The 144,179-nt window shown below is 41.6% G+C and overlaps 1 protein-coding gene across 1 annotated transcript; it reads left to right on the forward strand.

The window, feature by feature from the left end:
- Window positions 1-2,019: 2,019 nt before the first annotated feature.
- On the forward strand, window positions 2,020-119,212 carry LOC149284806 (A-kinase anchor protein 7-like). Its single transcript, XM_089496219.1, has 10 exons — window positions 2,020-2,121; window positions 2,388-2,454; window positions 11,870-12,061; window positions 16,394-16,515; window positions 17,123-17,259; window positions 35,535-35,689; window positions 36,455-36,567; window positions 37,984-38,131; window positions 116,918-117,050; window positions 119,185-119,212. Exons 1-10 carry the CDS (start codon window positions 2,020-2,022, stop codon window positions 119,210-119,212), a joined length of 1,197 nt encoding a protein of 398 aa, XP_089352345.1.
- Window positions 119,213-144,179: the final 24,967 nt, after the last annotated feature.

Consider the following 144,179-nt stretch of genomic DNA (forward strand, 5'->3'; position numbering starts at 1 on the left):
CTAGGGTTAAAAGAGATGTTAAATGTGTTAGAATCTTTTACAGCGATGACGTCACGCGGCGCACGTCACGCACGCCGCGCATGGCACGCCGCGGCCTCATTGTGAGTAGGCATTTCCCTATTTAAAGGCCATTTGTTTTATCTTCTGTACCCGTTCAAAGTATATTGCTTTTTGGGGTGTGCTGTTCCTTGTGACATTACCTTGCCTTGTGTACCGACCCTTGCCTGCTCTTTTGACTACGATTCTGATCTGCCTGCCTCGACCTCGGACCTGTTATACCGTTTTGCCTCTTATCTGCCTGCCTCGACCTCGGACCTGTTATACCGTTTTGCCTCTTATCTGCCTGCCTCGACCTCGGATACGTTTTGACCTCGCTGTTTGCCGTTGCTCTTTTGACTGGACTACGCTACGTCCATATATCTGCATAGTTGGATCCTCCCCTGCTACCTGACCCCGTGACAGAAGGGTTTTAGATTGAAACACACAAACAGTTTATGTAACTGTCCATAGACAAACATTGATAATCAGGATGTTTCTTATGGAACTGGGTGACCAGCGGCATAAACATGAGCAGTGGGTTCCCATGATCGGTCTGCTGTGCCATAACCTTTCCAGTGATCTGACTTGAGAATCCAATATTTTCTCAATTTCTTATTCCTCCTTATCAATAACAAGAACAGATGCTGGAGGTGGCAACAACCATTGGATTTGCTACCCAAGGCATGTGGAGAATGGATCTTGTTGGTATCTGATAAATATATTTGTTCTCAATGAAAAAAAAACCTTTGAACTTTGGTTCTGGTTTCTTGGTAGGGCAGGATAATCATAAGTGTGAGGTTGAGAGCCACACTTTATCACCGTGACAATAGGATGGAGCTTCTGTGACAGCCCATCTGCTTATCTGTTATGTTATTTTGGCCCCATACCCGTTTTACTGTGTTACACCCCACCCCTGTGGTTTACATTTACACATATTCATTAATGCATTGTCACCATTCATTCTCACCATTCACTCACACAGTCATTTATTCATTATCTAATTCATTCACACAATTCATCCACACATTAATTCTCTCACATTTACGCAATTCTTCCACATATTCATTCATTATCTCCCTCATTCACACAATTCATACAGACATTAATTCATTTATTCTCACGCATTCACACAATTCATCCACACATCAATTTATCAATTCTCTCACTCATTCACACAATTAATCCACACATTAATTCTCTCACTCATTCACACAATTCATCCACATATTACTTCATCCATTATATTACTTATTCTCACTCTTTCAAGATTCTTACTACCCCCCTTTCTCATGATCTCTTCTCCCTTCTCACTGTCTACCCCCTCTTACTATGTACTCACTCTATCTATCCCTTTCTTACAATCTCCTCCCCCTTCTCACCATCTACCCCCTCTCCTCCCCTACTCACTGTCTACCCCTCTACTACCCTTCTCACTATCTACCCCCTCTTCCCCTTCTTCCTATCTACCCCCTCTCCCTTTTCTTACTATCTAGCCCCACCTTCTTACTATCTAGGCCCCCTTTGCAGTTCACTTACCCTGGTGAAGTCCTGCGGTGAGAACACGAGGACTCAGTCTCGCTGTCCTGCCACGGCGTGCGCAGCTTCACTGCTGAGCGTCGGGATATGACGTCATATTCCAGCGCTCATCATGAATCGCCGCACCGCGAACAAGGCCTCGAGCTCCCACCACCGCAGTCAGGGCAGTGGTAGGGAGCAGAGGAGACAAAGGAGGCTGAGCGGTTGCTGAAAACGTTTTCATGCGTGACCACTCAGCACCTCTCTCTTCCTCTCCCTGCCGCCTCGGCGCGGCCCTGGCCTTGGTGATGGGACGGCCGCATGGCGCTCCTGCTGCCATGGCGCCCGCACAGCTTGCACACTTCTAAGGCCGGCCCTGTATATATCGACCCCTGGGTCATGGGACATTAAAATTTCAAATTTAAAACATGCTTAATTTGTTTTTTCAAACATGGAATTTTATCGATGGCTTTAATGAGTCTATGTCACGGTCCCATCCGGAGCACGCCGCCCGAGTACCCGCTGCGTCACACTCCCGTCCGAAGTTCGTCACCCGAGTACCCGCGGGTACTTACCTTCCCTCCACGACGGGCAGAGTCTTTGCAGTGCAGATGCTCCCTCATATCCGGCGGTTCACAGGAACGAACCGCCGCTAAATGAAGGACGTGTAGGACGCTGCACGCCCCCCTTCCTCTCCCACACCCTAGAAGAGAGGCTGATTTAAAAACTGAGCACTGATACCTGTTCAGTGCTCAGTTGTTCTAACGACTGCGCTGTGTACTTACCTGCTTAACGGTGTTCTCTGCTTGATTTCTGTTGCCGACTCCTGCTAGTATTTTGACCACGTTGACCTCTCTGCTCCTGACACGGATTGCCTGACCATTCTCTGCCTGATACCTGGTAATGACCATTGCATGTAGTTTGACCTTGTTGACCTCTCTGCTCCTGACCCGGATTGCCTTACCATTCTCTGCCTGATACCCGGTACCGACCCTTGCTTGTGTTTTGACCTTGTTGACCTCTCTGCTCCTGACCCGGATTGCCTGACCATTCTCTGCCTGATACCCGGTACCGACCCTTGCTTGTGTTTTGACCACGCTGATCTCTGTGCTCCCGACCCGGATTGTTTTTACGTACTCAGATTACTCTTGCTGCTGGACAATACTGTCTGTTGCACTGTGCTGTCTACTCCGCTCCTACCCAAGTCGTCCATACCTTTTGAGCACACTAAAGAGACTGATACCTCATTCCCTGGATCCTGGTTTCCTCACCTGTTCAAATGTAATAGTCTATGACGCATTAGAGTCAGCATGGTTGTTCCATAATTTAATTTAACCTGATAAAGCCATATATTTTTGAGAATTAGACAACACAGGATATTTGCCTAGGCGTATATGGACATTTCTTCTGCATCTCTAATTCTTACTTGAGCACCGACATTTTCCTTTTCCCTATTTGCACATATTTGAGGTTGTTGGCTCCCCATTTGTCTGGTTGCTGCTTGCTGTTCAGAGGTTAATTGGGAGAAGGGGTACTTGCACCTCCCCTAATACATGCAATAAGGTTTTGGTAGCAGTATAAACTGCTTTGTGTACCCACTATGTAGGTCTAATGCTAGGAGTCTTTTACCAGGAAGGATGGAGTAAGGACCAAACCTACTTACTGGAGATGGAACAGTAAGGAGGAAGGTGAGTGAGTGCACAAAATATGTCCAAAGGCGAGGTACAGAATAGGATGAGGCAAACATTGTAGCCTGGTGGATGCCAGGTCAGGGCTGGCAGCACAGGAACACGTTCACAAAACAGGCAGAGGTCAAAGGCACTTGGATCCAGGTATTCAACCAATGAACAGACAGCTTCGCACACTGACAGCTCCACAATCAGGAAGCAGTGAATCAGAGGAGGTGTGGGGTAATATAGCAAGGTGATTGATCCTTAATTGTAGGGAGGAGTAGAGGATTAAAGGTAACCATAGAAACAAAATGCATTGGAGGATACACCTCTTGGTGACCATGCACCTAGTAACAGAGGAATCCAGAAAAAGCATGACAGTAAGAGTTAAGAGTAGGTTCTCACTCTATTGAGAGCGTGCCTTGAGATGTCGGGTCAGTTAAATTATGCTTTGGCCAATTCATACAACGAAAACCTCTTATTTATATTATGTTTATATATTTGTTGCCAATGTATTTGTTTATGGAAGAGTCCATCTTTTGCTATGATGGCTCAATTACAGGTATTAACTGAAGAATCCATCTATTCTTGGGCTAATACAGCTATATCCGTTTTCCATATCATGAGTATTAAAAAAAATAAAAAATTGATGCACCGCCTGAGCTGGTTTCCTTGGCAACTGCTGAGCGCAATGACAGTGAAATCTTGACATGACAAGAACAAATGAGATGTTTAGGTGAACTAGAACCGCACAGCCAGAACTGTCAGTTTTATAATGCTTAAACATTAGTTGCCAGTTGTACATAAGTATTATTAAAATACTAAAATCACAAAGATCCATTTAATGCTGGGCCTTAAAGACAAATGAGGCCAGGTATGAAATATGATCCTAGTGCAAAGTTTGATGTGGTCTCATAATCATAACAGCTGAATGTCACCTTACATTTTACTTTGTTCAGCAGAATCCTATATCAGTATTTACTGTGTTTTCCTCCCCTACTTCTGCTTGCCTAGCAGCAGATGTGTTTGATGGGATTCATGGGTGGCTGTTAACTTCATGCAAGATGATTTAAATTGCGGTGTACCCACAGAAGTTATACATTGTTGGGGGTTTTTTTAGGACAAGAAGGGCTTTCCTTAGATATCATTATTTAGATCATATCATCTAATTCACTATAAAAATATTATTTTTCTGACTTTTTATTTCTTTATTTTTTTTTTACTTATCTACAAACGTTAAACAACTGCTAAATATATTCTAATATTTGTGCTGAGTTTAGAAATACCCAATGTTTTTATCTTTTTTGTGTGCAATGGTATAAGTACAAGCAGTGTTTTGCTATGTTAAAACCTAATTTAATTTTTTCCTTCAAACCTTGTAATCCTGCCCCAACATCTGGGACATCTTTGAACCAGGCCAATTAAATTTATCCCCACCAAACCATATATTTTTTTTAAAACTACCCCCGGGTATTTCAATTCAGTTTTTTAAATTGTAATTTTGACACGTGGGTATCCTGCCCCATCTCCTATTTGGCACATATTTGAACCTGGACTATTAGATTTACCCAAAGCATATAATTTTTGAACTAGACTAGACTAGGTATTTCAAGTGCTAGTATTTAAATTCTTTTCATGGCAGGTTTTTTTTTGGTTAGCGACATCACTGAAGAATTACTTTTACATGTTGCCACATTTTAATGTATTTTTTAACTATTTTTTTTATATAATTTACTAATCACATTATAATTACTAAGCTGGGCTGGATTGACTTGCATGGTTGAATGCAGTACCTGCTCAGAATTCTCAGGAGAGACCCTCTTGGGAACTTTATTTTTTTAGTGGGGGGCTGCCATCTTGCTAGAGGCAACATCTCTTGCTATGATGCTTGTGGTCGCTATTTGGAGCTGTCACAGTCCGTCCTGGGGTGGGTTTAGGTGTCACTTAACATTTCAGCCACACTGTTTTAACTTAGGAGGTGATCGCACATGGACAGTCTGGGGAGGGAGTTTTCGGTGTTGCTGAATGCCTCGACATGGAGGCATTACAGCAACACCATATTTGGAAATATTTTCAAAATACTTCTGCTTAACTTGTTTCATGCTCCAGGCACTTCATTACAGACTGCTGTTATAACAAGTTACATTGAACAGGATTTTTTTAAAAATGAACTTTGTTCCCTAAGAATCTTAACCCCTTTACTACCAATGATATACCATATACATCATTAAAAAATGTCCCTACAGAACCAATGTCGCACTTGGTACTTCATCTATTGAAAGCAGTCTGATGTCACAGCTGCGGTTAATGGGGACACTACTGTTGCGGACTGCTCCTTGACTAGAGCGGTCAGGCTACAGCGGATCCCCTGCATGTGATTGCTTCTACACAGAGTTGATTCTAAGGTCACTGACGCCTGGGTGCAAAAAGTTTTTTTGCTGCCCGCAGATGGGTGTGGCTATATTGCTAACTCATCCCCTTAACAAACATAATACCCTTATCACTCTCTACGACGACTACTCTTTGGATCCCTGGACTTCACCATGTAATTGACTTCCCACAGTGCCAACGTTGTCCCTGGCTTGTCAGTGCCAACTTTGCACCCAAACAGCTTGTTAGTGCCATTGTGGGCCCAAACAGGTCATCAGTGACATCTTTACCCCCAAACAGCTTTGAACTAAATATGTCACTGACTTTAAATAAGATTCCGAGCGAGGAGGGCAAAGCCATAGCTAGCTCTTTTTGTGCCCGAGGCAAGAACAGAAAATTGTGGCCCTCCCCACTTTATTTTTACATAGGTTATTTTGAAGAAAGCAGATAAATATATAGCAAGGAATTTACCGTATTTGACCCCCCAAAATCTGAATATTAATTTAAGAAAAAAAGCCTGAATATAAGACGACCCTATATAATTCATGTAAACTATGTAAACTATTTTTAAAAAAAATAAAAGCTATGATTGAGAAAAATATTTGTTTTTATTTCCTTTTATTTTCCAACCTGCCCCCCCAGTTATGCACATCTGCCCCCAGGCTTGCCACTATACCCCCTATATGCCACTGTGCCCCATGATATGCCTTTTAACCCTCTATATCCGCTGCAGCCGGAAGGAGGTGCGGTTAGCAGCGGGTGTTGTCTGCTTCCATCTCGCAGAACTTCCCCAGCTGTGGACGCAGACAACCCCCGCTGCTAACCGCACCTCCTTCCGGCTGCAGCGGAAGTTGTCTACGCAAATCACGTAGATGTCTACACACTGCCACAGCTACACACCGGGGAGTCAGAAGCACCGGTAAGTTGGGGGGGTTCAGGTCCTCTGCAGCGCTGCGGGGGATCTGGATCTTAGTCTCATAGTCAGACCTATTTGAGGTCTGATTATAAGACGACTCAGATTATAATCAAGCAAATACTGTAATTATATTAATATTCCTTTTCATAAGTCTATACATCCCACATACTGCAGGGGCAATATGTGAAAATCATATATATCCTGGACAACATGGCCTATGTAGTCACCCTAATACAGTCAGATGACAAAGGCAATACTTGTAAAGACCGCCTTTTGTCTCTGATCTCTGCCTATGTCCTTCTCACTGTGATCGTGGGCAGGACAGAGACTGGGAACAGTAACATACAGTGATTCTCTGAGACCCAGGTTTAAAAAGAAAATATTTTATTTTGACTATATTGTGTAGTTAGTGGTGGGGATTAGTTAGTGGGGAATTAGATTTTTCCTTGACTTGATATGTACAATTTATTTATATGAATATTTTTATCCCATTTTTAAAATTTTAATAAGAATAATGTCTTACATATATGAATATGGCTTAAAAAAGTCCTACTTTTATGGTCCTGTACTGTAAAATAGCCCTGGTAATCAAGGAGTCAAATTATTATTATTATTAATTCTGATTTGTACTAATGTGATTTGTTTACATAGCTTTTAAACCTAATATATATAATGTTTCAACAGCATTACTCTCTAAAATGCATTTACCGTATTTGGTCAATTAATTATAAGACGACCCCACAAAATTTTACAAAAATAAGGAAAAAAGAAACAGCCTGAATATAAGACTACCCTATAGGAAAAAAAAGTTTTACTAGTAAATATTAATTCACATGTAATCTTTTTCATATTTAATAAAAACTATGATTGAGAAAAATGCATTTTTTGTTTTTATTTCCTTTTATTTGCCAACCTGCCCCCAGTTATACATATCTGCCCCCTAGATATGCCTTATACCCCCCTTTATGCCACTCTGCCCCCAGAAATGCCTTATACCCCCTATATGCTACTCTGCCTCTTTGATATTCCTTGTAACCCCCTATATGCCAGTCGCCTTTGTGATATTCCTTTTAACCCCCTATATGCCAGTCTGCCTCCCTGATAATCCTTTCAACCCCCTATATGCCAGTCTGCCTCCCTGATATTTGTTTTAACCCCCTATATGCCACACTGCCTCCCTGATATTCTTTTTAACCCCCTATATGCCACACTGCCTCCTTGATATTCTTTTTAACTCCCTATATGCCACTCCGCCTCCAGAAAGCCCTTATACCCCCCCCATTTGCCACTCTTACCCGCCCCGATTTGCCAGTGCTTCCTTAGACTTCTCCCCGTGTTTCAGATTCCTTGGTGTGTAGTGGTGGCAGCTGGTGAAGGTCTGCACAATGCGCGCAGACAACCTCCGCTGCTGCTGTCGGCACTTCTGCCGGGGCTTCTATGAATGAGCACCGGAAGATCATGTGACGCCAGCTCCCGGCAGCAGTGGAGGATGTGTACGCGCATCGGACAGACCTCCACTGGCTGCCAGAGAGGTAGCTCCAGGTTCCCTGCAGCGCTGCAGGGGATCTGGATCTTAGTCTTGTAGTCAGACCAGAGCTTTGTTTTCATTTTTTCATTGGTGTCCCTTATGGTTTTCGGACATTTGTATGAATTCACAAATTGTTTAACCCCTTGATGACAATTGCCGGTCTGGGCCAGTCACCGAAATTCAAGTCGTTAACGACAATTGACGTGCCAGGACTGGCACGTCTTTAAACGGGTGCAGAAAGCGATCTATTTTCGCTTTCTGCACCGAAACGGCGTTGCTGTAATGCCTCGACCTCGAGGCATTCAGCAACGCCATGATCGGCACAAAGGGGCCATCTCTGGCCTCTCCCCAGGGCGTCAACATCCGCCATACTTTGTATGGCGGCGGACGCCCGTTTTAAAAGCGTTTAGGAGGCGATCATTGATGGTGTCACTGGAATGCCTCGATCAGGAGGCATCCAGCAACACCAAACACTTACCTTGGGATGGACTGTGACCGCTCCGGAGAGCGGTCACAGCCGCAGCTGCCGGTGATCTTCGCCATCAGCAAGATGGCGGCGGCCCGGGAAAAAAAACAATAAAGACGAAAAAGTTCGCTAGATGGTCTCCAGACCCTCTAGAGAACTCTGGCTCCACTTGCAGGTTGAATACAGGTACTGCATTCAACCATGCAAGTCAATGGAGCTCATCTTTCTAATCACAGTGTGATTAGTAAAAATAAAATAAAAATAAAATAAAATTAATAATAATTAGAAAAAAATAGTAAAAAAACAGTAAAATGTAAAAATTATTTCCCACTGATGTCACTATCAGGGGAACCTTCAAGTCGAAAAAAATGTTAAATTTAAAAAAAAAAAAAAAAGTAAATATATATATATAAAAAATAGATTTTTGTGAGCAAGTCCTAAAATTAGCATATTAGCTTAAAACAATTCTCGCATGGAAAGAGTTAAAATACTGGCATATTAAATGCCCATGGGGTGTCTACTTTTAAAAAATGTTTGATTTGATGGGGTAAATTGAATTGGCCGGGTTCAACAAGGTCCCAATTAACACGGGGGGAAGGATGGCCACACATCTAATTTCCAAACCCATGCATGTGGGATATCACTGTACTCAGGAGATGTTGCTGAACACATATTGGGGTGTCATGTGGGGTGTCTATAACAAGGGGACATCCTCTACGGTTGGAGGAAAGAAGGTTTCTACACCAGCACAGACAGGGGTTCTTTACAGTAAGAGTGGTGAGATTATGGAACTCTCTGCCAGAGGAAGTGGTAATGGTAAACTCAATAAAAGAGTTCAAAAGGAGCCTGGACGTGTTTCTTGAAAGCAATAATATTACAAGTTATGGATATTAGATTAATAGGGACAGAACGTTGATCCAGGGATTTATTCTGATTGCCATATTTGGAGTCGGGAAGGAATTTTCCCCCTGGTATGGGGCAATTGGCATCTGCTTCATAAGGGTTTTTTTGCCTTCCTCTGGATCAATACAGTAGGGACACAATATGTATATAGGTTGAACTTAATGGACTTTGGTCTTTTTTCAACCTTATGAACTATGTTACTATGTTACTATGTGACAGCGGCATATACCAGGAGCTGTAAATTCATACATAAAGTAGGTGTGTGGGGGAAAAATACACACACAAAAATACTACTGCAAACTGAAAAAATGCTGGTGGTAAAATGTGTGCATGCAAAGAGTTAAAATACCAGCATTTAAAATACCCTGTGGTGTCTAGTTTTCAAAAATATATGGTTTTGTTGGGCACACTGAAATGGCCCGGCTCAAAGATGTACCAAATAGGGCATGGGCAGTGGATCCCCAAATGCCAAAGTTCAACATTGAAAAATGTGCATGCCCCAAATGTGGCCCTTTTGCCCCCAGCCAGGCAAAATCATTCATGTGGGGTATCACTGCGCTCAGGAGATGTTGCTGAACACATATTGGGGTGTTTTGTGATAGTGACATATACAAGAACTTTTTAATTCATACCTGAAGTAAAATGTGTGTGACAAAACAAATGCAAAAAAATGACTACCACAAAGTTTGACAAAGACTGGTGGTAGATATGGTGCATGGAAAGAGTTAAAATACTATCATTTAAATTATCCTGGGGAGTCTAGTTTTCAAAAATATATGGTTTTATTGGGCACACTGAAATGGCCCGGCTCAAAGATGTACCAAATAGGGCATGGGCAGTGGATCCCCAAATGCCAAAGTTCAACATTGAAAAATGTGCATGCCCCAAATGTGGCCCTTTTGCCCCCAAACAGCCAGGCAAAATCATTCATGTGAGGTATCGCTGTACTCAGGAGATGTTTCTAAACACATATTGGTGTGTTTTATGATAGTGACCTGTTTATTCATACCTGACATAAAATGTGTGTGAAAAAACAAATGCAAAAAAATTACTATCATAAAGTTTGACAAAGGCTGATGGTAGAATAAGTGCTTGGAAAGGGTTAAAATACTAGCATTTGGAATACCCTGGGCTGTCTAGTTTTCAAAAATACATGACTTGATGTGGTAAATTGCATTGGCCGGCTTCAAAGATACACGAAATGGCACATGGGGGTTAGAATTACCAGATTTTGAAAAAATGGCTTTGAAATAGCAAAACGCTACCTGTACTTATTGCTCCATAACGTGCAGAAAAAAGCAAAAAAACATAAAAACATTGGGTATTTCTAAACTCAGGACAAATAGTAGAATCTATTTAGCAGGTTTTTTTATTACCTTTTATAGATGAGTAAAAGATGTTTCAACTAAAAGTTAGAAACAGTAATTTTTTTCTAAATGTTTCACCATATTTTATACTTTTTTTAATAGTAAATAATATGATACAATCAAAACAATGTCATCTAAAGAAAGCCCTTCTTGTCCTGAAAAAAACAATATCTAATGTGTGTGGGTTCAGTAAAAGGGAAAGAAGAAAATTCTTAAAATGGCCATTGTCACGAAGGGTACAAAAAGTAAAATCAGCCTTTGTCACGAAGGGGTTAAATTAAAATTTCTACGAATCTGGATGCACAAGTCTTTTGCGTTAAAAACCAAAAATGATTATTAAAATACTAAAATTACAAGGATCCTCTATTTCTCTGGGTGGTTTGCAGGGTGTATTTAATGTTAGGCCTTGAGGTCATGTATAAAATATGATTCTGGTGAAAAGTTTCAAGTGGTCTTATTTCCATAGCAACCAGTAGAGTGTAAGATGTGTGATCTGTGTGCCTGTGAGTGGTGAAGTGTCATATGTGTATGTGTGAGGTTGCAGTGTGATCTGTGTTGAGTGCACTGTTTAGTTCAACATATTGTGTGTGTTTGGCTGAGAGTGCTGTGTGTGTCTGGGAGAGTCATCGTCATGTTTAAGAGGGGCCTATGTTGCAAATACGGTATAAGTCTGGATCAGTGTGGCTGAGAACAGTTTGGTTGATGGTGTGTCAGTGTCGCATATACTTTGTTGCAAAATACTAACCCTTCTGAAAACGTTGGTAAATGCAACATTCTACCTAAAGAAAATAATGTTACAACACGAGTAAATCCATTTTCATTCCCTTCTGTTCATGGGACACTGGAGTACTCATAACATAGTATTCGTTTCGTATTGCTGGTCCTATACTCACTCTGTGATAAACCATTATTGATTAAGATGATAATAATAATTATAAACACGGCAACTCCGAAACTCTAATGTCTTCCGTACCACTAGCCGTCGCTGAGGCGACCATAAATTTGCAACGCCGTTGTTTGTCCTCCGCGAGTTTCCGTACCTCCCAGTGCACGGCATGGGGGGAACGAAACGCGGGCTGTTTACTTCCCTGTTAGGGGTTACTCTCCGCGCCGCCGTGAGCCGCTCTCATCGTGACGTCATCCGTGCCCCACCACCCCGTCATTGGTTCCTCAGTCGGGAATCTCCTTCTCCGGTTATGAAGAAAACACTAATCATGAAACCTCCCCAAGCGGAGGCTATGGAAGCTGTAGAAGAACTGGTCTGCTCCACCGCTCAGGATGAGACAGGTCTGAGAACAGACCCCTGTACCACTACGTTGTGCCGCTAGTAGCAAAGTGACAATATGTGTATATGAGTTATTTCAGGAAACATAGTATTATACCTGAGCCCTCATTTATTCCAGAGCAAAATACTTAATTGTAAAAGAACATTTAAGAGAATGGCATTCACTTCTGTGAGTTTATTCATGCCTGGTACTGTACAGTGATAAAAAGAAGCAGGGTTTTAAAGCTTCGTTAAATCATTCATATGTATTTGGTGGGGATAGACTTTGCCCAAGAAGCTAATACTTTATTATCATGAATGACTTTCTTATTACCAATCAACATGACCATCGTCTAGTTAATTTCCTGGAGAATACCCAAAAGCTGGGTACAAGTGGCACAGCATGCAGTATAGTCATATTGATGCCTCAGATTGCATGAATTATCTTTGAAATCATGTAATAATAAAATAAAGTCTATTTGCCACAATACTGCAGCTTCATGTACCACATAACAAACAGTTACCTACGGCTAGTATGTCCCTCGAGTGTCTGAAGTCCACATAGGAAAGTTGGCACACAAGACTAGAAATTGAGGGCAAAAAGGAACCAAGGTGAAGCTTTATGTAAGTTATTCTACTTGTGGTTCAAGTAACAAAAACCTACAAAACACACATTGCTAGGTACAACACTCACAGGCACACACACAGAAAAAGGTAGGTATCTGACCTCCCTACTAATCCTAGTGATACAAAATGTTATTATCTATTGAAAAGCAAGCTGCCTGGTGTTTTATGCAATAGTGTTATAGTGTCCTACCCAGCGACGTATTCTGGCCTTGGACAACTAGGTCAAGAGGGTGGTAGTCTGCTTTTTTTGGACGAAGTGTAGGTATGATGTCATATCTGATTCTCTGTAGCGAAGATGGTGGTCGCAGAGGGGTGCTGCTGTGGGTCAGGCATAGGGCAGAGCCAGAGGTAAATAGTCTCTGGTCCTAAGGTGTCCTATTAATGGTAAAGTGATGAAAAACTGTGTAACGCTGTCCTATGATGATTGATGCCTAGGTCGGTTGCATGCATACTGTGCATTTTTCTGGGTGCCCTAATTGTGATGTTTTTGCAATTAAGACACCAATTTCAACTCCTGCTAGTGGTGCAAAAATATAAGCCTCACATTTTTGCTGTTCATAACACTGCAATTAAGACTCCAATTTCAGGCCCTGCTAGTGGGCCTTTTGCATGGGCGGGCTGGGCCGGGGGGCAATTGCCCCCCAGGCCGCCCTGAATCCGGGCCGGCGGGCTGGCCGGGCGTCCGGCAGATGAACATTCATGGCAGTGTGTGTGTGGGGGGTGCCACATACACGATCTGCCACAGGTGCCAAATACTGTAGATACGCCCTTGCTTCGTGCGGCAGTCAGGCCCAATGGCCATTCCTCAGCTCTTCGTCCCACATCTTAAAAGGGGTGGGATAAAGAGCTGAGGCACGGCTATTGGGCGGCGCGGTGCGTGCACGCCGGCCGCTTTAATTTCATTAGGCACCTGTGGAGTGACTGCCGCATGACGGCCGCTTTCAATGTCGCTCGCAGCTGCTTTGGTGGCGCATTGGGCCACTTGACTAGAGTTGCCCCCCCAGGCCTTAGGCTGCCAGCCCTCCCCTGGCCTTTTGGAAGACTTGCTGTTCATATAATTGATTTATTGCATATAATTGGAACTTTACCATATTTCCTGTAAATTCGATTATTTTAAACTTCAAGGCTGCAGCTTGTAACCTGTGATGGTCAGCAGTGAATCCAGGAGGCTAACTTTATAGAGGCAGGGAATTAATCAGCATATAACCCATGTTGGAGAGCTCCAAAACTTGTTTTGTCCTTGACCTTACATAATTACATAAGTACATAAGGTTGCAAAAAGACCTAAGTCCATCAAGTTCAACATTTCTACCTAACCTTCCTACTCTTGATCCAAAAGAAGGCAAAAAAACCCTAATTCAGCTACTTCAAATTCTGCCATCAGGGGAAAAAATTCCCTTGACTTTAAAAGGACATCGGATTTCTCCTTGGATCAAGAAGCTCTAAAATATTAATTCTATTTATAGCCCTGGATGTCATGCCTTTCTAAGAAAATATTGAGACCCCTTTTGAGGCATTTAATGTATTTTATAACACCACCTCCTTATGCAGTGAATTCCATACCTTTATTGTCCTTACTGTGAAGAATACCTTCCTTTGTCGTCTATGAAATCTCCGCTCTTCCGGTCTCAGAGGGTGGCCTCTTGTTCTTCGTACAATGAACAGGTCACTGAAGAGCTCTTTATATTGGCCCTGCATATATTTATATAATGTTATCATATCCCCTCTAAGATGACGTTTTTCCAATGTATATAATTTTAACTTTTTTAGTCTCTCTTCATAACTAGTATCTCCCAATCCGTTTATTAATTTTGTAGCCCTCCTTTGCACTTTTTTTAGTTCCATAATGTCCTTTATAAGGACTGATGCCCAGAATTGTACCGCATACTCAAGGTGAGGTCTTACCATTGACCTATAAAGAGGCAAGATGATATCTGTCTCCCGTGAATCAATACCTCTTTTTATGCATGCCAAAACCTTATTGGCCCTTGCAGCTGCTTGCTGGCATTGCGCACTGTTGTCAAGTCTATTGTCTACCATTATTCCTAAATCCTTCTCATTGGTAGTTTTCCCCAAGGATATTCCATTTATAGTATAGTTTGCATTTTTAATTCTTTTTACCGTAATGCATAACTTTGCATTTATCTATGTTGACCCTCATCTGCCACTTGTACGCCCAGTCCCAAACCTTGGTTTGTTGTGGAAATTAATCTTACAAATTTGTTTTTACTTGTCCTGAAAAAACAATATATACTTTGTGTGGGTACAGTAAATGAGAAATAAGAAAATTACACCAAAACACAAACACTACAGAAATGTTAAAACAGACATTGTCAAGAAGGGTACACAAATAAAAAAAAAATAACAACCTTAATCTTAAGGGGTTAACAAAACTAGCATATTGGTTTTGTTTAGATAATTACTTATTTTTCTCTGCGTACAACTAGTAATATTTGGCAGTGATACTACATGTTAGTTAATGGTGTTCTGTGAATTTCATGTTGAATTCTGCTTCCCGTTTTTATGTTTTGCTGGACATGGACCCTCTCAATGGCTGTGAGGTGACATTGATATGGTTAGCCATGTGAGATGGCTTTGTAGGTAGCAGAAGCTAAAATAAAATAATAAAATACCTTAAAAAACATTTCCTTTTCTTTGGTTATCAGAGGAAGTAGAAAGCATTAAAGAAGAGGATACTCAGAAGAACAAAAGAAGGATGAGAAAAAAGAAAATGAAACTACAGTGCCAGGTGCCAAGACCCACAGATAAATTATTAAGTGAGTTACCATTTTCAAATGCAGAAATTGCTTGTTTTCTAAAGTTACATGTTTTGCAAAAAAAAATATACACTGTATACATTTTGTTTGTAGAGTAGAAATTCAGAACAGTACATTCAAATTCTTAACAGCTATGCTTTTTTGCATTTTTGTTATGATGGAGAATTTTACATGTATTTTACCAATTGGTTATATGTAATAAGATGATTCAATTGTGTATGTTAAACTTTTGAAATTTCCCTGAAATTTACTTTTTTTTAAAGAAAGTAGATTTTAAGATTCCAAAACATGGAAAACCATGAGATGTATTTGCTAAAGGGAGAGTTCACATGACATAACTATTTAACATTAAGGACCAGCACTAGCAAGTTTTGCTAGCAAGAAGGGCTGAGTTGCCCTGTGTAATGCAAAATCTAATGTAAATGCTCAGTATGCAATGTCATCAAAGCTCTTTCTGAAACTACTTGGATTGGCTCTTCAGAATGTATAGTGAGGTCAAGAAGCCAAAGCAAAACTTTCTTGTAAACTCTGCTTTCAATATATTACCTTTAAGGTATAAACCTCAACGACATGAATAGTAAACTTGAGTCACAAAAATCTGTGTATAAACTGGAATCAAGTTAACTTCACTTACTAGCAGGATAAGTACTAGTTGACTAGCAGGATAAGTGGTTTTGCCCAGCTCAAGTTCATCTTGTGTTGAACCACTGGACAGCTCCCCAATTCTATACCTAAGGCCCATAACTTATTCATACATTGTCACCTGTTATTTAAGCTTTTCTCAGCATTTAATGTATGAGACAATGGTTGTGTTGCCATCTATTAGGAATATGATTTCCTTTTGCAGGATGCTTTGGGCTGTAATGAACAAAACCAGTTTGTAATCAAATTATACACAGTTTACAGCTTTTTTTTATGCTGCACTTAATGTACTAATGTGATTTCTTTTAGCCCCAAAAAGACTTGACAAAAAAGAGAAAAGAAAACATCTCACAGAAAATGAAGATGATGACAGAAGTAAAAAACAAAAGAGGCCTAATTATTTTTTATCGCTTCCTATTACAAACCCTAAGGTAAATATAGACTGACTGACTAGGCATTGTGCCTATGCAGTTGAAATGTACCTAATATAAGTTTAGTTATTGTAGTGGAATACCTGCTTGCCTTTTATATTGCAGTCTAGAATAGTTGCTGTCCTTCAGAGCCATTGGCTCAGCAGGTTTTCAGGATAACACATAAACATTATATTTGCTGTATTAGATTTTTAAGAGGATCAGTAATTTTCTTCATGCAAAATAAAAAATATATATTTCTACGTACCTGATTTGTAGCATTCTGTTCCATTTTTCACCCTCTCTATCCTAGAACACTTGCTAGCACCTATCTGGCCTCCTTTGGCTTATTGTGTTCTCATTTTGTGAAGTCTATCAAACTTGCTTTAGTATGGAGCCTAAGAAAAAAAATTCGAAGAGTAAAGGGGTTTTATAGCATAGGTACCAGGTTCATTATGGTGCTTAAATTCAAACAAATTACTGTGACTGGAAATGTCTATTGTTAAATTTGAGTAAAGGACCCAGTAAGTGAATTGAACCATGGTTTGCCCATGACTACTCTTCCCATTGCATCATGTTGTATTTAATTTATAATTTACTATTGGTTAAACAGTACTTTTATACACAGGTTCTTGGCAGTATTCAGTCTTTCCAGGAAGCGGTGTTGGTGAAGGATGAAAGACTCTCTAAGGCAATGATTCCAAAAGGCTCATTCCATCTTACTTTGTTCGTAATGCAGTTAGCAAATGAAGATGAAGTTAATTTGTAAGTACCACTTCTACTTGTTACTATTTAAAGATGGAATGATGCCATTTTCCTCTGCTAATTAAAAAAAATCAGTTTTATTGTTAGGACATAAACCATTTTATGTGCTGCTACTTCTTGCATCAGGAATAGTGGAAGCCTTTTGGTAGACCTTGTTCCACATCTTACCTCTGACAGAGAATATAGCTAAACCATGCAGTTTTACACATGGTTGCGGTCACCAATGCTGTTTGAGGCAAAGATTACCTATTTAAACACCCAGTGTGTGTCTTCCACTTGGCGCTGCACTGCTGTCAGGATCCGAGACCCGGACCACAACGAAGCCACTCACCTGAATACCCGTTAGCCGCGGGTATTGGATCCCGCGGCGCTTCTCCTTCCTCCTCTGCAGCCGGTGTGTCTGCCTCTAGAGGCGTGCGCGCGCGCCTCCAACAAACTTAATGTGTCCCCGAGTGGAGACGCCGGTGTTTCGTTTTTCATCCACTCACTGTAATAAAACCTGTTTGAGGAACACCGCAGTATGTCTCACTCACCTTTCTTCTTCTCCGCAAGAGATACCACTACCATATAAATGCTTCCATGATGTTTTTGAGAAAAAGGGGGCGGATAAACTTCCTCCGTCGCGACCCTACGATTGTCCCATAGAAATTTACCCAGGAGCAGCCATTCCGTTTGGTCGTATATATCCATTGTCTGAACCCGAACTCACGGTGTTAAAGGAATACGTTGAGGACAATCTAACCAAAGGATTTATTCGACTTTCTACTTCCCCCGCAGGAGCAGGAATATTTTTCGTCCACAAAAAAGATGGAGGACTCCGGCCTTGCATTGACTACCGAGAGCTAAACAATATCACAGTGAAAAATAGATACCCTCTACCTCTCATCCCAGAACTACTTGAGCACGCGAGAGGAGCCAAAATATTCACGAAAATAGACTTACGGGGGGCCTACAATTTGGTGAGAATCCGCAAGGGGGATGAATGGAAAACCGCTTTCCGATGTCGTTATGGACACTTCGAATACCTCGTGATGCCATTTGGATTGTGTAACGCGCCTGCTACCTTCCAGCATTTCATCAATGATATTTTTCGCGACATCCTGGATCAATATGTGATAGTATATTTAGATGACATTTTAGTTTTTTCCCCATCTCTAGAGACTCACCGGAGACACGTATCTCAAGTACTTACAAGGCTGAGACAAAACGGATTGTACGCTAAGCTCGAGAAATGCATGTTCGAGGTCCAAACGATTGAATTCCTGGGCTACATCCTTTCACCCACCAATATCCAAATGGATCCTAAGAAGGTTCAAGCTATTTTGCATTGGCCGCCTCCTACAGATCGGAGGGGAGTACAAAGATTTGTCGGTTTTGCCAACTACTACCGAAAGTTTATCCGAGACTTCTCCAAAGTGGTTCAACCTATCACCGCCCTCACCTCCAAGAATACGAGATTCATATGGACAGATGCCGCACAGAAAGCCTTCGACTGTCTTAAAAGTAAATTTATTTCAGCGCCTATCCTCCAGATGCCAGACCCTCAATGCCCTTATACTTTAGAGGTGGACGCCTCCAACACGGCCGCCGGTGCCGTATTATCCCAACGACAAGAAGCAGACAGACAACTGCACCCAGTCGCTTACTTCTCCAGGACTCTCTCTCCGGCCGAACGGAATTATGGCGTAGGGGAGCGGGAGTTATTAGCCATCAAACTGGCCCTGGAGGAGTGGCGCCATCTCCTGGAGGGTGCACTGTACCCCGTCACGGTATTCTCCGATCATAAAAATTTGGAATACCTACGCTCCGCTAAACGCCTTCAACCTCGATTGGCGAGGTGGTCCTTGTTTTTCACTCGTTTCCAACTCCATATTACTTACCGTCCTGGATCTCAAAACACTAAAGCTGATTCCCTTTCCCGTATGTACGAAGCTCCAGCTACTCGTCCTTCGGATCCAGACACAGTGTTATCCCCCACACACTTTATTGCAGTCACACGCACAATTTGGGACTCGGTCCGACACTTCTCCGCAAGTAATCATCCTGCTAATATCCCAGGATTACAATATCGTCAAGGTCTCTACTACCATCAAGACCTCATCTATGTTCCAAAGGAGGTTCGTCTACAGATCATGCAAGCCTTTCACGACACACCTGTAGCGGGACATGGAGGAATCACACAGACCCAGGATCTCATTCAACGTACTTTCTGGTGGCCAACAATAAGAGAGGATGTAAAAGCATTTGTTTCTTCCTGTCCTATATGCGCTAGTGCTAAAGAGCTAGCCGTACGTCCTGCAGGTCTTCTGCGACCTCTTCCAGTACCCTCCAAACCATGGACTTTATCACCGATCTCCCTCCGTCCAATCGCCTGACTACATTACTGGTGATAGTGGACCGGTTTACGAAAATGGCTCATTTCATTCCATACGAACACCTTCCTTCAGCCACGGAGACAGCTACCCTGTTTATTAAAGAGATTTTTCGTCTGCATGGATTACCTACCGACATTGTGTCAGATCGCGGTTCCCAGTTTACTTCACATTTTTGGAAGGCCTTCTGTGAGCAACTTCACATCCAACGCTTCCTGTCCTCAGCATTTCACCCTCAAACTAATGGCCAGACCGAACGAACTAACCAGACACTCGAACAATATCTTCGGTGTTACACCGCTTACCTGCAGGACGACTGGTCCCAGTATTTGCCTCTGGCCGAATTTGCATACAATAATCATATACATCGATCCATCAATATGTCACCATTTTTTGCCAGCTTTGGATATCACCCTTCCATGCTACCCGGAGGACCTATATCAAGCCAGGTTCCCTCCGTCTCTGAACATGTACGTAAACTTACCACAAATTATCTGCTCTTGCGCGACACCCTGACCAAGGCACAGTATCGCTACAAGCATTTCGCAGATCGCCATCGTAGTACTGCTCCCTTGTACCATCCAGGTGACAAAGTTTGGCTCTCCACAAGGAACCTCAAACTCACATGTCCTACGAAGAAGTTGGGTCCCCGGTATATCGGACCTTTTTCCATTCTACGTCTTGTCTCCTCCTCGGCGGTGAAGTTAAAATTACCTGAATCTATGTCCGTTCATCCGGTGTTTCATGTTTCCCTGGTCAAACCATGGAGGCCCAATCCGTTTCCAGGACGACACCCTACTCCACCTCCTCCTGTACTGGTCAATGACGCCACTGAATACGAGGTGGAGGAGATTTTGGATTCCAGGTATCACCGTAAGAGATTACAATATTTAATCCGATGGAAGGGATACGCCCCAGATGAAGATTCCTGGGAACCTGCTCACACCGTACACGCCCCAGATCTACTTTCTTTATTTCATCGTCGCCATCCGGAACGTCCAGGTCCAGAGAGAGGCCGGAGGTCTCTCCTTGGGAGGGGGAACTGTCAGGATCCGAGACCCGGACCACAACGAAGCCACTCACCTGAATACCCGTTAGCCGCGGGTATTGGATCCCGCGGCGCTTCTCCTTCCTCCTCTGCAGCCGGTGTGTCTGCCTCTAGAGGCGCGCGCGCGCGCCTCCAACAAACTTTATGCGTCCCCGAGTGGAGACGCCGGGGAGCGCGCTTGAATGACATCACGCCCGGGGGCGGAGTATCCCAGAGCGGCAAGTTTAAAAGCCAGCACTGAGCAAAGCCCAGTGCTCAGTTATTGTGCCGAGTATTGCGTTCCTAGTGTATTTCTATTGACTCCTGTGTATGATCCCGGCTATTCCTTTGACGTTGCTGCCTTCTATTGTCCCGACCCTGGTCTACTTAACGGCTCTCCTGATTTCCTGTGTACCGACCCTGATCTACTTAACGGCTCTCCTGATTTCCTGTGTACCGACCCTGGTGTACTTAACGGCTCTCCTGATTTCCTGTGTTCCTGAACCTGGCTTGTATATTGGATTACGCTACTCTCTGTATATAGACTTTGCTGCTATGAGTCTCAGTTGCATCCCGCCTGGTGTATCCTTCCTGCATACTGGACTCCTCTCTCTCCCCAAGCCTTACACAGTTGCATCCCGTCTGGTGTATCCTTCCTGCAGCAAAAAGTCCACTAGGGGGCGCTCGTATGTTGCATTCAATGAAAAATAAAAATAAAACAGAGAAAAGTGGTTTTTCTCACCTTTTTTTACACGTATCCTTCCTGCATACTGGACTCCTCTCTCTCCCCAAGCCTTACAACTGCATAGGATGTCATACCCGGCGCAGTGCTGACTGTCAGATGTGCAGAGCAATGTTGCACTGCAGACTGTCAGAGGCTGAGGGTGAGGAGATGAGGGGAGAAATATTTTTGTCTGAATATGAGGTAAGGGAATTAACCCCTTAATGACAAAGCCTGTACATGTACGCGCTCAAAATGCATTGTTTTCAATGGGTTTTGGGACCGCCAATTGTCCTTAAGGGGTTAAGATGATGAGAAAATAATGCAGGGTGGGTATAGAGATGATGATAAGTCATGTTAGGGGGAATGAAAGTGGTGGGGGGTGGGAACTAATTAGGATGATTGTCAGGGGCAGTTCTACACCTACACATACATTACCGCTTTGAGTCACACATAAATTTCCCTTGGTTTTAAAAGAAAAGCTATTTTGTACATTAACTCCTTAAGGAGCTATTTTGTCCATTAACTCCTTAAAGAGTTATTTTTCTACCCTTCGTGATGAAGGCTGTTTTAACACGTGGTATTTAGCTGTAATTTTCTTCTCTTTCATTTAGTGTATATATTCAGATATCATCTTGATCATATCATCTAATTTCCTATAAAATAAATAAATAAATAAAGCGGAAAAATTAAAAACCACTTTTCTCACATTTACTCATTTACAAAAGCTAATAAAAAACCTGCTAACTAGATTCTACTGTTTGTCCTGAGTTTAGAAATACCCAATGTTTTAATGTATTTTGCAATAAGTACAAGTAGCATTTTGCTATTTCAGAACTATCTGCTCATGTTGCCCTCATGTGCTATTTGGGAGATCTTTGAAGCCGGCCAATGCAATTTACCCCATCAAATCATATATTTTTGAAAACTAAACACCCCAGGGTATTTCGAATGCTGGTATTTTAACACTTTCCATGCACACATTTTACTGCCAGCCGTGTCAAAGTTTGCAAAGTTTATTTTTTTCTATGGTCCACACACACTCTACTTTGATCGCCTCCTAAGCTCTTTTAAGTCGGGCGTCCGCCTCCATACAGTATATGGCAGACGTTGATGCTACTGGGAGCAGACGTTGACTGCTGGTCTTTGTGTTGCTGAATGCCTTGACATTGAGGCATTATAGCAATACTTCTTAAGCGAAGAAATCGATCGTAGATTGCTTTCCAAGGTTATTTAATGCCATGATGTGCCAGGGACATCATTAAGTGTAGAAGTTGCTAATTTTATAAATGACTATTGTAGCTGGAAACGATTTATTTTTACACCATGCACACACAGCCACTCCAATACTATACGCTTACACATACTGTATATACACACGTTTATTCTCTCTGATAATCCATGCAGTTCACACATTAATAGGGGCCATAAGCCTCCCTATTTAATTTTTAGCACTTATTTTTAAAAAATAAAATCAGTTAATTTCATAATTAATTGTTTTACTTATTATTTTAACTATACCGATGTTCTCTCAGTGGGTCCCAAGATATTGAGTCTAGAACGTTCCATGTGCAGTATACCCACAAATGGCACTATGAAATATGGGGCTCGTATTTAATTATTTTCAGGGCTAGTTTTCATTCCCAGTCATGCACTGATAGCAACAGTGGGGAAAGAAGCATATTTATTAACAGTAAGAAGAAGAAAACATGACTTCCTGATTAATTTTGCTTTAGTCACAAACTGCCTGTTGGGGCCTATTGTGCAAATGCATAGTGGGTTTGTACCAGATAGTATAAAAAATAATGTGAACAAATTTAAATTCACCCTCCCCAGTTGTAATGCAGCCTCCATTCTATACTCCCCTGGGTATGCCATACTCTGAAACACAAAGCCCTAGAAGAAAATCGTATAGTGTAATATTTTCAATTCAAAGTAAATTCAAAGTACTCACAACTCACAAACCTAGAAAACTAGTGTCTGTAGAGTTCTTTATTGTGTCTGCTGTGATCTGATTCAGATTCCTAGATTGTAGCAAACATTCAAAAAAGGGGACAGACACGAAACGCCATAGTGTAAAACTACACAAACTGTAAATTGGAAGCGGTATTTCACTTTACATAAAAAAGAATAAATAAAGAATGTAACTAGATGAGATAATGTTGTCCACTGGGAATCCAATGGGGATCCAGCTTATAGTAGTGTGACATCACTTAGAGCTTCTTGGGCAAAAGTTATTGAAGTCTCAGAAGTGACATTATTTTGTTGGTGGATGAAGTGTTATCCAAACTCCCAAAGTGATGTCACGCTACTATAAACTGATCCTGTAAAAACAGGTAAACAGCAACTCCAGTTGCTCTGTGTGATAGTAACATAGTTCTGACCAGGTCTGTCTTACATTTTTATTAGACTTGCGCATTCGTCTTCGGGCGAACATGAAAACGAGCACGAAGAGGCCGTTTTTTTGTTCGTTCCGAAGACACGCCGAAGAGAATACAGTGCCGGCAAAACGTAGGAGAAGACGAAGACTCACAACCACGAAGAATCGAAGCGTTACAGAGAGATTGTTCTGTTCTGTGTGAGACTGGTAAGCCTTAGCCTGCCATTTCTCACAGTGTACTTCATCCTCACTTCAGTGCTACTTAATATAATTAATAATAATAATTTGATTAATTTCATTTTTATTTAATTTGTCATCAACTGTAGTGTAAGTGCTGTTGAGTTGACAGTGCACCCAGTGTCTCAGTGGCACTGGGGTGCCCTTGCCCTGGGCTGGCACTAGTGCCTACTGCCTGTCCTGCTTAAATAAATTAAATAGAATTTATAAATAATAATTTAATAGAGTCTATAATTTAATAGTTCATTATAATATTATATATATATATATATATATTTGTCAGTCATATATATATATACTATAGTATACTAGTGTAGAGTGTACTGTAGACATTCATCTACTAGTGTCTAATTTAAAATCAGTAATATTAATTAATATAATTAATAATTGAATTCATTATAAAATTATATATATATTTGTCAGTTATAGTTAGTAATAGTATACTAGTGTAGAGTGTACTGTAGACATTCAAGACATCTACTAGTGTCTAATCTAAAATCAGTAATATCAATAATTCTATAATTCTTTCTTATCTTAATAGTTAATTAAATTAGCTATAAATAAAAGTAATAATATTAATTAATTACTACTAGCGTATAGTTCAGCTAATCTTATTAGTACTGGTGCTGCAGCTCTATAGTTTGTGCTTTGTTTTAGCAACAGCAAGAGACCAAGTCAATTTTTCTTAATTAATAATCTTTCATTTTATTTCATTTGTTTTGCTCACCTCAGTCCATCAGTGAAGTGAACTTGTTGGGCTAGTGAGTGCAGCCGCATAAGTGCTGTGTTTTTTTTTGATCAGCAAGCAGTGACGTTAACTGTTTTGCAAAGATTTTCTCATTTATTTTACATTTTATTTCAATTTTATTAAAAGTACCCTTAGTGTTTTGCTCACCTCAGTCCATCAGTGAAGTGAACTTGTTGGGCTAGTGAGTGCAGCCGCATAAGTGCTGTGTGTTTTTGTTCAGCAAGCAGTGAAGCTAACTGTTTTGCTGTGACATTTTATTTTATTTCTAATTCTTTTCAAGAAAAATTGACTGTGACGAGCTGTACTAAGCAAAGCTTCAAGCTACTAGCTGTAGTACTAAAATAATTCTAATCTTCTTTAATCTTAATCTATAATATATTATAAATAATATATAACAATATAAATTCTAATTCATAATCTATAATATAAGTAATTCTAATTCTAAATTCTAATTCATAATCTATATTCTTCTATCTATAATACATAATATATAAGTAAATTATTTCTAATCTATTAATATTATATAACTTAATATTAATTAATAAATCATACTGAATCTGATTTAACCTCACTTTAGCTTAGTGGGTTTGAGAGCGTCTGCCTAGAGGTAGACTTATAGTAAGGAAATATAGCTTTAGGCTAGCATAGTAGTAGGCTAAGCTCTTAGGCCCGTGTCAATTCAAATGAAAAATAAAATACTGCTAGTTATTAAATAGTTAATCTTGAGTTAATAATTTAACCCCTTCGAGACAAAGGCTGATTTTACTTTTTGTACCCTTTGTGACAATGGCCTTTTTAACATTTCTGCGCTGCTTGTGTTTAGCTGTAATTTTCTTCTTTCCCGTTTACTGAACCCACACACATTAGATATTGTTTTTTTCAGGACAAGAAGGGCTTTCTTTAGATGACATTGTTTTGATTGTATCATATTATTTACTATTAAAAAAATTATAAAATATGGTGAAAAATTTAGAAAAAAATGACTGTTTCTAACTTTTAGTTGAAAAATCTTTTACTCATCTATAAAAGGTAATGAAAAAACCTGCTAAATAGATTCTACTATTTGTCCTGAGTTTAGAAATACCCAATGTTTTTATGTTTTTTTGCTTTTTTCTACCCATTATGGGGCAATAAGTACAGGTAGCGTTTTGCTATTTCAAAGCCATTTTTTCCAAATCTGGTAATTCTTCCCCTCATGTGCCATTTCGGGTATCTTTGAACCCGGCCAATGCAATTTACCCCATCAAGTCATATATTTTTGAAAACTAGACAGCCCAGGGTATTCCAAATGCTAGTATTTTAACTCTTTCCATGCACCATATCTACCACCAGTCTTTGTCAAACTTTATGGTAGTCATTTTTTTGCATTTGTTTTGTCATACACATTTTACTTCAGGTATGAATTAAAATGTTCTAGTTTATGTCACTATCACAAAACACCCCAATATGTGTTCAGCAACATCTCCTGAGCGCAGCGATACCCCACATGAATGATTTTGCCTGGCTGTTTGGGGGCAAAAGGGCCACATTTGGGGCATGCGCATTTTTCAATGTTGAACTTTGGCATTTGGGGATCCACTGCCCATGCCCTATTTGGTACATCTTTGAGCCGGGCCATTTCAGTGTGCCCAATAAACCCATATATTTTTGAAAACTAGACACCCCAGGGTATTTCAAATGCTAGTATTTTAACTCTTTCCATGCACCATATCTACCACCAGTCTTTGTCAAACTTTGTGGTAGTCATTTTTTTGCATTTGGTTTTCCACACACATTTTAATTCAGGTATGAATTAAAATGTTCTCGTATATGTCATTATCACAAAACACCCCAATATGTGTTCAGCAACATCTCCTGAGTACAGCGATACCTCACATGAATGATTTTGCCTGGCTGTTTTGGGGCAAAAGGGCCACATTTGGGGCATGCGCTTTTTTCAATGTTGAACTTTGGCATTTGGGATCCACTGCCCATGCCCTATTTGGTACATCTTTGAGCCAGGCCATTTCAGTGTGCCCAACAAAACCATATATTTTTCAAAACTAGACACCACAGGGTATTTTAAATGCTGGTATTTTAACTCTTTGCATGCACATATTTTACCACCAGCATTTTTTCAAAGTTTGCAGTAATATTTTTGTGTGTGTATTTTTCCCACACACACCTACTTTATGTATGAATTTACAGCTCCTGGTATATGCCGCTGTCACACGACACCCCATAATGTGTTCAGCAACATCTCCTGAGTGCAGTGATACCCCACATGCATGGGTGTGTCATTTTTGGGGGGAACTAAAAGGCCACATTTGGTACGTGTGCATTTTTCTAATTGGAAATTAGATGTGTGGTCATCCTCCCCCCCGTGTTAATTGGGACGTTGTTGAACCTGGCCCATTCAATTTACCCCATCAAATCATACATTTTTTAAAAGTAGACACCCCACGGGCATTTAATATGCCAGTATTTTAACTCTTTCCATGCGAGAATTGTTTTAAGCTAATATGCTAATTTTAGGACTTGCTCACAAAAATATATTTTTTATATATATATATATATTTTTTTTATTTTTTTTTATTTAACATTTTTTTTCAACTTGGAGGTTCCCCTGATAGTGACATCAGTGGGAAATGATTTTTACATTTTACTGTTTTTTTACTATTTTTTACTAATTATTATTAATTTTATTTTATTTTTTAATTTATTTTTACTAATCACACTGTGATTAGAAAGCTGGGCTCCATTGACTTGCATGGTGAATGCAGTACCTGTATTCAACCTGCAAGTGGAGCCAAAGTTCTCTAGATGGTCTGGACTATCTAGCGAACTTTTAAAATTTGTGGTTCCTGTTACAGGACGGCGGCCATCTTCCTTGATGGCGAAGATTGCCGGCAGCTGCGGCTGTGACCGCTCTCCGGAGCGGTCACAGCCCATCAAAAGGTTAGTGTTTGGTGTCGCTGGATGCCTCCTGATCGAGGCATTCCAGCGACACCATTTAAGTTTAGGAGGCGATCGTCGATCGCCTCCTAAACGCTTTTAAAACGGGCGTCCGCCGCCATACAAAGTATGGCGGATGTTGACGCCCCGTGGAGGGGCCAGAGATGGCCCCTTCGTGCCGATCGCGGCGTTGCTGAATGCCTCGAGGTCGAGGCATTCAGCAACGCTTTTTGGGTGCAGAAAGCGATAGTAGATCGCTTTCTGCACCCGTTTAAAGACGTGCCGGTCCTGGCACGTCAATTGTCGTAAAGCACATGCTTTTCCGTGCCGTGCCAGGACCGGCAATTGTCATTAAGGGGTTAAATAACTTTAGCACTTTGCCAGATTGCACACAACAGCACAGTGCAGTAGTGCATAGTTTTACTTTTTAAGCAGTAGCACTGAAGAGAACTTCCTCTAATTTTTTTGTCTTTAATTCGTTTTTCCTTTTTTTTATTTTTTATTTTTTTATAGTTTTTTAAACACTACACTACACTACACACACAACACAAAATTTGAAATGGATCCTCCTTTTGGGACTAAGGAGGGACAAGCTCCATCTACCACCACCACCAGCACCACCACCAGTTCTAAGATGCAGCCTTTGCGTCAGTCTAGTCGGCCAAGTAGGCCAAGCTCTCGCTTATCATTTGGGGAAGCATTGCTTGAAGGATCATCAAGTAAAGGAAAGGCACCAAAAGCACGCAGTAGTAGTGCGGCTAGGCCCACAAGCTCTATGGTTTTTTACGGAAAGCCTAAAGCACCAGAAGCACGTTCAAAGTTAAAGGGTAGCACAAGTAGTACCAGCCCAGTGACTAAAAAGAAGTGCCTTTTGCCCCAAGCAGCATCTTCCCCATCCACAAGCAGCATGCAAGGTACCAAGCAGAGCCAAATTAGCAGCAAGACTCAGAGGGGTCCCAAACAAAAGCGATCTCATTCCTTTGTAGGGAAAACCACCACCACCACCACCCTCACCGCCTCTACCACCACTAGTGCTGCGCCTACTGTTCCCACTGGTACCGCCACGCCATGTCCTCCTAGTACCTCTAGCAAGCCACCAAGTCCTTACAAAATGTTTGTAAAGACAGTTAGAGAGAGGGCTACACATAGTGGGACTCCACCTAGCGAGGTAGCAGAGGAGCCTGAGACTGAGAGGCCAAGTGCAGAGTCTATTCTTCCTGCTCACACTACTACTAGTCACGAGTCTCACGACGATATCAGTCTTAGCTCCAGCCTAGCAGGAATTCCATTCGATCTGGCTAATGAAGAGCTAGACTATGAGCCAGAGGAAGTAGAGGAGATGAGTGGTCATGAATCAGATTCCTCAGGGAGCAGTGTCCAAATGATTAGTGCACAATTTTCCCCTGAGCCTCCACCTTCTCCGCTACGATCATCACCATCACCACCACCACCAGCAGCAGCAGCAGCAAAACCTAGCAAATCTAAAGCATTTAGCAGTCCCACTATGGCCAGTACTGTTACCACCAGTCCCACCACCACTAGTTCTGCCTCTGTTCATCCACCCCGAGCAGTAGGAGCAGCACCCAAGGCACACTCCAAGGCTATGCGCGCCCCAATTTGGGAGCACTTTGAAAATGTTGAAGAAGGGCGCTATGGAAAGTGCAAACATTGTGGGAAGCTAATAAGCAGAGGGAAAGTGTCTGGCCATTTTACCAGTGCTAGCATGAAGCATCACCTCAGCACTCAACACAACGCTGTGCTATTGGGGAAAGATGCAGAAGTAAAACTTAGTGCAGGCAGCATAGCTGGTGGCCGTGGAAAAACCCCAACAGCTTCTTCTTCTGAGCCAATAGCAGCAGCAGCAGCAGCAGTAGCTAGTGCTGGCAGCCAGAGACCAAGGCAGGTTGGAGCACTGCATGTCCAGCCCACCCTGGAACAATTTGTGGCATTCCAATCCAAAAGGTCAATGCCCAAACAGCAGGCCAATAAAGTAACGCGACTGATTGGTCAGTTCATTGCTGTTGGAGGGGCATCCTTCTCTATGATCGAAGGGGAGCCTTTCAAACAGTTGATGGCGGCTGTGGCTCCACAATATACAGTTCCGTCACGTTCCACTTTCAGCAGGAACATTGTCCCCTCATTGTATCGGTCCTGTGTTGCAGCAGTGAAAGAGGAGCTTTCCAAGGCTGCTGGTCAGTGTGTTCATTTCACTACAGATTTGTGGAGTGCACCTAGCGGCCAGCATGCCTTTCTTTCTTTGACAGCACACTGGTGGCAGCCCGGTGTGTCTAAGGAAGCTGCTGCAGCAGGCTACCGATCTTTCCTTCTCCATGCAGAAGTGATGGATGAAAAGCACACTTCCCAAAATATTCTGCATGCAATGAGGAAAATGTTTAGCCTTTGGGTGGGAGCAGAGGCGGGCACCAATGTTGAAGTTGGTTTTGTGGTAACTGACGGAGGTGCCAATATGGTGAAAGCGCTGCGAGATGGTCATATTGTTGGTGTGCGCTGTGCAGCCCACATCATACATCTTGTAGTGAAGGCAGCAATGTCAGAAGGAACTAATGTGGCAGCAGTAGTTCTGTCCCGCTGCAGAAAGATCGCTGGGCACTTTCACCATAGTGTTAAGGCTAGCCAACTTTTGAGGGAAGAGCAAGAGAGGTCAGGTCTTCCCGTACACTGCCTACGCCAGGATGTCAGTACACGGTGGAACTCCACGTTAGACATGCTGGAGAGGATTTTGGAGCAGCAGAGGGCAATCCATTCAGGGATGCCACAGAAAATTTAAGCTCAAACACTGCCAGTCTGGCCCAGGTAATCCCAGTGTTCTCCCATCTAGGCAGCAAGATGGATGTGTTCCTTGGAAACCGTGAGGCTGTTCAAGGTGGCACTCTACATCCTGACGTAGCAGCCATAGCCAGGAAGCTGAAGGATCTGCTAAAAGTACACCTTCGCAACCGAATGGAAGAGAGTCCCGAAATGATGCTAGCGTGCCTTTGCGATCCAAGAATTAAGGGAAAGCTAGCTTTGAAATTGAATGTTCTCAGTAGCTACCGGGAGCAATTGGTCAACAAGGTGCGTGACTGGCAACGTAAAATGGGAATGCTGTCCGAGGAGGGAGAGGTGCAGGAGGAGGAAGAGATGATGTGGTCTGCTACTCCTAGCAGCAGCATCAGCAGCAGTGCCACAAGCAGCACAACACAGCTGAGTGGAGCAGCTGCGTTTTGGGAAGAGGCACTTGGGAGTATAGTTGGACCATCTGACAGAGCTAGCAGCAGAAAGGAGAGTAGTGCTGCTGAAATGGTCAAACTTTACCTCTGTGAAGTTCCTTCTGCGCCTAATGTTGATCCTCTTAGCTACTGGGATGAAAAGAAGAGTGTGTGGCCTGCACTCTCATGGGTTGCGCAGCAGCTACTATCATGTCCGCCAACCACTGTTCAAAGTGAGCGCGTGTTTTCTATGACTGGAAACATACTGAGTCCACAGCGCTCACGCATGGCACCTCATCTGATGGAGCAGATTGCCTTTCTTAAATTCAATCTGCCCAAGTTGGGTTACCCAGCTCTTAGCTTGGAAAGTTAATTTTTTTTCTCTGTAATGTTTAAGGTAGTTTCTCCCCCTGGTTGCACGTGTTTGTGGTGTGGCAACGTCTGCTACCTCCGCCGGTGTAGCCAATTTACGCTAGGGCCTAGTGTCTGAGTTCTGGAAGTCCACTCCCAAACGCCATGGACTGACAGACTTTCATGCTTTGCCCTGGGGTGAAACAGGTGAGCGGGTCGTCAATTGCCCACTCATTCACCTTTTTCCGTTTCCAACGCTGCTGCTGGTGGTGGTGCCAGTATCTTTTGCCAGTTCGCTTCCTGGCTGAAATCATGCCTCAAATGTCCCTAATGGAGAGGGTAGTTTCTCCCCCTGGTTGCACTTGCTGCGGTGTGGCAATGCCTGCTACCTCCGCCGGTGTAGCCAATTTACGCTAGGGCCTAGTGTCTGAGTTCTGGAAGTCCACTCCCAAACGCCAAGGACTGACAGTCTATGGATGCTTTGCCCTGGGGTGAAACAGGTGAGCGGGTCGTCAATTGCCCACTCATTCACCTTTTTCCGTTTCCAACGCTGCTGCTGGTGGTGGTGCCAGTATCTTTTGCCAGTTCGCTTCCTGGCTGAAATCATGCCTCAAATGTCCCTAATGGAGAGGGTAGTTTCTCCCCCTGGTTGCACTTGCTGCGGTGTGGCAATGCCTGCTACCTCCGCCGGTGTAGCCAATTTACGCTAGGGCCTAGTGTCTGAGTTCTGGAAGTCCGCTCCCAAACGCCAAGGACTTCGGATGCTTTGCCCTGGGGTGAAACAGGTGAGCGGGTCGTCAATTGCCCACTCATTCACCTTTTTCCGTTTCCAACGCTGCTGCTGGTGGTGGTGCCAGTATCTTTTGCCAGTTCGCTTCCTGGCTGAAATCATGCCTCAAATGTCCCTAATGGAGAGGGTAGTTTCTCCCCCTGGTTGCACTTGCTGCGGTGTGGCAATGCCTGCTACCTCCGCCGGTGTAGCCAATTTACGCTAGGGCCTAGTGTCTGAGTTCTGGAAGTCCGCTCCTAAACGCCAAGGACTGACAGTCTTTGGATGCTTTGCCCTGGGGTGAAACAGGTGAGCGGGTCGCCAATTGCCCACTCATTCGCCTTTCCCAATGCTGCTACTGCTGCTGGTGGTGGTGGTGCCAGCGTCTCTTCTCTGCCAGTTCGCTTCCTGGCTAGTGTCATGCCTCAAATGTCCCTAATGGTAAGGGCAGTTTCTCCCCCCTGGTTGCACTTGCTGCGGTGTGGCAACGCCTGCTACCTCCGCCAGTGTAGCCAGCTTACGCTAGGGCCTTGTGTCTGAGTTCTGGAAGTCCGCTCCCAAACGCCAAGGACTGACAGTCTTTGGATGCTTTGCCCTGGGGTGAAACAGGTGAGCGGGTCGCCAATTGCCCACTCATTCGCCTTTCCCAATGCTGCTGCTGCTGCTGGTGGTGGTGGTGCCAGCGTCTCTTCTCTGCCAGTTCGCTTCCTGGCTAGTGTCATGCCTTAAATGTCCCTAATGGAGAGGGTAGTTTCTCCCCCCTGGCTGCGTCTGTTTGCGGTGTGGCAACGCCTGCTACCTCCGCCGGTGTAGCCAGCTTATGCTAGGGCCTTGTGTCTGAGTTCTGGAAGTCCGCTCCCAAACGCCAAGGACTGACAGTCTTTGGATGCTTTGCCCTGGGGTGAAACAGGTGAGCGGGTCGCCAATTGCCCACTCATTCGCCTTTTCCAATGCTGCTGATGCTGCTGGTGGTGGTGGTGCCAGCGTCTCTTCTCTGCCAGTTCGCTTCCTGGCTAGTGTCATGCCTTAAATGTCCCTAATGGAGAGGGTAGTTTCTGCCCCCTGGCTGCGTCTGTTTGCGGTGTGGCAACGCCTGCTACCTCCGCCGGTGTAGCCAGCTTACGCTAGGGCCTTGTGTCTGAGTTCTGGAAGTCCGCTCCCAAACGCCAAGGACTGACAGTGTTTGGATGCTTTGCCCTGGGGTGAAACAGGTGAGTGGGTCGCCAATTGCCCACTCATTCGCCTTTCCCAGTTCTGCTGCTGCTGCTGGTGGTGCCAGCGTCTCTTCAATGCCAGTTCGCTTCCTGGCTGGTGTCATGCCTCAAATGTCCCTAATGGTAAGGGCAGTTTCTCCCCCCTGGTTGCACTTGCTGCGGTGTGGCAACGCCTGCTACCTCCGCCAGTGTAGCCAGCTTACGCTAGGGCCTAGTGTCTGAGCTCTGGAAGTCTGCTGCCAAACATCTAAGACTGACAGTGTTTGGGTGCTTTGCCCTGGGGTGAAACAGGTGAGTGGGTCGCCAATTGCCCACTCATTCGCCTTTCCCATTTTTCAATGCTGCTGCTGGTGGTGGTTGTGGTGGTGGTTGTGGTGGTGCCAGCATCTCTTCTGTGCCAGTTCGCTTCCTGGCTAGAGTCATGCCCAAAATGTCCCTAATGGTAAGGGCAGTTTCTCCCCCCTGGCTGCGTCTGTTTGCGGTGTGGCAACGCCTGCTACCTCCGCCGGAGTGGCCAGCTTACGCTAGGGCCTAGTGTCTGAGCTCTGGAAGTCTGCTGCCAAACGTCTAAGACTGACAGTGTTTGGGTGCTTTGCCCTGGGGTGAAACAGGTGAGTGGGTCGCCAATTGCCCACTCATTCGCCTTTCCCATTTTTCAATGCTGCTGCTGGTGGTGGTTGTGGTGGTGCCAGCATCTCTTCTGTGCCAGTTCGCTTCCTGGCTAGAGTCATGCCCAAAATGTCCCTAATGGTAAGGGCAGTTTCTCCCCCCTGGCTGCGTCTGTTTGCGGTGTGGCAACGCCTGCTACCTCCGCCGGAGTGGCCAGCTTACGCTAGGGCCTTGTGTCTGAGCTCTGGAAGTCCGCTGCCAAACGTCTAGGACTGACAGTGTTTGGATGCTTTGCTCTGGGGTGAAACAGGTGAGTGGGTCGCCAATTGCCCACTCATTCGCCTTTTCCATTTCCTTTTCCATTTCCATTTCATTATTTTCCTTCTGATACACAACCAACCAACCAAACATAACACAATAACACAAATAACACAGTGACATAATACATAACACATATAACACACAGTGACAACACACATAACACATACACGTACAATGCACAAATCACAAGGACCTTTCCTCTTGTTATTTGTCCTGGCCTTCACTTCTACACTCACTAGCATTAACGCTATAACTCACACTTCATACTATAAAATTTTTCCATCTACATACCTGCCAACAGACCCAACTTTTTCAGGGACAGTCCTGCTTTTTTCCAGTCCTGTCCCATCTAATTTAGCTATCTAGGTATGCAAATACACGTTGGTAGTTATAGCTCGGTAGGTAGCACTAGTATAAACATTAAATAAATATAATAAAGTACTAAATAATAAATCTAACTTTAAAATACATTTAAATAAACCCCTTAATTTTTTAAAACCCATTAAAATTAAAATTAAATTATTATTTAGACATAATACATCTTTAACCAAACCAGTGCACTGCTACTAATCTTAAACATAACCGTACATTAACCCTAAGCTATTTTTTAGTTCTTGTCCAACATTTTTCCATCCGCATACCTGCCAACACACCTAAGATTTTGGTGGACAGTCCTGCTTTTTTCCAGTCCTGTCCAGTAAAAGTTGGGTTGTTGCAAAGTATGCCATTGTGAATAGGTAGCAAATGTTAGGCATGTATTACAAGTGGTCCAAAATCAATTTAAAAATGTAAAATAATCCCTATTCTTTTATTAAACATCTATGGATGTGTGACTGTGTATGATAAACGGAGGCCAAGTTCCTTGGAGCATTTGTCTCTAGGTCATTTTGTGTACAGTACACCTCAGTACGTGTGTGCAACTCTATTGGTCGTTTCGGCAGGGGGCTGGCCTGCCATCAACGAATGAAGTGCGTTCTGCAATTCACTTGATGCCAGACCAGCCCCCTGCCGAAACGACCAATAGAGTTGCACACACGTTCCTTCACGGCAGCTGCTGCTGCTCCGATGTGTTGTTAACCCCGTATTAACCCCTGCTAGGCAACCGGGAAGGAAACGAAGATTAAACGAGCACGAAGAATGTCCGCGAATATTCGCCCGAAGAGAAAACAGGAACGGGCGAATATTCGCGGAATACGAAGGTTTTTTTCCCCCCGAAGACGAGCACGAAGACGAACACGAAGAGCCCCCTTGGTGCCCAAGTCTAATTTTTATATGTGTATAAAACCAACGTATTCCTCTGATGAATTATGTGTAAAATAATAATGTTATTATTCAATTGGTTATTATTTTACATTAACCGCACCTATACCATTTTCACAACAGGGCCATAAATGCACTTTTGGAGAGCAAACAACCAGTTGAAGAAATCTTAAAGAGGAAAGCTTCTGTTTGCTCAATTCGAGGAGTGGGCGAATTTAAACATGAAATTGTGTATGGGAAAGTGATTGAAGGAGATTCACTTCTTAAAGAAATTGCTGGTGAGAATGACTTTTCTAGAAATAGCTTTCATTTGTCAGCCGTAAAATTAACTTCATTTTGCTCAGGCTAAATTGCCAGGAAAAAGTTACCCCACAAGTCCGATTTAAAATGTGTGTCTGTGCTCACATAGTTTCATGGATAAACACATCTTATACCTATATATCTTTCCTGCCTCTCTCAACTATTGCCACCTTCTCTGGCCAGACCCTGCACAACTCTCTGCATGTGGAGCCCCTTCCTACTCCTGGGGCTTTTTTGTTCCTTTTTTTTTTTTTTTTGCTTAAAGTAGATGAAAGGATGAAAGTTACAGGACATAGGACTTGATATCCCAGTTGATATTTCTATATCATGTGCCTTCTTTAGCAGGTTCTCTGAACAATAGATTACAAGTACTGTGTATAAAAATGTACACTAATAAGCTAGCAGACCCCCACCAACAGGAAGACCTCAAAACTGTAAGCCAGTTAGAGATAAGTTGAAGTATGTGAATTTGGGAAATTCCGAGATTGCAGAACTGAGAACCTAAATAGGATGTCAAAAATGTTACCTAGTTGTGCCTGACATACACTGTATAATGTATTCATCTTTTCTGCTCACTGACTGCAGAGCATTATGTTTTGTTATTTCACCAATAATATTTTTATTTGCAAGACTACAAGAAACAGACATCAGTTTCCTAGTTGACTGAATTACACAGGCCAAAAATGTCCTTGAAAACATCTGGTGTTTGGTTTCTTACCATCAATGGATTTCTTTTTCCCCAGAGATCACAGAGAAGATATTTAAAGAAAAGGGGATTGTCCTAGTAGGATGCAAAGGCTTTGTACCACACTTGACCTTCATGAAGCTGTCAAGAGCACCCAAGTTACGTAAGCAGGTGAGCTCTTATTTAATGCTGAACTGGCTCATGCTGTGTAGGCAGATTTATATATTTAAACCATTTCTGGGAAGATACTGACCTCAGACGTGCTTATTTTAATCTGAGAGGAGGAAAACATTATATAGTAAGTGGTTTACCTACTTTCACCCTTCTTCAGTAACCATAATATTATTTCTACCATGTTATCAGTGGGGGATTGATGTTTGAAGGTGTCAGTTGACCTGTAAGTGATAGCATTTCAGTTATTAATGCTAGGTTTTTTATTTGAACTCCTCTTTGTGTTATTAAAACTCACTGGCATGCTATCGTTTTTACCTTTTTTTGTTTTACTTTTCCCCCCAAACATATTTTGCTGAATTAATGATTATGTTAGTACATATGTAAAATGGGTTTGCTTTAAAATATTTTATTTAATTGATAAAACAGGACAAAAAGGTGACTCTCCTCACACGTGGTATTTACTTATGTGGCTGCGTTGCACCTCAAAGCCATTGAGAATTAGTGTACTCAATGAGATGGGAAACTATGGGTTATATTGGAAAAAAAGCTTTGCACTAATCATTTCATAATAATAATAATACCGTAATATTTTTTGGAGTACCTTTTTGCTTTTGAACATTTTTGCTTTTGAGAAGCACTGTGGTCATCTGCCTGCCATCTTGACCACACACCTTTTTTTTGGAAATCGGTTCTGTTGTGTTTTATACAGATTTAAAAGTTGTTTGGTCCCAGCCTATATTCTTCGGTGGTATATTGCCCTCTTCTTTGCATTAGTTCTACAACCTATATTAGAACATATTTATCTGATCTGCAAAATGTGCCCAGAATGCAATGTATATTAATGCTCATTTTGGTTTATTAATAGATTAGATTGTGGAGACATTTTAACACACCATGCAGAGTGATTCTTATGTTCTATTGACATGTGTTTTGTGTGTTTACACATTTGATAGTTGGTATTTTGTTAATAGCACCATAGTTCTGCACCACATGGCATGTTATCTAATGCCCTTGTCAATAGATTTTGTAGGTAAATAATTAGGTGTATGATTAAACTATTATACCAAACAGGTGCTAATGATCATCAATTTAATATGTAGGTTAAAACATAATCATAAACAAAAACATCTGTGTAGGAGGAATAGCAATGTGAGTTTGCTGAAGACAGGTTAATGTCAAAAGTCACTCATCATGGTAAGCCTGAGCACAGGCAGAAATGTCGAGGCAGACAAGGGTTTTCAGATGTTCTGTCCTATCTCTTTTAAAGAAGCACAAAGAAATGGGCAAGGTTGGGGGGCGTAGACGCATCATTTCCCCCTAACCGGCCGTAATACTGCAAACCTCCAGAGCCCGGTTTAAACCAACTATATGATTAGTAGATTTCAGACTAACTTTATATTTTTCACTATTTAGGGAGTGAAAAAAATTGATCCCAATCTGTACAAGGATTTCCAAGATCATTACTTTGGGGATGAAATATTGTACCAACTTGACCTCTGTTCAATGCTAAAGAAAAGGAAACCAAGTGGGTATTACCACACTGAGGCCTCTATATATTTAGGTGAGTTGAAACATATTGAGGCTTATTTTATAAACCTAGGTTTAATATCAATATTCTGCACAATGTGGATCAACCCATAATTTTCACATACTAGTGTTTGCAGCATATGTATTTAAAAAATACAGGGTTCTGGTTGTTCTATATAATTTTATGTTGCCTATGAGCAAATATTTAACAACTATACTAGGGATAGCCTTTTTTGCCAAACTTCCCTATACCTTGGATTTTTGCATTAGTAGCTTATAACAGCAATAGCCCACTGCTGTTGTAGGACCACAACCATGGGCGTAGGGGACAGATCCCCCCCAGTAACTCATGCGGGGGGGACTGATAATTAAGAAATCCCCCCCAGGGCCGTAGGAACCCCCCCAATAGAAACGCCGCAAATGCGGCCCGCGAGACCTCGAGGTGCGGCCCGCGTAAGATCGGCAGCCAGGGCAACCGATCTTACGCGGTCCGCACCTCGAGCCCTGCTACTTACCTGTGGGAGGGTCTTCTGTACTGCACAGAGGAACCGGAACCCAGCAGAGTTCACGTGACATTACATCACATCCTCTGTGCAGTACCAGAGAACGCAGAGGGAGGCCGCGCCCTCTGCTGAAGACTGTGAGCGGCATCGAGGAGCTGCAGTGCAGGTAAGGGGGTGGGGAGGGTGTTTGAATGAGTATGCGTGATTGAGGGAATGAATCTGTGAATGAATGAGTATATGAATGAATGAGTGTGTGTGTGATAGAATGGATGTGTAAGTGCTGGAACCTAGGCATGATTGGACTGTGATTGATGTTAGCAATCACACTCCTATCATGCCAAGTCAGCCAGTACATGCTGAAACATAGCTAGCTGCCCCCCTTGTGTATTGATGCTGCCAGCAGTATGGGGTCTGCACATCACTTACAGCCACCCTGTACCAGCATGACTTGGCATGATAGGAGTGTGATTGCTAACAGCAATCACAGTCCCATCATGCCTAGGTTACAGCATTTACTGGTTGGATGTGTAAGTGCTGGAACCTAGGCATGATTGGACTGTAATGGATAGGTTTCAGCATGTACTGGCTGACTTGGCATGATAGGAGTGTGATTGCTGTTAGCAATCACACTCCTATCATGCCAAGTCATATTGCTAATTTTTTTTGTCCAATTGTGGTGTGTTACCTACTTTTATTAAAAATTTGAGTTTTTATTTTTATTTTTAAAGGTGGGGGGTCATTTTCGGTTTTGGCTAAGTGAACCGTGAATGTTTTGGTCCAGAATTTTCATTTTGGTGCATCCCTAGAATAAATAGAACTATTTCATTTTTAATTATCCTGAGTCCTGAATTTGTAGTCACAAAACTTTCTAGGCCCAGAAATCAGTGAGAGGAAAAGTAAACGTTTTGTGTCATTTACTTTATTGTAATCTGCATATTTTATTAAAGGCCATATTTTCTCACAGTGAAAAATGAGTGCGGCCCGCGCACGCATACAATTCTGATGAAGTGGCCAACTGCAGAAAAAACTTGCACACCCCTGGGGTAGACAGTGAGAAGGGGGGGTAGGGAGAGGGTAGCTAGTGAGAAGGGGGGGTAGGGAGAGGGTAGCTAGTGAGAAGGGGGGTAAGGAGAGGGTAGCTAGTGTGAAGGGGGTGGTAGGGAGAGGGTAGCTAGTGAGAAGGGGGTAGGGAGAGGGTAGCTAGTGAGAAGGGGATAGGGAGAGGGTAGCTAGTAAGAAGGGAGGGTAGGGAGGGGGGTAGATAGTAAGAAAGTGTGAGAGGGGGTAGATAGTGTGAGAAAGTGGGGATCTGATGGGGGAAAATGCTGTCCCCCCAGATTTTTAGGGGTTCCTACGCCCATGACCACAACCCCCATGATGCGTAGCCAGCACATCTGGAACTCTATAAGTTTAACTGACCTTGAGACCTGGGACTTTTTAAATACTAACACATTAATAGCCCCTACAGATATTCTGTTGGGGTGACTTATAAATGATGCCAACCAAATTGGTGTAATAAATCCTCACCAAAACCATTACTTGTAAAGAAACAAAAATATTTTGAATAGGTCACCTATATTCAAACAGGACTGTTGAAAAAAGCACAATTTGGCATGACCAGATATCATCACATAAGAGTAGAATGTGAGGTTGTAAGCTCCAGACTGTGTGACATTGAGAATTAACCCAATCACTCTGAGAGACCATGAGAATGGAGTAACAATTCAATGTGAAATCATAGGTGTTCCCAGCTATCTCGGTCTTAAAATACTAGCTTTTGAATAGCGGTCTACTGTCTACTTCTATGTTTTGGTTTTTTTTTATTTAAGTTTATTATACAAACTGATTATGATAAAACAGACATCAACCTGTTTTAGCAGGAGTACATAAATCGGTATTATCGGTACAGATAGACGATAAGCAGTACTGCGACGCAGCGCAGGGCAATACACGTTACAGTACGACTTCAGTTACGGAAAGCTCAGTAGAAGCAGTGTACAATTACATTTCCAGACATGGCGCATATGGTTAGCACTTTAGTGGAACATAACCTGGGGAAATGGGGGGGGGCCGAGGAGAATGGGGCTAGTTTTCAGCCTCTAGACTGTCCTTGAGAGAGTAGTCTCTCAGCAGGCTGTGGATAAGCCTGCGGCAGTCACGGACTGTGACCTGCTCCCTCCTCAGCACCAGGCGGTTCCTGGCAAACCATAGAGCGTCGTTTACACAGCACATGAGACGCCAAGCATCCTCAATGGCGCTCTCCGTGTGTGTTCCTGGAAAAAGTCCGTAAAGTACCGAATGGTAGGACAGGTACTTTCTCTCGATAGAGTCCTTGAGATCCAGCTCCAGGGCTCTGAACAAAGCCTGTGCAAACGGGCACTGCCAGAACAAGTGAAGGGAAGTCTCCTCCTCCACAATGCACTGTGGGCAGTGTCTATATCTGCACAGCCCCCTGGCATGCATAAATGTCCTTAGGGGGAGGCCTCCCTGAATGGCCATCCATGCCATGTCTTTATGCCTGTTGGTTAGCCTGCTCGACGACACGTTAGCCCAGACAGTCTTGGCTGTGGTGTCGGGGAGCCCTGGGATGTTCTCGATAGTGTCTTTGGCTCTGATGAACTTGTGGATCACACGGGGTAACCACAAATCTGGTTTAACTCCCTCCAGTTGGTGCTCCCTTACAAATTTGCCCACGTCCGAGTAGAACCAGGGCATGGTCCAATTGTAAGGGACGGAGCTGTCCCACTTTTCCCACTTGAGCTGCCTCCACAGGGGCAGCAGGAAGAAGCGAGACATGGAGTTTCCAGCAGAGCCTTTCGCTACGTCTCTGAGAGTCCTGCGCACGCAGTTGCACACAAAGAAGGTCCTCAGCATGGTAGGGATGTCAGGCACTCCTTTGCCTCCCTTGCCGGGTTCCTTGTACATCACTGCGCGCTTTACTCTGTCCATTTTGGAGCCCCAGATGAAGTGGAAAACTGCTCGGTTGATGGCTCGGTGAATGGTGACCAGCAAGGGCCAGGCCTGAGCCACGTACTGCAGCACGGGAAGAATCTCGTTGCGCAGCACCAGCACTTTCCCTTCGATGGTGAGGTCTCTGAGGCTCCACAGCCCAAATTTCTGCTTTACTTTGTTGAGTCTCTCCTCCCAGCTTTTCAGGGCCGCGCCGTCTCTGCCGAACCAGACTCCCAGGATCTTTAGGAAGTCGGTTTTGACGGGAAACGGGATCGGCTCAGAAGTCAGGTCCCACTGCCCGAACAGCATGGTCTCCGACTTCCCGCAGTTGACCTTTGCGCCTGAAGCTCGGCTGAAGTCCTCGCACGTCTGGACGAGCACTCTCACCGACCGGCGATCCGCGCAGAAGATGGTCACGTCGTCCATGTAGAGCGAGCACTTTATCTCCTTCTTGTCTCTGCCCGGCGCGGTGATCCCTCTGATCTCTGGCATCTCTCCCCCTTCCGCTTGTACAGGATCGTGATCATTCCCTCTCTCAGCGTGGGGGGCATCCTGCCCTCCACCACCATCTCCTCGTACAGGTCGAGGAGGTCCGGGCCGATGAGGTCCCACAGCTTTGTGTACAACTCGGCTGGGAGACCGTCACTGCCCGGTGTCCTGCCCTTCCTGAAGGATTTGGCGGCAGAGTGCAGCTCCTCCAGCGTCAAGCGTCCATGGCTGCGCGGCCTGCGGGATCAATGGTGTTAGTGATACCTGACAGGAACCGTTCAGCAGCCTCCGGGTCTGTGTCTTTGGGGGAGTAGAGATCTCGGTAGTAGTCGACGACCACTTTCTGGACCTCCTCCTTCCCCTGTCGTACCACACCTTCGCTGTCTCTCATTTCCGTCAGGGGCGTGTGGGCGGAGTGGAGCTTCCTGAAAAAGAAAGAGTTGCATTTCTCACCCTTCTCCAGGTTCTCCACCTTGGAACGGAAGACGATTTGCCTGGATTCCTCCTCAAAGTGCCTTTTCAGGCCCTCCTTGGTCTCCTCCAGCTCCTCGTCCACGTCCCATCCGCACTGTTGGAGGTCCAACAGGGACTGCAGCTTGCGTTGCAGCCGTCTGAATTTCCTCTTCCTCTCACACGCCTGGAGTCTTCCTTTAGCCTGAAAGAAAGAGCGCAGCTTTACTTTAGTAAACTCCCACCACTGGGTTACAGTGGGGAACAGATACTTGGTACTGACACAATCAGAATATACATTACGCAGCTCATCCACGATTTCCTGCCTCTCTAACAGGGCACAGTTCAGCTTCCAGGAGCCTGGACCGGGAGGAAACCCTTTGCCCAGGGCACACTGGAGCCGGACAGCCCTGTGGTCTGAGAAGTAGCAGGGCACCATGGAGCACTGCTGATGCTCTACCGCTCGAGAGGTGAACACAAAGTCTATCCGGGAACGCACAGAGCCATCCGGCTGGCTCCAAGAATAGTTCACAGAGCCGGTCCCGATGGAGCCCATAGCGTCCTTTAAGGATGCCTCTGTGACAATCTCTCTGAGCAGTTTCGAAGTCACGTCCAGTTTTGTTGCGTGGGTGGAGGTGCGCCCTCCTTCCTCGATCGGGCAGTTGAAGTCCCCGCCTATCACTATGGTCCTGGCGGTGGTCAGCTGGGTCCGCAGGTTCTGGAGTAGCTCCAGGCGTTGCTTCTATGTTGATCTACTAAAATCCTGCAAATACAGATTTTTTGAATGTCTTATCACTTTTGTCCTTCATTTATTAATCTGAACAGCTCTGTGACAAGATGTTGTTTGCTTTTTTTTTAATGCAAAATCCGAAAGCTTGCATGTTTAAAGTGAAAAAATATTTGTTAAATATTATGTGTGTGTGCTTTGAGAATCTTAAACATATAGAAATGTTTATCTCAAGATATCTAGCAATGCACAAGTAGTTTCTGGGTCTTTTTGGTGGTCAGTGTGATAAAGTAAACAATGGACCGGTCAACATGATTAGTTGCTATGGTTACTGGACCACTTGTCTAACAAGTCTTTATTCTGCTTCATGGAGGCCACTCCATTGCCATGTTTACCATACAGCCAAGAACTAGTATAGGGAAACGGTAAATAAATAAAGACAAATATGGCCATATATTTTCAAAAAAGCACAAGTCAATTATTATTCATTTGTATCTATTTTACTAAAAAATATATTTTATACTGTTTTATAAGTTAGTTGAAAATGTAATTCCTAGTGTACTTACATGTATGAGAGCAGCCAGCATCACTATTTAGGGAGTGAAAAACATGATCCCGATCTGTACAAGGATTTCCAGAGGGTGGCGCTAGAGCCTTAGTTATGTTGTAGAATAACTAACTGTCTCGGATCTTGTCATAATTTGATATATTTCATGGCAGTACAAATAGCCTTTGAGGTATCAATTATTTTTTTGGTGGCTAAGTATAATTATTTACTGCAATTGGATTAGAAAGGAAAAAAATATATACAGCTGAAGAAGAATTGTCTACAGCATTTTTTAGTCCTTTAATCTAGTTCAGAGGAGTGACGCATGCTTTGTCCAAATTATCTTTCAGATTTTTCTATGTAATCATAGATTTATACCACACCTTATTAGTGTAGCTCCTCACACCTTCAGAAAAGAACAGCAGAAGTGAAATAAATTAACTGTATTTTATGTCCGAGCTGTCCTCAGGAGAACCCTGAATAAAATGTTCCTGGTAAAAATCTCAAATGTGTTAATTCAATAGGAGAATTGTGGGAAAATGGGAGATATTTATTTTTAAATAAAGTGAGAAAATGCATTCTGGAAATAATTCAATCATGCATGTCAAACACACAATTCTGTATTGTAATGTTACTAATACTATGTTACTAATTTATAAAAAAAAAGTTGGTTGAAAAGGTGGATATAACCAGACATAATTCTTTTAACATAAATGATATGATGCAGTCTGTGAGTAATCATAGCTACTATGCAATAATAGATTGTAAAATCACTACAGCAGTGCCCTCTTCTTCTTTTTAACCAGTGTGTTTTTGGTTTTCAAGGATAGTTAGATTTACATAGTAGCAGATAAACCTATGACATATTGACAGTGTGTAACATTGTACTTGACAAATTCTACTATTAATAGCTTCTGAGGGGTAGGGAGGTTCAAGGTGGTGGTGGGGAAAGAGAGAGTAGAGGCAGTGTGTGGCACGAGAGGAGTGCATGTATAGGGGATTGTTATGGGGCTGTCAAGTGGGTGAAGGTGTTGTGGGAGGTTGTCCCAGGTGGTTGGTTTGGACAGACAGAAGAGACTCTATGGAGGGATGTGTGATTGAGCCCATGTCATGTATTATTCCTGTTTTCCATAAATGGGTGGTGGAAGTCCTAAAATGTTGATACTCTCCACTTTGGTTTTACACTCTGAGAGGGTTGTGGTCTTTGTAGTCTTCCAGTGTAGCGGGATCAGGAGTTTTGCTGCATTGATGAGGTATTTAATTATTCTCTTGTATCTGGAGAAAGGTAGGGTAGTTGGGTGTAGCAGGTAGTTTACTGATGAGAAGTGGTAGAGGATTGTCAGAGAGCATCTCCATAACATCCCTAACCTGGCTTCAATAAGGTCGCAACTCAACCATAGTTGTAGCATGGAGTCTGCCCCACTCTCTTAGCACCAGCATTTGTTTGAGATAGTGGGGTTGATTCTGTGGAATACTTGTGGGGTCTTCAGGGGATTCAGCCTGTCCACTTCAAGTAACTCATAGATCCGTCCAGGGTGTGTTATGTGGAGGGTTTCCATCTCTCCCTGGTGGGAATACAGGGTTGTGTAGGATGGGTGCTTGCAGTTCTTTATCAGCTAGTGCTAGGATTTCCAACTTCTGCAGGTTGCCCATGGGGTGTCTACTTTAAAAACAAAAAAATGTATGATTTGATGGGGTAATTTGAATTAACACAGGGGGAAGGATGACCACATGTCAAATTTTCCAATCTGAAAAATACACACGTCCCAAATGTGGCCTTTTAGCTCCCAAACAACCCGACAAACCCATGCATGGGGGGTAAATACTACTGCAAACTTTAAAAAAGGCTGGTGGTAGAATTATTGCATGGAAAGAGTTAGAATACCAGCATTTGAAATACCCTGGGGTGTCTAGTTTTCAAAAATATATGGTTTTATTGGACACACTTAATTGGCCAGGCTCAAAGATGTACTAAATAGGGCATGGGCAGTGGATCACCAAATGTCAAAGTTCAAAATTTAAAAATGTGCATGCCCAAAATGTGGCCCTTTTGCCCCCCAAAAACCCAGGAAAACCCATGCATGGGTAGTATCACTGTACTCAGGAGATGTTACTAATCACGTATTGGGATGTTGTGTGAAAGTGACATATACCAGGACCTGTTAATTCATACCTAGATAAAATGTGTGTGGGGAAAAAAAGTGTGTGTGACAAAGACTGGTGGTAGAATTAGTGCATGGAAATAGTAAAAATATGAAATACCCTGGGGTGTCTAGTCTTCAAAAATATATGGTTTGACGGGGTAAATTCCATTGGCCAGCTTCAAAGATACCCGACATAGCACATAGGGGAAGAATTACCAGATTTGGGAAAAAATGGTTTTGAAATAGCAAAACGCTACCTGTACTTATTGCCCCATAATGTGCAGAAAAAAGCAAAAAAAACCAAACAAAAACTTAAACACATTGGGTATTTCTAAACTCAGGACAAATAGTAGAATCTATTTTTTTCATTAGCTTTTATAGATGAGTAAAAGAATTTTCAAGTAAAAATCAGAAAACTGAGCCTCATAAGAGTATAAAAAAAACAAAGCACACTGAATAAACTGTCTGATCCCTGCTGTCATGCATGGGATCAGCTGTTAAATAACATCAATAAAATACATCACAAATAACAACACAAATAATAAAAATATGAAATATTAAATGGGCTGATGGCTCTATGTGCATTACAACTCTCATCACAATCAGCCAAGACTGTCATACTTGTGAAAATGCATCCTTTTTCTCTCTCTAAACTGTGTTTATCATAATTTAACACTTTATTTGTGTGCCTACCTTGACCACTTCTGTGTACTGTTGAGCAGTGAAATTAGTGTGATGTAGTGTGCCCTGTAGGTTTCAAAAAGTATACAAAAATGTATGCATGTGTGGTATTTCAGTAACCTAAAGGATTACTAACTAATTTCACAATACAAACACTAGTAGTCTCTAATGAGTAGTAAATAATGTGGTTACACAGGACAGGACTATATATTAATCAGAAATGTATGTATATATATGTGTAACACATTGGCTAGGAAAAGCTGTGTTATCCAAGTGCTGTGACACCGAGCAAATGCAAATTCAGTTGTTGTAAAAGGTCTCCTATGTTGGTTTGATTTTCTTGATGCGATGATGGCATGATGTTTACTCCCCCCCTGTATTTTTTTTTAGATAAGTTAAGGTTGCATTTGTGATGGATGAAATATATATTATTATACATTGTGTCATATTGATTTTGCTGTTACTATTGTGTTAAGAAGCAACAACATTTATTTTATTTGTTGAGTTTTTTGTATGTTTTTTTGCCTCTACTTTGTAATACTTTAAACTTTTGTAGGTAGCAGCCAGGTGCCTACTAGACCTTACTTAGCCTTAATGATAAATAAGTTGTATATAGCCTTACAAATTGTAAGCTACAAAGGACTTGTATCCAGAATCAAGAGGTTCCTTTCTGCTAACCACAATTTTACCCATAAGGTGATATCTTTAATGCTGTCATGCAGTGTACATTTTCTGTGTCCTACACTGTTTGACTGTACTTAAATGGAATAGACGCTAGTAATTTTTTTTATATAATATTGGGAAAAAATGTTCCTTTTCTACTTTTACATCATTCACAGTTTTCACATTGGAATTCAAAAACATGGCTAAGCCATCTTCACAATTTCCTTTTTACATTATTTTCTGCTACGGTCTGTTCTTTTTCATTTCCCCCTTATCTTATAAAATGCTACTTTTGTCTTGGCCCCTGTGGAGCTCATTATTCATGCATAATTCAATAAAAAAGGTTGTAACAGTGAATCCCAGAGTCCCCATAACCAGGTTTTAAAAACTTTTATTTTATTTAAATGTTTTTACTTGTCCCAAAGAAAAATATAAAAATTTTCTGTGAGTATGCTAAATGAGAAAGGAAGTTTAATGTCTTTGTTAAGAGGCTCATAATTTCTCATGACAATCCCATATTTCTTTCACTGTCTGCATATCTTGCTTTTGCAACCAAACTAGGTTGGCAATTGGCTTTCCTTGACTCTGAGAGCTGGACTGCTGAGTATTCTCTTGGTAGTCTCTCCTAAGGTGATGTAATAATCGTTGTCCGAATTCTCCCATATTAGAAGTTGGCTTGTCAGGTCTGTTCTTCTTCTAAAATGTGAGCTTATTTTAGATATTTCATTTGCTAACTCTACATTGTCAAAATTTGGATATGTGGATACATATGCAGACCCACATTGTGACACTTCATTTGACTAATTATGTTCTGTGAAGGTAAATGTACTATCTTCCCTTGTTCTTTGTATAGAGTAGAAGTTTTTTTTACCGTTACTAAAAATGATCAAGCCTACAGTGTCTTCAGAGCAAGTCTTAGAGCCTGCGGGAGGGTTCTAGTATTCTTAGTAACTAAAAACTGACCTGCCTGCTTTTGGAAGCATCCCCAAGACTGGTCCACAAACTGGGAGTTCACCGACATCTGGCCTCAATTCAGGATCGTGATTATTTAGAGTCTAAAGAATAAGAAACCACTCATATTGGATCATATGTAATACTACAACATATTCTGCATGGTGCGTTGTATTGGAAGTTGCAGTTAGTTTGCTTGTTGAAAAATGCACCAATAATTGAGTTTTATTATTCAGTAAAATTGACATCATATTAAACATAGCTTATATTTTTGTGTTAAAAATTAAACACATAGTGGTTATTTACTCACACAAATTGCCTGAGTCAGTCTATGAGGTAAATAATGTACTCTAAGAACAAAAACACTGCTGACAATGTTCCCACGTTCCAACCTCTTCATTGATTTAGACCGTACAAAAATTACACAGAAACAGGGGTGTATGGCTGGATGAAAAAAGAAAACAAACATGAAAACTTTAAAGTTCATTCAAGAACAACAGATATGCAGAAACAAACACAAAACTGAAGGACATGTGCAGTGAGTTATCATTTATAAAAAAAACAGCTGAGTCAAATTGCGCATTTTTTTCAAGCATGAGTAGGAATCTCATGTGCTTGTCAATCAGCCCCAAAATTATATGCAGCTAGCGGCAGAGAAAGAAAAGAAGAGCTGGATCCAGTAAACAAAAATGTTCCAATCTTTGAAGATCCTTTCCAAACACTCAAGTTCTTTGGCTACATGTGTGGTTTATCTGATGGAGATTTACAGATAAGACCCTCTTCAGATAATCAATTTGCTACAAATAATATGAATACTGTGGCAGGTTGATGTAGAAATATCACACAGTTTAATGTAAATATTGATGTAATTATCTACATATATGTATAATTAAAGTGTGTAATTGGTGCTTGTTTGTACAAAAGAAATAGTGTAGATAACAGTGCAGATAGTAGATAAAAGTTAATAAACTTTAAGCATGAAGTGAGAGTGCACAGCAAAAATTATAAATAGACAAGCCACTTATCTTAGTTTCTTTCAATGACCTCAAGAAAAGTGAAAAGAAAAATAAACATGTAGTGTAATTATCAAATATAATATTGGACATGTATTGAGTCAATCCCCCCTTTGTAACCAAACTCACAAGTGAGGAGCCTAAAATGCAGGCTCTTAATTAGTCGCAATTATAATTATCTGTGGCAGTGTTGCAATGCTAGAATTTACCCACAGACCGTGCCAGGGGAAGATCTGAATTTCAAAGGTATATTACTTTGTTTTTGAACAGCAGTAGTGGTAGCAAGTAAGTCAGGTAAAGCGTGGATAACAGCAAGCAGTATATCTTTCAGTTGTGTCCTATTATATCTTCCAACAAGCTTGTGTTTCTCTCAAACCACTTGATGTATGTTTCTTTTTGGCCAGCCTGACCCCTCCTCTCTATCTCTATGTGTGATGTAACGCTTTCCGTTTATCGCTTCTTCACTAGACATCTCATACGTGTTTTTGTAGGTTTTCTTTTTTTCCTGTTAATTTTGTTAACATTAGTTTCTAAGGAATTGTACAATGGTAAGTGCAATCTTTCTCGGGAGTCAGCATATTGTTAATATGGGCTTTGGAAGCCATTTTGGATGTGTGCTTTCTGAAACAACTGGAACATATTTGTTGTATCTACATATATAACGCCGCTGTTTAATTGAAACCAAAGGAACCGTGGAAATTCAATGAACAGAGAATTTACAAAAACAAGTGTTATCATTTGGAAAACATTTTCATTCACAGCCTTTGCTGTAAAAGTGGACCCTTTTTGATTTCATGCAAACTTGGGTCATTCATTAAAAAAACAAACATATTAGGTGATTTAACCATTTTGTTTTTTTTTTACATTTTTAAAACGTTAATGAAATTTCGATATAGAATTATTACAATAATTTCTGTAAAACATGGTACTTTTTTTGTCAAGTGTGGCTTTGATTTTAAATCTATTGCCAGAATTCCTGTGGGCATATGTGTGATGGCCCACAATCTCTTGCTTTCTCCAAACAGAATAATTTAATATGTTCCACTGACAGATTGTAATATGCTCATCAGTAGCCAATATGATTACGTTTTAGTCATTGCAATTATCAAGTGAACAAGTATTTATTGTAAATAGGCTAATGGAAGTTTCATTGTTGTTGCACATCACTTGTTACAGCGTTTGCATATCTCACAGTAGTTAGTTCACCAAAAATTAAATTATATCATAAATGCAAAACCTTTTGGCATTGAGGCAATATTGCAAAAAGTGTATTGTTGTTAATTACACATTATTCTGTTTATGAATTGTGGCTCACTGTTGTTATTGCTATGCTCTATGCTATCGCCATGCAGGTCTGAAATGCCAAACATAAAAAAATAAGTGAAAATGTTATACCTATAAGGCTTAGTAAATATCCTAATTTAAGCTTTAAATGCTCTATTCTGGCTAGTTTTATATGATGGATAATGTGGAAATGTATGATTTGTGGATAGCCTGCCAAGATTTTGCCCTGAGTCATATAGTTATGTAATTCTGAAAGGCATAATAAAACAGGTGCTAATTTAGCTTCCTTATGCCAAGAAGACTTATTTGATTATATTTATATGAAATGCAGATACACTTACTAATCGTATTTTTCTCTGGAGCCATTTTTATCCATGACTGTATTGCTAGTTTTGACTAAGAAAAAAGTAGGCTGATAGGGAGAGGAAACTGGAACCAATCATTTCAGAGGTTTAATTAGTCACATCTTCTATGCCTGCGGCCATGGATCATCTTCTGTTTTTTTTGTCCAAATAATTAAGTAATTCAGTGTTACTTTTAAAAGTGAGATTGACCTCTGAATACTTTATGAACCCTTGGATCTGTTTACTATTCTGTGTTTTTATTGATATTCGTACGCTGACTGTTTACAACTGAATACGGGACATTTAATAACTAAATACCACAGAAATAATTAAATTAAAAAAATGTTTTTATGTTTTTTGCTTAGATTGTCACAAAAGTAGGCATTGGCATGTTATTGCACTATAAAGACTGAAAAACCTTGGAAAAAATGTTCATATGCATCTGCTAGACTTCTTTCATATATTTTTTCAGGAAATGTTTAATGTGATTTAATTAGAGATTATAATAGCCTTGGTGAAGGTATAATCTAGATTTTAGTAAAGACAAGAGGCGAATAAATTGCATTTTCTTCTTTACTGAACCACCAATAGCAGCAAAATTAAAACAATAACAGAAAAATAAACAAACCAATGAACATATATGATGGATAATATAATCTATAAACATCAACTCCTCCTCCTCTTCTTTGATGTGAAAACCTCAACATAAGCAGAACAATCCAAAGGAAACAAACTAGAACAGACTCCCATGGAACATCCGAACAAGGAAACATCCCGAATCCAGAAAGGAGCAAAAACAGCCAGACACCGAATTAAGCTATAAAAGAGAGAACACTATAACAGTAACTGGAACACCAATGGAACATATGCTGATGCATGCTTCTATAAACAGAGAAAACACAGAAAAAAATCCCCAATACCACCCTACTAGCGAGGGAAAAGGAAGGGAGGGAAAGGGGAAACGAAAGAGACAAGTAACTGGTTATAACGTGGCGACCAAGGAGGTGCCGTAACCAGCAGGTATTGCTGAAGGCACCAGGCAACGCAGAGGCGGGGTTCGGCCGGAAAATAAGGGTAAGATACAGAAGGGGTAAAACACTTAGTCCTACAGAGAACCGACCCCCCCCCCCCCCGGAGAGAAGGAAATAGAGTTAAAAGCGCTGATGTCAGAAATGCGGGGGAATGAAATGAGCGCAAGCAAAAGTGCAAGCTGAGCTGATAACTGTGTAAGGGAAAATGTGGGGTTGTCCGGCCAGGAATGCAAGGAATCCAGAAGCAGCTGAACATCTCAGAGAGGGGTACCTGGTACCAGGAGGCCGCGATAAACGGGCGCTTCGCAAAAGGCGACAGACTAAAGGATGTCTGCCTACCGGCACCCCCTGGAGAAGAGAATGAGAGACAGATATAGCTGAATGGAAGCTAGCGAAAAGATGTGGGATAGGAAATTAAGGATTGACGTTAGAGGCGCTGAGAAAGCATCATCCTGTCGTTCCACACATCAAAACATCCAGGCCACCAAGGGCAGACGTTCCTGGAGAACCAGAGGGTTATAAGTGCCCAAGGGGTCCTGAAGGAGGTGTGGTAATGGAGGAAGGAGAAGAGGGGCCTCCGCGGACATCTCCAGCAGTGAAGGGGACCACGGTTGAGATGGCCATAGGGGAGTGATGAGAATCATTGAAATCTGTTGTAGGTGGATCTGGCGAACTGCCAAAGGGTGTCTTGCCAGAAGAACTGAAGGGACTGGCGTTAGGTGATTTGAATCGGTACCATGAGGTAAGCGTCCTTGAGGTCCGGACGGGTGAACCAGTCGCCTTCCAGGAGGAGGTCCCAAAGAAAATGGATCTCCTCCATCTTGAAGTGCCGGTAGACCACAAAAGCGCTGAGAGCCCTGAGGTTGATAACCGGGCGGAACTCTCCGAACTTTTTGCGGACCAGGTTCTATCGCCCCTTTCTGTCGTAATTTGAGGAGTTCCTCCTGTACCATGGCTGAGTTTGTGGTGCTGAAACAAACTGGGGCGGGAAGAGAGACCTGAAAGGGGGAGCGGAAAAATCTATGCGGAAGCCCTGAACCGTCTAAAGTACCCACGGATCTAGGGAGATATGGGACCAATTGTGGGAAAAATGTGATAATCTGCCCGCCACTTCTACAGGGGAATAAAGGTTTGAAAGAATAAAACTCACCATTTCCGGATCTCCCCCGATAGGGACCTCTGGCGCCCCTTGGCCTGGCGTAACCTATGGTAGATGAAAATGGAGCCCGGAATTGGTAGTTGGGCTGGAAGGCAGCTTGGTTAAAGCCCCGGGACCCTCAAGAAGCGGAAAGGCTGGCAGCCCGGATTCTCTGTCGACCAGCCCTGCCAGCATCTAAGGCCGTAGCTTCTCCAGCAGATGTAGATGCACCTGGGGTTGCGGTAGGATTGGAGTCCTTGCGGGTGTTGCAGAGTGCCGTCTCGCTGAGCGCACGAGAGTTCGCATCAGAGGCCTGGGAGGCCTCCTGCCATTCATCAGCAGGGCATAAGAGTTGCCAGTCTCGCCATTCTCAGATGAGGAAAGATGGTGACCCCCACTGAGCTCTGGGATGGAGCCAATATTTACGCTTGCCTTTAGCCTTACGCCGCCCTGTATCCTTGCATGGGCACTTGCTTCTAGGGCCATCTGTATCTGAGTCCGATGAAGTGGATCTGTGAGAATCGGATCTGTGAGAATCATCCAGGGCCAGAGGAGGAAGGCCGGGGGTAGAGATCAGGGCATTCTGCAGAGCAGAGTCTAGCGATGCTTTGGTCACTGAGAGCCACGCTGCTAGATCTTCAGCAGGAGATGGGCGGGATGTCATAATAAAATGATGCTGCTCTGTCACAGTAGGAACTGTAATAGAGTATGCAGCATTTAGAGGCAGACAAGATAGCTGATCATTAAACAGCAATAGTAGTAATGTGCAGAGCACAAGGTCAATTACCACTAAAAGTGGAGAGGAGACTGTAAGTCAGGTGGCACCACAAGCAGAATAAAAGTGGCCTGTAAGGGGTCGCAGTCACTCAAATATAATACTATAATCAGAGTAGGAGAAATCACCCAAACATAAAAGAAGAAGGGGTCAGGGTGTGGTAGAAGTCCCCCAAGTTAAAACAGTAGCAAGGAGCACAATATATATATATATATATATATATATATATATATATATATATATATATATATATATTTCTTGAGTTTCTTGTGATTCAGACAACAGGCAACTGGCAAAGAAACAAAATAAGGGCTAGAAATGCAATAACCACTAAATAAGTGGAATAAACGATACATGTATGAAATGCAATAACCACTAAATAAGTGGAATAAAACAATACATGTATGAAACAGCATATGAATGTCAACACAGGAAGACAAAGCCCAGTTAGCTCCTCAAAGGTAAATTATTAACCCACGAGTTGCCAAATAGGTAGAATAAAATACAATAAATTGGAATAAAAAATAAGAACTGTAGGAGAGAACAATTTGTGATCTGACCTGTCTGGTGGCAGCAGCAAAGAAGAGGAGGGGAAGTAGATGTTTATAGACTATATTATCCATCATATATGTTCATTGGTTTATTTATTTTTCTGTTATTGTTTTAACTTTGCTGCTATTGGTGGTTCAGTAAAGAAGATTATTATTATTATTATCTTTTATTTATATAGCGCCAACAATTTACGCAGCGCTTAAATATGCAATTTATTAAGCCTCCCATCTTGTGCTAAAATATATTTAATAAGTGAACAGCTATTGCTCTGAACAGGGTGTCTAGTGTAGCAATGACCTAGATACTTTGTATCGGCTTTTTATGTGCATCCCCCTTTTGGAATTTGTTTTGGACATGTCTGGATAGTACACATTGAATTTGTTCACAAATCTCTTGTGAGCTTTAATACTGGATCAGTTTGCTGGGCATGCCCCCTCTGTATGATTGTTACCAGAACAACTGTATTTAACCCGTTTCTGCTCCTTAGGATGTACCAAACTATAAAAAAATGTGCAAACCATAAGTAAAAAATTATATTTAAAAATTCACTACCTCCAAACCTCTTAAGCCAGTAGTATTAATAAATATAATATAGGGTTATATGCAATATATGAATGTGACCCTCTTGAAAAAATATATATGTAGGATATTAGTGTAATCAGGGGATATTGCTGAACATTAATTGGGTCAAAATTAAATATTTTTTTCCTCCTGTTTTTGTGTGTGTGTGTGTATATATATATATATATATATATATATATATATATATATTGTGACAAACCCTATAGCAGGAGGGCCATACATGTCACTTTTAGGGGTCCTAAGCACAGTCCTCTAGGGCAATCAGTCTCGGAAACACCAGCTTGTAACAAAACAGATCTTTATTTTTAATTGCTGAAACCCCAAAAACCAAATCATAAAAAGAAAACCTAGCTCCCAATTGGAGCCCTCTCTAACTGAACTGTGCTGGTCCAGACTGACCAGCCTAATCACCCACTGGCTCAATCTCCCAGCCAGACCCAGCTACGCCAGGCTCTGGAAAACCTCCCCCAGACAGCACACAAAATGTCCAGGCAGGTATTGCCTCACTTGGCTCAGGGATTGTCTTTTCCAGGGCCTCTCCTTGCCCTGGGAGCACAGGGAACTTCCTCTTCCCCCAACAGTCTCTCTGAGTATCAAGCTCCAGGGGTTTTTAATGTCCAGCACCTGTGCCTGATGCCGGACCCATAGGAATCCCGGACCGGATCCTGCAGATTTCTTGCCTCCTGGAAAACCCGGCATGGAATTTCCACAAAATGGGGAAACGGATCATTGGCCCACCCTGCTCTCCAATTGCTCCACCCCAGGGACCCATATTTACGATCTGGATAGCACCTGTACCCAAACGCCACACTAAGCATCTCCCTGGGGTTTACACTGTCACATATCCTCCCCACCAGCTCAGAACCATGGGGCTGAGCGACCATGGGACTAAGCAGCTCTGCTGATGACGTCCCTCTTAGGTGGGCATCAGGAGGCGTCCCTTTCCACACACCATAAACGTGTCCCGGGATTGGAGACTGTCTCCTTGTATCCGTCTGCCCTTCTGGGTTTCTGCAACCATCAGTGAATGGGTAACACTCTGCACAGCCACGTCTCTTCTCTGTACAAATGAACACCATCGTAGCTTGCCCATTAAGAAGGTCTACCCTGTGTGGTCTACACGATACAGCCAAGCGCACACCACATCTTCAAGCTGTTTCCCCGTAGCTTGTTTACCCTAGATGCATGTAAACGGTGTACCTTACTGTCACCTGTAGAAGGTTCCATCTTTGAAGTAGGTTTTCTACTGGACCTGGGACCACCTGTTCCCTGGAGCAGCTTACTGCCATGTTGCTCTGCTAGTTGGTCAGTACTTCCAGCACCATGCATAGTCCCTCCATCACTTAGGCCATAAAGGTTATTTTCCTCCAGACAGCTTGTTTTGTACTATATCTGCTCACTTGCTGCTTGTGCAATTTGTGACGTTTCAGATACTGTGTCGATTTCCTCTTGGACCTTAATCTGTTTCTGTAGAGCTAGCTTGGCCTCCCTTTCTTCAGCTAGCTGTATACCCAGTTCATCTAACTGGAGTTGTAGTAGTACATGATTTTCTACTGCAGTAACCCTTTGTTCCTCAAGGGTTGCTTTCACCTCTCTCAGCTCTAAGGTGGATATCTCCAGTTGATGCCTGAGGGATATATTCTCTTTCTGCAGTTCAAGTCCAACTTGTTGAAGCTTTTCATTGGACATGAGGGCTTTCTCCAGACTCTCTAACAATTTGTCTCTCTCGGTCTGGATATCAGCAAGCTGCCTCATTAATGTTTGCCTGTCATGTTCTGTGTTACCCAGTATTGCTTCCAGGTTACGTTGGATCATATCACTCTCCCTTAAAGCTTGATCTCTGTTGTGAATAGCCAATCCTAAGGCCTCCTCTTTTAGAAGCATAGCTGCCTCCGTTTGCTGTGTCCTGTAGCTGATCCTTGCACGATTCCAGTTCCGCCTTTTTCTGGAAATACTTGTCTTTTAGTGCTATGTTGGCCTTATGAAGTTCAGTGTTCTCTTTACTGGCTTTAAACAAGGCCTGGATTTCATCTTGTAGTTGTTTTACGGTCTCCTGAAGCTTTACTTTTTCTAGACGCTCAACTGCAAGTGTTAAATTCACACTGCTATTCTCAGAAAGGAGCCCGAATACACGCTCTGCATCCTCTTTACCTTTCTGGGACACCTCCGCGAGACGTTTTTCAACCACCAGCTTTTGTTCCTGCAACTGTTGCATCTCTTGAAGTTTTGCTGACAGGTCAACACAATGCTTTTCTCTAGAAGCAGCCACTTCATTTTGCAAAGTGAGGTTTTCTCCCTCGAGCTGGCCAATAGTTCGGTGCAATTCCTCCTGTAATTGTGCTGCTTGGTTTTTAACCTTTATTAATTCAAGTTCTTTTAGCATACACTCATCAGTCAGTTTTTTGTTCTTGCAGATCTGTTTCCCAACATACTCTGACTGCTCAATCACATAGAGATTCAGCTCATCTCTGGGCAAAGCTTCCACTTTCCTGAGCTTAGTAGTCCATGCCACATTGTTACATACACCACGACTCAGTTTGTCATAGCAAACATTTAACTCTGTCAGTCTCTTAATTTCACAGTCCCTCTGCTTGATAGCATCATCATACTTTTGTTTGTTGTAGACAAGCTCTTTCTGTAATTTGTCTTTCTCCTCCTGAAGTTGAAGAACCACCGGTCTCCAGCTTTTGTAAAGTCTCTTTTGTCCCCCTGTGCAGCACAATTGCAAGACATAGGTAGCATTCCCACTTTCGTTTCCGCAGCATTTAGTTTATGTGTAACTGCTTTCAGCTGCAAGTTCAAATCAGAGACTTCACCCTGGTGCAGCCACTTTAAGGATTCAATTTGCTCCTTTAACTCTTATGCCGCAATACAGGACCCTGCACACTTTATATATGCCTTTTGTGCCAGTTTCAGTGGTTCCACATATCCACTGCAGGTTGGCTGGCGAGTGAAACACGGAAAGGACATTTTATTTCTGCTTTGCTGTCCTTTTCCCATCTTGCATTAGAGATTGTACTCCAGGTCTTTAATCGCTCCCTCTGCAGTATGTAATTACCAGCAGGCCATAGCGACAAAATGCTTTTTGTTTGCAGGTTTCACAGATATGCAATACTTTTATCCAGCAAAAAGAAACCACGTCCGGATCATCAATAAGTCGTCACAAACACATCAAGGCCATCCATCCTCCATAAGCATATGTATTTCAGCCAGCAATACACAAGGGCACATACCATGCAACAGTCTTTGCAGAGTTTCCACTCAATCCTCTGGTTTAAGCTGTAATAACTTCTGGCACATCCACAGCAGCTTAGTAGCTTCAGGCCACACAATACTGTCTCACGTTTTGGGGTTTCTGGATCCGGTGTAGCACTCGTCACCAGCATCCACTCAGTTGTTCACTTGGTTCCTGCTTTCTGCCCACAGACCATAGCAGTGCTTTGCCCACATTTTCCACCATATGTGACAAACCCTATAGCAGGAAGGCCATACATGTCACTTTTAGGGGTCCTAAGCACAGTCCTCTAGGGCAATCAGTCTGAGTATCAAGCTCCAGGGGTTTTTAATGTCCAGCATCTGTGCCTGATGCCAGCCCCATAGGAATCCCGGACCGGATCCTGCAGATTTCTTGCCTCCTGGAATACCCGGCATGGAATTTCCACAAAATGGGGAAACGGAGCATTGGCCCACCCTGCTCTCCAATTGCTCCACCCCAGGGACCCATATTTACGATCTGGATAGCACCTGTACCCAAACGCCACACTAAGCATCTCCCTGGGGTTTACACTGTCACAATATAGATATATATATTTTTTTTTTACATAGTATCATTAATAGTTATTAGGTTTTATGTATTTCTATGATTTTTGAAGAAGGCCCTACTTGTCCTGAACAAAATATATTATTTTTATGGGTACATCAAATATGGAAAAGGGGACTCATGGTTTAATAAGCATATAGTTAAAGTAACAAAAAAAACATTCCTGCTTTAGGGTATAAAATATCTGGGTGCTGAATGGGTTAAACCAGTTGATGAATCAAAATGACAGACACAGTTAAGATTTACTTACATGCTAGATGTATTTATGTTTGCTGACAGTGCCTTACACTTACCAAGCTGAGTGGGTCCTACTCCTCCTTAGTGTAGAATGCCAAGTGATGATGCGATATCTCACTGCTCTGCCTTAGGTAGCACAGAAAACCTCTTTGTATAAATGGGCCAGTTACAAGAGAGGTCTCTAAAACCCCAGCCAGATCATTGAGCACTGCATCACAGGTCAATTGGCCCCTTGTGATGTGGCACAGGGCCTACTGCTCCCAGAATCTGTCATCTAGGCAAGAATACACAACTGGTTTGACCAGCGTTCTTTAAACTTTTCTACATGCAGTTATACCACATACATGCATTGTCATATCTGTGTGCTTGCAGGGAGGGGTAATATCTTAATGCTCTACATAACAGGCCCAGTCAGTGGGCAAGTAAGATATTGGGGCGTAAAACCCATTTGGGAGACAGGAATCAGTCAGAACCTACCTACTAAAGAAAAAAATTGCAACAGCAACTACGGTGTTAAATGCTATCGCACAGTGCAGTGCCCAGTAGAGTCAGGGTGAATGTGATACCCATTTAATTAATTCTGACACTTCCAATAAATAATAGTAAATATTCTATACACCTTGCAGAAAAGATGGACATTATTTTCATTAAAATAATACAGTCTGGAAATGTAAAATCCCAGAAATCAATATGATGCTGGGGGTTCAAAGTGTTATGTTTGTTTCCAAAGACAAACATCCATTTCAAAGACAAATACAAAATCATAATTCCTTAAAGTTTTAGATTTGATCAGCTTATATATGCTACACGATTAGAGAGAGAATTTGTATTTCTGGTGTGTGGTAATCCGTGTATGATGTGCTATATTAGGATATAGCTGCAAAGGTCATCAGTACCATGGAGACACACATATACAGTTTGACGAAAGGGGGGTTCAAAACATTAATAAAAAAATATATATTAAGTAAAAATGTGTGTAAAAACACATCTATTTTGAATCTTAGAAGCGAGGCACAATTATACAAACATTTTGATCTATGTGTAGCTGTTGATGGGTGTATGTTGGCTAAAGGGACAGTTGAATGTCCCAGGTAGTCTCACCTGTTCATGACAATAAAATACCTTTTTGTAAGCAAAACACAAAACACAGCCCTGATATGCTTACATCTCATATACTGCTTAAGTGTGATTCGTCCAACATAAATGTAAGTAAGCATTCTGCTTTCAGTGGAGGCAGCTTGGGAGTGGAAGAAAGTGACTAAAATTACTCCACTATGCATATTTCTAGGGCTGAAACAACTAATCGATAAAATCGATAATAATTGATAATTAAAATCGTTGACAACGATTTTCATTATCGATTAGTCGAATCGATTTTTAAAAGAGGTTTTTTCAGAGCAAATGCTCTGAAAAACTCCTCTCCTTATATAATCCGACCTCAAACAGAGATCTTATTATAACACTAGAATCCAGATCCCCCGCAACGCTGCAGGGGACCTGGATTCCCCTCACTGTCGGACAACTTCCGTGTCTCCCCCCTCCCATACACCCCTCTGACTCCTCCCCCCTCCCATACACCGCTCTGCCTCTCTCCCGACTCCCTGGTATTTTGTGAACCTCCGTTTCTGACAGGCACTTCCACTGCAGCTTCATAGAAGCCTCAGCGTAAGTGAAGGTGAGTAACGGAGGCTGCATCGTGCAGACCCCCACCGGCTGACAGAGAATCGAGGTCTCCTGCACAGGATCATCCTCTTTGTCAGCTGGTGGGGGTCTGCATAATGAATGGAAGCAAGTAGCATATTGGAAGTTATAAGGCATATAGGGGGTATAAGGCATATCGATATTAGGCATATCTGGGGGTAAAAGGTATATCAGGGGGCTCAGTTGCATATCACTGGCATATAAGGAGTATAAGGCATATCGGGGGCACAGTGGAATCTCTGGCATATAGGAGGTATAAGGCATATATGGGGACAGAGTGGCAAGCTGGGGGTCAGATGTGCATAACTGGGGGCAGTTTGGTAAAATATAAACAAAGCTTTTTTCTCAGTTTTTATTAAATATGAAAAATAGTTAACATATGAATATTTACTAATAACTTTGTATTAAAACCTAGTTTGAGAAACACTGTGTTTGGGTTCTTGTAGCTTTTATTATTATAAATTATTATTATGTCAGTAAAATAAGAAGGTAAATAGAGAGAGAGAGAGGCCATTGCAATAAAGAGATGAAAGTGTAAATTGTATGTTTTTATTACATTATTTTAAATTTTAAAAAAATGAATTTTTTTTATCCGATTAATCGATTAATCGAAAAAATGATCGGCCAACTAATCGATTATTAAAATAATCGTTAGTTGCAGCCCTACATATTTCATAAAAATCCGGAGGATGATGAGGAGGAATCTTACAGTTACACAGGCTACACCCATTTTAGCATGCTGGCACATTAAGCTGTTTGCTGATGGTACTGCTTGGCACAGACAAGTGTTCCCAATGTTTACCTGAGTGCAACGTTAAGCGTGCATAAGCAGTAGGCCTGGTTTCCTTTTAATAGCTATGAATTAAATAAATTGCTTTAACAATAACTATTTATGAGCTTTAATGTTTAGGTTTAAAAGGCTTGTTGATCACCAGCACAGCTAGAAATGTGTTTTCCATTAAAACAGCTAAACTTGAACAGCAGTGTACATGCATTGTGGATTAAAATCTTTCTAGGCACTCTAAGGCCAGCAGACAAAACATTGTCGTTCTGGCCTCCTGCTAGATACACACAATCACAGATTATAACCAATCAAATGCTCTGTACGTCCGCTTGAGAACTTTCCAGGACTGACCCTCAAGCTCCTCCTCTGCTTAAAGAAGGCAGGAATTAGGCATGACCTGAAGGGGGTGGGCAGAGTGTGTGTATATATACAGTCGTGTAAAAAAGAAAGTACACCTTCTTAGAATTCTATGGTTTTATCAGGACATAATAACAATCATCTATTCCTTAGCAGGTCTAGGTTCGCGTCACTGCTGACGTCACCTGGAAGGTCATCGGAGGACAGGATCCCTGCAGGGATATCCGATCGCTCAGATGAGGCACAGACACAGACACACAGACACTGAGATCACAGTCTGATCGGTGCAGGGGGATTGCAGGGAGGAGAGTTAGAAATAAATAAATCACTAAAATAATACAATAAATAATAATAAAACAAAACAATAAAGTGAGCTAAGTGATGTCATTGTGACATCACTGGCATTAATAACATGTTCAAGAGGTCCCTAAGAGGACCTCTAACCATTTTTTTAAAATATTTAAAAAAATACAAAAAATAAAATAAAAAAATTTAAATATATACCGTATTGGCTCGGATATAGGCCGCACCCGAATACAGGCCGCACCCTAAAAGTTTGGTGCTTTTTTAAAGAAAAAGTTTTGTAATAGATATGCTGCCACTCTGTCCCCCCCGAGATATGATTCCACTCTGTCCCCCCCGAGATATGCTGCCAGTCTGTCCTCCCCCCCGAGATATGCTGCCACTCTGTCCTCCCCCCCGAGATATGCTGCCACTCTGTCCTCCCCCCCGAGATATGCTGCCACTCTGCCCACCCCCGAGATATGCTGCCACCCCGACTTACCAGAGCAGACTCCCGGTTGTCTTGCGGGGCCGGCGGGGGACATCTACGCAATACGCGTATACAACTAACGGGGCCGGCACTCAGTGGAAAGTGCCGGCAGGGGAGGCTATCTAAGCGTATCGGAGAGTAGGATGCAGGTCCCCTGCACCGCTGCGGGGGATCTGTATCCTAACCCTGCTGCCTGCCCGGCGCCCGGAACTGCATGTCCCGGGCGTCGGGCGCTAGACCCCGAATATAGGTCGCACCCCCACTTTAAAGAATTAAAGTGGGGGGGAAAAAGTGCGGCCTATATTTGGGCCAATACAGTATATATATAAAAAAGATAAAAATAATAATAATAAAAAAAAACCTTACATCCCAATGCCCTAACACAACATCTAAACAGTATAACCCTCCTGCCCTCGTCCCAAACCTGTTAAGCCATAAGCATAACAATTCTACGACTAATGTACACCTTATAGTATGTGCCCTATAAGTGCTGGGAAAGTATGGAAAATCTATATAAATTAGGTATTTCTAAAATCAGGACACCTTCATAAACTTGCAGGGGATTTTCCATCACTTGACCTAATTTTGTGTGGATTCAGAGGGAAAAAATATTTCTCATCCTAAATTTTCAGCTAATCATCCAACTATGGTATCAAAAGAAAGCTCTATCGCTTCTTGAAAAAACAATATATAGTTTACATGGGTACACTATTCACAGAAAAGAGAATAATCGCTGAACTGACATACTGCAAAAATGGCAAAATTGCTCCGGGACTTGAGGTACTGAAAACCCCTGGGATTGAAGGTGTTAAACAATGCAAGCCCCTTACTATGAGCCATATATATACACACATACACTGCCCTTCGCACCCCTTTCTTCCCATCTCTTACCTTTATCATCTTCCATCCAGTTGTGGGAGCATGAAGCCTTTCCTTTTAGACCTTGGCTTCCGTGCTCCCTCATCACTATGCACCGGCTATTGCTGTACAGCATGGGGATATGACGTCATTTAAAACACCAGGCCATATGAATCCATTCAATATCATCGATCTGAGTTTCAGATTGCCAGTTGGCGATATTAAACACACCATGGGTTGCTTATTTATCACATGCCCGGTGGCAGCCTTAAATAAAGAATACAATTGTTTTTAAATAGCAGGGTCACTTTAGGACAGGCATTGAGATGCTGTACTGCAGGCATTGGCCTCTTTTTCTTCCTATTTGCTATAGCTTCTTTTGAAGTAAGCAATTGGAGCTTTTAAATTAGTGTCTCATTGAACCTGACGCCGCTTGAATTATTATCTGAATTATATAATATGTGAATTATAATCTCTGGCCTTTTGAATTTTAAAAAGTCTCTTCTCTATCTCAAGCAGTAACATTATTGTAATTTTACTATTAAAGGCTTATATGGCCTTTCTTTAGACATTAGCTCTTCCTAGCGTACCATTCTCTGAGTACAGACAATGACCCGTTCTCTAGTATAAGTACATCTACTGTAAAATCTATTACACAAGTTTTTTCCATTTTCCACTATAGAAGCCTTACATTTCAAAGGCTGTCCTTTAAGTTATGATTTTTTTTTTTTTTTTTTGTGCGTGTGTGTGAAACAGACCTTTCTTATCTTTAGAAATGTAATAATGTTCTGTTTGGGTCATTACTTATACATTTATCATATTATTGAATTATAGTATCCTGCTTACACTGTGCTTTTTAGTTGCATCAGAATGCATAGTTGTGAATATTTAAAGTCAAATGAACTGTGCTCCGATGGTTTATGGAAGTCAAATTACATTAAAATATTTTCACGTCTAGCATCTGGGACTGAAGCCTCTTAGCACCGCATTTATAAAGTCAATCAAATTGTATTTGTTTACCACATACCAGGCTTTGCTATGTATTCATAATATGCCAAAAAAGAATATGGTGATTTTCTATGCAATGGGAACAAACCTGATTTACATTCACAAAACAAAAAAGGCTAGCTGAGGATGCAGTCAATTCATTTTTATACCATGGAAAATTAATAAAATACTTTGTTTATTTTCCTATTAACAAAAGCATGAATCAAATAGCTTTCATTTTAAGTATTTTTTTTAAAGGTTTACATTCATTCCAAAATTTCAGACAAGCTTTTTCAAACCCCCCCCCATTTACCTACCCTGCTACACCCCCCTATTGGCATGCCTGTGTACTTCATCCTCCATGCCTTCATGCTCAATGTGATCCGTGGATATAAGTATCTCTGGCTCACTGTTCCATGTGCACTGATGTGTCATCATTTCCTGCAGCATGTGAGCCAAAAAGTATACAAAAAGGACAGCGCACAAGCATAAAAGGCATACACATTGAGATTTTCGGCTTGCTGCTAAAATAATAATGACCAATAAGTACACACAAATTCACTATGGCCATATTACGCTACCCCAGATTTGGCTAGTTTTGCATGGCTATATTGCTTACCGTATAGCTGAATCAGTTGGGACTTCACTGTATTTTAACCAAATGAGAGTCTCAAGCTATTTAAAGCTTTCTCTGGACACCATTAATGAGTCACCTAAAGATTGATCAGAAACTGCAAATATGAATAGCCCAAAAAGAATGCACAACCTAAAAAGCATTAAGCATGAGCGCTGATGTAGAGGACTGCATTGGGAGGTGGACGCGGGCGGTCTTGCTGGTGCTGCGGGCTGGAGAGGGCGGTCAGGCAATGTACCTGCGGGTCCCGGTAATCCCGCGCAGTCCCGCAAGGCTGCCTTCTCGCTGCTCCCTTACAGTGTCTCCTCTCGTGCTCCGCCCAGGAACAAAACAGAGTCACGTGATGTGATATCACTTCCCATGACTCCGCCTTGTTCCTGGGCGGAACAAGAGAAGAGACACTGTGAGGTAGCAGCGAGAAGGCAGCCTTGTGGGACTGCGCAGGAACTCTGCAGTTCAGGTAAGGAGGTGGGCGTAATTGGCCACAAATGTGGCGGGAGTGGAACACCCACATTGCGGGAGCGGGCAAAAAAATCAGCGGGAGCGGGATTAAAAAAGCCGTCCTGCGCAGGGCTCTAGTTTGATGCATGATAGATCAGAGATATCCGCATAAATCTCTAAAATTATTATTATTATTATCTTTTATTTAAAATAGACACAGGGAAAGACACTAATGTTCAGGCCCAGACTGGCCATCTGGCACACCGGGCAAATGCCAATAGCGCCACTGAGTCACCTGATTTGTTGCTGCAGTGTGGCCAGAAGCCTAGTTATCCACAGCCACACAGAATGCGAGCATAAAAATGTGTTTGGTGGCACATATCTAGCTGTTGACCACACTTTTACAGTCATCAGTCGGCTGCTTGCCTTAAAGTGCCATCATCGCCAGTCAATCCCTGCTGATGGTCTTAAACAACAGCCTTTTTCTGGTTGCCAGGGAAGCGAACCACATTGTCAGCCTGGAGTGGAAATAAGCCCTGATCATTAGATTATTCACCATTAGGTGGAGAAAACAGTTTGTCCCACTACTTGAATTTCAGTTTCTGATGAAAATCCACAAGTTGGACTGAAACATCGATATTTTAGCGTCTTGCAATAAAAGCTAAGTACTATTGAAGACCATAAGTGTTGGCTTTATTACTATTTGATAATATATATATATATATATATATATATAATTGCTAACATAAATCCCACTCCTATCATGCCCAGGCAGCCAGTACATGCTGAAACCTGGGAATGATAGGAGTGTGATCATAGCCTCCCTTTGCCATGATATATATTTATATATATATATATATATATATATATATATATATATATACTGTTATTGAATTTTTTGTCCAATTTTGGTGTGTTACTTTTAATAAAAGTGGGGTTTTTTTGTTTTGTTTTTTTAAAGGTGGTGGTGGGGTCATTTTCAGTTTTAGCCAAGTGAATACTGAATTTTCGGTTTAGGTCCGGAATTTTCATTGCGGTGCATCCCACTAAGCCAGACACTGAAGTGGTAGGCCTACACTGCATCAATGTTTGGCTTGGTATATAGTGATCGGTGTTATGTTGTACCCCCGTCAATGTCTGCCTCAGTATATAATGATAATAGTTAGGCTGTACCACCGTCAGTGTTTGCCTCAGTAAATATAGTGATAGGTGTTATCCTATACCACCGTCAATGTCTGCCTCAGTATATAATAACAATTATGCTATACCCTGGTCAATGTCTGCCTTAGTATATAGTAACAGTTATGCTGTACCCCCGTCAATGTCTGCCTCAGTATATAATAACAGTTATGCTGTACCCCCTTCAATGTTTGCCGTAGTATGTAATGATAAGTTATGCTGTACCACAGTCAATGTTTGCCTCAGTATATAACGATAGAAGCTATGCAGTTTTAAAGTGTGTGTGTTGGGGGGGTTGCCACATACAGGATCCGCCCCAGGTGCCAAATACTCAAGGTACGCCTCTGACACAACATTAGGCAGGTGGTCATAACGTTATGGTTGATTGGTGTACATATATCTAGGCTCATAACAGATTGATTTTTGGTATAGCTATGTCTTCACTTTTTATATTTCTGAAATGTTCTTTAGTAAACAAAAATGTTAGGCCTGGCCGTACCATATCAAGTCAATCAGGTACATGTGTGCGCATCTATTGAAACACAGCTAAATCCTCAGAAAGAGAAAAAATAATAAAACATGTAGTAAATAAAATGCAGCATTAATCCAAAGCAATAAGTCATAAACGCTTTCTCATCTATCAGGATGTTCAATCCGTCATAATTTGAAGTTACATTATTATCCATCATGACATCATAGAACATCATGCAATGTCCCTGATCATGTGATTGTTATAATAAGTCACAGATTTTACATGCAGTGTAGTTGCAGTGATTTGCTTGTCACAGTGGCCACATGTGTCAAGAGCCCTGTGTCCCTTCTATTTATAGTTTTTTTTATTTTAGACTTGTGTGTATATTGGGGGTATTTATAGGTCAGGGATAGGTAACTGGATGAGATGAATACATGGGTAATGTATTTTATTAATAAATTTTTTTTAAAGAAAAAATTAATTTTAATTTTTTTTTCTTGACACAAGAATGTCGCATTTTCTGAATGTCTAAAATTCTTGGGTGTAAACTATAATTATAAGAAGTTGTCATTAAGGGAAGAATTAGACAAACAGTAATAACCACCTGGCATCTGTGGAAGAGTTCTCACATACTCAATATAGGAGAATGGAGGGTTATATTTGAATTTCCCAATGTGTATATATCTGCAGTAATTACTCCGATTTTGCATCTTCCATGGTAATTATATGTTACCATTAAACATTTCCTTTTCCCCTTTGGGAGTTCTGTGTTCTGCATTTGGATATTTTTACTGGGAAAAGGGAATCACTATTGGGCATATGTTTCGTATCCTCTTGTTTGAGGAGTGCTTACATTAGACACACAATGAATATCACGTAATAATTGAGGGGCTTCTTGACACTATTTACGTTGTCAGTTACCCCTAGTGTTATAGAGCAAGGCAAACCCTGGCTATTGTTACTATAGAAACAGGGGATTTTTGTAGCTCTAACAAATTAGCAAGGTTTTTGCTGCATTGGGGTTATGTCTACAAGGCAGTTGTGTTGGTAAGAATGGTGCTATGACATTATTAACTAATAATTCATGATTGTTCCATTATTACCACTTTCCACAATAACTTCTGTTTACCCACATACAACGACCTTTGTTTTCAAATGAAGCCATGGTTTCAACACAACCACCTTCTACCATTTAAAATGATGAAACAGGGACACATTTGTTTGGGGAGGTGTGATTAGAGGCATGCCTTCACAAAAATGTTTATGACTTCCTAACATTCTGATCAAAGATCAATGATTTATTTTAATTACTGGTACACAATTTAAAAACATTTTATGTGACGTAGTTAAGGGGTTTGAAAAAAGATATGTCCACCAAGTTTAGCCCTTCCACATACTCAACATTTCAGGTGTCCTAACTGGGACACCTTTGTTTGAGGGTGGCTAGAGGCAGAGCTGGAGGTAAGATCACGATTCTACCTTACCCAAAGAGCCACATAGGACCTGCGATGGAATTTTGTACTGCAACAGCACAGATCTCCATTCATTTTACAGCTCCCTGGCCCAGTCAGGAGAGGTCAGTGCATCTCCTTATCTAGCCCTGAGATCTGTGGGACTGTACTCATGCTTCTGAGTACCCATATCTGCCGATCCACAAGAAGGCAAATTCATAGACAGGTTTTGGATCTTAAAAGAAGGACCGTCCTTTTTCAAGAGGGAAAACTTGGGATGTATACAGTAACACCCAAGCCTGTTATGTAGGTTTATGTGTTGCCAGTATGAATTAGGTACAGCTGTATTGAGAAAGGAGCACGTGCGCTCACTAATACAGTCACCCAGAATCCATTGTTCCGCTAAATGATCTTACATAAGTAGCTATCCATTGGTTATAAAGTCATATAAAAGGTTGTGGTAAACCTCTCCTCCCTTACCAAGTGCCATTTCAAATGATGTTACATATGCAATTGTATAGAAAGAAGGAAAGGAGTTGAATAATATTTCTCTAAGAACTGACACCTAGTAAAACTGAAAATGTGGTCTGTTGATTTAAACACGCATTTAAGGAGCAGCGCATAAGGTTTCAGCTGTGTATTGTCCTTTTATAATAAGTATTCTCCTTTTTTATGATTTCTAGTTTTTAATGAATACCATAATGATTTATGATAGTACTACATGGACTCAATTTCATAAATCTTGTAATACGGTATTGAGAGAGGCTTAGCCTCTGTTCTGTAGTTTCAAGGACATAAAATGATAATGGTGATGGTATAGAGGCAAAGTGCAGTCCTTGTTTAAAGCATGGGCATGTTGTGTTGGGGCAAGTGGATTGGTAGTGACTCCAAATTCAGTCTCTGAGTTGGTAATTCCCAGAAAAACACCTAATCAATAAAGTAAACTTGGGTTCATCTCTTCTGTGCTCAGTCCTTGGAATCAGAAAGATCTCCAGTCAGTTTAAGCTCTGGATAATTCAGCACATTTTGGAGAGCCGCAGGATTCAGCGGAATCTGATAAGAACTTGGCGACTTGGCTATACATCAGCTGCAGTGCTCTATGCAAACACTTGTAGGGAAATGTGAGAAGCTGAACAGTTCTGTGTGCCAAGCAAGGATGAAGTAATTGAAGCTGTGTTCGGTCTGGGGATGCTGAAATCTGTTAATTAATTCTTGTAAATAAAAAAAACAATCTGAATTGTGCCTTTGTGGACACCAGTAGTGCTTGGGATTTCTATGAATAAATAGAATACACTATTTTGGAATCAGTATTTCAGTTTACCTTCCTGTAGGCACTCCCTAGATTATATATTACATATCAATCTGTGTCACCATAAATAGTGGGAAAGGGGAAGTGTGGTTACCTATCCATCTATTCATCTCTAGCAGACGCTGTGTTTCACAGATGCAAGGCTCCCATCTACTTCTCTTTTTCTACGCTATCAGTGCTAAAGCAATTGCAGCAGAGGACAGAAAGGAGGAGCCGTTCCCTCAATATAGCCTCTGGATCCCTTCTCTCCTGTCTCTCCTCCCATGTCTGTGAAATAAGCAGCGCTGTGCCAGCCTGTGCACTAATCTGCAGTTTGAGCTGTTTGCAGAGAAGAGGATCAAGCTCAGGCTTCCAGGTGCCATGGGTCAGCTCTGCTGCTTCCCCTTTTCCAGGGACGAGGAGAAAATCAGTAAGTGGCCACATTCTGTACAGATGGCTAGTGTAATAATCAGAGCACAACTGCCTGGGCTGTATAGTCTGTTTATAGTAGGGGGTAGCAAGACGACTGTACAGGGAGAAAAACCCCCCACACAGCTTTGAATGCCAGTGTAGAGATAGTGGGAGATGGCTTGTTAATATATTCACAGCACACTGCCTATTCTATAAATAAAGGTATTAAAAAGACATGTCTTCATTTCCTTCCCCTCAGTTTTCTGGCACCTTATTTCCATTAACAGATCCAGACAAGGTAAAGCTAAATGTCATTAATATGCATCTTAGCCTCTGTGATCTTTAAACTTAGTTGTAGAATGTAAGTGTACAGTGTGGTATTGTATTTCCTTCCTTAGTCACTTATAAAACCAATCCTCCATAGTACTGCTTTACATATTTATAATATCTATATGTATATTACAATATATATATGTATATATATATGTGTGTGTGTATATATATATATATATATATATATATATATATATATATATATACATATATATATATATATATACTTGCACATTATATCTATATTTATGTAGTGCTGCCATATTCCGCTGCGCTGTAAACGGCATATAACATAAAAATTTGGATTTGCAGAAAAAAGGTGAGAAGGGCCCTGCTCAAATAAGCTTACTATATATATATATATATATATATATATATATATATATATATATATATATATATATATATATATATATATATTACACATACATATCATGCACAAACATATGGCGTCTCCCACACATAACTACATATTCAGATATATTTAGATGAGTTTATAGTTATATCGCCATGCATGATAGATGAATATATACAGTCAGAGAGTTATATTATAGTAATACTCTTTTTGAATAAACATTATGTTGCTCCTACCAGTAAGGAAGTTCTACTTTATATAAAGTTTATTATATTTTCATCTTTATGCTTCCTTCAGGTTCTACTTACACCATATGTCAAGTCAAACAAGAACATTCAGTATAATATCTGTATATTATCAGGTATAGCCCTGATTTTTTTTCTTTTCTCCATAGTCAAGAATACTGGACAGTATCTATAAGCCACCTAATAAAAAAAATAAACTTTATTGTGTAACATTCAGAAAATTGTTGCTACATTTTGGAACACCAGAGACCTTCAAAACCCTTAGTATCTAGACCAAACAACTTTGGTTTCTGCATATGGTTTACATTTGTGATAGTTTTTACTCAGGAAACTGGATTAGGAATAAATAATATTTTGAAAAGGAGCATGTATCTGTTCATTTTTACTGGAAAATGGAGTTCATCTCAAAGGTCAGAATGGTGTTATGACTTGCAAACATCTTACTTAAAATAACTTACGTATTTTATACAAAACTTCTGTGATTTTCAGTTGGGTAACACAGGTTGGCCTGTTTCTTTTAAGGACATGTTTGCAGTACCTGATGATACCTGTCTCTGTAGTGTTCCATAAGCCATGTGCCTCATCTAGACATGCATGGAACATAAATTATGTCATATATGCTTTATTGTATCACACAGCAAAAAACAGAAGCCCGTGCAGTGCAGTGGTTAGTGAGAGCCTAAACTGAGGTGACAGTTTTAATGTAATGCTGCCCAACCTGGTTTTGTGACACAGACAGAGGTGTATTTACTAACTTGTGAGTTGTGTTTGTACGAAACATTTTATTTCTTTGGGTTTACTATGCATTATAAAGAATCAATCCCAGTTTGCCCTGCATAGCGCATTGTTAAATCCAAGGCCTTCTTAGCCCATCTTGCTGGAGAAATTCAATAGGGCTAGCTCTTTATAAAACATTTTCTACAAACTCTCAGTATAGAGAATAAAGCCTTACAAATGTATATACTCATTGTCCCAGGGTATACTTTCCATTTATTATCCTGATTGGGATACACCCTTATGGCCTTTTTCTTACAAATAAGTCACAATTAAAATCTTAATTACAATGATAGTGAAAGTGAATCTTTGGCTCATTTAATGCTGTGGATTCCTGGGGACTTATTACAAACAAGTGACCATCACAGCTGGTGGCACTGTCCCCAGAATGTATGCACCATTCATATTTTAGGACCAACTGTACCAATCCCAGGAATGCAACCTTTGTGTGATACATAGTAGCTGCAAGCTGTCTTATGGACTTCTAGTTTAATGAATCTGCCTAATAGAGAGATCATCCTAGACTCCTATTAGCATCATATTCAATGTTTTACAAGTTAGGCACTGGAAAGGCAATGTATAATTAATGTTCTCAGTTGGATCTTTGAATATTATGATGTATTAAAACAGCATCAGACTAACAAGGAAATTAACATACTGAACTGGAATCCCTAGGGTATTCTCAGTTGGTATATTTGATTTGGTTTCCCCCCAATATGCTTCCAAGAGAGAGGTGTCAGGAAACTGCACGTGCTCCCTTTGAAACCCCAAGTATAGAAAGCTATGTCTTGAATATACTTACAAGAAGAAATTTCGTCTCAGAAACAATTCAATTTTTCTATATAGAATAGGTGAGTTCAAGGAAAATTTTCATAGATTTTTAGGAAAGTTCATCTTAACTAAGGTATCTTAATTTTCTTCTTATTACATGTCTTACACATGGGAGCAAGGCTGAAAAATATGTTATCCAGTATTTAAATCTGTGCTTGTAGTGCATTGTTCTATTTGGTGTGTTGATTCTGTTTTACTCTATCAAGGCTATTTTCTGTTGTGTGTTAATTGATAGCTTTTGGAACAATTTAGTTATGAAACAATACATTTCCATGAAGTCCAAACTTTCTATTGTTCCTTACTCTCATAAGAGCTTTCTTTAGTCACTGCCAAAACTTTTTTTTGTTTAGATTTCACTCAAGCCTCTTCTTTATTGATTTTACTCACTGCCAAGTCATGTGAGACATTTTACTTCTTAAAAAAAAAAAAAAGCAAAACAAAAAACTGTTGTTTGGGCTTTAGAATATGACCATCAGTGTTCTATGAGCTAATCAGGGCCACCCTTAGGCAAGGGCAAGCAGAAACTGCGCATTTAAGAAAGCCTAGCAGTGCTGCTGCTTGCCGTGCTCCCTCACACTTTCGGCCTCTTGAGGTCTGAGTGAAGTGGAACACTGGGTTATGATGTCATAGAAAGTTCTTCAAATTCTGCAAAATCCCTGGGCATAATGAGCCCCTAAACGGTTGGTGTCCCCCAAGAGACATTAACGTAATAATTGCATTTAGAATATCTATTTTTTATTACATGGATAAAAAACATTATCAAATTGTGCATTGTTAAAACCCCGCTTTTAACAAATAACCCTTAGATAACTCAGTATTAAATGAATTAAAGTAGCAACCATATGATTTATTTTTTTTTACCACTACTGCTAAGCAAGAAGCATATCCAGCAATTATGCTGTCATACAGAGTGTTTCTGTGAGGAGCAGTCCGATTGGCCTTATAAGCCCACCTACTTCAATGGAAGAACATTAGTCTATCTATCAGGCTGGTGTACCAAAAACCATTATGGGTTAATCCTGAACCCAGCCAAGAGGAAAATTTACTGTGAACAAAGATACAGTATTTTAAACAAATATGGCCCGTGATTCAGTTTTCCATACAAATGTAATGCTTTCATGGTGATCCCTGGTGGTTATTTGATCTCCTGCTGATTTTGTATGTTTGCCCACTGACAAAGACATGATCAGTCTATAATTTTAATGGTAGGTTTATTTGAACAGTGAGAGACAGAATAACAACAAAAAAATCCAAAAAAGATTTTCTATGGGATTAAGGGCCTGGAGACTGGCTAGGCCACTCCAGGACTTTAATGTGCTTCTTCTTGGGGCACTCCATTGTTGCCTTGGCCATGTGTTTTGGGTCATCGTCATGCTGGAATACCCATCCACGACCCATTTTCAATTCCCCTGGCTCAGGCATCGTCCCTTTGATGTGGTGAAATTGTCCTGTCCCCTTAGCAGAAAACCCCCAAAGCATAATTTTTCCACCTCCATGTTGGATGGTGGGGATGGTGTTCTTGGGGTCATAGGCAGCATTCCTTCTCCATATGCTAAATAGCTTGATTTTAGTGTCTTCTGACCACAACACATGAGTGCTCTTCATCTCTGCTCGTTACCTGTATTAAAGACACCTGGGACCCAGACATCTTGCTAAATGATAGGGGATCAAATACTTTTTTCACTGAGTAAAATGCAAATGAATGTATAATTTATTTGAAATGCATTATTCTGGAAATGCACAAAATCATCAGAGGATCAAATCATTTTTTCCTTCACTGTATACCTAGGCAAACAAGCCTTTAGCTACTCACCAGCCTGCAGAACCTCAGCAAAGTCTGGAAAATTCTGAATGGAGTAAGATGTATGCACTGTTTAGTTTAGTTTATGAAACATATACCTTTTTTTTTTTTTTAAACACTTGAGGAAACTGGACGAATGAAGTGAAAAGGGAACATGTGCCACAACTTTGAGGAGGCACAGTATAGTCTCCAATAAGGCACCACCAATGAAGAATCATATAAAAGTACTTTGTACAAGAGGCTTTCTCCCTTTCACACTTGGCACTTTTGCACATTCTTGTCCAAGGTGGGATTGCAGAGTCTGTCCCTAAAATAGGGGATATCCTAGGAGTACCAATTCCCTGGTATGAAAACATGGGTTTTTTTTATTATATGCTTGTTGATGCATTATTTTTCATTATACTGTAAAAGCAATATTTAAATGTCTGTTTTTTAGACAGTTATTTTCTATATATAACCTTTTATTAACAATAATTTTAACTATGCCAGATTGACTGTATTTAGACCTAGAGTTTATTAAGATAACAGTCAGTGTGATACTACAAGATGCATGCATGATGGTTTCCATATAGTTCTTAAATGGATGCAGTGAGACTCAGTTTTGTGTTGCGTCATGGTCCACCCTGATTTTATTGGGTTAATGGGTGGTTTAATGAAGAGTTTCTAAAGGACATAACTCAAATTGGCACTTTGGACAAAAAGATTTGCTATCAAAAGCACAGATCAGTAGCTCAGTGGAGTGTTCTGCTGCTGGCAAAACATCAGCAACATACTTTAGATATACACATAACCCTTAAATCACATGTAGATTTTAGATTTGTATCTGTACATAGATTCCCAGGGCACACGCACATGAGTAAGTAATACCTTTCTGTGAGTTTACAAATTGTCTATACTGCAGGTTCAGCAACATGTGAAATGTATATGCACCTTGCAAGAAATGGATGCTATGGCAACCGTACCCCTCCTTTTCTCACTATCACATTGAAAAGAAAATACTAGTTTTTGAAGTATCTGCAATTTTACTTGGTAGGAATCAGAAAAAACTACAACTACCTGCACATTTACTAATTACATCTACTAATCCATGGTCTTCTTTTAGTGCCATCGCTGTAATTGCTGGAATTGAACCTCTCTATCATGAGGCAAGGCCAGTTTTTATAATCTCATAAGATTGCTTGAGTCCCCCTTTACATTAAAGGAAAATGTGTATTGCAGCTGCGCAACATGCTTAAACTTAAATATATCTTACCGCGTGTAATTTATGTATTTTTTTCCTTTTTTCACTAGAGTTAGGAATTGCCACTTTTGTCATTTTCTAACTGTCTTCTATTGAAACAGGAAGCCTACTTAAAGAGCATATGAAACAGTGCTGTATACAGTACAATAGGGTAGAATTGGCAGACAGGCATTTTATTTCATTTGTTGCAACTAAATTTCTGTTATCTACAGATCTGGAGTCTGACATTTTCAGTCATGTGATACTTTGGGTGACCGTCCCTGCTCAAACACCACACAGAGCTGATTTTTTATGGCAATGCTGATGAAGTCTGTTCCTGCATAGACAACATTTGGTGGGAGTCCTCCCCAATGTAGACTTCTTGCACATTTGCCTTAGCACATGCCAGCTCATCTTTCATACATCTGAGTTATTCATTGGCACCAAGATTCTTAAGATTCTTTTGCAGTTACTTTCCAGTGCTAACAATGTAATGTTAGTGATAATTGTCCTTATGAAAGCAAAAAGCTGTCAGGAGATAAAGATATTGTGAATTGAGCCTCTCTATTCAAGCAGGGGGTTTAGCTGTGATATAAAGCAGTGAGAAAAACACAAATTGAAGTGCTTAATTAATCACTGAAACAGAGTAGAATATAAACCTTGATTATTTGACTCTGATTGGTTAATCACCCTGGGATTGGTATAAAAACCTTGAGATTCATGGACAAACTAGTATAGAAATGCATTGTGAACAACACCGAAACCGAGAAGATAACAGGTTCACAGAATAGGGTAAATGAGACCATAGTCATGTATCAGAAGAAAAAGCTGAAAAATTATATATATACTTTAGTGGATTTACCATAATTTGAGCACCAATCTAATGAATCTTTTCTCTGCCCTAGAAATGCCTGTTAAATTGGAGGATTGCACCTAGTACAATAATTGAAAAGGGAATAAAGTCAGTGGGTGACTGCAGTTATTAACAGTTTTAAAGGACCCAGGTGCAGCAACTAGGGAACAGTTCGATTTCCTAATCAGTGGGTGATCCCTAGTTCCTTAACATTCCTGATAATTTTTACTGTCTTGTATTTTTTTTTTTGTAGAAACATGGAATTTGCAGTTAGAATGAATGACTAGACCATGCAGAGTTCTAGGATTGACTAGTTACGGGCTAGACTAATAGAGTTCTGGGATTTAACAACAAAATCAATAAACATAGATTTAACTGTGATTACAGTGGAAATTAATGTGAAATCTATGTGAAAACATCGACATGGTAATATTAAATAACTAACCACCAATAATAATAGAGTTGGGTCTACAGAAGTTTTCTGTAGGTAATCCGTCAATAGAAAAATCTGGATGGCCATTTAAAATCACAGTATCATTCCTCATTATCTAGTTTTTAATCTATAAAGCCTCACACATTTTGCTGTCTAGAATTAATGTCAAAAGTAAGTATATATATCATTACAGACATATGTACTAAGTTCTTACTTCATGGCATACAGACCTTTGTTACGTGCTACCACGGGCCCAATGCGTTGAGAAGAGCACCAGGATATGATGTCATATCCTAGTTCTATGCACAGGGCAGCAGTCAGAGGTTTATACAATGTATCAGCGGGGTGAACTTCCGGCAAACTTTCGGATCTCTGTAATCAGTGAATATATTGTGACTTGCATCACCACATATAGTGTGAAAACTCCAGGAGTCTTCAAATGTCCCCTCCAAACGGGACCAAACAGTAATTAATAAAGAACTCTTTCCTGCATCGTACTTCCATGTGTGAGATTTTTTACTTTTTGAGTGCAGAATTCAGAGGTGTCTAAAAATTAGATGCAATGTTTAAATTTCTAGGTGCAATATGCCTATATATGGTCCCTGGAGATAGAACCCAAATATATAAATAAATAATGTTGGGTCAGCAATAAAAGTAAGGGAAAACATGGCTAGAATGACAATCATGTAGAGGAACATGTCTGCTTCATATAAAAATCCCCCCCCCCCACACTCCTGAGACCACTTTCCTAATGCACATTTATTTGTGTTCAAATGGAGATCCAAGACTTTGTTGCCACCACTGGAAACCGTGTCACTGTATGACAGATTATACAAATGTAACACGTTCACACTGTGAAGCATTACATATATATATATATATATATATATATATATATATATATATATATATATATACCATTACATAAGTTATGGTGGGTAAAGGGGGTAGTAGAAGCATTATTAAGCACTCATTTACAGACACCAGACAAGCCAAAAGGCTTGTTTTTCCCTCAGAAATCTCATGGTGCTGCCACATCCACAAGGTATTCTAGGTTGGCGCATTCAAATAAGGTCACTTTCAAATAATTCTGTCACATATCGAGGCAGATTATATAAAAATGTATTTGGAGCATTTGGTGGTTTTCTTTCTGTATTGGTGCATGGTTATTTTTTACCTGTTCTTTGTATCTAACACATTATTGCATTATGGCTTTGGATTTTTCTCATTATGCTTATTGCTGTACCTTATAAAATTACCTACAAAAAATGCTGATCTAGCTATCAGAATGCCATTAATAGATAAAGGGTAAAAAAGGGACATGTTTTTCATTCACACTACTAGAGATAAAGTATAATTTTTATTGTGGATTTGATTTTGGGTACTTTTCTGTACAATCCCCATAACAGGCTAGAATCCATATTCCGCAAACTAAAATTGTATACATCTTTGTATTAGGATCACCATGTAGGTCCAGAGTTGTATTTAACTTTAGAGCTGCCTTAGTACCGCAACCACTTCCTCCATGGATACTGTCCCCACTGGGCCTTTAAAAGCAACTTCTATAGTGTAAATGGACCAGTTTAGGAGATCATATGTATGCTTCGTAACCGGCAGTTGAATGGTGACACAAGGGGGGGCCTGATTACTTCCCCTGGACCTCCCACCCTAGGCCTGAGTATGTTGCTGCGTAGATCCATTAATCAGGGACACTTATAGAAATGTATACTCTAGGACTAAATTAAACTCAGTGTAAGGCTCCAATATATATATATATATATATATATATATATATATATATATATATATACACCGTATTTGCTCGATTATAAGACGAGGTTTTTTCAGAGCAAATGCTCTGAAAAATACCCCTCGTCTTATAATCGAGGTCGTCTTATAATCAGACCTCAAATAGGTCTGACTATGAGACGACGAAGACCCAGATCCCCCGCAGCTGCAGGGGACCTGGATCCTCCTGTCTCCCCCCCCCCGCCCCACTTACCGGTGCTTCTGAGTCCCCGGTGGGCAGACCTTCCCCGGCTGTCAGAGATCAGACTTCTCTCTGACAGTCGGGGAAGGTCTGCGCGATGGACGCAGACAACCCCCGCTGCTAGCCACACCTCCTTCCGACTGCACCGTAAGTTGTCTACGCGAATCGTGTAGACATCTACACGCTGCCCCGGCTGCATGACAGGGGAGTCAGAAGCACCGGTAAGTTTGGGGGGGGGGCAGGGGAGTGTTAAATGGGGGGCATAAGGCATTTCTGGAGGCAGAGTGTTTTATGAAATGCCTTTTAACCCCCTTAACGCTACTCTTCCTCCAGAAATGCCTTAAACCTCCCTATATGCCACTCTGCCCCATAATATGCCTTTTAACCCCCTTAATGCCAGAGTGGCATATAGGGGTATAAGGCATTTCTGGAGGCAGAGTGGCACATAGGGGGTCAAAAGGCATATCATGGGGCACAGTGGCATATAGGGTTAAAAGGCATATCATGGGGCACAGTGGCATATAGGGGGTATAAGGCATTTCTGGGGCAGATGTGCATAACTGGGGGGGCAGGTTGGAAAATAGAAGGAAATAAAACCAAAATATTTTTCTCAATCATAGCTTTTATTAAAAAAAATAGTTTACATGAATTAACATTTACTGGTAAAACTTTTTTCCTATAGGGTCGTCTTATATTAAGGCTTTTTCTTTTTTTCCTAAATTAATATTCAGATTTGGGGGGTCATCTTATAATCAGGGTCGTCTTATAATCGAACAAATACGGTCAACTCATATATATGCCATTATTATTTGTATTGTAACCCACTCTAGTTGTTTTGCCCCATCACCAAATATATTTAGATTTTATATTATTTTGCACAGTGACAAATGTTCTTACTCCTGGAGTACAGCTGCCAAAACCAGATTTATAATATGACCTTTGCATGCTGTTTCACATATTCATTTTATTTTTAGAACATAAAGCCAAACCAAAATTACAGAGAGTATCTAATGAATCAACATATCTCAATGTAAAAAATAAACAAAGACAAACCTTTTTAACCCCTTAATGACAATTGCCGGTTCTGGCACGGCACGGAAAAACAAGTCGTTTACGACAAATGACATGCCAGGATCGGCATTTCTGCATTTTTCGCTTTCTGCACCCAAACGGCGTTGCTGTAATGCCTCGACCTCAAGGCATTCAGCAACGCCACGATCGGCACCAGGGGCCATGTCTGGCCCCTCCCCGGGGCGTCAACATCCACCATACATAGTATGGCGGCGGACGCCCGTTTTAAAAGCGTTTAGGAGGCAATCATTACTTACCCCAGGATGTACTGTGACCGCTCCGGAGAGCGGTCACAGCCGCCACTGCCGGTGATCTTCACCATCAGCAAGATGGCAGCGGCCCAGGAAAAAAAAAAATAAAGATGAAAAGGTTCGCTAGATGGTCTCCAGACCCTCTAGAGAACTCTGGCTCCACTTGCAGGTTGAATACAGGTAGTGCATTCAACCATGCAAGTCAATGGAGCCCAGCTTTCTAATCACAGTGTGATTGGTAAAAATAAATTAAACAATAAAATAAAATTAATAATAATTAGAAAAAAATAGTAAAAAAAACTGTAAAATGTAAAAATAATTTCCCACTGATGTCACTATCAGGGGAACCTTCAAGTTGAAAAAAAATTTAATTTTTTTTTTAAAAAAAGGCAAAAAAACCCAAATATATATATAAAAAATATATTTTTGTGAGCAAGTCCTAAAATTAGCACATCAGCTTAAAACAATTCTCGCATGGAAATAGTTAAAATACTGGCATATTAAATGCCCATGGGGTGTCTACTTTAAAAAAATGTATGATTTGATGGGGTAAATTGAATTGGCCGGGTTCAACAATGTCCCAATTAACACGGGGGGAAGGATGGCCACACTTCTAATTTCCAATTAGAAAAATGCACACGTACCAAATGTGGCCTTTTAGTTTCCCCAAAAAATGACAAACCGTGACAGCGGCATATACCAGGAGCTGTAAATTCATACATAACATAGGTGTGTGTGGGAAAAATAGACACAAAAGAATACTACTGCACTTTGAAAAAATTCTGGTGGTAAAATGTGTGCATGCAAAGAGTTAAAATACTAGCATTTGAAATACCCTGGGGTGTCTAGTTTTCAAAAATATATGGCTTTATTGGGCACACTGAAATGGCCCGGCTCAAAGATGTACCAAATAGGGCATGGGCAGTGGATCCCCAAATGCCAAAGTTCAACATTGAAAAATGTGCATGCCCCAAATGTGGCCCTTTTGCCCCCAAACAGCCAGGCAAAATCATTCATGTGAGGTATCACTGTACTCAGGAGATGTTGCTGAACACATATTGGGGTGTTTTATGATAGTGACATATACCAGAACCTTTTAATTCATACCTGAAATAAAATGTGTGTGAAAAAACAAATGCAAAAAAAATTACTACCATAAAGTTTGACAAAGGCTGATGGTAGAATTAGTGCTTGGAAAGGGTTAAAATACTAGCATTTGGAATACCCTGGGCTGTCTAGTTTTCAAAAATATATGACTTGATGGGGTAAATTGCATTGGCTGGCTTCAATGATACCCGAAATGGCACATGGGGGGAAGAATTACCAGATTTTGAAAAAATGGCTTTGAAATAGCAAAACACTACCTGTACTTATTGCCCCATAATGTGTAGAAAAAAGCAAAAAAAACATAAAAACATTGGGTATTTCTAAACTCATGACAAATAGTAGAATCTATTTAGCAGGTTTTTTCATTACCTTTTATAGATGAGTAAAAGATTTTTCAACTAAAAGTTAGAAACAGTCATTTTTTTCAAAATTTTTCGCCATATTTTGTACTTTTTTTAATAGTAAATAATATGATACAATCAAAACAATGTCATCTAAAGAAAGCCCTTCTTGTCCTGAAAAAAACAATATCTAATGTGTGTGGGTTCAGTAAACGGGAAAGAAGAAAATTACAGCTAAACACGAGCAGCGCAGAAATGTTAAAACGGCCATTGTCACGAAGGGTACAAAAAGTAAAATTAGCCTTTGCCACGAAGGGGTTAATACTACGACCTACCAGAAATTAAAGAACTATCTATATATATGGAACTCTCTCAATCAGCTGAACCTGAGGTTCTTCAAAATATAACAATATTGCGAAGACTCAGTTTACGGATTAGTTTATTATGGTAGGAAACAGTCATTTGGGGCTTATTAACATTATATGTAATTTCAAATGTGCCCTCTTAAAAGGAGTAGTTAAACTACAATCTTGGACGAGGGAACAGCTGCCACTCTCTAAGTCTTAAACAACGTTCTCTTGGAACGCTGAATTGCCTGTGCCAGTCCTTGTTTGTATGGGCACTGCAAATGTTATTTTATGAGCTCCCAAGGATACCAGTTGGACAAGTGAGGGTGCCAATATCAGTAAAAGTGTAGCATGTAGACAGTATATAGAATTTAGCCAATCCTTTATGGTTGATAGATCAAATATTTTTTTTGTCTTATTTTTTTGTGTTATTCTGCATTCAGTATTGGAGGTAAATCATGTGGAGGTAGTGTGTAGACTATAGCAGGCACCTTAGGGAGCATAACATATTTATATTAAAATTCACATGCTCACAGTTGGACAGGAAGAGAGTTTTTTTAATACAAATGTAGTCTCCCGAAGCCCACATAAATAGGCAAATGTACATAGTAAATAGTGTATTGCATTGTATGTAAAAGCAGTAGTACCTGTTTGTAAATAATGTGTCATAGGATCTTTAACCCCATCAGTCCCCGGACCGGTACGTCCATAAAACGCATCTCCAAAGGCCCTTATGGAGGTACCAGTATGTCCTGGTCTTCCGGCAGCGGCAGGGACACAATCCTATAACAATAACAATTTTATTTAACAATAAAAAAAATCACTAAAATAGTACAATTCACTGTGACATCACTGGCTTTAATAACACGTTCAAGAGGTCACTAAGAGGACTGCTAACCATACTGCACTGATTAAAAAAATACAAAAAATAAATGATAAAAAAAGAAGATAATAAAAAAATAAAAAAAAACCTTACATCCCATTGCCCTAACACAACATCTAAAAGGAAAAACCATCCGTAATCAGGAGATGCAGATAAACAATTTTGCCCGGGTTTCTCTGCCATAACACATACCCTGTGCAAAAAAATCTAAGCATCACAGAAGTGTTGGTGAAAAACAGCGCAGGAAATAATTTCTGCTGCCATCTTTGACAGTGATTGGTGGCCAAATAGCTGCCCGAAGAGTGCCCAAATACCCCTGATACGATAGTCTGGGTTATCGGCTTTACAGAAATATATACTTTTCTGGGTATTTTTGATTTATTTGTTTAAAATTACTGTAGGGCTGCAACTAACGATTATTTTAATAATCGATTAGTTGGCCGATTATTTTTTCGATTAATCGATTAATCGGATAAAACATTTAAATTTTTTTCACTTTAAAATAATGTAATAAAAAATGTACAATTTACACTTTCATCTCTTTATCGCAATGGCCTCTCTCTCTCTATTAACCTTCTTAGTTTACTGACATAATAATAAAAGCTACAAGAACCCAAACACAGTGTTTCTCAAACTAGGTTTTAATACAAAGTTATTAGTAAATATTAATTCATATGTTAACTATTTTTCATATTTAATAAAAACTATGAAAAAAAGCCTTTTTTAAATTTTTGTTATTTACCAAACTGCCCCCGGTTATGCACATCTGACCCCCAGCTTGCCACTCTGCCCCCATATATGCCTTATACCTCTTATATGCAACTGAGCCCCCTGATATACCTTTTACCCCAGATATGTTTTATGCCCCCCTGATATGCCTAATATCGATATGCCTTATACCCCCTATATGCCACTGAGCCCCCTGATATACCTTTTACCCCCAGATATGTTTTATTCCCCCCTGATATGCCTAATATCGATATGCCTTATACCCCCTATATGCCACTGAGCCCCCTGATATACCTTTTACCCCCAGATATGTTTTATTCCCCCCTGATATGCCTAATATCGATATGCCTTATACCCCCTATATGCCCTGAAATTCATAATACCCCCCATGCACCACTATAACTCACCCATACACCACTCTGGCTCCTCCCCCTCCCATACACCACTCTGGTTCCTCCCCCTCCCATACACCACTCTGGCTCCTGCCCCTCCCATACACCACTCTGGCTCCTCCCCCCTCCCATACACCACTCTGCCTCCTCCCATACATCACTTTGGCTCCTCCCCCTCCCATACTCCACTCTGCCTTCTCCCTCCTCCCATACTCCACTCTGCCTCCTCCCCCTCCCATACTCCACTCTGCCTCCTCCCCCCTCCCATACACCACTCTGCCTCCTCCCCCCTCCCATACACCACTCTGCCTCCTCCCCCTCCCATACATCACTTTGCCTCCTCCCCCTCCCAAATACCACTTTGCCCCCTCCCATACTCCACTCTGGCTCCTCCCCCTCCCATACATCACTTTGCCTCCTCCCCCTCCCATATACCACTTTGCCCCCTCCCATACTCCACTCTGGCTCCTCCCCCTCCCATACACCACTCTGCCTCCTCCCCCTCCCATACATCACGTTGGCTCCTCCCCCTCCCATACACCACTCTGCCTCCTCCCCCTCCCATACATCACTTTGCCTCCTCCCCCCTCCCATACTCCACTCTGCCTCCTCCCCCCTCCCATACTCCACTCTGCCCCGTGTCAGCCACGGAGGTTCACAAGACACCAGGGAGCTGGGTAGAGCTCGTTGACAACGATTTTCATTATCGATTAGTTGTTTCAGCCCTAAAAATTAGAGTTGTAATCCCATCATACCTAATGTAAAAAATTTACGGCTTTGTGCCAACAATAATGTGCACCTTATAGTATGTTCCCAACAAGTGGGAAAGTATGGAAATCCTTTATAAATTAGGTTGATGGATTGAACATTTGGAGGGGATTTTCCATCACTTACCTAATTTTGTGAGCATTCAGAGGGGAAAATATGTAATTAGTTTTTTGGTTTTTTCTAATTTTCGCTAGTTTTTACTAAATTCCCTCTCTTTCCTTGAAAAAACAATATATAGTTTACATGGGTATACTATTCACAGGAAAGAGAAATAATCGCTGAACGGAAAGGGTTAAAAAGTGTGAGGCTTTTGATCTCTGTAAACATGATGTCATTGTTCCTATAAGAATTGTGGTCTCCCCCAATACCTTGTTGCAATCTGTTTGCATTCTGGTTGCAGTTAGCTACATTTCTGTTACGTCCTTGTTACCATACATCTTCATTCACAATGTAACCCTGTGTGTATTTGCCTTTCATAGGCTTCATCACAGTATTAACCCCTCCATTTTCTTACAAGGAAGCAAGTTCTTCTTATTTTAGCTATGTGGATTCAAACAATTTACCCCTAGACGGTGTGTCTGCCCCTGGAAACCCCTAATTTTCCCAAAATAAATTCCCATTTCTGACAAATCTGTCACAAGGAATTCTACCCTAGACTGCAGTGGAACAAATGAGATAAAAAAGCACATGACTTTATTAGTCTCTCACATCGTTCTGGAGGAATTGTAGCCAACTCTTCTTTACAACATTTCAGTTCATTGAGGTTTCTAGGTATTTGTTCATGCACACCACTCTCAAGGTGCACAATATGGTTGAGGCCTGGACTTTGACTGGACCATTGTCACACTGTGATTCTTTTTTAGCTATTCTGTTGTATATTTGCAGGTGTGCTTTGGATCATTGCCCTGTTGCATGACCCAATTTTGGCAAAGCTTTAGTTGTTGGACAGATAGGCGTTTATGGTGACTCAATGACTGCATGGTTCCCAGGTCCTGTGGCTGTAAAGCAAGCCCAAATCATCACCCCTCCACCACCGTTCTTGACAGGTGGTATGAGGTATTTGTGCTGATATGCTGCGTTTGGTTTTAACCAGATGTGGCGCTGTGCATTATGGCCAAACATCACCACATTGGTGTTGTCTTTCCAAAGGACTGTCAAGGCTGAGTTGGGATCGGAGCGCAGCGCAGAGAGACACCGGGTGCAAGGGAGTGAAGTAAAGGGTAATCCAACACACAAAGTCCAGAATATAGCCAAGGGTCAAAAGTCCATGTAATCAAATCAGAAGGTTCGCAGTACAACAAGGGTAATCCAAAAACAAAGTCCAGAAATCCAGCCGAGGGTCAAAAGTCCGTATAATTCAAATAGAGCAGAAACAGCAACAGGGTATAGGAATCCGGTAGGGAACTTGAACAACCAAGTACTGAAGGTACAGGGTTGCAGGTTTAAATAGCCCGCCTAATTGTTACTCCTCCTCTAACCCCTCCTCTCTCTGTGTCTGTCAATTAGTCCCTAATCCCTCCCCTCTGCGGTTAGACCGCAGGACACGCCTCCCCTGGCTGTCAGTAGAGTTGTGGGACTGCAGGACACGCCCCCCCTGGCTGCCAGCAGCGGTCTGGGACTGCAGGACCCGCCCCCCCGCCATACTGCTAGTCCTGGCGTCTGTCGCGTGCGGCTGCCGCCGCAACGGAGACCACGGACACGGCCTGCGGCACGGAGATGCCGTGCCGTGCGGCCAAGGATGTAGCTGCTCGGCGGGGACTCCGCCGGGTGAGGACCTCCGTCGCCGACGGGTTGGGACCCGACGGACACATGGCCGAGGACTGACAGGATTCCCCCCGGAGACGCCACCTCAGGGGGCGAGTAGGTGCAGGCTTGGAAGGATGTGCCAGATGGAAAGCACGGATCTTCACAGGAGCATGAAAGTTGGAGGCAGGTTCCCACGTTCGTTCTTCTTGGCCGTAGCCCTTCCAATGAACCAGGTATTCTATGCATCCATACCGATGACGGGAATCCAAGATGCTGTCCACTTCGTACTCGTCTGCACCCGAGACCGGGGGAGGTGGAGGAGCTTGTGGTTTTCTTTGGTTACTTTTTCCGTCCCACTGTAATGGGATAAGTGGCTAGACATGCCCCCAAACAATACAGGATACACAGGTGGAGAACGCTTACCTCTGGAGGCCAAGGCAGGGCACTGGTAGGAAGTGTGGCCCGGACCTCCGCAGTAGAGGCAGAGGTTAGCTTTTTTCCGTCTTTCTTTTTCTGCTTCGGGTAACGGCCCACGAGCCATGCCTATCATCATAGGTTCCTCTGTTGTTGCTGGAGCGGAGGCAGGAGTAGCATGGTAAAACGGTATAGGACGGGGAGGACCGACAGCGGCGGACCGATCCGAACGTCGTTCCCGAAAGCGCCTGTCCATCTGTGTGACCAGTCGAGTCAGATCCTCCAGGGTCTCTGGTATGCCTACTCTGGCTAACTCGTCTTTCAATTGTTCAGAAAGTCCCAGGCGGAACTGATGCACAAGGGCTGGTTCATTCCATTTAGTCTCTACAGCCAACCCACGGAATTCCGCTACGTATTCCTCCACATGCCTCCTTCCTTGCTTGAGGACTCTCAGAGCAGTCTCCGCTGTGGCGGTTCTGTGAGGGTCGTCATATAAGGCATCCAAGGAGCGTCGGAAGTCCTCCCAGTTATTCAAGGACGGGTGTTCCACCTGCAGAAGGTGGTGAGCCCAAGACATAGGGGCTCCGGTGAGCAAAGCAATGACGGTTCTCACTTTCACGAAATCCGTGGCATAGGCCCTGGGTTTAAGGGCAAACAGCAGTTCACAAGAGGTAATAAACGCTTTGTACTTGGAGCGGTCCCCGGAGAACCGGTCAGGGAGCGGTACGTGAGGGTCAGGTGCCTGTGCGGCTATGGCGTCAGCAATAGGAGGAGGGACAGGAGGTGCAGGTGGAGCCGCTGCTATGGGAGCCGCTTGTAGGGCTTGCACCTGGGCTTGCAAGGCCTGTTGATTATCCTGCAGCCCTTGCATGGTGTGAGCCAAAGTTGCAATCTGCTGCGTGAGTGCCATGAAAGCATCGGTGACTCCTGCAGGCTCCATATGACTTGGTTGTTATGTCAAGGCTGAGTTGGGATCGGAGCGCAGCGCAGAGAGACACCGGGTGCAAGGGAGTGAAGTAAAGGGTAATCCAACACACAAAGTCCAGAATATAGCCAAGGGTCAAAAGTCCATGTAATCAAATCAGAAGGTTCGCAGTACAACAAGGGTAATCCAAAAGCAAAGTCCAGAAATCCAGCCGAGGGTCAAAAGTCCGTATAATCCAAATAGAGCAGAAACAGCAACAGGGTATAGGAATCCGGTAGGGAACTTGAACAACCAAGTACTGAAGGTACAGGGTTGCAGGTTTAAATAGCCCGCCTAATTGTTACTCCTCCTCTAACCCCTCCTCTCTCTGTGTCTGTCAATTAGTCCCTAATCCCTCCCCTCTGCGGTTAGACCGCAGGACACGCCTCCCCTGGCTGTCAGTAGAGGTGTGGGACTGCAGGACACGCCCCCCCTGGCTGCCAGCAGCGGTCTGGGACCGCAGGACCCGCCCCCCGCCATACTGCTAGTCCTGGCATCTGTCGCGTGCTGCTGCCGCCGCAACGGAGACCAGGGACGCGGCCCGCGGCACGGAGATGTAGCGGCGGGGACTTCGCCGGGTGAGGACCTCGGTCGCCGACGGGTTGGGACCCGACGGACACATGGCCGAGGACGCGGGCGCCCGGCGGTGTCGCCGCTGGGCGAGAGCCCCCGCCGACGACCGGTAGGGTCCTGACAAGGACATTGTAACTTTGCAAACCTAAGCCATACTGCCATGTTCTTTTTAGAGAGAAGGGGCTTCCTCCTGGCATCTGTTCCAAACAAACCTTACTTGTTCATGAACATTTAACATGCTAACTGAGGCCTGTAGAGTCTGAGATGTAACTATTGTGTTTTTTGCAATTTCTCTGAGCATTGCACGGTCTGACCTTTGGGTGAATTTGCTGGGACACCCACTCCTGGGAAGAATGGCAACTATCTTGAATATTTTCCACTCTTGAATAATCTCACTCACTGTAGAATGATGGACTTGTGTGGAAATGGCCTTATTACCCTTTCCAAATTGATGGGTAGCAACAATTGTTTCTCTAAGATCATTACTGATGTCTTTGCTCCTTGTTATTGTATTAACCCACACCTAAATGCTCCAGACTAGCATACTGCTAAAACTATGGCTTTTATAGAGGTGGTCACACTTGCTGATATTCGGTTTATTGAGAGCATTTGATTAGCAGCACCCTTCTGCTACTTCTTAATTCTTGTGGAAGTAGTAAGGGTATACCTTTACACATGGCTTCTCCATTTTGGCTTTACTTTTGGTGAATAAATCATAATACATTGTAACATGTCATATGTTGTTGTTCATTTGAGGTTGTATTTACCTAATTTTAAACCTGCTAAGAAACAGATAATTGTTTTTATGTCCTGATATGTAAAACCATAGAACTCAAAGAGGGTGTACTTTTTTCAGAGGTGTCTAGAGGTTGGGCTTTCCTTTTTGTGGGCTGCCTCAACAGTAACATTGCAGCAGCTCTTGGTGTTTTGTGGTTAACTCTTGCGTATCCTATGACTTTGCCTAGCCTCTGTTTATATATTGTAGTATTCTGCTAGCATGAAATCTGCTGTTGGCAACCACTGCGTATAACAGTTAGAATAACAGTTTATATGAAATGCAGCTCACAGTGCAATTGTGATGAAATCCAGATGTAGACTATTACAACAGGAAAGGTTAAGGGACAGTAAAAAAAACCCAAACCCAACATAACTGGATATGTGTCTTTAAATTCTGCTGTACGTTAACTCATATTCACAAAAAGAGCATCTTTTGTTATACTAGCATCCAACATGCCTGCATGCAGAGATGATTATTTTTATTGTTTGTTTCTTCTTAAAATTTCATTATTAACAGAAAACAGTGTTTTCCCTTGATGAAGTTCTCCTGCTGGTTGTTAGTTGTAGAGTTCTGCAGAATGATCTGTTAGTCTATCATGAGTCTGATGTATGAGCTGTTTATGTTTAAATGCACAGCATGTTTAATGCCAGCATATTTTTTATGAGATCCTTTACATTTATTTTAAAGCCATACAACCCGTTTGGGACATATTCATAAAAACAAAAATGGTTTAATATAGAACATACTACAAAACTGGTAGAAATATATAAAAGAAAACAAAGCTTATTGCACAAAATGTAGCACATTGCACCACTTTTTCTAACATTGGATTTGGATCTATAACATTAGGTTTGTACAGTTTATTCAACCCCATACAAAGGCAGCCTGAACTAATCAACAGCCATTTTCTAACAATAACAAAATAACTTAATGGAAGAGGGATATTCATACAGTTCATATGAACAGGATGTTTAGATTGTGGCTTTCATGTTCTTTTATGTTAAGTCAAATATATTTCTGATACAAATATACATGTTTATTTTAATGTATGTAGGTCTGCTTATTTTATAAAACTGTAAATGTGTAAATGTGTAGGATTTGCAAAAGTGACAGATATTTTTTTTAGAATAAATGTAATCCCTAAGACCTTCCCCTCTTCCTCTTTTGTCCACTGTGAACCAAAGATTGTCAGCAAACAGCTGCAAACCTAGAACCAGAACCTCAACTTGAACCGGGACCCAAACCAGAGTTCTCACAACCAGTGGGATGAAGCACCTCAACTTGAAAGCGTAACAGCTACAACATAGAAGCGGACTCAAGCTGGAAAAGAAAGAGAGAACATAACAAGACCACATCTCAGCAATAGGCAGCAGAGGCCAAGGAAAAAACAGTAGCAAATAGAATAGACCACCGAGCATTAAAGAGAAAATAACAATGGACAAGGTAATCCCAAAACATTGCATGCCATACTCACTCAGAAGAATGATGCACCTACAGGGAGGGAAGGGAGGGACAATACTCGCCTGTCTTTATTAAGATTATAATTATTCGGGTACCAAGGCCAGAATAATTTCCAAAGTGATGTTGCGCGCTTCGTCACTGTCCTTCGTCACTGTCTCTGTGAGACGCTTGGATCACGTGCTCCCCAAACGATTGATGTACCACTAAAATGTTGTCCATCAGGAGGAGGAGGCAAAAGTCCGTACGTGTTTTGCCAGGCTCTTGATCACGAACAAACCCGCAAACCATTTATGTGGAAAGAAGGCTCCTCCAGAGACCAGAGGCTCCCAGTCGCTTCCGTACGAGAGGCCACACCCCAACCTAGCATGCTGGCGTCGGATTCAAGGATGAAATCTGAACATCGGATTCAAGAACGGAAGATCGCCCGACCGTTCCATGCCTCCATGTGGCGAAGTTCCTGACGTACCTCGGAGGTCAGCTGAACTGGCTGGTTGTAAGACGGGAGTCTGTGCAGATGTTGAGTCTTGAGGCGCTCAAAAACCAAAAAGAGAAATCGCTGGCTTGGGGACAGCTCGGACTTCAGTGTATTGACGATTAAACCGAGCTGGTGAAACATCTGAACCACAAAATCCATCTGGGCCCGAAGGGTCTCCCGGTAGCTGAAAAAAGCTGAATGTCTTCGAGGTAGAAGACGCATCTGATGCCCCTGGACCGAAAAAGCTCTTCAGGAGCTTCGTAAAGCACCAAGGGGCTGAACTAAGGCCGAAAGGCAGAGCCTTGATTAGCCAAATTTACCTGTCCCAACGAAACTGCAGGAATAGTCTGTGATCCGGATGAATTGGGACTGAGCGGAAGGCGTCCTTGAGGTCCAACCTGATGTACCAGTCGCCCTCTGACATAAGGTCGTGTAAGAGATGGATCCCCTCCATCTTGAAATGACGATAGACTACAAAAGTGTTGAGGGCCTGGAGGTTGATAACCGTACGAAATTCTCCGCACCCTTTTTTCGGACCAGAAATGTGGAGCTGAGGAAACCAATCAGCCCCCTTGCCCGCTGGATAGGTCACTTGTCGCGCAAGGAGCGAAGCTCCATCTCTACCAGACCCCGATTGGCAGAAGATCTGTGCATCAGAGGGGGCCTCCGTACCTGATGAGGAGGAGAGACAAAGTATATCTGAAAACCGAGGATCCACGGGTCTGACGTAATCCACACCCAGTTGTGGAAAAAATGAGAGATCCTGCCATCGACCTGTGGAGGGAAAGAAAGACAAGAAATCTCTAGACTTACCGATTCCGGAGCGACCTCTGGGGAAATCGGAAGCGCTTCTGCCTCTACTCCCTCCTCTCGCGGCAAAGGGCCATTGCTGGAATGTAGCCCTGTAGGACATTAGAGTCTGAAGCCTTGGAACGATGAACGGCCGATTCAGCTCCTTAATGAAAGCATCACCAAAGAGCAAACCATTAGCAGCCACACCCAAATCCTTGACATCCGAATCTCGGAAATCATGAGACTTGGACACCTCAACCAAGATGCCCGCCGTTAACTGTAAAGATGCTAACGAGGGGACACCAAGGTGGCCGCTGCAAGAATCAATATGGCGGCGAACTCTCATGAAACGCAAGAGTTCACATGCAGCCAAAATGGCGGCTGGAGAAGGAAAATAACCGGGATGCTAAGCAGTGAAGAGAGAGAAACAGCAGAGAAAGGAAAGATGTCAAAGAAAATCGCAAACGAAGGGAAACAGGGAAAAGGGGGAAAATAAAAAGCTATACAGACCCCAAGGAAGGCCCCAAAAAGCAGGGAAACAGCACCAATAAAAGGTCACAAAAATGAAAACAAATTAAATACAGTAGACAAAATCAGAATTAAAATAAACATGTATAAATATCGATATGAGACAGCAACAAAGTAAGTAGTAAAAAGGAAGAGGGGGAATATTTTAGAGTTTATAATATAGATATTATTAAACTCAATGATGTTAAAGATGTTTAGGTGACATTTTCCTTTTGTATGTATAGAAACGCTTCTGCCAGAACTAGGTCATTGGGTAATTTTCTGATCTGTAATTAGGCTAACATTGATTGTCTTTGTTTACATGAAAAATTAAAGAATGCACACACAACAATTTTAAACTGAAATATATATATATATATATATATATATATAATCTAAAAGTAGTAAAGCCATGACTTACGGTCTTCAATAGTGCTTCATTTTATTTGCAAGACGCCAAGATGTCAACGTTTCAGTCCACCTTGTGGACTTTCCTCAGGACAATATATACATATATACATACATACATACACACACACACACACACAGTCGTCTTTACAGAACGTAGCCCTCTTTGAATTATATTGTATTACATATCAGGACATAATAACAATCATCTGTTCCTTAGGTCTAAAAATTAGGTAAATACACTGTGTCACGATTTATTCAAGGAAAATAAAGCCAAAATGGAGAAGCCATGTACACCATTATGATTCAATAGCTTGTAGAACTACCTTTAGCAACAATAACCATTTTTTGCATGACAGTCTGTCACATCTTTATGGAGGAAATTTGGCCCACTCTTTTTTACAAAGTTGCTTCGGTTTAGGGCTGCAACAACTAATCGATAATAATCAATAATGAAAATAGTTTTCATTTAATAAAATGGTTTTCATTTAATGATTTTCATTATCAATTAGTTGAGTTAGTCTGGGGACCTGGGTCCTCTTCTCTGGCAGCCAGTGGACGTCTGCGTGATGGACACAGACAACTTCAGCTGCTGCTCAGCACTTCTGCCGGGGCTTCTATGATGGAGCGCCGACATGGCATGACCTTCCGGTGCTCCGTCATAGAAGAAAACACCAGGGAGTCTGGAGCCCAGGGGGGATATCTGGGGGTGCAGAGTGGCATATCTGGGGGGCAGATTGGCATATCTGGGGGCAGAGTGCCAAATAAAAGGAAATAAAAACAAGAAATGCATTTCTTTCATAGTTTTTTTATTAAATATGAAAAAATACTTTACGTGTGAATTAATATTTACTGGTAAAGCTTTTTTAGGTATTAAAACCTAGTTTGAGAAATATTGTGTTTGGGTTCTTGTACCTTTAAAATATAGCTTTTAGTGTTATGTCGTAGTAAAATAAGAAGAAATAGAGAAATACCATTGTGATAAAAATCATTGTGTTGTGTGCACAATGACACGTTAATGTAAAGTTTTTTATTCTGCTGTTTGTTTTTAACACCCAATTTGTTTAGTAAATAATTTTAAATAAATGGAAAATTATCATATTTTTTTCTATACAATTTATCGATTAATCGGCCAACTAATCGATTATAAAATTTATCGTTTGTTGCAGCCTTGCAGTGTTACATTACTAAAGCAAATGTTTTAAATTAAAGGGACAGTGTATTGCCCCATACAGCCCCAACAATAAATACCGTATTTGCCTGATTATAGGCCGAACTTCCCCCCCACTTTAAGTCTTTAAAGTCTTTAAGTCTTTAAAGTGGGGGTGCGGCCTTTAATCGGGGTTTAGAGCAGGGATGCGCAATTTGTATCACCTGACGCCCAGGACATGCAGTTCCGGGCACCGGGCAGTGGACCTATAGCCTCCTCTCTGGCAGCCAGTGAACACTTGTGCAATGCGCGCAGACAACCTCCACTGCTGCCGGCACTTCTCCGGGGGCTTCTATGATGTAGCAATGGTATAATATCCCCGGCGGAGGTGGCAAGCAGCAGCAGAGGTTGTCTACGTTCAGGGGGGCATAAAGCATATCTGGGGGCAGAATGGCATATCTATAAGTAAGGTGCATTATGGGGGGGACCTTAAAATGTCTATTGGTTTTCCAAGCTTCTGTTTGTATATAACATCTCCTGACTAACTGGAATGGAAGGTTTGCATGAAACACCATTGCTATTCCTCAAAATAATTATTCTGAATGACTTAAGAAGGGAACATTAAAAACATTGTGACACAGTTGTATTTATTATTATTATAATATTAATATTATTATTTGACTTTTATTTGAAATATATATTACACATCTACAAAAGCTAATTTTTTTGCAAGCTATAGGTATAAGTAGTATATTGTTATTTCAAAACTGGTCATTCTGCCCCATGTCCTATTTGAGACATCTTTAAACCCGGCAAATTCAGTTTACTCGCATCAAAGTATTGGGCAGTATCTGCATGTGAGTTATATATTGATTACTGATGATTCTGGATCAGGGGATTGAATGGTTGTTATGGTGACTTTTACCACCCCAACTTTAAACCCCTTTGTGTCTTGAATGAATAGCATGTACCTGAACTTATGTCACATAAAATATATTCCACTTTGGGACCCAAATCTCCCTTTCTTTTTTCCTGTGAAAGATGGATGAGCCAGCCTATCCCAGGGTCAGCTTTCAGAGTTTAATTCACTCAATGGACTAGTTCCCTGAATGCTAAACTACCAAAGGGGTGCAGGGCTTTAAGGGAGCATGGCTCCCGCATGCCCTCCTCTTCTTCTAACTTTGTTATTTCCTCCCCTGATTATATTTTTCTGGAAGCTCAAAAGGTTTAAGTATGAGTGTATCAGTGTCCTTCAGACCTGCAGTCACAATAATAGAAACAAGGAATGTATTTATTAATTACATTTTGTAAATAAACGAAGGGGCTAGAGATAACATAAAACGTCTCTGTGAAGTCCCGTTCCCACAGGAGTCCTTTGGTCATCTGAACTGTTGGGAAGTGTGTAAGTTGAACAACTAATTACCAAACATAACAAATAAAAAACGTCTACATACGTCTACATATCGTTTATTAACATCTACCATAACACTAGTTTCTCTCTCCATTCCCCCTCTGTCTGTTTCTCTCTTTTCTCATCTCTTCTTTCCTTCCTCTGTCTCCACAAATTTATATTTTTATATGTTAAATTAAATTATAAAATAATCTTCTGGTGTCTCGGGGGGGGGGTCATCTTCTACATTATCATACTTGCCCATTGTAATATGTCAGCTTCAGAATTCTTTTATATGATAATATATCTCTTCTGCTCCAAAATTAGCTTCTAATCATACCCTCTTCTACCGTACTTACGGAGGCTGATTCATGTGACACATGAGATTGCAAGTCACAAAATGACTGCTCTAATGAAACAATTTGCTTTATGCAATGCTGGGATTTTGCATGTATACAAATGAAAGCAAGTTTTTTTAAATGAATCTCTTACTAAGATCCAATTAGTGCATCAAAACAGAAATAAAAAATATATAAACCACGGAAATTTGCACACAACTTATCACGTTAAGATGATCACTCATCCATTGAAGTGGCAACAGCTGAATTAATATACGGGTCTAGGGTTACATGAACATGCACTAGAAAAACCCTCAAAAAAATAAACGGATGTTCAAACTTAGATGATAAGAAAAAAAATCCATACTACTATGATTTTAATGTGATAAATCTTAGACAAAATGTGCTGGTATTTACTATATCCTTTCTGCGGATTTCAGGGCAAGGGGGGCATAGTGGCAGGGGCTGGTGACGTCACCTCCCTGCAATGAATTTTTTCTGGTGGGATGTCGGATGACACGGATCTTCCGTTCCACAACATCCCAAAGGTGCTATTTGAGATTGAGATCTGGTGACTGGAGGCCATTGGAGTACAGTAAACTCATTGTCCAAGAAACCAGTTTGAAATAATTTGAGGTTTGTGACATGGTGCATTATCCTGCTGGAAGTAGCCATCAGAAGATGGGTACACTGTGTTCATAAAGGGATATACATGGTCAGCAACAACACTTAGGTAGGCTGTTGCTTTAAAACAATGCTCAATTGGTACTAAGGGGACAACATTGTGCCGAGAAAATGTTCCCCACACCATTACACCACCACCAGTCTGAACCGTTGATACAAGGCATGATGGATTTATGCTTTCATGTTGTTTACACCAAATTCTCAACCTGCCATTTGAATGTCGCAACTGGAATCGAGACTCATCAGAAAAGGCAATGTTCTTCCAGTCTTCCATTGTCCAATTTTGGTGAGCCTGTGTGAATTGTAGCCACAGTCTTAGCTGTCAGGAGTGGCACCCGGTGTTGTCTTCTACTACTGCACCCCATCTGCTTCAAGGTTAGACGTGTCGTGTGTTCAGAGATGGTATTCTGCATACCATGTTTTTTTTAAGTTACTGTTGCCTTTCTGTCATCTCAAACTAGTCTGCCCATTCTTCTCTGACCTCTGACATCAACAAGGCATTTTTGTCCACACAACTGCTGCTCACTGGATATTTTCTCTTTTTCATACCATTCTCTGTAAACCCTAGAGATGGTTGTGTGTAAAAATCCCTGTAGATCAGCAGTTACAGAAATATTCAGACCAGCCTGTCTTGCACCAACAACCTTGCCGTGTTCAAAATCACTTTAATCCCCGTTCTTCCCCATGCTGATGCTTGGTTTGAATTTCAGCAAGTTGTCTTGGCTAAGTCTACATGCCTAAATGCATTGAGTTGCTGCTATGTGATTGGCTGATTAGCTTTTGTGTTAACAAGCAATTGAACAGGTGTATAAAGTGGCCAGGGAGTATAAACTAAGTTTTAGGAGGCTATCTCCGAGGTCCGTTTTGTTGCACGACTTCTGACTGCTTGAAGTGGCAAGCAAACACTTCCATTACATTTTTGGGAGCACCTTTTTTACATGCACTCTGTCATGGCAGTATGGAGCTGGAGATCAGTTTTAAGAATAGCCATTGCTTTTTATGTAAATGGTTTATAAGCATAAATATAGGGGGTATAAGGCATATCATGATTGGCAAATAGGGGGGAGGCAGAGTGGCATATAGGGGGGCAAAAGGCATATCTGGGGAGCAGAGTGGCATATAACAGGTATAAGTCATCAGGGGGGACAGAGTGGCATATAGGGGGTATAAGGCATATCGGGGGGGCAGAGTGGCATATAGGGGGTATAAGGCAGGGGGTAGAGTAGCAAGCCATGGGGCAGATGTGCCTAACTGCAGGGGCAGGTTGGCAAATTAAAGGAAATAATTAAAAAAAATGCATTTTTCTCAATCATAGTTGTTATTAGATATGAAAAAATAGTTTACATTAATATTAATATTTACTAATAAAACTATAGGGTAGTCTTACATTCTTTTTTTTTTTCTCCAAATTGATATTCAAATGTTGGGGGTCGTCTTATAATCGAGCAAATACAGTAAGTTTTTGCCTGCTTAGAAAATCATTGACTGTACAGTTGGTTCAAAAGCCAATTGTGTTAATACTCAAGTTAACAATCTGCTTGGTACAATCAGTGGTTGGTAGTATAACTCAGGTGAGAGCCTACATAAATATGTTTCTGGTGGTATAATCAATAAATATTCAGAAGCAGAGTAGCTTAGCAGAATACTTGCTCACTCAAAGCTTTGTGAAGACTATTAAATGGTCTATGGGCCCCATTTTTCATAGTAAACATTTTTCTTCAGAGTTTACAAATACAAAGTTGAATAAGCAACAGCTTAATTTGGCTGTAGAATTTGACATCAGCTGCTGAACCCAAAGCTAGGGACTTTACATTACCGGTACAGGAGTTCAAGATTTTTGCATCCCGTGGCCTGGCATGTTTCAAGGACATGCTGCAGAAATCAGTTAAATAAGTCCCACACTAATAATTGCGATTTTCACCAGTGACCTTTGTCACTTGTAAATCCAAAACAGTGTTATTGCCATAGATATCATTGCAAACTATACGTGGTTGTGTGACATACTTAGTTTATTGTAATCAGTTGAGGATATTGCTAGCAGAATGCATAGATGATACGTTAGCCTTTGAAAGACATCAAACCACACATTCTTGAATCCCACTTAACTTTAATAAAAGGGTGAATTAGTGTTAAATAGGTTTAGATTATTATAGATTCCAAATTTAACCCCTTAATGACAAAGCCCGTACATGTACGGGCTTCAATGGGTTTAGGGACCGCCCATTGTCCTTAAGGCGTTAATAAAGCTGTGCATTATTCAATGCAGGTTTCTTGTATTGATAGAAAGGTAGTTAACATCACATCCAGCTCTGTTACCTTGCAGCAATACATATATGCCATGTATCTCATGATTCATCTTCTGAGCCATAAAGGAAAATCTTCACTGTGATTTTTAGCAGAGGCAGCTGACACGGGTTACGTGGCCAACTAGCAGGCTAGTATAAATTAAGAATTCATTTATAAACAAAAATACAATAATTTCCCCATCTTATGTTGTCATGAAGTAGGAAATGCAAGACACTCGATACCAAGCTGTTAAACATACTGTTAACATACACAGGTCTCATTATGCTATCTTTTTGGTTCCTGCCATCCAGCATTAGGTGCATGGAATCAACTGTCTGCCCAGCAGTGGTGTTCTTAATGTCATCTGCTTGGTTCCATCGAGCCATGGAGGATGTGGGTTTCTATAAATTTTAATTTACTATACACTTGTGTTACAGCATGTAATGTGCTTATGTTATTTGTGATGATACTGTTACATACTTTGGTGTTATATGGTTTGTTATGCTTGTGTTGAGGTGCAAAATGTTTGTGTATGTTGATAGTGTTAGTTACTTGTGCTTTGATTAAGTGTGAAGTGTAAGTGGTCTGCGGTGTGAAATGTTATTCTTGTAATGAACATTGCTGTTTCAAGTTCACATATGTGAGAGAACAGATGTAGAAGATTGTATCAAATTGTGGATGGAGCAAGATTCCATAATTAACACTGCCCTAAAGGGACACCCCTGCCCTCATATGCACTTTAATCGGTGACGTCTTAACCCATGAGCACATTGGGCAGTTGCCCTGGGTTCTAGGGGCCTCTTAGTGAATCATATTACTGGTACCCCTAGAACAGTAGCGTATCTATAGGGGGAGCAAGCGGTGAAGCCATCTCCACTGAGCAGTCTTCAGGCCTGCGCAGAGAGAGGAGAGATTGTAACCTCCACAACCAACCCTGCCGCTCAACCAGCGCTCATGGTGCCTGATTGAAGTGTGCACCAAAGCAACATGAGTGCTGGTCTGGGTAGCAGCCACGGTAACAAGGTCTGTCACTCCAGACCTCTGCTTCCGTGCTCCATAATGACGTTGTATCCCAGCGCTCCGCATCAGTTTGCCGGCGCATAGTGATTAGGGAGCACCAAAGTGGAGGTCTAGAGTGTCAGACCTCAACCTCCCACTACAGGATTGAAAATGGAAGAGAAGAAAAGGTAAGAGATGGGGAGAAAGGGGTGTTGTAAGGGCACGTGTGACCCTGTATGTTTGTGTGTAAGGGCAGTGTATATGTGTCAATATGAGCAGTGTATGCCTATATGTGTGTATGGGCAGGCATGTGTAAGGGCAGTGTAGGTGTATGTGTGTGTGTATGGGAAGAAGTGTGTCAGGGCAGTATCTGTATGGGCAGGCATTTGTAAGGATAGTGTATGTACATATGTGTGGTGTAAGGGCAGTGCATATGTGTGTGTATGGGCAGGCATTTGTAAGGGGAGTGTATGTGTATATGTGTTTATGGGCAGACGTATGTTAAGGGCAGTGTATGTGTCTGTGTGTGTTGGGGCAGTTTACTGTGCATGTATAAGGGCAATGTATGTGTGTGTGGGTATGAGTTTTTAAAGGGATATGTGTATATATGTGTACATAATTTTTTTTTGGGGGGGGTAGGGGCCCCAGTGCATTGTTTTTCTCAGAGCCTACAATGCTGTTAAGAGGCCCTGACTTTAATGCATATGATAGGTATGCGTTCTGCAGAATCACCCATATGCATTTGGCCCTTTGCCCGCTCCTTAGCTATTTCCAATACAAGTATTAAGCCGAGCACCATGCATGGGATATACTTACAGCCAGTCAACTCCAGTGCTGGCTCTGTGAACACCGTGGGCAGGGATCTGTTTCATTTCTTGTGAACATGCATAGGAAGCTCTCCCATTTATTTATTTTGGAGTGCTTACCTGCCACTGTTTGGATGCTTCATTTTATGTTAATTGAGGACATTAGAGGTCTGGTAAGTGTTACAGTGTCAGGGTCCATCCAGGCTGCGGAGCTGCATATCTCTGTTTTTTCCCTGCCTTGCCTCAGTTCCCATGTTTTGCTGTGGTCCACTGGTGGATTTCTGTATGCTCTGTCCTGAACCTCTGATTCCTTGATTCCAGTCTGCTCTTTGCTTCAGCTCCTGTTTCCTTTATAAGGTGTGTCCCACCCGTTTGTTCTGTTTGTCTCAGTCTGCAGTCTAAAGGTATGTCCTTCTCGGTTCTGTGTTTGGATTCAATGTATAGTTTATCAGTACTTTCGTATGCAGGGCTTAGCGTTAGGACCCACCGTCATTGGAGTACTTTGGCGTAGTGGTGGGCTAAGCATACTATGGCCATAAGATGTGACGGAATCTCCAATTGTTATCTTTTAGTCCTAGGCTAGTTCCTGTATCCATGTGCGTCTGTCTCGTATGTACCTTTGCCCTTCTTCCCTGAATCATCTGAGGATTCTGGTTCCTCTCTCCTCTCCGCTTGTCCCAGTTAAGGTGTCCTATCCTTGCTTAAAGGAGAAGCGTCCGAGGATTCCGGCTCCTCACTCCTTCCCCTGTGTTCCTTGCCTTGTTCCCTGTCCTTTGTTGTGCCCTGTATCATGTATGTCTTGTCTGGTTATGTTCCTTGCTCGGTCTCCCTGTTCCTTGCTCTGTCTTCCTTGCTTGCTATGTTTCCATTATATACTCTGCTTAGCTTCCTACTCTCAGCCTGCAGCATCCTGCACATGATTCCAGTGCTATGTTTCATGCCTGCTCCAGGGTGCCTGCAGGATATCTCCAAGTTTAGTTCGGATTTTCACATCCAGCCAAGTTTAGTTCTGCTCTGTTCTGGACTACATCTGCTGCTATGTCAGGGCACTGGTATGTGGCTGCACAACCCTAGGAGCTCAACACCTGGGTGAGTGCGGTTGCTCTGCACCAGGCCCTGTCCAACTCCACTACTGCGCAATACCTCCTGAACTCCATCTTTGGGCGCTCTGGGTCTTTACAGTTGTCTGTATGGACCCGGTTTCGTGACATACAGGTTTTCATTCTCCAATAGAAGTCTGGTTTGACAAAAGACCATGTATGGCAAATAAAGACTTTTAATTAGATATGTGTTTACGTGATTCTAAATACATTTGAGACATAAGGAAAAATCAAGGAAATACCATCCCTGTATTTCTCTATATTCGTTTTAGTATTTACTGCTGTGAAGACTTTGAATTGAATTTAGATTCATGTTCAAAGGCTGTTATATTCTACAATAAGTTACGCCAATTATCTTCTGTTCAAGGCCTTTCTTTAATCCTTACAGAGAGGTATGATTTCTCTCTGCCTCATTAGTTGTAACCTTTCTCAGGGTTCATGAAACTATGTTTACCCCAAGAACAAAAATAGATGGAAGTTTTTAAATTATGAAATGATGGTAAATCCAACAATCATGGGCTAACAAGCTGAATAGAATTACAGTTGTGTGAAAAAGAAGGTACACCCACTTTAAATTCTGTTATTTTACATACCAGGAAATCATAACAGTAATCTGTTCCTTCTGTGCAGGTTTTAAAATTAGATACATACAACCTCAGATGAATAACAACACATAACATTTTACACAATGTCATGATTTATTCAACGAAAATAAAGCCAAAATGGAGAAGTCACGTGTGCAAAAAAAGGACACCTTAGAATTCCATAGCTTGTAGAACCACCTTAAACATCAGTAACGTGAAGTAATCATTTTCTGTATGACTTTATCAGTTTCTCACATTGTTGTAGAGGAATTTTGACCCCCTCTTCTTTATGACGTTGCTTCAGTTCATTGAGATTTGCGGACATTAGTTTATGCACAGCTCTCTTAAGGTCCAGCCACAGCATTTCAGCCATTATGTCATGAATTTACTGATGTGCTTGGGATCATTGTCCTAGAATACTTTGGAATACAGAGGAGTTCATGGTCGACCCAATGACTGCAAGGTTTCCAAGTCCTGTGGCTGCAAAACAACCCCAAATCATCACAATTGGTATGAGGTGTTTGTGTATCTGAGGTTGTATTTACCTAATTTTTAGATCTGCCCTGATATGTAAAAACATAGACTTGAAAGATGATGTACTTACTTTCACACAACTGTAGCTATTCCTTTTTTTAATATGTGGTTATGTGTACTTTTTGTAAGTGAGAATACGTTATCTGTGAATTTTTACCTAGGGTACAAAATATACCGTATTTGCTCAATTATAAGACGACCCCCCAAAATTTGAATATTAATTTAGGGGAAAAAGAAAAAGCCTGAATATAAGGAAAAAGTTTTACTAGTAAATATTTAATTAAAATGTAAACATTTTTTTCATATCTAATAATATAATGTATGACACTCTGCCCCCCAGATAGGCCTTATATCCCTCTATATGTCACTCTGCCCCCCAGATATGCCTTATATCCCTCTATATGCCACTCTGCCCCCCTGATATGCTACTATGCCCCCTCAGACTTACCGATGCATCCACACACTTGTTCCCCGTGCTTCACACACCCTGCTGTCTGATGGGGGCAGCTGGTGAACGTCTGTGGAAGGTCATATCACACCTGTGCTCCATCATAGAAGCCCCGGAGGAAGGGTCGGACAGCAGCAGAGGTTGTCTGCGTTCACCGGCTGCCAGAGAGGAGGATCCAGGACTCCTGCAGCGCTGTGGGGATCTGGATCTTAGTCTTATAGTCAGACATCTGTTTGAGATCGGATTATAAGACGACCTTGAATATAAGATGAGGGGTATTTTCCAGAGAATTTGCTCTGAAAAAACTTTTCTTATAGTCAAGCAATTACGGTATTTCTTAACATAACCTTTCTTTGTATCAAAAATGTCCTCCAACATTTTAACAGATTCCAAATATTTGCTCTATGGCATAATGTACATACTTTCTACTAACAAAACACAGAACAGCTGTAAAAATTATATATTATTGTGTTAGCAGGCAGTCTTTTTTGGGTTATTTTAATAATTTGTGTTTTACCTCCGATGTGGCAGTGCGACACAATTATTTTGACACTTTGTATGACTCATTTTAATGACTGTTCACTCTGCACATGTACCTTCGTTATTATCACTCCTGTTCTTTACTGTTCACTTTGTTAAAATATTTTAAAGATCAGATCAATTAAGATGAAGTTCAAAAATGAAAGGAAGTATCTGTGCAAGCAACACAAATCGTTGTGACATATTCAGATACCTTTGATGTTTCACAAATACATTTTTTGATAAGATGTTTTGCTATAATTGTGCTTAGGTGTCTGGGGATGAGGCTAGATAGTGAGCTCTGCCAACTTTATTTATTTATTACATTCCCCATTGCATCCCAAACACTGGTTCCACCTCCTCCTGGTGTTGTCATTTTTGAACAAGGCAATTGTAATGCCAAACTTAGAACTTTCATATTGTATGACTTCCTGAATATTGGACTTTTATTGCCAGATAACAAGTTAAAGGGTAACCGTGTAATTGAGAATGCAAATGGTACTTGGCTGCTAACCACCTGCCAGACTAGCAGCTTTTGCCTTCCCTAATCCATTTTTTTCTGTCCAAAAACTTTTTCTTAGATGAAGCATTTTCTCTAATCCCCTCAATCTTGACATGGCTGCATACCACTTGACCCTTATCTTTATACATACAGACATTACAGGGGCACTCCAGATCACATATGCACTGTAATGTGTGATGTGGTCCATTAAAATTATTATAGTGTTCCTTTTAGATTTGTGCACAACAAGCCAAATCGTTCAGACAAAAATTCAGTTTTGTTTGTGCCACTTTTGTTTTCAGACATTTCATTATTCGACCGTTCAGTCCAGATGAAATTTGGAGGCCTTTTTTTTATTTTGAGCAGTCACTGGCAGACATGCACATCCGGCCATATAGTACAATATGGAATTTCCCCCAATATTAGGAGAGAAAAAAAGAATTGACCAACCAGAGTAAGGAAGGGAATAGTGGAGCAGCAGTGGTAAAATATGGGGCTTGGGCAGGCACATGCAGACCCTTGATGCAGGACTTAATTTTGGAGGATGTCTGGTACTGCTTTTGCTGCATGCACCTCTTGGTAGTGCTGACTCTGAGCAAGAAGGCTTCAGCCTGCCTGGGACTGGTATACCAGGGGTCACCTGACTACTTTTTCATACATGTCTGCCACCAACTCTGCCCAACCCACAAAAACTGCATGCCCCCCAACTGTATATGTGTGTTTATTGGCAGGTGTGTGTAAAGGCAGTGTATGTGTATATGTGTGTTTATGGGCAGGTGTGTGTAAGGGTCCTGGGACCCTTTTAATTTAAAAAAATATCTGCTGCTGTGGACTGCTCTTCCAATGAAACTCAGCCAGCATTATGGTGGACACCTGGCTGAGAATCATGGGAATTTTTCGTTCCCAGCTTGCGTTTGCAGCTTTACTGTTGCTGCACTTCCCATGACGCTCATCCAGCATCATGGAAGTAGTATGTCTGGCTGAGCCTCATGGGAATTCAATTCAATGGGTTGGTTATTTTTAATATGCATGACTGTGCTAACAAAAATTAAGCGTGTTTTAAGTGGCTATGCAAACGCGACATTGTAAAGTGCAATTGCTTGTATCAGTGAGTTCTGCGAGATTTAAAAAAAAAAAAAAGTGTCCCTCTTTCACATTTTGAAATGTTGGGAGCTATGAAACTGCAATCACTTCTCACTGACATTTCCAGATTTTATTTCATTAAAAAAAATGTTCCTACAAATCTATTTCATTTTGCAAGTGCATGGGGGAGGTTCTGCAGAATCCCCCAAAAACAATTGCCCCTTCCAGGATCCTCCAGCTATTTTGCATGCAGGGGAACACATATCTTTGAACATGATATACAAGACATCAGTCAGCTGCAGCCTTGACTCAGTAAATTTTCTGGGCTGGAGTTAGTTCAGACCCCCGTGTGCATGTGGGGTAAGTGATTCTATTGATTTCAGTGGGAGCACCTTTCTGCCACCTATTAACTGCTTCGAGCAGCCAGTTAGTGTCAAAAACAGACCATAGATGAGGAGGAGAGCTGCAGCTTTATCAGATTGAGTACATTTAGGAACTGTGTATCGCCCACAGACAGCACTATATGTATTATAATCTGTTTTATCATGGACAATTAGTTGAAATATTGTGGATCTTAGAACATGCCTTGGATGATACTCTGAAAGATGAATATTTCTTACCAACGACTTTCTTTGTGTTTAATTGTATCTTATATATGAGTGATCATAATCTTTGCTTAGGCTGTGTATTTGGTCAGTTTTTCTGCTGTTTTGAGTTAAAAACAAATAACTTTTGTTTATTCTACCAATGGGAATGGAGAGAATGCACCTTCTGGCTTCATATTTTTGCCAGAGCTAAATTTATCTTGTGACTCCCCTAGGGAAAGAACATTCCAAGATTAAAACTTGTGACTCTGTTATCATGGTTAATTAATAGTACTTTTGAACCCTAGTATCCCCTCTTCATTCTCTGTCTTAGATGATAAAAAAGACACAAATACATTACAAACATATTTAGGTGCAGTCTTATTTCCCTAAGATTCTGTTCACCATGAAATATTTTTAGTTCTTCTTTAGCTATGGTCCCCAGTGTCAAATAACTGCGAAATATACTGACACACAATGTTATTGTGTTAATTGCTAAAAAAAACCAAACCTCTAATCCCGTGTTATGAGATCCAGTTCTTGCTGCTTCACCTTCATTCTGCATCCTTGTTGAATATACATTGCTTTTGAAATCAGAATAGTAGTTCGTAGTACTACCATTCATAGCTTAATTATTTTCACGAAAAACAAGTACATTTCTAGCAATGCTAACATAATTGTGAAAGGTTTTTCTAATGATCAATTAGCCTTTTAAACTTTAACTTACATTAGCGAACACAACGTGCCATTGGAACACAGGAGTGATGGTTGCTGATAAAAGGTTCTGTACGCCTATGAAAATATTACATTAAAATCAGCTGTTTCCAGCTACAATAGTCATTTACAACATTTAAAAGTTATTATAATGGACAAAATTTGCGTTTCTTTAAAAAACCAAGGACATTTCTAGGTGACCCCAAACATTTGAATGGTAGTGTATGTACCCTTCACCTCTTCTGTATTTTATAAAACAAATTAGCATTGTTGGTAAAACGCAGAAAGAGTATCCACAAAAATATATTTTGTCTTTGTAGTCTGATCATTAAGAGAAGGGCAGATTGGTGAACATCTGTGCGATGCGCGCAGACAACCTCAGCTGCTGCCGGCTGTCTGTGCGCATCCCGTAGGCACTATGAATTCCAGTTGGCAGCTGTGACAGTCTAATCTGTTTTCCACATGTTATATCCGTAACCTGCTCAGTTCCCCCTGCTCTACGTACGGAGAGTGTTCTGGCCTTGTTTCTGTTTGTGTGGATTGTACCCCGTCCCTATGTTTTACCCCCTTAGTCAAAGAAATATATTCAGCAGATTTCCCAAGCGTTATGGGCTCATAAACCCAGTATTCCCCTTGCGCTCGTTGAACTCCCTTTCTTGCCTGCCTGACACCTGAGTGGGACCTAGCCATAAATCCATGGAACTGCACGGCAGCTAGGAACCGCAGGAATGCCCGCCGAACTTTGGAACTGAGTTGCTATGGATGTCCGTTGCCCTACCTCATCACCCTTTTGGGATTATACTGTGCTCGTGGTAGGTCACAATCGGAGGTGGTTACTGAGAGGGAGCTTATTTGGGAAACCTGGTTTTATTGCCCATCCTTAGAAACAGGGTTTACCCAGCCACAGGTCTTGAACTCTCGCCGGCTACTTTACGGACTACATGTTCTGTCACACTGACACCCAAAGACACACACCAGAACAAGCTCTGCCACACTGACACCCACATCCGGATGGGCTAAACTGCAGCAATAAATAGTGTTTTCTACACTGCTTTCTTATTGACCCCCCTTCTGTGTTTTTGCCCCCCTGTATATCGCCCACAGCCAGCACTCTAAGTATTTATGCCCCCAGTCTGCCCCTCCTTTTTGTATTGATTTACGTAATGGTCCCAGCTAGCCCCCTTGTGTATTGTTGCCACCAGCCCAGATAAAATGCTGACTGCAGTAAAAGAAATGACTTATTGGTTCCCTTCCATGAGTCTACACATCCTCCATACAGAAAGGCAGCAATTTATCTGGGTTGGTAAGCAATATGTAAAAATTATGTGTGTCCTGGAAAACATAGCCGATGTTGTCACCCTAATGCCCCCACACCCTTGTGTATTTCCCCCAGCTTTAGTATTGATTTATTTAAACCCCCAGCCAGCACCCCCTTGTGAATTAATATCCCCCACACCCTTGCATATTGCCCCCCCTTTAGTATAATGTAAGTCTAGGACCCAGATTGCATCTACAGGACCTGCCCAACACCCAGATTGGAAGCATAGGACTTGCCATCTCTGCCCCCAAACAGCCTCCATGTGGCATCTTAGCCTCACACAGCGACCACGTGGCATCCTAGCCTCACACAGCCTCCACGTGGCATCCTAGCCTCAAACAGCCTCCACGTGGCATCCTAGCCTCAAACAGCCTCCACTTGGGATCCTAGCCTCAAACAGCCTCCACATGGCATCCTAGCCTCAAACGGCCTCCATGTAGCATCTTAGCCTCAGAGAGCCTCCATGTGCCATGCTTCCCCATTACACACCCATGGTATAACGCACCTATTGATTCATTTATTAATGCACAAACATTCATTCACTCATTCACAGATACTCATTCACAGATACTCATTCATAGATACTCATTCATTCACTCATTCACAGATACTTATTAATTTACTTATTCACATATACTCATTCCTCCCCTCAATAACACATATTTGTTCATACACCCTTCCCTTACCCCTTTACCTGAACTGCAGATCTCTCTGTGCCTCTAGCAGACTTCCATGGGGCCCGCTGCTTCCCTCTGTGTTGCTCAAACGACTTCTCTTGTACCACCCAGGGGAAGCAGGAATGGAGCAGGGTCATGTGACGTGAATTCATGTGACTCCGCTGGGTTCCTGCTTCCCCTAGGTGGTACAAGAGACATTGCTCACACAGTGTGTGCGAGCAACACACAGGTAAGGAGCAGGGCCCCTGCGGTAATTCGGCCCTGCACAGTTGGGCATGGACATATAATATAAAATTTATTTTTTGTATAAGTGAATCAGTGTGTATGTGATATATATATAATGTAACGGGTTCACCAAGAGAGCTGTAGTAACTCCCAGAGATCACCCATATGAATCCTCCTGTTGTCCCCAATATCACTTTTAGCACCAGTCAGCATGCACACCTTGGAACCCTGCTATGTGTACCCAATAAGTAGACACAACTACCTTGAGTACAGCAAGAATTAACATTTTATTGTTGTAAAACATTGCCTCATAAATCCACAGAACTGCATTAACATAGATAAACAGATACGTGTGTACAACCCAACCTTCAGTTTCCCTGGCAGCAATCCTATTAATGGGATTAGTTAAACAATTGAGTTCTTTATTTTACAGCCAGGCTGGAGACATCACTTGAGTACCTTGGGGCCCTGTATGACAGGTCATTCTGTCACATAAAATATAAATGTATTATATGTGTATTTGATGTATATACAATGCGTTATATTTACCTGCAGGGACAGTGGCTTCTTTGGATGACAACTCTACCTTAACTGTGCTTATTCAGTATCTACTGTATAAGCTTGTTTACCATGCAGGGTGTAATTTGGTGTGATTCTATATTTTACTAATTAATATAGCAATATTGTATTCTGTACAGCTGTACGAGTAAATAGGAAATAACAAGCAGTGCATTACGAAATACGAAATTTTTATAGCCATTAAGTGAATGAGTGGATTTAGCATGCGCTTCCAGCACATCAAGACAGTTAATTAAGATCTTAATCTTAGTTCTTAGTTCTATACCCCTGTATTTTACTGGAAATCAATACAATAATGCAGTATTGTGCTGACAAACCTACCTAGCAACTAGATGCTTATAAAGAGGTTTATAAATTAATTGCTGCTGTGGTTGTACTAAAACTTGAATTGAAAATAAAACATGATACAGCATCTTTATTTGCACTCATTTGTGTGTCAAATTTTAAAAAAAAATTCTGCATGTGAACATTGACAGTTTTTAGCAAGCACAAATTAAAAATTTGTGTCCGCTGTTTATACTGTAATTGTTATACTGTGAAAGGTACAATTATTGCATTCTTATAGCATTTTTTCTTATATTTCCTGGCATTAACCACTTAGAATTAGCATCTAACACTACATCAAGATTCCTTGATCTTAATTTTCCTTAAAAACAGTTTTTGAAATCAGAGATATATTTCACACTTTAGTGGGACTTCATTTTGTTGCAAATATTGCAGTTTTATTAGTGCCAATTGTTCTGGTACAAATTTTTATATTTACAATAATTTTGGCAGTGGTGAACTTTTTTTTTATATAAACAAAATCTGCTAATTTTGTTGCCCAGTTAAGACTATAAACTAGCATTAGTATTCCCAATTGAATAAGGATCCTTAGGGTAAATAAGATTGAAGATACTAACCCAGAGGTCCCGGGAAGCAGTGCTATAGCTGGAGACTGTGGTTAACACGTATCAAGCTCTCAGGTATGCCAATATAGAGCCACTTGTCATGAGGCACAATTTAGGTAACTGGTACAAGCTGCAAAATTATCAATCTTGTTGTTGCAAGCCTTGCACTTTTTCCCCTGTTTGTTCTCTTATGCCTTCAATGCCACTTTGTTAATGTCATATTGGCTGTGCAAACATGGGACATTAATTGTAACACTGTGATAAAATAGATGTTTCTCCACTGCATTCATAGTTTTCATATGGTTTAATTGCGCTTTTCTGTTACTCTTTTTGCGCAGTGAATTAGATTAGTGGTGTATTAGAAGTAAAGTGCTGAACAAAGTAATTAAGGAGCACTTGACACTAAAGGAATGCCATACCTCCAACCTGCTTCCAATGAGGGGTTATGATTGGGCATTGTTATTATTTCTATGTTCTTCAGAAAGGGGAATTCTTTTTTCAGCTTATGTGAAGAGATCAGAAGTAGAGATACTAGGCATTAGAAGCCTGCTGTCGTGGGTGTTGAATGCTATTACAAGGGTGGCATAATACAGTGGAACTTGTTTTCCAAGTGTATCTGTCAACATCAAGTTACCGTATTGGCTCGTATATAGGCCGCACCCTAAAAGTTTGGTGCTTTTTTCTTTAAAAAAGCACCAAAAAAACATGCTGCCACTCTGTCCCCCCCCCGAGATATGCTGCCACTGCCCCCCCCGAGATATGCTGCCACTGTCCTCCTCCCCCCCGAGATATGCTGCCACTGTCCCCCCCCTCGAGATATGCTGCCACTGTCCTCCCCCCCCCCCCCGAGATATGCTGCCACTGCCCCCCCCCCCCCGAGATATGCTGCCACTCTGCCGGATGTGCCGGCACCGGAAGTTGTATACGCCTATTGCGTAGATGTCCCCCGCCGGCCCCGCAAGACACCCGGGAGTCTGCTCTGGTAAGTCTTGGGGGCAGAGGTAAAATGCATTGTGCGGACGTTCACCGGCTGCGGCGATGCGGGTAAACAACCACCGCAGCCGGTGACCGTTCGCACGATGCGCTTAGACAACCTCCCGTGCCGGCACCCCCCCGTAGGATGCAGGTCCCCTGGACCGCTGCATGGGATCTGTATCCTAACCCCGCTGCCTGCCCGTCGGGCGCTAGACCCCGAATATAGGCCGCACCCCCACTTTAAAGACTTAAAGGAAAAAAGTGCGGCCTATATTCGAGCCGATGTATATACACTGAATGTAAATTCTAAGCACCACTCTTCAGTGGATCTATAATTAGCTGTCATACAAACTTAATTGTTGAATTAAAAATGGCTCAAAAATAGCTACCTTCTTAAGCATGGTTATTAACATTCTCTTCTACAACTTATTTGAACTTTAAGAAAAGCTGATTTGGTGTTCAATAAATCTGACATATTCTTTGCTGAATTGCACAGGCTTATGAGTCAAGTGTAGTTCATTGTTAACACTTTTTTTTCCATTATCCATAGCGTTTTACTAACTATCCAAACATTACTGTCTGTGCGATGCTTTTATGATTTAAAGAAATTTAGTGCCTTGCGTACTAATAAAACCTACTGTAATTCAGTTGGTGAATAATAACAATCTACACATAAACATTCAATAAATACCGTTTTTAATTATAAGACGACCCCCCCCAAAATGTGAACATTAATACAGGAAAAAAGTTTTACTAGTAAATATTAATTCACATGTAAACAAGTTTTTCATATGTAAAAAAAACTATGAGAAATTGTATTTCCTTTTATTTGCCACTCTGTCCCAGTTATGCACATCTGCCCCCCAGATATGCCTTATATGCCACTCTTCCCCCAGAAATGCATTATACACCCATAGATGCCACTCTGCCTCCCTGATATGCCGTTTAACCCCCTATATGCCACTCTGCCTCTAGAAAACCATTGAACCCCCCTATGCCACTCTTAACCCCCCTTACCAGTGCATCCCTTTACTTGTGACCCATGCTTCAGACTCCCTGGTGTCTAGTGGGGCAGCCGGTGGAAGTCTGTGCGATGCAGACCTCCGCTGCTGCTGGCTGACCGGGGCTTCTATGACTGAGCGCCAGCATCACATGACCTTCCGGTACTCCACCATAGAAGCCCCGGTGGAAATGACAGCAGCAGCGGAGGTTGTCCAGGTTCCCTGCAGCGCTGCGGGGATCTGGATTTTAGTCTTGTAGTCAGACCTCTACTTGAGGTCTGATTAGAAGACAACCTTGAATATAAGACGAGGGATTTTTTCAGAGCATTTTTCAGAGCAAATATGGTAAATATGGGAACTTTTGTAAGTATAGTACATCTAATAATAAGCAAGTTATCGTCGTCTTGCTCATTACTGCAATTTATTGTATCCAGCCTTCAAATCTAAAATTCTGTATAATATGTTGCTGCTACCTCTTTAAAACATAAGTATAACCCTCATTACGCTGCACTAGGAGTACTTGGAAACCACACATAGATCTTATAATTGCTGTTACTCAATAATTGCTTTCTATTCTGTCCAGACACACTAATGGGTGTAATAGGTTAGGAGTACCAAATAGTCAGTTACCACTGGAGATTAACCTAAATGACAAGAGATGATATGTTTCTGTATCTATATAACGATAAATACAGTGCTGTGAAAACGTTTTTGCCCCCTTCCGGATTCTGTTTTTGCTTATTTGTCACATTTAAATCTTTCAGATTATCCAACTAATTTTAATACAATTTTAAAAAAAAGATAAACTTGAGTAAACACAAAATGTAGCTTTTAAATGATAATTTCATCTGCTGCATAACCCAACTGAGCTTGAGGTCACAAACGGATGGCCGGGTATATTCCTTCAGGATTTTCTAATAGAGAACAAAGTTCATGGTTCCATTAATTATGCCAAATCTCCCTGAAGCTGCAAAGCAGTCCCACACCATCACACAACCACCACCATGTTTGACTGATGGTATGATGTTCTTATTGTGGAATGCTATGTTAGTTTTACTCCAGATGTAATGCGGCCTAGGTCTTCCAAAAAGTTCCACTTTTGACACATCAGTCCACTCAATATTATTCCAAAAGTCTTGGGGGACATCAAGATGTTTTTGACAAATGTGAGACAGGCCTTTGTTTTCTTATTGCAGTGATTTTCACCTGACTTGGATGCCATGTTTGCACACTCTTTTTCTGATTGTGGAATTGTGAACACCGAGCTTAACTGAGGCAATATTGGCCTGCAGTTTTTCTAGTACTGAAATTTTTTGAGCCTGAGAGTTAATTTTTAGTAAGACACAATTTTTGGTTATTATACAGACATGAATTTTGTCTGAAGCAATACTCTTCAGACCTGTTGAAAAGAGGTTAACTCTTGAAAGCTTGTCTTTTAAAGTTTTAAATGTTAGTCCAATATAAAAGTTATCACTACATGCTGCAATACTCAGTTTTTTTACATTGTGTCTACTGGACTAAAACCCATTAACAAGTAGGCCAGTTGGGAAGATCAAAGATTTCTCTGGTCAACAGCCAATTGTGCAGCAGGACATCCCCACCAGTTTTGTAGCAGTTTTGTTACCGTATGAGGCTTCTTTACTTTTTTAAGCACTGTGCTGCCTTGCTTTTCTGATCACCTATCATGTGATTAGCTATGTGACCCTGTGGCAAACTGAGGCTGCCTGCACAGTATGCGAGCAGCCGGATAAAAAGCTGCAGGAGAGGTGAGAGATAAGCGGATGCAGGCAGGAAAGGGGTATGTATGTATGTGAGCATGAATGTCTATGTGTAAGTGTGTGTGGGCATGAAAGTGTGTGTGTTTGAATTAATGTATGTTTGTGAGTATGAGTAAGTGTGTGTTAGCATGCGTAATTTGTGTGTGTGTTTACATATGTGTGCTAGAGTGTATGTTGTAGGAGTGTCGGCAAGGGGAAAGAAAGGCACAGACAAGTTATTTGGGGGCACTGGCAACCTCGGGGCAAATATGGCACCGGCAAGCTGTTTGAAGGATAGGATGGCACTGAAGAACTGCTTGGGGCAAATGCCCAAGCTGTTTGGGCAAAGGTGGCAGTCACAAGATGTTTAGGACAAAGGTGGCGCTGTGAGATATTTTGCTTGGCGAAGTTGGGGGGCCCTGGGTTATTTTTCATACTAGGGCCCAATGGTTAATAGTTATACCCCTGCTTTTGCTTTAAAGCTCATGGCTTCATAGTGCATAGCATTATATCCAATGTAACTTTTTCAGCAATTTGAGCTACAGTAGCTTGTCTGTTGGCTTTTCCTTCCCTGGACCACTTTTGATAGTTACTGACCACTGCAGACTGGGAACACCCCACAAGAACTGTAGTTTAGGAGATGCTCTGATCCAGTCATCTAGCCATCACAATTTGGCCCTTGTCAAATTCGCTCAGATCCTTAGGCTTGCCCATTTTTCCTACTTGTCCTACATCAACTTTGAAAACAAAATGTTCACTTGCTGCCTAATATATCCCACTCACTGACATGTGCCATTGTCAGTGTTATTTACTTCATCTGTCAGTGGTCACAATGTTATGGATGATTGGTATATAGTATAGTAAAATCAGGTAGTTGAAACACAAGTGGTAAATGGCCAAGCACCCTTTTTTCATGTTTGAAGCAGGGGAGCTAAGTGATACTGAGAGCACCGTTTAGGCACATTTTACTCTCTGTAGCAGTATGTCCCAAAATTCCTTTTGTTATCTGTTAATCATTAATTTTCTTATGTTACACATTCTCTACAGTGTTCTATTCACTATATAATTTTTTTGCTTCCCCTGATCTTTCCAGACATCTTAATTTGATTACACTAAAATATGGCAAGTCTAGATCAATAACCATTATAACAGGACACTGTTTTCTGATGAGGACAAGATGTCTGTTCCAGTGAGAAACCCAGACACTGGATAACTTTACACAGACACACTGCCTATGTTCTGTCTATGCCCTTGTGCTATTTATTCTAACCACGACAGAGTTTCTTCTAAATAGAACTGGCATCTGTTCTCAGTGTATCTGCTTAGCATACAATGGGAACATAACTATTCAAACAAAGCCTGAAATGAGAAATATGAAATGTATTACAGAGCCTTTATCATGTAACCTTCATGTCATGCTCTTAGCATAAAAATTGTCTGAGCGTATAGTAACTGTGAAAGCTACGTATACTATAGTATTTATGGTTATTCTTATGCTTATGTGAGAGACCATTCTGTTGTTGTTTATATGGAGACATGTGTCACCTTATGTAGTGTGTCTCCAGCCTTAAAAAATGTACTTTAGGTGTGATTATTTAACCCCTTAAGGACAGAACCTGACTGGCAGCAAGTATATCATGTGCCAAACACATCTCCTGTACTGCAAAAAAACTGCGGGCTGAAAAGTTCATATAGGGGCACTCTGTAGAATCCTTTCATGTACGTACAATAAGGGCATAATACAAGTTTAAAAGGACCACTCAGCTACCATATGCAACATATATTTAGTTTTTGGAGTTTATAAAGAAGTTGCTTGTCAGATTTTCCCTTTCCTTTGGCTGCCTGTAGTGAAACTATGAAACAGTAGAATGGAAACTTTGTGGACATGCTCAGTAGCATTGCCATACCTCCCAACAGCTTGGGTTTTCATGGGATACTCCATATTTTTAGGGGCCATTGTCCTGGGGAAGCTGCCACAATGACCTGCAGGTACTGAGGATCAATGCCAGGCTGGGGAGATGTCCTGATCTCCACTGACCAGACGCGGGGACTGTAAAATCAACAGTGTCCCCTAGTCTGCTAGGCTCCCACTTGCCCACCTTATGACTCTCTGCAGCTGAGTCCCATAAGGTGGCTTGGTGGCTATGGTGTGTGGGTGGACATGCTTGTAAGCCCTATGAACTCCCTCCTCTATCCACACACTCAAATTTGGAAACCTGAAATGTTGGTGCGCTCCTATTGAAGTAATTTAAGCAAAAATATATGCTAGCAAAACATCAGTGTTTAAATGTCATACATGCAATTGGCTACTGTGACTCCCATCGATTTCAACAGCAGCCCTGCTCTAATGGACTAGAATGGTAGTCCTACTGAGCAATAGTAGGAAACATACTGCATTATACTGCTTGCTTTTAAAAGGGAGCTAGGGAGTTAAATGAGACTGAGGAACTCAAATAATTAAAGAATGTTTGCACATATTTGCATGTAGTTGTATCCTCTGGAGCATAATCATTACATTTTTAAAACAAGGGCTAGAGCACTCCATTAAAAAAAATGCATGATAATTGTCTTGTGCAACAATGTAACAGCTGATTCCTTTCCTTTGTTGTGGCATTTAGGTCAAAAGAACGGGAGAGAGCCAGATGATGCAGAATTGGTGAGCCTAAGCAAAAGGCTAGTGGAAAATGCAGTACTAAAAGCTGTACAGCAATATATAGAGGAAACACAGGGCAAAAGCAGACAGACTGATGGGTTGTCTTTGGAACCTGCCAATAATGAGAGAAAATGAACAGAGCTTCTACTTGAAACTAAAAAGTTAAACTTGAAATCGGTAACCTTCAAGAGACAGTAGCATCCAGCTCAGGTGCTTCTTGTGCATTGTGCTTCTGAACTATATGTTAGTAACGGGACATGGTATTTTTCATGTAATTGCTTGTTAAACTTCCTTCTCTTGTGGCAAAGCAAAAAAGATAAAAGAAGAAAAATTGAACGTTTAATGTTCCCATGGAGCAGATTACATGTATACGTGGACAAGAAATGGGACCTTTGTCTATGTCAACTGGAAATAAACGGCCAGCCTCGAGGCTTTACGACATGGAGAAGCCATGCTGTCCAGTTTTAACAGAAATACATGATTTTTTTTTTACTTCACAGCAAAACAATCATTTTACCTTATTGCTGTTCAAGTGGCAACACTTGGAGAGCTATGCTAATGTTCTTGCTGGATGTTCCTCGGAGATTATATAATCGCTATGTATTGATGCACAGGTTTCTTAAATGTATCAGGACGAAATGCAGTATTTCTGACAGTAATTCATAAACAATTACAATTTTTTTTTACTATCAATTGTGGCCAAAACTATGCTATACAGTAATCCGGTCTATCTTTTTAAAAAAAAGAGCTGTTTTTACATGCCTTGGTGATCTCTGTCATGTAAAATTCTTATATTCTTTCCTCCAGGAAACAAACACAAAGATGGCCTCAAACAGACTTCTTTGCATAGAGAGTTGAAGTCATTGTTGGACACATTCAAGCAGTTAAAGGACACATTGGCTCTCCCAGAGACAAAGGCAAACATTTACAAGGAAGTGTTTGGAATATGGCCTATGACTGAAAACAACTTACGCTTGTTCCCTTCAGAAATGTGTTAAAATGTTTGGAAAACTACCCAAATATTTTAGAAAAGAATATTTCAGAATATCCTTGGGCATCATGGTATCTGTAATAAGACATTTTATAGAGTTATCTTCAAATGTTACATCATGTACAAAAGGATATGTTGAACTCTTGTTAGAATGTTACTTACATTGCTATAACAGTAATGTCCAACTGAAGAGGTATAGAAGAGGGAAATGTATTTGTAAGGTGAAAAATACTAAGACAAGCATTCATAAAACAGTTTGAAGGATCAGAGGTTTATGTTTTAAATAAATATGGACATCCTGATCTGGGTTCAAACCCAAGGATGGCCGGCTAAAACACCTCCTTGCCTTACATCTTTGAGCTGTGCACTAGGACCTGTATATAAAGCTTAGTTTTGGTAGGCTCAGTTAGCTAGGCTCCATTAGGGTTCAACCAGGTAATGGTTTGTCCCAAATCCTGTATCACCCACTTATAATTTTGTTAAAGTATATGTTAAAAAAGGCTTTTAAATAAAACAAGTAGCCTTCCAGCTAACGTAGTAAAGGTTAATGCAGTGAGGCAATATAAGTACTGTGCCCTCCACTAAAATTGCCACGTTTGGTAGTTTTTGTTAGTAGGCTGTAAAAAATTGTCTTTATTGTTTAACCTTTTGATCTTTTCTTCAAAAAATACACATATATACTCTGCTTTCATGGATATCCAACAATTGTACATGCAATACAGGTTTATAAAAAAAAAAATATATATATGTGTGTGGCACAAATATGGCACCCTTTTAGTCAATATTTTGTGCTACCTCCCTTTGCTAAGATAATGATAGAGAATAGAACACTGGTGGACTCTCAGTTCACACCACAGGTTTTCTGTGGGGTTCAAGTCAGGGGACTGCAATTTCCATGGTAGGACCTTGATTTTATGGTCAGTAAACCATTTTTATATTGATTTTGATGTTTTGGATCATTGTCTTGCTGGAAGATCCAACCACGGCCCTTTTTAAGCTCTCTGACAGATGCAATCAGGTGTTCATGATGCCAAGCATTCTAACAAAATGTTCACTTCCTCTGGCAGAAAAACAGAGCCAAAACATTAAAGAGCCACCACCATATTTAACCCTGGGCATGATATACTTTTTAATATGGCTACCGCCCTGTGTGCGCCAAACCCACCTTTAATGTTTATTGCCAGAAAAGCCTATTTTTGGTTTCATCTGACCATAGAACACAATCTCATTTGTAGTTCCAGTAGTGCCATGCAAACAGAAGATGGTTGAGTTTATTTTTGGATGAGAGTAGAGGCTCTTCTCTTAAAACCCTTCTAACCAAATTGTGGTGATGTAGGTGACGTATTGTAGTTTTGAAGACTTTCTGACCCCAGCACTCAACTACCTTGCAATTCTCCTGCTGTGATCCATGGACATTTTTTGGCTACTCGAACCATCCTCTTCACAGTGCATTGAGACAATATGCACACTTTCCCTCTGCCCAGTTGATTCATATCATATGCAGTTGACTGGTACTTTTTAATTAGTGCCCTGATGGTGGAAATGGGCATTTATAATGGTTTTGCTATTTTCCTATAGCCACTTCCCATTTTGTGAAGCCCTACAACCTTTTGCCGCACATCACAGCTATATTCCTTGGTCTTACCCATTATGATAAATGACTAAGGGTATCTGGCTTATGTGTTACCTAATACTTATACCCCTGTGAAACAGGAAGTCAGTTTCACATGAGAATATACTTCAAATATTTTTTTCTCATATGAATTCAAAGGGGCGCAAATAATTGTGCCACACATATATTAACGTTTGCTATCCATGAGAGCAGATTATCTTTGTGTATTTTTTTGAAGAAAACATTAAAAGGTTAAACAATAAAGACAAATTTCCATTGCCTTTTTTGCTCATATTTATGCAAATGCCAAAAATCAAGTAAGGTTTGGGATTTTACAGCAAGGAGTAAAAATTGTCTGACTTAATGTGTCAACTACACTGTTCACATTCCATAGAGTCTTCCTGCAAAATGACTTTTTATTTACTGCCCAATAAACATACACAAATCAGATACATTATATGCAGTTACTATCAGTTCTCTACTGGTCGTTTTATTTGTACTACTTTACAGTATTTGTGAGTGGGTTTAGACAAAAAATTAGGTTGTACATTTAAATTCTACACCCCCCCCCCTTAATCCAATCAATACGAGTAGTCCTTAGTGATTGTTTTTTCTTTCTTTCTTAAGGATGTTTCCCTTATCACACTGGACATGATTAAGGAGGCTTGTGACCCTCCAGTTGGACATTATTGCTCTATGAATCTAATGATTATTATAAGGTTTATTAACATAATGCATTAATAAATGTTAGGCTGATAACAATATTTTGATTAAAATGTATGCACTAATGTTTCATATACACTACCATTTGTATGTTTGGGTTCTCTTAGCGGTTTTAATGAAAAACCAAGAAATTTTTAGCTGTGCTAACATAATTGCAAAATGGTTTTCTAATGATCAGTTAACCTTTTACATTTAAACTTGGATTAGCTAACACATGTGCCATTTAACACAGGAGTGAAGGTTGTTGATAAAGGGCCTACAATAGTCATTTACAACATTAGCAATGTCTACACCGATCCATTTGATTTTATTTTAATGGAAAAAATAGCTTTTCTTTTAAAAACAAGAACATTTCCAAGTGACCCCAAACTTAATTAGTAAGGTGTGTTAAAATAATCCTTACTCCAATCTCACATCTAAATTACATTTTTCCCTCATGTTTTTTTAATTATATAAAGACCTGATTGTTGAAACAGACATTGATTTATAAAACCAATAGAGACCCACAAAGCACAATTTTATGGTATGGTTTTTGAATCATCTATTTTTTTATTTTTCTTTAATGATTTCTAGCCTTTACATTTAATGTCCAGCCACGAGGAATCTACACTTTCTTTGCAAGAGTACAAAAATAAAATTTTAATCTGTTTGAACTGTATCAATTTCAACTTTCTACTCATTTCTGTTAATATTATCAAATAATGAAAAACATTGTTTCCTAAACATCTGTTATATTATATTTACTCAGAAATGTTGGGACACTTAAAGAGCATTAACATGTGCATCTTTATTCTCCATTCTCTCCAGCACTCTCTCTTGCCCTGGTCACATACCCAGGAAGTAAGTACTGCAGAAATAAACTGCTATTCCTTAACCCGTTGATGACAATTGCCGGTCCGGGCACGTCACGGAAAAACATGTCGTTAACGACAAATGACGTGCCAGGACCGTCATTTGTTAAAACGGGTAAAAAAAATCGATCCGTGATCGATTTTTTTTACCCAAACGGCGTTGCTGTAATGCCTCGACCTCGAGGCATTCAGCAACGCCATGATCGGAATCAGGGGCCATGTCTGGCCCCTCCCCGGGGCGTCAACATCAGCCATACAATGTATGGCGGCGGACGCCCGTTTTAAAAGCGTTTAGGAGGCGATCAACGATCACCTCCTAAACTTAAATGGTGTCGCTGGAATGCCTCGATCAGGAGGCATCCAGCGACACCAAACACTTACCTCTGGATGGGCTGTGACCGCAGCTGCCGGTGATCTTCGCCATCAGCAAGATGGCGGCGGCCCGGAAAAAAAAAAAAAAAAATATATTTTTGTGAGCAAGTCCTAAAATTAGCACATTAGCGTAAAACAATTCTCGCATGGAAAGAGTTAAAATACTGGCATATTAAATGACCATGGGGTGTCTACTTTTAAAAAATGTATGATTTGATGGGGTAAATTGAATTGGCCGGATTGAACAATGTCCCAATTAACACGGGGGGGAAGGATGGCCACACATCTAATTTCCAATTAGAAAAATGCACACGTACCAAATGTGGCCTTTTAGTTCCCCCCAAAAATGACAAACCCATGCATGTGGGGTATCACTGTACTCAGGAGATGTTGCTGAACACATATTGGGGTGTCGTGTGACAGCGGCATATACCAGGAGCTGTAAATTCAAACATAACATAGGTGTGTGGGGGAAAAATACACACACAAAAATACTACTGCAAACTTTGAAAAAATACTGGTGGTAAAATGTGTGCATGCAAAGAGTTAAAATACCAGCATTTAAAATACCCTATGGTGTCTAGTTTTAAAAAATATATGGTTTTGTTGGGCACACTGAAATGGCCCGGCTCAAAGATGTACCAAATAGGGCATGAGCAGTGGATCCCCAAATGCCAAAGTTCCACATTGAAAAATGTGCATGCCCCAAATGTGGCCCTTTTGCCCCCAAAATTCATGTGGGGTATCACCGCGCTTAGGAGATGTTGCTGAACACATATTGGGGTGTTTTGTGATAGTGACATATACCAGAACCTGTTTATTCATACCTAAAGTAAAATGTGTGTGAAAAAACAAATGCAAAAAAAATGACTACCATAAAGTTTGACAAAGGCTGATGGTAGAATTAGTGCTTGGAAAGGGTTAAAATACTAGCATTTGGAATACCCTGGGCTGTCTTGTTTTCAAAAATATATGACTTGATGGGGTAAATTGTATTGGCCGGCTTCAAAGATACCCGAAATGGCACATGGGGGGAAGAATTACCAGATTTGGAAAAAATGGCTTTGAAATAGCAAAACGCTACCTGTACATATTGCCCCATAATGTGTAGAAAAAAGCAAAAAAACATAAAAACATTGGGTATTTCTAAACTCAGGACAAATAGTAGAGTCTATTTAGCAGGTTTTTTCATTACCTTTTATAGATGAGTAAAAGATTTTTCAACTAAAAGTTAGAAACAGTCATTTTTTTCTAAATTTTTCACCATATTTTATACTTTTTTTAATAGTAAATAATATGATACAATCAAAACAATGTCATCTAAAGAAAGCCCTTCTTGTCCTGAAAAATACAATATCTAATGTGTGTGGGTTCAGTAAACGGGAAAGAAGAAAATTACAGCTAAACACGAGCAGCGCAGAAATGTTAAAACGGCCATTGTCACGAAGGGTACAAAAAGTAAAATCAGCCTTTGTCACGAAGGGGTTAAAGTGAAAGAAGCATAAATAAAATGAATGTTAAAACAAACTTACTATAAATAGCAAATACCATCACATCTGCTCCTTTATGCACTGAAAGACAAAGTCCTCCTAGATTTTCTGTGTGATTCTCTGACCATATCTGGAGTAGGGGACTTCCTTCAGAAAAACCACGCAATGATGTACGTGGATTATTATCACTTGCTTGAGATTTGTTTTGCTCTTCTGTCAACTCCTGTGCAGTTTTTGTGCCAGAGGCATGATCGCTTTTTGTATTCATGTGTAAATGTGTCACATTTATGTACAATCTGCGCATGCTCCCATTTGTTTCCAGTGACTCTGTGGCTTACCACCTGCCCTGGACTGAGGGCTGTTTTATCATAATGCCATTTTTGTTTTCTTATATTTTTTCCTCATGCAACCACTTGTTCATGAGCAACGGTTGGAGGTTGTAGCTTTTGAGGAGCAATTGGTGCTGTGATTCTCAGAGCCTGTGGTAAATATGGGCTCACTGGTTTGTGTGCGATACCCCAAGTTTTGGAATACAGCAGCTGGGAATTGTGGACCATTGTCTGACGCAAGCTCTTTACATATCCCATGCCTTAAAATAATAGATATAAAGCCCCTTGTGATAGTAGATGAGTGTAATTCCTGCAGCTGTTCCGGTTCAAGATATTGTGTTTCATCAATATGAAAAATGTCAGTGGGAAGTCTCTGCCATGCACAAGAAGGAATACTCCAAAGAATAAGTAGTTCCTTTGTGTTTCTTTGGAGTGTTTTACAAGATTCACGATCCTTCAGATGTGCCTCGATATCTGAACCCAGATTAGGCCAGTATAACATTTGCAAAGGGAGATGCAGAGATGCCTTGATGATTTTGTTCATAGACTAATTAATGTTGTAATTTTGAAATTAGTATACATTCACCCAGTAATGATATCTGAAGTGACAGCTTATTCTGTATGGGCCAGAATCCTTGTAGTTTTCGTGGTAGTTTATTGAGTTTTTCTGGCCAACCAGTGCACATGATTCTGATTAGTTCTCCCAGCTGTTTATCCTTTTTTGTTTTTTCACATATTTTAGTTTCTCTATGCCCCTGTTCCTCCAAGTCAGGCTCCTCATGTGCTTCATGAACTGAAGGGAATATTCGGGATAGTGTATCTTTTCCTGGTCTGTACCTCACCTTGAGACATTATTGTTGTAACTTCATCACCATCCTATGTAAGCAAGATTTGTTGTAAAGGTTTGTGGTCAGTTTCTATCAACACTAGATGGCCATAGATGTGCTGATGGTATTTTTTACCTCCATTCCTAATAGCTAACATTCCCCTATCTATTTGTGCAGAATTGGACTGCAGTTGGTGCCCTTGAAGTGTAAGTCTCTGGCTAGCCCTGTTGTGTGAATACAACCCCTAGCCCAGACTGGCATGCATCTATTTGAAGCAGAACATCACAATTCACATTAAAAGGTTTAGCATCAGTCTAGGTTGTGTAATGATCCTCCCACTCATTTTCAGTAGGATTTTTGCATGTTTTCATCTCATAATAACGTGTAAGTTTATGAAGCATTTGGGTGATGGAGCCATCTGTTAAGCTAAGCCCTTTGAGAACTGTCATACATAATTATTATTCATGTTTCCATTACTGTTTCAAGTTCTTTTCTGCAGGTAGGTGCCTTCAAGTTGATGACTTAGTTTTGCGATTTTTTTTTGTGTGAATCAAGCTTCGAGCTATAATTTTTATTAAGATGGCCAAAGTAAGTTACCTCCTTAACACCAATTTATAACAGCAGGTAGGTTTCTGTTATGTTCTGCCCTTTGATTGCTGCATACCAATATATCATCAATTATAACCTCCACTTACAATCTTGTAATCAGCTCATGAGATTTTCTTTGGAAAAATTATTGGGCAGATAATAAGCACCTTGTCTGACAAATGTCAATAACATTTAAAACTTCACACCTGTGGCCTACCAACTCTCTCTCTCTCTCTCATATTATATACTCGCTGGCCATTTTATTCCTCAGAGATTTTGGTATAAATGGACATAATGGCATCAAGCTGTTGCTGCAGATTTGTCGGCTGCACATCCATAATGCGAATCTCCCGTTCCACCACCATAGGTGCTCTATTGGATTGAGATCTGGTGACTGTGGAGGCCATTGGAGTACAGTGAAGTTATTTTCATGTTCAAGAAACCAGTTTGAAATGATATGAGCTTTGTGATGAGTACACTGTGTTCATAAAGTGATGGACATGGTCAGCAACAATACTCAGGTAGGCTGTCGCGTTTAAATGATGTTCAATTGGTACTAAGGGGCCCAAAGTGTGCCAAGAAAATGTCCCCCACACCGTTACATCACCACCACCAGCCTGAACTGTTGGATCCATGCTTTCATGTTGTTTACGCCAAAGTCTGACCCTGTGTCAGCAACCATGCGGATGACCCACGCCGCGTCCAGCCGGCAGAGACGCGGCTCGGTCCACGCCGCATCCAGCCGGCACAGACGCGGGTCCATCCTCGACCGCGTTCACGCCGCACCTAGCCGACGCGCGCGATCCCCGCCTCCTTTTTCTCTGCTTCAGGAGGGTGGGGGCCGCGCGCGCTCCCGATGACGTCACCAGCCCGGGAACATTTAAAACCCAGCAGCTCCTGCTGCTGGGCACTTGGTATATTTCTCTCTCTGGTTGTTCCTATTGTTTAACTATTATTTTGGCCTGACCCTGCTTGTTTAACGGACTTTGCTGATCTTCTGGATTCCCTGACCCTGCTTGTTTAACAGACTTTGCTGATCTTCTGGATACCCTGACCCTGCTTGTTTAACGGACTTTGCTGATCTTCTGGATACCCTGACCCTGCTTGTTTAAACGGACTTTGCTGATCTTCTGGATACCCTGACCCTGGCTTGCATACCGGACTCCGCCATATATTTACCTTACACCCTGACATCTGAATGTTGCAGCTGGAATCAAGACTCATCAGACCAGGCAACGTTCTTCCAGTCCATTGTCCAATTTTGGTGTGCCTTTTGCAAATTGTAGCCTCAGTTTCCTGTTCTTAACTAACAGGAGTGGCACCCGGTATGGTCTAATGCTGCTGTTGCCCATCTGCAAGTGTGGTGCATTCAAAGATTGTATTCTATATACCTTTTATATATATATGTCACGTCCCGCTACGGAGCTTGTCTCCACCTTCGGTTCGTGGCAACCATTCTTCAGAGCACCCACATGCTCATGAAGACCCCTCTTCCTGTGCAGGTCCTCTTCGTTTGCAAAGAGGAGGACAGAGGACACACACGCCTCCTCTTATTCCTTGCCCTAACTGGGGGCGGGGCGATTGAACGCGGCAGGTTTAAAACCAAGCACTGACTTGCATTCAGTGCTCGGTTATCGTGTTTGCTGAGTTCACTGTTGTGAGCAGTATATTTCTAAAACCTCAATTGCAATCCTGCTATTCTGGTCTCTGCATATTTATCTGACGTACCTGTTCCTCTGAAGACCTGGTTACCTAAACGGGTTAATTCTGTTGCTGAATAAACCGGATATTGAACACCATTTTCTGCATCCTGGGTTCCTTCTCCGTTACCAACGTTACAACATGGGTTTTCCTCAGGAAGATCTTGCCAAACAAATCTTATTGATTTTTTTGATTGGGTGACTAAAGTAATTGATCAAGGTGGTGCAGTAGACATTGCGTATCTGGATTTCAGTAAGGCCTTTGACACTGTCCCACATAGAAGACTTATAAATAAACTGCAATCTCTGGGTTTAGATAGCAATGTTGTTGAATGGATTAGGGAGTGGCTGAGTGACAGACAACAGAGGGTTGTAGTGAATGGCGTATATTCAGAACAAGGTCTTGTTACCAGTGGGATACCTCAGGGATCTGTACTTGGACCCATAGTGATATTGCAGATGGACTTGATGGAAAGGTATTTTTATTTGCTGACGACACAAAAATTTGCAACAGGGTTGATGTTCCTGGAGGAAGAAGCAAAATGGCAAACGATCTAGGTAAACTGGAAAAATGGTCAGAGCTGTGGCAATTGGCATTTAATGTAGATAAATGCAAAGTAATGCACCTGGGGCATAAAAACCCAAGGGCAGAGTATAGAATATTTGGTACTGTCCTAACCTCAACGTGTGAGGAAAGGGATTTAGGGGTAATTATTTCTGAGGATTTAAAGGTAGGCAGACAATGCAGTAGAGCAGCAGGTAATGCTAGCAGAATGCTTGGTTGTATAGCGAGAGGTATTAGCAGTAGAAAGAGGGAAGTGCTCATGCCGTTGTACAGATCACTGGTGAGACCTCACTTGGAGTATTGTGTACAGTACTGGAGACCATATCTCCAGAAGGATATAGAAATGTTGGAGAAAGTGCAGAGAAGAGCTACTAAAATGGTTTATGGATTACAAGATAAACCTTACCAGGACAGGTTAAAGGATCTTAACCTATATAGCCTGGAAAAAAGACGGGACAGGGGGGATACGATAGAAACATTTAAATACTTAAAGGGAATCAACAAGGTAAAGGAAGAGAGTTTATTTAAAAGGAGAAATACTACCACAACAAGAGGACACAAGCATAAACTAAAGGGGCAAAGGTTTAATGGTAACTGTTGTAATCCTAAATGCTCCGGATATAATACCAGTAGTTTAATACAACCTTGCTTTATTGCTGAACATTACTGAATAATCAGGATATTAATGCTGACACAAATATAAGAGTATCATACCATGCTGCATCACTGCTTAACACTCACTAGCTTACAAAATGGCCACTGTGCTCAAAATAGAAAAAGGCTCCAGGCACTCAAGGGTTCCATCAGACAGATTTATTGAAGGAAACGGACAACAACGTTTCGACCTCACAATGATGACCTCATTGTGAGGTCGAAACGTTGTTGCCCGTTTCCTTCAATAAATCTGATGGAACCCTTGAGTGCCTGGAGCCTTTTTCTATTTTGATTTACTGGGGAGCTGGCCCTTCCCGGCACAGCTAAGCACCTGAGTTCCTGTGGGGAGTGAGTGCTGATTCCTGATTCTGGTGACTTATTAAACAAATTCTTGTCATTCTCTACCTTGCAAGACTGTTTTTCTAAGTCTTTTACCAACCCTTAAGGAGAGAATTTGGACAAATGTTTTTCTGTTTTATTATCCACTTTTTTTTGTATTTTGTTTTTGTATTGTATTTTTTTTAAGCCGTGTTGGCAAGCACAAAATTAATATTACTTAAATGGTCTTTCTTTTTCTAATGCCTTTTCTTTTTCCTTCCTTTTTTCTTAATTTGATGATTATTAAAAAGGGTAAGGAGAAAATAAACAAATGGCTGAAGATCTATCACAGGCTAACTCACTGATATGGGATCTCTAAGTAAGCTGGATAATGCATTACTGAAACCAGGCCCGGACTGGCCATCGGGCACACCGGGCAGGGCCGGATTGAATTAGGGGTTTGAATTTTAGGCCCCTACCTTAAAATAGGCCCAGTCAGGACCGGACTGACTTGGCCTATGCGGCCGTCCTTAACGCAGGGCAAAAGGGGCACCTTCCCCTTAAGCCCGCAGCAACTGCGACCGGGCCCACAACTCTAGCAGCGGGCCCGCTACTTACCTGGCAGACGCGAGCGAGCAGCGTCTCTTCTTCCGCCAGGGGGACGCAGGAATCCAACAGAGCCGTGTGACATATGTCAAGTACGTCACATGACCCTGCTGCGTGTCTGCTTCCCCTGTGCAGATCCGCGGAAGTCTGCGAGAGGCGCGTACATCATCAGTCAAGGTAAGGGGGTGAGGGAGGCTGTATGGAGTATGTGAGATTGAATGAAAGAGTGAATTAATGAGTATCTGTGAAGGAGTGAGTGAATGAATGTTTGTGAATGAGTATATGTAAATGAGTATCTGAATGAGGGAATTAATGAGTATCTGAATGTGTGAATAAATATCTGAATGAGTGAATGATTATCTGTGAATTAGTGAATAAATATTTGTGAACGAGTGAATGAATATGTGTGTGTGATAGCATGGATGTGTAAGGGGGGGCAAAGATGCAACAGGCAGGCTGTTTTGGTGGCAAAAATGCCACAGGCAGGCTGTTTTGGTGGCAAAGTTGCCACAGGCAAGCAGTTATGGGGGCAAAGATGCCACAGGCAGGCTGAGTGAAACAGTCCGTGGAAACCCTCCGGATGCTGGTGTCAGTGTGGCAGAGCCTGTCCTGGTGTGTGTGTGTGTTTGGGTGTCGGTGTGACAGAGCCTGTCCTGGTGTGTGTGTGGGTGTCGGTGTGGCAGAGCCTGTCCTGGTGTGTGTGTGGGTGTCAGTGTAGCAGAGCCTGTCCTGGTGTGTGTATGGGTGTTGGTGTGAAAGAGCCTGTCCTGCTGTGTGTGTTTGGGTGTCGGTGTGACAGAGCCTGTCCTGGTATGTGTGTGTTTAAAGTGGCAAAAGAAAAAAGCAGACCAAACACACACAAACTGTACATTTACTTAGACAACACAACACAGTTTAGGTCTTTTCCGAGTAAGCTTGTATCATTATCAAATAAATGCCCACAGTCTGGTTTAGCTTGCCATAATCTTCTTCTCTGCCCCCCCCCTCCCCGAGCACACTTTGTATATCAGGGCCAGGTAGAGTTGGTTAGGTTTTTTCCTTCTATACATGAATTCATCATTTCATTTTTTGCATTGCATTTTTGGTTTACTCGGGTTATCTTTGATATTAAAATGAGTTTGTTGATCTGAAACATTTAAGTGGGACAAATATGAAAAATACAAGAAACCAGGAAGGTGCAAATACTTTCTTGCAGCACTGTATGTGAAAATGGATCAAAGTACTGTATACATACAGATCACCAGGGTTGGGGTTAAAGGCGCCTTGTCATCTCATCTCATCCTGTCAGGGACATGGCAGGGCTGCTTTATGTTGCCAGTATTGTTTGTGCAAATGGATCAGAAATGCTTCAGACAAATTTATTGTTTAATTTTTGGTCCATTTGTTTTCGGACAATGAATCTTGTTTCCTGCCCTTTCAGTTCAGACAAAAATCAGAGAGCATTTTACATTCGGACACAAAATTCTTTGATCCTCATTGGCTCTCTCATTGTTACCTGTATTATGGCATCATGGCCATATTTATGATCTGGATAGCACCTCTACCCAATTGCCAAACTAAGCATCTCCCTGGGGTTTACAATGTCACACTACATAGATGATGAAGTTGCATTACGGCCAAACTACTATGGACCATAGTTTTTAAAAAGTTGAAACAACTAATAGGTAGAAATTTAGAACTGACTCCAGATTTTGCTTTTCTGCATTTAAATTGGCCTAAACTATCATATGGCAAAAAAAATAGTAATGCATCTTTTGGTAATTATTGCTTGAAACTGTAAGTCCAACCAAACTCTGTTATGGGGCCTGTTAAAAAGTAATCTACCAATTAAAAATGGAATCTGGAAGAGACAATATCCTACCCAGTAGCGTACCTAGTGGGAGGGGGTTGGTCCGCCCTGGGTGCCGCTCATCAGGGGGGAGCCACAGGCTAAGGTGACCACATGTCCCGGATTGCCCGGATCCCTGGCAGCCTCGTCACTTTTTTTTTTACGCGGAGGAGAGAGAGGGGCGTTTAGCAACCGTTCGGCGCCCCTCAGTCTCCTTTGCGAGGCCTCTAACTCCATCGCGGTGCCGGCATGTCATGCTGAGCGCCGGAATATGACATCATATTTCGGTGCTCAGCAGTGAAGCAGCGCAGCGGCAGAGCAGGAAGACGGAGGCGTTTTGGATGGTAAGTCCAAAACCTTTAACTACAAAGGGGGATAGAGTAGAAAAACGAGGGCGGGGGGGTAGATAGTGAGAAGGGAGGGAGGGGGGTAGATAGTGAGAAGGTAGGGAGGGGGGTAGATAGTGAGAAGGGAGGGAGGGGGGTAGGTAGTGAGAAAGGAGGGAGGGGGGTAGATAGTGAGAAGGGAGGGAGAGGGGGAGAAGATAGTGAGAAGGGAAGGAGAGGGGGGGGTAGATAGTGAGAAGGGAGGGAGGGGGGGTAGATAGTGAGAAGGGAGGGAGGGGGGTAGATAGTGAGAAGAGAGGGAGGGGGTAGATAGTGAGAGGGGGGTAGATAGTGAGAAGGGAGGGAGAAGGGGGGTAGATAGTGAGAGGGGGGTAGATAGTGAGAAGGGAGGGAGAGGGGGGTAGATAGTGAGAAGGGAGGGAGAGGGGGTACATGGTGAGAGGGGGATAGATAGTGAGAAGGGAGGGAGAGGGGGGTAGACAGTGAGAAGGGAGGGAGAGGGGGGTAGACAGTGAGAAGGGAAGGAGAGGGGGGTAGATAGTGAGAAGGGAGGGAGAGGGGGGTAGATAGTGAGAGGGGGTAGATAGTGAGAAGGGAAGGAGAGGGGGTAGATAGTGAGAAGGGAGGGAGAGGGTGGGTAGATAGTGAGAAGGGAGGGAGGGGGGTAGATAGTGAGAAGGGAGGGAGGGGGTAGATAGTGAGAGGGGGGTAGATAGTGAGAAGGGAGGGAGAGGGGGTAGATAGTGAGAAGGGAGGGAGAGGGGGTACATGGTGAGAGGGGGATAGATAGTGAGAAGGGAGGGAGAGGGGGGTAGACAGTGAGAAGGGAGGGAGAGGGGGGTAGACAGTGAGAAGGGAAGGAGAGGGGGGTAGATAGTGAGAAGGGAGGGAGAGGGGGTAGATAGTGAGAGGGGGGTAGATAGTGAGAAGGGAAGGAGAGGGGGTAGATAGTGAGAAGGGAGGGAGAGGGCGGGTAGACAGTGAGAGGGGGTAGATAGTGAGAAGGGAGGGAGAGGGGGGGGTAGATAGTGAGAAGAGAGGGAGAGGGGGGTAGACAGTGAGAGGGGGTAGATAGTGAGAAGGGAGGGAGAGGGGGAGTAGATAGTGAGAAAGAGGGCAGTAAGTATATTGGAATAAATAAACAGTGAGAATGAGTGAGAGAATAAATTAATGTGTGGATGCATTGTGTGAATGAGGGAGATAATTAATGAGTTTGTGAGAATGCATTAATGAATGTGTAAATTTGTGTGAATGAGTGAGAGAATAAATGATTGTGTGAATTAATTATGTGAATGAAAGTGTGAATTAGTGAGTGACTGTAAAAGTGTTTGTGTGTATGATAGATGTATAATTGATTTGTGGAAAGGCAAAGATTGCACAAGCAGGATGTTTGAGCCTTGGGGACCAAGATGACACAGTCAGGGTGTTTATGAATTTTCGTTTCGGTACATCCCTAAGCCAGACAATGAAGTGGTAGGCCTACACCACATCAATGTTTGGCTTAGTATATAGTGATAGGAGTTATGCTGTACCCCCGTCAATGTCTGCCTCAGTATATAGTGATAGGTGTTATGCTGTACCACCATCATTGTCTGCCTCAGTATATAGTGATAGGTGTTATACTGTACCAATGTCAATGTCTGCCTCAGTATATAGTTTTAGGTGTTATGCTGTACCCCCGTCAATGTCTGCCTCAGTATATAGTGATAGGTGTTATGCTGTACCCCTGTCAATGTCTTCCTCAGTATATAGTGATAAGTGTTATGCTGTACCACCGTCGATGTCTGCCTTAGTATATAGTGGTAGGTGTTATGCTGTACCACCTTCAATGTCTCCGCCAGTATATAACGATAGAAGCTATGCAGTTTTAAAGTATTTATGGGGGGGTGACACATGCAGGATCCGCCCCAGGTGCGAAATACTCTAGGTACGCCCCTGATCCTACCTATAGTTAATCAGGCTCTGAAACATACATATACTAAATGGTGAAGGAGCTTAATACAATATAAAAATATGCCCTTCATAGTATTCTAGCTAAGCTTAAGATATAAATGATCTTCTCCCTGTACTTTCCCCATGTAGGGATGCACCTACATGTATTCTGTATCTGGACTATTTGTTACTTACATCTTTGTTTGGTTCTGTTATTTAAATAAATAATTTTAAAATATATATAAATTTACACAGCCCCCCAAAATTGAAAGTAAAAGCTACAGTAAAAGCTTGTAATAGATTTATCTAATATAAGCTGGCTGCTGTATATTCAAGACTAGAGTGGCATATCTGGGGTATGAGGCATATCAGAAGGCACTGGGGTATAAAGCATATCTGGGTGGACAGAGGGGCATATCTGGGAGTATAAGGCATACAGGGGGTATAAGGCATATCTGAGAGCCAGTGTGGCAAGCCTGGGCTCAGATGTGCATAACTGGGGGGGGGGTGTTGGGAAATAAAAACAAGAAATTCATTTTCTCAAAGTTTTTTATTCTGCTGTTTGTTTTTAACATCCAGTTATTTTATTATTTAATGGAACAATTATCGTCCAACTAATCGAATATGAAAATAATCGTTAGTTGCAGCCCTAGAATAGATAAAGTGAGTGCGAGAGAGCATGAGTGAATGAGTAAGACTCAGTGAGAGAGCAAAATGTATAGGAGATGGAAATTATGCTGTACCACCATCAACGTCTGGCTCAGTATACAGTGATGGGATTTATGGTGTACCACCGCCTGTGTCTGTCCCAAATGTGCTCAAAGGTCCCAGAATTTCCACCCATCAGTAGATGCGACATACTGTACCAGTATCTGTGTCTGGATCACTATATGATTATTGGAGCCAAGCTGTACCACCATCTGTGCCTGGATCACTACAGTATATAATGATAGGAGTCATGATGTACCATGATCTCTGTCTGCTTCACTATATAATGATAGCTAGTTGTTCAGAAAGATTCCTATGTCTGGATCCCCATTAGTATCTGGATTACTATATAATAATGGGAGCCATGCTGTATCACCATCTGTGTTTGGATCACTGCTTAATGATGGAAGTTGTGGTGTACCACTGCTCAATCTACTAGAGTCATGCAACATTGAGTGGTGGCTAAGCCCTTTGAGGCTCCACCCTCACAACTATTATAACCCTACACAGGACAGTTGTACCAAATGTGTTTCTTATGGGCCAAAATGTTATCCTCATCATTGTAAGTAGCTGTATTAGAAAAGGACAGTGTGGGTACTGGGTTTACGTGCTTATAAGACTATGTGATAATGCTCCTGAGCATGACATATGATCAGTGGCGTCTCCAGCTTTCATATTTAGGGGGGGCACATGGGGGGCCAGGAACCAAAGTATGGGGGCCAATTATAAAACGGTACATATACACTATATATATATATATATATATATATATATACACACATATACACACACACGTTAGGCAGTTATTTCTCATTCTTTAATATTAGCCCCTGCTGATGACAATATATAGAAATATTACACCCTGCTTCTGATATATATTAATATTAACCCCTGCTGCGGATATATATTGATATTAGCCCCTGCTGCGGATATATACTTATATTATACCCTGCTGCCGATATACATAAAAATTATACCCTGCTGCCGATATATATTAATATTTGACCCTGCTACCAGTATATATTAATATTAGCCCCTACTGCCAATATATATTATTAGTCCCTGCAGCCAATATATATATAAACTTAGCCCCTGCAGCCAATATATATTAATATTAGCCCCTGCTGCCGATATATATATAAATACTAGACCCTGCTGCCAATATGAATATAAATACTAGACCCTGCTGCCAATTAATATTAATATTAGCCCCTGCTGCCAATATATGTTAATATCTCCCTCTCCCTCCCAATCTATCCTAACTACCCCCTCTCCCTCCCAATCTATCCTAACTACCCCCTCTCCCTCCCAATCTATCCTAACTACCCCCTCTCCCTCCCAATCTATCCTATCTACCCCCTCTCTCCCTCCCAATGTATCCCTATCTACCTCTTCTCACTTCCTATCTACCTCTTTTCACTCTCTAACCCCCTCCTAACTTTCTACCCTCCTCCCCCCCCTTTGAAGTTCACTTACCTTGGGCTTTATTATTATTATTATTATCTTTTATTTATATAGCGCCAACAGTTTACGCAGCGCTTAATACAATACATAAATTCAAGGGATATGACAAGACAAGAATTGACAGACTAAGACAAACCGATACATTTGGTGGAGAGAGCCCTGCTCGCAAGCTTACAATCTAGAGGGAAAATGGGGTGATAAACATAAGGCATAGAGAAAGGGTGAGAGGTATTGTGGGGGTTGTATCAATGACAAGGATGTTCTAGCAGCTAAGATGGTATGCTTCTCTGAAGAAGTGGGTTTTTAGATGTTTCTTGAATGTCGGGAGGGAGGGTGAATTCTGAAGGTTCCTTGGGAGCAGATTCCAGAGATATGGGGCAGCTCGAGTGAAATCTTGTAGACGGGAAAAGGAAGAGGTGATGAGTGAGGAGGAGAGCCTTAGCCCATGGGAGGAACGTAGGGATCGAGTAGGAGAGTATTTGCTAATGAGGTCAGAAATGTACGGAGGAGCGGTATTGTGGATGGCCTTATATGTCAGTACCAGGATCTTAAATTTAATTCTAAAGGTAATCGGAAGCCAGTGGAGGGTTTCACAGAGGGGGGAAGCAGAAGAGGAGCGACGTGCAAGGAAGATGAGCCTAGCAGCGGCATTAAGGATAGACTGTAGTGGAGAGAGTCGAGACAGTGGAATGCCAACCAGAAGAGTGTTGCAGTAGTCAAGACGGGAAATGATAAGTGAATGAACCAGAGTTTTTGTGGATTCTTGGGTGAGGAATGGGCGGATACGAGAGATGTTTTTTAGGTGCAGGCGGCAGGATCTGGCGAGGGACTGAATGTGAGGGATGAAGGAGAGGTTTGAGTCAAGGATGACCCCAAGGCATCGGGCCTGGTTAGTAGGAGAGATTGTTGTGTTGTTAATGGTGATAGAGAATTCAGGTAGTGGAGTGGAGATGGAGGGAGGGAAGATAATGAGTTCCGTTTTAGAAAGATTAAGTTTCAGGTAGTGTTGTGACATCCATGAAGAAATAGTAGACAAGCAGCTGGTGATCCGGGACATGAGAGATGGAGAGAGATCAGGAGAAGACAGGTAGATTTGGGTATTATCTGCATATAGATGATACTGGAGGCCAAATGAGTTGATTAGTTTGCCAAGAGAGGAAGTATAAAGAGAGAACAGCAGAGGGCCAAGGACTGAACCTTGGGGGACACCAACCGAAAGTGGAAGGGGCGAAGATGTGTTGCCTGAGAAGTTGACAGAGAAGGAACGGTTAGACAGATATGAGGAGATCCAGGAGAGAGCTGTATCTCGAATGCCCATAGAAGCAAGTGAGTCAAGAAGAAGGTGGTGATCAACAGTATCAAAAGCAGCAGAGAGATCCAGTAGAATTAGAATAGAGTAGTGACCTTTAGCTTTGGCAGAGAGCAAGTCATTGGAGACTTTTGTTAGAGCTGTTTCAGTAGAGTGAAGAGGTTTGAAACCAGACTGTAGAGGGTCAAGGAGGGAATTAGAGGAGAGGAAGTTAGTGAGGCGATTGTACACAATCCGTTCAAGCAGCTTGTAGAAGTCCAGCGGCGGGATCGCGAGGTCTCTGTCTTCCTGGTTCTGCCGCAGTGTGCGCGGCTTCATTGCTGAGCGCCGGATATGACATCATATACCGGCGCTCGGCTTGAAATGCCGGCACTGCGACCAAGGCAGAGGCCTCGCGGTCGCGGAAAAGAGTGAGAGGCGCCGAACGGTCGCTGAGAACTTATTCCTCAGCGACCGCTCGGCGCCTCTCTCTCTCTCCTCCGGATCTATTAAAAAAAAAAGACGGCGTTTCAATTGGGGGGGCACACCGGGGGGCACAGCATGATTTAGGGGGGGCCATGGCCCCCTCTGGCCCCCCCCTGCCGACGCCACTGCATATGATGGCAACTAAGTTAAGCTGCACAGAATGCCACACCATGTTTTTTGCCATTTATTTTTTTTGTTTCCTTTTTCTGTTATCCACCATTAATGGTATGTGTAATGGCAAGACTGTCTGCAGGGATCATATATATTGTCTGTTAATACAGATGCGGATCTACATTTTTATGGAGTAGTACAGTAGTGTCATGTTACTTGCTGTTGGTATGATGCTTTTCTTTGTCTGATCATACTGAATGAACCTCAACTGAAAAAACAACCTTGAAATACACAGCGTGGAGGATATATTACAGCTACTCTGCTCAGTAAAAGCTTGTAATAGAATTATCTAACAGAGGCTGGCTGCTGTATATTCAAGACTAATGCGAACCACTGGAGTTTTCTAGTAAAGCAATACTGGATTTTCCTGAGAAATAGAATGTTAATAAAACTGCAAGTTTATAAGAATGTACAAACATCTGAAGGACTTTAGCATCTGTAAATCCATAGAGCTAATTAAAGTGTGGCAAGCCACAATTTTATGAGGCAGTACTAAGACAGGTATCAAAGCTAACCTTCATTCATTTTGACTGCAGAATGTCTGGAGAATTTTATTTTTTTTCAAGAAAATGGACGCTTACAAATCAACAAACAAGTTGATTTCTTAATAACTATTATTTTTTTATAGGTTCATTATGCAGGTGATTGCAGGGACTATATTTTTTATTTTAGTTGTTGCTGAGACAGAAAGGTAAATATGATCTGTCAGACACTTGAGACTTTTAAAAAATAGTTCCAAAGTATCCTTCTTTAGAAGGGACAACCTCCCCTTTGGGAACCCTCTAGGAACTCAGAATGTTTCATGGGTATGGATGACTCACTGTGTCCTACTCATATCCCCAAACATATCATTGAAGAGCTTGAGTATAGGCAGCAGGGGCAAGATGAAAGTCGCCTATCTCACCAATTCATAAATGCCACCAAATGCTAGGATATGACTTCATATACCAGGGGTGAGCCACGCCTGTATGCAGCATTTCTTTGGCACTCTGTCATCCCCCTAACTAAAACACACACATTCTAACAAACAAACTTGTTAACATCATACAAATCATACAAACACACATATATGCTAACAGTACACATGAACTCACACGAACATTCTAACTCCTTGTACTAACCCACATGTTAACACCATATACTAACACATGCACACTCTGTCATGCAGTAATACATACTAACTCTAATGCCATATGCTCATACATAAGCTAACACCATACAGTAACACGCACTCACTCTACCACCATACACTTACACACTCTCCAACACCATACACTAAGACACACAATCTCCCTCACTCACACCATACACATACATACAGTACATGCACACTCTTACTTGCTCTAACAACATACACCTACACAGAAATATATGCATAAACATACTCTCTCTCTCATTATCAGTGCAGCTTGTCAGTTCTCCCTCCCCTTTCTCTTACTTCACACAGAGCCTTGTCTTCACAATAGTTTGCATTACATAACCCCACTGAGCGAATCAGTCACATTCTGGAGCACAGCCTTACTACTTTATGATGATGCCATGTGGGAACAGTGTCTTAGGTTCGTGCTGCTTTTATGGCTCAGTAGGCTAGTCAAAGGACTTCAGAAAACCTACCTAACCAGCCCATATTCCCACTGTCCACAAAACCAACCAGTGGGTCAGCTATGCAGGACAGAGGGATAGTCCCCAAAAATCACAACTGTTCTGCAGAAAACATTTGGGAGGTATGTTTCTACTGCTCTAAAAGTCAAAATAATGTGTACAGAGAAAGCAGAAACTATGTATTATTATTTTTTTGTTATTATTGTCTTTCTCTGAATGGCTTGCTTGGTAAAAAAAATGCTATGGAAAAGTCAAATCATCAAATAACAAGTCCCAGTAAAACCCTACAACCTAGCCCTGACCTACACCCCATAAAACAAAAGCATCCCTCTTTGCATACTTGAAATTTTGGGATGTATGGTTATGAGTGTTTCTCTACTGTGTAAATGCTGAATTAGCCAATGTGGAAGCTGGAATGTCACATATTTTATATTTGCAACTGGAATGTAGTTTGCCAACATTAAAAAAAACAAACATACAATTTTGTGTACCCAGTGGCATACTGGGTCATGCAGATAATGTATGGAAAAAAACAAAATCAACCTCATCTAATCAAATGCTCCAATAGAAAATGTTTAATTTATATGACCATTACTCCTGGAGCTGATTAGGTTTGGCATTCTGGTATTTAAGTGCTCTGTCTCCTACTGCCACCTCTGCCTGCAGAAAGAAGGAAATCCAGCGCACTGTCTGTTTTGTAACAGCCAATGAAAGTTTTTTTTTTCTCAGTCTCAGTGTTGTATTAGGAATCCTTCAATGCAAAAGATATGGACAAACCAAAAGGTTTATAAAAACTCAGAGTCTGCCAAATTATTTTCAGATGACATAAACCTAGAGCATGGTAAAATACTGGCAATGCTTGATGGACAATTGTCTTCCATACACCATTTACCAAAGATTACTGTACAATGTGAATTCAGTTGTGTAAATATAAATGAAGAAGGTGGGGGGTATAGTAAATCTTTAAAACTATTTATGAAACTATAAATAATTTATTGTATTACTTTGATTCTCATGTTAAATCATTTTATGGTTTAATAACATACATTTTAACGTACATTTTAACATACTTTACATTCTACTGTCTAAATATGTAACTGCATGTCAATGCACTACAGACACCTCAGGTCAGTTGTATATAATTTTGAACATTTTAGAAACCGAAAACTTTGGTGTTTTATAATGTGTCTTATAATTGCAGCAGATCAAAGAGAGAAGAAGACTGATTCAATTGCCATTGCATGACATATGATGGGTTTAACCAGATTGTTTTCATTTTTGGGGGTCTGGAATGGTGTTTATTTTGGTGATAAGTGCCTCCCTATGATGTGTTTTTTTTGCCTGTTATTATTTTGAAGCTTTTGCTTCTTTTTTCCAGTGGGTTGTGAAAGAGGAATCAGGGGTGTCTTCCCAAATACACTATTTGGACGATTGGTTTTGACGACTGAATAGCATGTTTTTGGTTGGTGCTTTATGTTTCCTTGAGCACATTTTACAGGTAGTCAATTTGAATGGAAGAGTTTTGAATTGTTCATAGATGTGGCTCCCACACACTGTGTGAGGAAACTCCCTTTTCCTGCCCAGGCGAAGCAGGTGGGAAAAACGTTTCCTCTCACAGGAAACTGTGCCCGCATAAGGTGGTGGGTGGCACCTCCCTGAGGAGTGGCACCCTGGGCAGTCCCCCCTATGGTACCCTACTGGTGCCACTGTAAGGGGTACTGATGGAGCTCGTCCCCCAAATACCCACTTACCCAGTCTGCAGCAGGCAACTCCATGGTTCCCTGGAACATTAGGCCCTAAAACGAGCACATTGGGATAATTACCAGCACTATGGGACGTGCATGTGCTTACTGCACCCTTGTATAGGGTTTGCAGCAGAGACATGGTAAGGCTTTTAAAACTTGGTCCAAATTTAACCTCTCCTTTTTAGGTAGATGCCACTTGTACCTTGACCCACGAGAGGGTAAATTATTGTCTTTCTTGCGGCTCCAATCTAAATACTCTACTATTAAAATTCACCCTATTCACTACCTTCAACTCCGTAATTATGTTAACACACTGCTTGCTTACCTCTCTGGGGCTAATTTTAACGATATTGTCCCCTGTCACAATGCTTAAAATGTCTACAATATATAATCTGATCAGACCAGTCATCGATTGGGAGTCCCATAGTGCAGGTCTTACCTCCTGGAAGACTGATTTTCCAAATCTAACTCCGAAACAGATTCTTCAGGGGTATACATGCAATTCTAAAGTCCTGGTTTCTGGGGACTATAGTGAAATGTTCCTTAGGATCATGCATAAAGCATATGTCACCCCCAAACTTCGGTTTTTAATGGGCTTAGCAGATCACTCCCGATGTTTAAAATGCCAATTACCTGAGGCCGATCTTCTTCATGGCCTATGGTCCTGTAGCTCTATTGTCCCATTTTGGGAAGCACTACAATTGTACATCACAGACACTCTGGGCATTTGTTTTGTAATTTCTGCAGAATGGGCAATTTTTGGTATATTCCCTGAACACGTCCCCCCCCCATTTCCCCCCCGTAGCGAGGGCTAAATTTATCTTGCTCATTCTTTCCGCAGTGGCAAAACAGGCAATACTGTCCCAATGGATAGCTCCTCAACCACCGTTACTTCCTCTGGTTCTGTCACGGCTGCGCTTTTTGTTTCAAATGGATTGGCTTGACGCTGTCCTTCATAAAGAGAGCAAAGTCAAACATCTTTTTAACCGTTGGTCCCCATTTATCGCGGCACTAGATAGCGCTACCAGACTGCCGCTGTTTCAAACATTCAATACCGCGGAGTGGTATTGTCTTCAGGTCCTGAAAGGTACTCGCCCCTTACCGGGGTTCTGATCTCATTGCAGGGCGGGATATGTCCATGTTGTGGCCCGAGGTTTTGAGATTGGGGAAGTAATATTACTTACAATGTATGCGATATTGGAATTGTGCATCACTTGTACCTGAATACATCTATTTTGTCACCATGTCTATATGCAACTTTGTTCTTATGTTGTATGCTTTGTCATCTCCGTGTAATAAAGAAGTTTATAAAAAAACAAACCTAGTAGAGCCTAACCATTTCCTAATATACCCTATATGGACAAGTATTTGGACATTTCTCTTAATTATTGAATTCAGGTGTTTCAATCAAACCCATTGCCCATCAAGCATGTAGACATGCAATCTACATTTACACACATTTGTGAAAATAATGAATTGTTCTAAAGAGCTCAGAAGAACGTAACCTGCCTGAATGCATTGTGCCAACTGTAAAGTTTGGTGGAGAATGGATAATGGTATGGAGCGGTTTTTTAGTGGTTGGGCTAGGCCCCTCACCTCCAGTGAAGGGAAATGTTGACGCTTCAGCATACCAAGGCATTTTGGACAATGCTATGGTTCCAACTTTGTGGGAACAGTTTAGGGAAGGACATTTTTTATTACAGCATGACTGTGCCCCAGTGCACAAAGCAAGGTCTATAAAGACATGATTGGATGACTTTGGTGTGGAAGAACATGACTGGTTGGCACAGAGCCCTGACCTCAACCCCATCCCTTTCAGATAAAGTGGAATAAAGATTGCGAGCCATGTCCAATATCAGTGCCTGACCTCACAAATGCTCTACTGGATGAATGGGCAAACAATCCCACAAAAACACTCCAAATGTTTGTGGACACACTTTTAGAAGAGTGGAAGCTGTGCTAGCTACAAATGGGGGATGTCTATCTATTTAGTCATAAACTTCCAAATAGTGTATATAAGTTTTCTCCCCAACTTTTTTTAACGAAAATAACGTTTAAAAAATGTAACGAAAAAGTTTTGTCTGTTTCGTATGAATCAACAAAAACAAAGTGCATGTCCATGACTGGTAGGTAGATGTAGCCATAAAAAGGGGGCTGCGATTGATGGGTCCAACAACCTGTGCAAGTGTTTCTTGACTTTTTTCACTTTGGCCAATCAGCATTTACAAGGGGAAGGGGCAAGCATTAGATATATACTGTATTTGCTTGATGCAAATGCTCTGAAAAATACCCCTCGTCTTTTATTCAAGGTCATGTTATAATCAGGCCTCAAACATAGATCTGACTAGAAGCGCTGCAGGGGACCTGGATCCTCCTCTCTGGCAGAGATGCATGCAAACAATCTCTGCTGCTGCCTGCACTTCTGCAGGGACTTCTATGAAGAAGCGCCGGCGTGACACGACCTTCCTGTGCTCCATCAGTGAAGCCCCAGTGGAAGTGCCGGCAGCAGCAGAGGTTATCTGCGCGCATTGCACAGATGTTCACCGGCTGCCAGATAGAAGGATCCCCGCAGCACTGCAGGAGACCTGAATCCTTCTCCCTGGCAGCCAGTGAACATCTGTGCAATGCATGCAGACAACCTCTGCTGCTGCCAGCACTTCTGCCGGGGCTTCTATGGTGGAACCGGCTTGACATGACCTTCCAGTGCGGTCATAGAACACCCGCTGGACCTAACAGACAGCAGAGGTTGTCACGCAGATGTCAGCTGGCTGCCGCTACTAGACACCAGGGAGTCTGAAGCACAGGGACAAGTCTAGGGATGCATTGGTAAGTCAGGGAGGGGGTAGAGTGGCATATGGGGTATAAGGCATTTCTGGGGCAGAGTGGCATATAGGGGGTTATAAGGCATATCAGGGAGGCAGAGTGTCATATGAGGGCTATAAGGCATATCTGGGGTAGAGTGGCATATAGGGGGTATAAGGCATATCTTGGGCATAGTGGCATTTAGGGAGGTATAAGGCATATCTGGGGACAGAGTGGCATTTCTGGTGGGGCAGAGTAGCATATAGGGGGGGTAAAATGCATTTCTGGGGGCAGAGTGGCATATATGCGGGGTAGAGTGGCAAGCCTGGGGGCAGATGTGCATAACTGGAGGGCAGGTTGGCAAATAAAAGGAAATAAAAACAAAAAGTCAGGGTCAACTTATCGAGCAAATACAGTAAATGTGCTGAGGCCATTTTAACTTGTCAGTAGCAGCAGTTACAGACTGATGAGAGTTAGAGTGTGACACAGTGACAGTTTAGCAGAGGCTGAGATTAATGCTCATCGCTCACCTACCACACTCTTCCAATCCAGTATATGCAGCACCCTCCCAAGCACTCCTCCAGCCAAGGTTGTACCTAGAGTATTTTGCCCCCGGGTGTATCCTGTATGTGGCACCCACCCACACACAAAAAAATTAATTTTGGCAAGAATATTTATTTCACAAATTTGTAAACTATATGTCAACTAGAAAAATAAATTATTAATGTATAAATAAATTAATGTAGTTTAAATAAATGACATTTAATGAGCAGATATGGTGCAGCATAACTCCCATTACTATATACTGAACCAGACATTGGCGGTAGTGCAGCATAATCCCTATCATGCTGCAGCCCCGCGTTAGGCTGCCATCACGGCACCCCATGATGAGTGGCAACCGGGCCCCCCTCACCCCCTTTAGGTACGCTGCCTCCAGCACTCTTAGCACAAAACAAATCTTCAGATGTTGGGGCACAAATACAGTGGGGGAAAAAGAAACAAACAACAATTCATCAGGATCTTCTGCAATATTGCTAAGAAAAATATTAAAGAGAATGGGTCCAAGTACAGATCCCTGAGCTACCCCACAGGTAACAAGACCTTGCTCTGAATATACTCCATTCACTATAACCCTCTGTTTTCTGCCACTGCCAAATCCATTGAACAATATTGGGATCTAAACTCAGAGATTGCAATTTATTGATAAGTCTTCTATGTGGGACAGTGT

The sequence above is a fragment of the Sceloporus occidentalis genome, unplaced genomic scaffold (assembly GCF_023333645.1).
Source record: "Sceloporus occidentalis isolate IW3139 unplaced genomic scaffold, rSceOcc1.0.p SCAF_88, whole genome shotgun sequence".
In the NCBI taxonomy this organism is placed as follows: domain Eukaryota; kingdom Metazoa; phylum Chordata; class Lepidosauria; order Squamata; family Phrynosomatidae; genus Sceloporus; species Sceloporus occidentalis.

Coding starts and splice junctions, on each gene's coding strand:
- LOC149284806 (XM_089496219.1), top strand. CDS start 2,020: ATGGCTTTAATGAGTCTATGTCACGGTCCCATCCGGAGCACGCCGCCC. Junction 12,062..16,393: donor CACCGCTCAGGATGAGACAG/GTCTGAGAACAG, acceptor GATTTCTTTTAG/CCCCAAAAAGACTTGACAAA. Junction 35,690..36,454: donor ACTTCTTAAAGAAATTGCTG/GTGAGAATGACT, acceptor CTTTTTCCCCAG/AGATCACAGAGAAGATATTT.